The sequence below is a fragment of the Hevea brasiliensis genome, chromosome 9 (assembly GCF_030052815.1).
Source record: "Hevea brasiliensis isolate MT/VB/25A 57/8 chromosome 9, ASM3005281v1, whole genome shotgun sequence".
NCBI classification, from domain to species: Eukaryota; Viridiplantae; Streptophyta; class Magnoliopsida; order Malpighiales; family Euphorbiaceae; genus Hevea; species Hevea brasiliensis.
Window position 1 is genome coordinate 18,337,441 of NC_079501.1, and position 142,894 is coordinate 18,480,334.

Below are 142,894 nucleotides of genomic sequence, written 5' to 3' on the forward strand. Positions count from 1 at the left end.
TAAAAACAATTTAATTCTTAAATTTTTACTTTAATAATAATTTGTCCATATCCATATATTTTTCTTTCGTTATATATAATAATATAATATAACATATGACAATATTATGAATTAATATATATATATATATAAAATATTAAATTAATAATAACATACATAAAATTTTATAAAATTACAAGGACTTATTTATTAATGATTATAATATTTAAGAATTAATTTATAAAATTTATAGAAAATTTTATAATTAATTAAAATTTTTAAAGACTTTAAAATAATTAATATATATTATAATAATTTAAATTTAAAATTTTTTAATTTAATGAAATTTACATTTTAAAAATATAAAAATTAAATTATTAATAAAATAAAAATTAAAGAATTAGATTATTTTTAAATTAAAAATAAAAATAAATATATTTTGATATTTTTATCAATTTAACGAAAATCTAATTGCATTAATTAAATGGTAAGTTTTGTTAAATTTTATAAATTAAATAATTTTATTTTGAAAATATAAAATTAAATTATAAATTTTATTAAATTTGCGGGGTAAATTATAATTTATTTCAAAAAATCAATTAAAAAAAAGTTCCTAAAAAGTTTATTTTTTTAATTTTTTTTTATTTTTATTATGGAGCGAATAGTAGCGTCCTGTCAAAAAGGAGATTGTAATTTAGGAAAAAAAAAAACGCCCTCCTTAAGCCTGACCTCAGCCATGGCTATTCGACGGTAGGAGAAGAACTCGTAGAGTTTCCGCATTGAAGCTCAAAAATCACGGGACGAGTCCCTCCAGTTCCAGATTATTTATACTGTACTCGATCACTCTGATAGAATAGACTATGGTTTGGGGTCTGTTTCCCGCCGATCCTCTCTCAGGTCACTTGCTCTTTCCAATTCCTACGCCTCTTTTTCTTTGTAATGGCCACAAATTCCCAATTGATTGTGAATTTATAGATTTTCCATGTACACCTTTAGGAGTTTTCATCTCGAAAGCAACTTCATGGGGAATTGGTTAAACTACATCTCCAATGGATTTTTTTTTTTTAATTTTTAATTTTGGAGTTCATATGATCATTTTCTTAACCGTACAAGATCATCAGAAAGTAGTCATAACAACAAATTGCATGCACTGGATTGGATTGATTATGTTATCTCTCAGTACAGTCTTCTTCTTGTGCTGTTGCTTTTGGTAATGAGTTTGTTGGTGCTTGTGTTGTGATTGTTGTGACAGGGGAAGATAAGTACTATATTTTTACTAAAGGAACATACAAAGTTGGTCGCAAAGGTACTCCACTGTGTGGTGTGTAACTTTGGTTACTTCAAATTGTTGATGTTGTTGTATTTTTCCCTTTTAAAATGTGGGAGCCCTTGCCTGACTGCTTAAATTACTGTTTCAACAGTGTATTGATTTAATAGCCTTGTTCTACAACTGGTAATAAATACCCTTTGTGCAACTGAAGAATTCATATGTTGGATGGTCAAGGATATGATGCTTGAGTGTGCGAATAATATCCAAGAATTCATGTTGATTGCCTAATACTTCCTAAAATGATAAAGGTTCTATGCATTTATGTAAAAAATATTATTATTTTATACTTTTATTTTTTAAAATGTGCTACATGCAAACAAATAAAAGGATGGCTTTGGTGTAATAGTAAAGTTACTCCATTTGTGACTTGGAAGTCAAGGGTTTGAGTCATAGAAACAACCTCTTTGCAAAGTAGGGGTAAGGTTGCTTATATCTATCCTCCCTAGAGCCCACAAGTGCGGGATGCTTGTGCATTGGGCCACACACAAACAAATACTTCTGTAGTTAATTGTAAATCATTAAAATTTTATACCTACAGAAGTGCATACTTATTGCCTGTCCTTGCCTAGGTTTCGACGTGATAATCCTATTGCATTCCAGGGTTCCTTGGACTTGGAGTGTTTATGAAACTAATTAACATTCATTTGAATTTATTTTTCTGTAATTCTTTGATGATCAATTAACATCTATGTTTAACTTGCGTGCCAAACTACCCCCAGAGTAGTTATTTAAGCAGATCTTTTCTGTGCTCATTCAATTGGGAAAAGTATCTTTGAAGACTTCACATGTTGCTGCATTTGTTTGTATCACATTGAACTGATTATTCTTTTTTCTTCAGGTTGCGATGTAATTATTAACAAAGACAAAGGAGTTTCTCGTATCCATGCAGAGATAGTTGTTGATGAAATGACTTTGTCTAACGCCATGGAAAGCAAGTCTGAATGGTCCTCCAGAATTCGAATTAGAGATTTTTCAAAGTATGGCACATTCATTAACAAGAATCTTGGGTCAATGGAAAAGGTTCAAGAGTTCCCAAATAAAGAAACAACTTTAAAAGAAGGGGACCTGATTTCTTTTGGGACGGGTAATGCAACATACAGGTGAATTAAGTCTTTTTCTATGTTTAGCCTTTAGTGTTCTGCATTTTTCTTTTCATTTTGTTGCTGAATAGGTGTACTCTTACTGTAACAATACTTGACGAAATGAGAAGTTGATGTATGCTTGGTAGATTGAGATGATTGAACAATTTCAAATCCATGTTCCATGCCAATGTAATTGTATTTTTTTGGTACTAAAATCTGCAGGTTTTGTTTTGTTCCACTCAATTTTTTTGTCTACTGCTCTGAGTCGTTCCAAGGCAATCAAACCCTTGAAGACAAAGTTTCATCAATTGGTTAGTTTGAAAGACATTATTTAGCTGAAAATTCTTCATATACATGTGTGCTACAATATTGTAAATATTGTTTGTCTACATCATTGGGATTTCACTTTTGTTTAAATTTTCCCTTTATTAAGTCTTCTCTGTGTTTTTTTATATGTAGGCCTTGGGACAAAATCTATTTGATATTTGGTATCAGTTAAAAAAAAAATTGCTCAAAGAAACAAAATTGGTAGTTCAGTCATACTTTCTACAATTTGTGATCAGCATTTAAGAACAATTGGTAGTGTAGGGCTGAATAGTTTTAGATCCTACTTCCTAGACCTAGGAAAAAAGGGAGATTGTTTGAGGTAATAGTAATGAGCTGCTGCTATTAATTGGCATTTGATGTGCAATAAATTTTCCAGATTTTAAGCATCGATTTCTGATCAGCATCAGCAGTGGTTTATAGTGCAAAAATTCTGAACCATAACCAAGTCAAAAGAAAAGGCTGTTGGAATGTGTAGTCTCTAGCTGGCAGAATTATTATTTCAGCTCACTTTCTTTCTCCCCACCTGATAAGTGAGACTTCTTGTTGTTTTTATTTTTATTTTTATAATTTTATTTCATTTGAATTATTTGTGCAGAAGAAGGGTGGTAGTAGATTCAAGGGATGTTTAGTAGGAATGATTTTGTTTGATTGGAATCTGTATTCCCTTGATTGTTGCTCTAGGATGTGGTTGGCTTTTGAATGAAGATCATAGAAACAGTATGTTTATGACCTACAGGCTACAGAAGATGAAAAAAAACAAAATAGCAATGATTGATGGTAGCTCATTCAAAAGTGATTGATATGTGATTGCATGTTTCTCTTCTTTTATTCTGAATGCTGTTGTTTTGCTGAGACTCGGGCATTGTTGTTACTTCTTAAAACAATGATCTGATACCCTGGACAGTGGTTGATTAGCATGGAAAAGCTCCTTTTCACATAACCTGCAAAATTTTTATCAGAAGTGACGTGTGTTCTTTTTATGTTATTTTATTTCAGGCAGTGCCTAATTTTGCCAAGAATCTTAATTCTGCTTATTATGACATGTTTCCTTGTGAAAGTTTTGATTATTTTATTTATTTTTATCACAGGCGCTCGTATTACTTTCCAATTGAGTGAAGAGTGTACACATGTACTTGTTGATCACCAAATGCCAGTAAATAAAGATGTTGTTGATGCTATTGTAGCTAAGAAACCTGTTGTTCTCCATAGCTGGGCCGAGGTATGCTTATATAGCATTTTTATTCTTGTAGGCGTAAATCTTGCTGCTAAGTTACTAGATTAAGCTCAAACCTGTTGAACCCTGATTTCTTAATGTTATCTAACAAATAGCCAACTAAACAAAATCATTGAAGCCTTTGTGTGCATTTTCAAATTCAGCCATTTCTTTTAATTTTATCAATTTGTACCTCCGTCCTCAGGTTAGTAGCAATTTTTAGCAAATAGACTCAAATTGACAAAAAAAAAAGGAAAAAAATAAAATATTATTTTATATTTTCCTCTCTCTCTCTCTCTCTCTCTCTCGTCCTTCTAGAAATCTAAAAAAAAAAAATCAAATACCTTATGGGTAAACATACAGCCAAGATGAGGCATACTGCAAAGTGTTCTCTATATGTCAGATAAATTATTTTATTTTTATTTTAAAAATTTATTAGAAAAATAATTCTTTGCAGGTCAATAGTGAAATTAATTCACTGATATTTCATAGGATTTATAGATAATGTTATCAAACAAATAGCCAACTGAACAAAATCATTGAAGCCTTTGTGTGCATTTTCAAATATAGCCATTTCTTTTAATTTTATCAATTTGTACCTCCATCCTCAGGTTAGTAGCAATTTTTAGCAAATAGACTCAAATTGACCAAAAAAAAAAGGAATAAAATAAAATATTATTTTATATTTTCCTCTCTCTCTCCATCTCCCTCTCTCTCTCTCGTCCTTCTAGAAATCTAAAAAAAAAAAAGTCAAATACCTTATGGGTAAACATACAGCCAAGATGAGGCATACTGCAAAGTGTTCTCTATATGTCAGATAAATTATTTTATTTTTATTTTAAAAATTTATTAGAAAAATAATTCTTTGCAGGTCAATAGTGAAATTAATTCACTGATATTTCATAGGATTTATAGATATTCATATGTGAGTAGGATTCCATATAGAATTAAGAGTTAAGAGTTAAAGTTGTCTGAAGTTTTCGTACTATTAGTTAGTACTTTTTTGTAAAAATATTTTTATCTTATACTTTTTTGTCAAATCAAAATTTTGCTTGGCTGTTGGTATTTTTATATGGTATAAATAGATTTTTTTTTTTTTTTTTTGGGGGGGGGGGGTGTGTTGTTACTTTGATCAAATGATTTTCTTGCACACTTACCTGTGAATCAATGGTTTTCCTATCTTTTAGATGCTGCAAAATTGAAATAAGTGTTAATTATATATTCCGCAAGTGCTGTATGATTAATTATCCTTTTTCAAATCTCTTCCTTGCTTTATCTTTAGCTATAGTTTTGCAGTGTATTTTGGATTTCTTCTATTATATTAGTTTTCTTTCTTCCAGCATTAGCGGTTAAGGCTTTAGAATGAGCTTACCTGTTTTATTCATGTAACTATCAGTTTCATATCTAATATGGTTTGGATCGGAATCAACGCTAGGCGCTAGCATTCATAGAAGCATCATAATCAGTGTAGTAGTTCAATGAAATTGACATATCATTGCAGCAAATGAAGCAGTCATCAATGATAGCTTTACTGAAATGATTGCTGAAGAGTGGCAATGTAAGGTTTAGACTTCTAGGGGTGAGAGGAGAAAAGAAAAATACGTAAAATAATGAATATAATACTATTTTATTTGATTTAATACTGAAATAATTTTTTTGGTCAATTTGAGTCTGACTGCTAAAATTGTTACCGATGTTTGGTTGAGGTACATACTGTTAAAACTAGAAGGATTGGGTAGAATTGATAATACACGCTAAGCTTTAGATTATTTTGGTCAAATGACCTTAGTTGCTTCAATAAATCGATTTAGGAAGGCAACTGTTAAATGTTTTTTCCAAACATCATCTTTTACAATTCTTGATTAGCTTAGAAATGTTTAGGTTATTGATAAATTCTTGTTTGGATTATCTCTTTATGATTTTATATGCCTCAATCATATAGTAAATTGGATAAGGAAATATGAGAAATTAAGATGAAATTATTGGGTTTTAATCCTACAGAAGCTCATCGCTAGAAGGGACCAACCTATTTGATATAGAAGTACAATAATGTAGATGTCTTTTTTTTTTTTTTTTTTTTTGTCAATCTTAATTTATTTGTGTTGAAAGTAAAGATAATTGCTTGTTGTAGTTATGTGCGTAAATGATTGTTACAAGGCACATTTATCTAAAAGTTAACCTATAACTTCATTATCTATGCTCTGAATTATTATCAATTGCTGCATTGTGTTTAGTTGGTTGCTGAAAAAAGCATTGGGTCGGAAATTCCTAGCTGGAATTCGTACGTGTCCTCTACTCTTTGTTATGATTTTTAGTTAATGATTATGTGTAGTTTGTTTTCTCTATTCGATGAAACTGATAAAGTATGTTTTATTTCTACATTTTCCTCTCAGCTATATCCCGACATTAACAGTGGAAGGAGTACCAACCAAAGTTGTGGACTCAGTAACTCGGGCAAAATGTTTGGATGGATACACTTGTCTTCTAGAATCAACAAATATGGTGATATATAGAGTCCAAGTCACTTTGCATTATTTTCCTGCATTTTTAGGAATAAATTTATCATTGCTAGTGACTCTACCCGGTAAGGAAAGTTTTGAAATGAATGAAGGCATCCAAATGTGCCACAGACACATAAAAACACAAGGCTTGAATTTATTTAATTCCTTCTGTGTTTTATTTCCGATTTTATTGTAGTCAATGCCTTAAAAAGTTTCTGTATTATACTTGGGCTTTAAAACTTTCAGGTGGCCCTTCTATTATCTTATCAATGTGGCCATTATGCCACTGAATAGACATTGGACAATGCATGTGGCATAGCTTCATGCTTAACCAGCAGGCATCCATACAATTTTTAGCTCTCCTCTCTAGTGACAGAAAAATATTAGCAAGTGTTCTCTCTAAACCAAAATCTTCATCACCTTAAACTCCAGTATAGCTGCCAGAGAGCCCCTTTCTCAACATGCCACTATCTACTCTTCTAAACTCATTTTTCCCTTTTTTCTTTCCAATGCTTATATATATATATATATATATATATATATATATATATATATTTTGGTGTTATTGCCTTAATCTTCTCTCCTTGCTCAAATACTCTCTCCTATGCCAATCACGACTGAGGACTAGAATGAGCACTCCTCTTTTAATCAAAGATTTGCAGCACCTCAATTAAAAAGGTTCCTTCTCTGATTTATATACATACCCTATCTAGGAAGCACCTCCATCCATGGAACAAAATTATCTTTGGATTTTAGGAATGATAATTCTTTGTGTTTTCCTGCTATAGTATGATTTACAACTCGACTCAACTCAACTAAGCCTTTATCCTAAAAAATTTGGGGTCGGCTATATGGATTCACTTTCTCCACTCTAAACGATTTTAGGTTAAATCCTCAGAAATGTGTAATGCTTCTAAGTCATGTTGTACTACTCTACTCCAAGTCAATTTAGGTCTACCCCTTTTTTCTTTCTATCCTATAACCTAATGTGCTTTACTTGTCTAACTGGAGCCTCCGTATGTCTACGCTTCACATGACTAAACCACGTCAATCTCCCTTCGCTCAACTTATCTTCAATTGGCACCACTCCTACCTTTTCTCTAATACTCTCATTACGGACTTTATTTAATCTAGTATGGCCACTCATCCACCTTAACATTCTCATCTCTGCAACTATTATCTTAGACGCATACGACTCTTTCAGTGCCCAACACTCACTACCATATAATATAGCCGGTCGTATGACTGTACACTAAAATTTTCCTTTCAACTTATTGAGAATCTTACGATTACATAAAACTCCCGTGGCATGTCTCCACTTCAACCATCCGGCTTTAATCTTATGACTAACATCCTACTCACATCTCCCATCTACTTAAAGGACTGAGCCTAGATCAAGTATTGCCTTGTTGCTTTGGCATGGGGTTATTGTTTGGCTATGAATTTCGAGGTAGAGAATACAATTGCAGAGATATTTTCTGAATTGGGTGCTTTTGAATATCTATGGATAATAGTTGAGAGTTTCTGAATGAAATTAGTTCTAAGGGAGGTGTATTTGAACATCTTAAAGTATTTTAGATTTTTGTTTGTTTCAATTGGTAATTTATGGGTTTTGAGCGATATTACAACTTACAAGTGGTGAAATAGAGGGGTGGTGTATTTTAGGTTTATGGACAATGGTAATTGGTAAGTAGGGCTGATTGGTTGAAAGTATGTAGAGGTGGCAATCAGGTCATCAGGTGGGTTTGGGTTGGTTGTTATCGTGTGTCAACTTTTTTTAAGGCAGGCTTCGGTTGCTTGGTTTAGAATGGTTTGAGTTACTCAAATGGTCAACTTTTAGGAATTCACATTTGGTCATTTGGGTGCTGGGTTCAATTTTTTTTTAAAATTTTAACTCTTTTTTTTTTTGTAATTTTTAAAATTTTGTTTTCTTTTTTTGTTTTTAATTTTTTGGAAATTGGAATCAAGTGATTTGACACTCCATTTTTATGGGCCCCTCAAAGTCTCTAAATGCGAGATACAAGGCTGTCGTTGTATCTATCAGGCATGGTGGTTATGTGGCTGATGGGTGTGCTAGAATGATGATCAGGCCGAGAGATTTATGCCATGCATGCTGGTGAATACATTGAGTATTTCAGTTCCTTTAGCAAAGGCTAACAGGCACAGCTCTAGCATTACTATAAACTCTGTCTTTATCTGTTAAAGTGACTATATAAGATGTTATGTTTTCACATTCTTGTTAGGGAGCTTGGTTGATTTCTGCAGATTTTAGAAATGACTGGTGTGGAGTCCAAACAATTATCTGTGAATCTTTGTGGTTATTTATTCTAATTTTTCCCTCATGCAGTATAAGTTCGGGGACAGGTTGCAGTCTCTGTTGGAAGTAAGCGGTGCAAATGTTATTTTCATTGAAGAATTTTGTTCAAGTAGCCAAGTATGCTCATTCTCTTTGTTTAAATATTTATCTTTAGATTTTTGTTCAAAAGTTGGGAAGTTTTACATGTATGCTTTTGTTGCAGCAAAATAACAAGGTGCTACTGCCACAATAATAAACCAGGCAGTGACATCTTATTTTTATTGAGTTAAGAATCCATTCCAGGGATGGTTTCTGTAGTTATTGAAATTGAAGGAGTGGATTCTGTAATGTAATGATACCACATACTTGCCACTTTAATTTACCCTTAATATAAAAAAAAATACTATCATCATAATAAAGATTGACTATTTATTGATATTTGATTAACTTGAAATATAGCAAATTATGTGCATCATTTACATGAATAGTATATAAATCCAAGAGTTGATGTAGACATATCTATTGATAAATGGTTATAATAAGTCTTGTAACAATTGTGAAAGCTCCATGTATAAGCGGATACTTTTCCTTATTAATTATTGTTATGACGATGATAATGTATAAGTGTTGTCTCTTCAGTTCACTAATCAAGGCATGGATGCATGAATATATCTTTATATTTCTTTACCAATTTATTTATAACTGTACATAAAAGTGGATTAAGATATTAAACATTTTTGAACAAGTGTCCTCAATTTCTTATTGAAACCTGAAGCACTTCTAGAAGATCAATGGTCGAAGCCCAATGATTCTTTCTTTAGAGAGGATGACTGTACCCTCAAACTTGTTCTCATCATTAGGATTGATGTCCATATATCCTGAGTTCGGGATTTTGGACAAATCAGATATTTATGCATGTGGATGTATCCTTTTGCGGAGTCAATAGGTTCAACTAGGTGGCTGTATTATGCAAATCCAGTTCCTTCTTTTCCAAAATCTGTACTTGATCCCTTTTTCTAGCCCAGAAAAATTAATGCATCAGAACAGTTGACTTTTCATTGATTTTAACTCAAAATAAATATTTTATTGTTTAGAAAGGGAATTCAATATTCTAGACTTGAATGCTTTTTATGACGAGGCTTTGTCATCGAGCTGTTGTAAGTCTTGCATGCATGATCCATATTCTGGTTGCCTTTTCTTCTAACTTGTGTGAATGAATAATTTGTTGTAGGGCTTGGATTGTCGAGAAAATGTTCAAATGGTGTATGTTATCCCTCAAGGGTCAACTGACAAGTCTGGTCGTTATAGCAAACTGAGTTCATTATCTAAAGTGAATGAAGTGGATCTGTCATGTGCTGTTATATCTGGGCATTTAGATTCATCTATATTTATATTACCAACTGGTCAGTATTTTCCTAATAATTGTTGTGTTTCACTTTCTAATAATAGGCAGAGCTTATAACAGCATTTTGACTTGCAAGTTCTAGGTTGTTCCCCCACCTCACACTGGACGCACATTGCTGCAACTATTCTTTGGGGAAATTGTGGTTCATTATTTTAGTTAATTGCCAAATTTTCTTTCTTTATTAATTACTTTTTCAAAAGTTCTTAGTACAACAAATATTTCATAAGATTATTGCATTAGAAGGCCTTTAATGTCTGATTTTGCTGAATATGATTTTAAAGTCACTTTGTGCTAAAAGGGAAAAGAGCAAAGGACATTTTGCCCTAATCAGAAATCTTATTTTATCTTCTTATTATTAAGAACCTATTGTTAGAGTGGTTTAACTGTCTTTTCTATTTATTAATATTCTTATTCTCTGGTTAGTTTGCATTGAAATTATACATTATTTATGTAAGTTGTGATCATACTTTGCATTTCTTGGTTATACCAAAGTAATATAACTTGATTTTATATCTTCATGCAGTGCTTGTTTCATCATCATGCTCCACGGATGAGACAGTAGTAGCAGATTCTGATGAGGAAGTGGGAATGACATCAATTCATTCCACAGCCAATATCTGCAGTGAAGAAGCCCCTAAATGTGTGAACAAAGTAGAAATATCCACTGTTCATTGCCTTACTAAATCAGAGGATAACCATGTCATGAGCTCTATGGACAATTACGGTGGAATGACAGCAAAAAAGGAGAAGGGGGAAGACCCTGAAAGTGCAAATTCTGATATCATTTATAGCCAAGAATTAATTATTAGGGATTGGCATTTACCTGTGACAATCAGTTCTACTACAAGTGATAGAATTTTAAACTTCAAGCGCTTCAAAAAGGTAATTGCATTTTTTCATCTTCTCCTTTTGCGTTAATGACAGTTTTATTCAATCCTTATCCATGCTTGGGGGGCACTGCTTGGTGCGGTGGTTCAATCTTGGTGCGGTGGTTCAAGTTCTTGGCCTGCAACAGGGTATTGAGTGAACTGTTTAATGAAAAATGCAAAAATATGGAAGGGTAGGACTCAAGAGGTCTTCAAATAGACAAAGGAAAACTTATGATGGTTAAAATACAAGGAAGATGAGTAGAATACCTTTTTATTCTCCAAAAGAAAATATTCTATAAATGTCCAAGTCCAAATTCTCCTAGCCCCTAGGAGGTTAATTTATAAGGAAAGATCAGTTTTCTTGCCACCAGGGCTTTTGGAAAACCTGAACCTTCTGAAAAAAACAGAATGTAAGAAGTTGGAAACCATGAAATTAGTAAAACCACTGCTTTGTAGAGAGTAGAGATTCTATAGATATAAGGATTAACATTAGGATAGGAAGTATCTCCTTGTTATATATCTTTCCACAAATGAATATAAGAACCATTTTTAACTTTATATTTAGAAAAGCACGAAAAAAAAGAGTAAGGTACCCAACAAATGAACTTCCAAAGGTTTGTGTGAGTGAAATTAGCTCCTCTTTTGGCATCCCATCCATTTTCTCATGAGCAATGCGTAGTTGCTTACTCTAATTTGCCAAGTGAAAGCATCATAACCACTTTTCAACCACATCAATCATCAGTGTAACGATTTTCACAGAAACCAATCCCCTTTGAGTTTTAGGTTTGGACACTATTTTCTAGAATCAAATATGTGGTTTCAACTTGAACCTTCTGATTTCACTGACTATTTCTTGTACTCAAAATTTTCACTCAAATGTAAAATCTATACCTTTCTGTTATGACTAATGAGAATAAGGGTGTTGAAAATAAATAGAGGGTCTTTGGGGTTGAAATTGTAATAATGGAATATTATAGAAAGTAAGTAGAGTTAGCTAGGAATAGAATGGCAGGAACAGTTACTATAGAGATCTAAAGCTGTATAAATAACAGCTATTATAACTAGAGAAACTATTCCAAAATATTATCAATGAAATGCTCATTCTTTTCTTTCGAAATTCTAGTCTTTCTCCCCTCTTCTTTCTTCTTCTATTCTTTCTCCCCCTTTCTCTCTCTATTTCCTCACTAATTTCTATTCTTTCTGTGATGGAAAATCTGGTTGGTGAACATTTTCTTTCATTAAGGTTCCATTAATAATTTGACAGTCTAGAATTGGAGCAGGGGGCCCACACTTAGAGGTTAGAGCAGCAGGAAAAAAAACAACAAAGGACTGTTTCCCTTTTGACAATGAGGCTGTACTTAAAGTAGCTTTGTCCGGCAAACACTATCAGTTAAGCAGAAAATCTAAGGTCAGGAAAAGCTAAATCTACAAAAAATGACTTTTTGGGAAGGACTCCATTCTGTTATTATATTATTTGGGAAGTGGTTAAGTGGAGTGAAAGATAACTAATAAAGAAACTAAATTTAAAATAAAATGGAAATGGAATAGAATATAATAGAATACCATTGAAATTTGCATTTCTGCCCATATAGGGCACCCTATATATTCACCCATGTGCAGGTTGCGATCTTGAGGTGAATCAGCTTCTGAGCTATGTAGCTAGTAACTAAGTGTCCCCAACTCAACTTACTTCAAAAAAGGGTACATCTATAATCTGAACCCTTTTTACACTTATATAATGCTCTTTGAAATCAATGTTTTGAGAACAATTGAAATCCCATTTGGTGGTTACTAGTTAGGTTGGACACTATTTTGTGGGATCTAGTGTACATTTTGCATGTTGAACCCTTTGATTTTGACAATGTAGCCATTATACTTCAAATTTGCACTATCAAGCCCCCAAAAATGAAAAACCAGGTCTATCCTTACCATTCGGTTAGGGTTCCATTAAATTTGTTTAGGTAGATAAACAGAATCCTAGAAGAATCCTGTGCAAATTTAATGGAATCCATGAAGAGGTACAAGGAGATATGTTTTTCAAGTTTTAGGGATTGATTCTGAGAAAAATGTTTAGGCTGTAAATGTATACTTAAATTTATACTTACTCCCCATTTCATAGCTAACAAGATATCTTCCCTTCCTGTGGGTTGACACTGCTCAAAGAGTAACTAGTGTAAAATTAGGAATTTTGTATATTTATGTTCTGAAAATCTTTTTCCTTGCAATTGTATTTGTGTCAAGTTCACATTCTACTTTATTCTCTTACAGAAAAACACGCAATCAGGAAATAGCTTCAACAACCTGATTCCATTCTCAAAATTGCCATACAAGTGAGATCCCTCTTCCTCAGTCAAAGAATGTTGTCATATAATCTGTGGAACATCATGTTTATAAGTTTGTGGTTCTTCATAGAGATACTGACTATGGCAATCCGGAGATGCTCGACTATGTGAAAGAAGAAAAAAGCCGGAAGCAAATGGAAGCTATTGCAGAGGATTTATTCAACAATGAAAAGGTGATTAACTTGATATATTTATTTTGATTGCTATGGAATAAAAATTTAAGGGATCATAAGAGTGAGCCCAAAAAGTGGACTTCTTTTTACGATTAATTCCTAAAAGGTTTTTTTTTTTCTTACAATCGAATCCTAGTATTTTATAAATGAGAAAAGCTTGCGATTTAAAATTTCAGGGAAGACGGCGTGGTGTAGCTGGTTCTCTTCATTCACTTCTTTCTCATGGATGAAGGGAAAAAAAAAGAAGGCAATGGAGAGATGGTTGATCATCTGATTCTTCATTGGCCATAGACCTGTAAATTACGGTCTCTGTTTTGCCTTTCCACTTGTTGATTCAACTGATTGAAAGAGATGTTGAACTGTTGAATTCCTGGTGGAGAGTGAAGGCATATTTTTAATTTTATGGAAGATGGCTCCTCTGATGTAAATATGGCTTGATAGGAATATTGGGTGTCTGAGAATGTTGAAATATCTCTGTTGGTGTGTTCAAGTTTCGTATTTTGAGACGTTTGTATTTGTTGTTGAGTACTATTTTGGAAGGTAGGTGGATTCATTTTCAGAATTGATAACTTTTGTGCTATTCACATTCCAAAAACTAATTTTCTCAACCTCTCCCAACACAAATTATTTTCCCAATTTGGAGCAAGTTATTCTAAATCGAAATTGCAAAATATATTTTTTTGCTTTATTTTATGTAGTTATTAGATACAGCTTGGAAAGCAGGGAATTTTGGAGTTGTGAATTGGACACTGGAATGGTTATTGCGAGTGTCCAACTTGTTGCTGAACATCTTACCTATTGGAAGTCCCAAATTATTGCTGAACATTTAACATTTAACATCTAATTGCCATGTCACAAACAAAAATAACCTTGGAAGTTGAAGCACTTTTATATTTTTTGGATGGGTGTCGGTACAAACTTGGAAAAACCAACATAGCTTCAAGAGATTGCTGCTTCATGGTTTCTAAATTTGGCCAGCACTAATTATTACAACAATCGTTTAGGTATCCTTATATGCATCACTAATTTACCATGATGCCATTGCACTAAAAAACATGTATAATTTTGCAAACATGGAGAGCTTAATCTTAATCACTCTAGTGTCCAAAGCTTCAATAATCAGCCAGACATACGCGTGGCTATGTACCCTTTGAAAGTCTACCCCCCTCCCCTCATATTCTTTTTATGAATTCCTGCAAGCTGAAACTTCTAGAATTCATTTACTTATAGCGCAAGCAAAACCAGTTGGATAAAGAGAAAATTTATCATTGAATATCTGCATGCATATCCTACCCCAAGAAAATGCATATCAAAGTTTGTAGCAATTCCAATTTCTCTGAAACTTGCAGCTACATGAGATCGATAATGGTCTCTAAGCTTCTCTATATGGCTAATTTCCACGGCCGTCAGCGCTGTGGCTTAGCCAGCAGTGCTAGACACCAATGGAGAGCCTCTCAAAAGCGGAGAAGAATACCACATACTGGCCGGAGTAACTCAGTACGTCACCGGAGGATTAACCCTGATCAATCGCAACAGTTATTCCTGCCCATTGTACTTTGGTCAGGAACCCGTCATGCCAATTATATCAGAGGGCCTTCTTACCGTCATCTTCCAGCCATATGCTTATGGAGAGACAATCATCAGGGAGTCTAGGGACTTCAGAGTTAGGTTTCAAGCATTTACCAGCTGTACAGCTTGGAGGGTAGGTGAATATGACCCAGTGACGAGAAGGCGATTCATTGTAACTGGAGGAGAGGCAGAGGCAGATTTCTTTGCCATTGAAAGAAGTAGAGGTGGGTACAATTTCATATGGTGCCCTACTGAATCCTGCCAAGCTTGTGGTAGGCCAAGGTGTGGGTCTGCTGGTATTTTCATTGAGAATGAAAACAGGTTCTTGGTCCTGCTTTCCCCTTCCGATTTCTAAAGGTTTAATTTATATTCTCCATGTAGATTTCAAAAAAGGGTGGCATTTAGTTGTAATAGTAAATAAAAAACAGTACATTCATGTATATCTTCCATCATCAGTATGTTGTTTAATAATCTAATTAAGCTCTTATGTAATTTATAATAAAACTTATTAGCTTGTTTTTATATGGAACAATATATATGTGTGTGTTTAATTAATAACACAGCACAATAAAAGATATTAATTTTTATTAATTATTTCGTTAATATTTTTATTTTGTTATATTATAGTAGCTAGATTTTATCATGCTTTAGCTTTAGAAAAAAATAAAAACTGTCATGGGATGGTTTGCTAGCTTTAGAAATACTGAACTCTTACTAGCTCGAGGCCATGCATGAAAGCCTTTTTGCATCAGATTTTAGAAGTTTTTTATCTGCATTATCAGAAAGTTCAGGCAAGACTACAACACTTAGATCTAATTTTGATGCTGGTGATCCTAATTAATCTAATAAAAATTGCATCATTAATCATTATGGCACTTCTTTTCTTTTTTTTTTTTCTTTTTCTAATAATTAATTTGAATGAAAAGAATTGGCAATCAGCCCTGCATGATTTGAAGATGGAAGTAATTAGTTTGTCTAAGAAATTAAAACGCTACAGATTTAGAGAGGGAAAATCAAATAAATTTTAGAAAAAAAAGCCCAAAAGAAGAAATGAAATTAAAGAAATTATATCACTGTAACTAATAGTGGTGGATTTGTCTGTAGAGAAATATCTGATAAAAGAAATGAAGGAGTGAAATCATGAAAATATGGAAACAGATAATATATATATATATATATATATATATATATATATGGAAATGGAAATGGAAGTCACAAATGGAAGATATAAAAATGTGACCAAATGATAGAGGCGGAGCCAAAAAAAAATTTTTAAGGGTCAGTGTTATATATAAAAATTAATTCAAAAGTAATTTACACTCATTATCTATCATATTATATTAAAAATTACTATAATAAAATATAATTAAGTTATAATTTTTTTTAAAAAGCAATACTATAAAAAATTTATTATATATGATGAGAAATATGTATTTTAATATTTTACATTATTTTTAACATAATAAAAAATATAAATTATTTTTAAAGGGATCAATAATTAAAATAAAATGAAAATTATTTCTTTCTAAGTGATACCTATATATATATTTACAATGATTTTAAAAGGTTTGGGCCCTTGTCCCTCCTGCCTTCGCCCCTGCAAATGATGGTTTGTTAAGTTTTTCCTGCTGACTATATTAATTAATAAAATTTTCTTTGATTATATATAAAAAAAAAATCAAAATCATTTTTGCGAAACCATGAGATTGATTGCAGCCAGCAGCAAAAGCTGTGAGATTCTTCACTCTATGGCTAATAATATTAATCATAATAATAATCTCCATGGCCATAAGCACTGTGGTTAAACCTAAACAGTGCTAGGCGCCGATGGAAAGCCCCTGAAAAGTGGAGTAAAATACTACATGGTGCCTACTGGTCCCGCTGCAGGAGCTCTAGCGCTGACGAGTCGCGAAATGCTACGCCCATTATATGTCGTTCAGCTACCCACCGATAAATACGAGAATCCATCAGTGAGCACTCCAGTCACCTTCAAGCCATATGCTAAAGGAGAGAAGATCATCAGGGAATCCAGGGATTTGATTGTTGAGTTTGATACTTACACTTGCTGTATGCATGCTAGAATTTTACATGGGCTGGAGTGTGTGGATTAATACTTAAATTTTAAGCCATAGTGTCTTACTGAATCCTGCATGCCCAACTTGTCGACTTCTTAATAATAATCCTCTTATGGTTCACTCGGGTTTGCAATGAAACTGATTCGCTGCTTTGTTCCAGGTTCTCCCAAAAGAACTGGACCAGATGTGTCTTACTTTGGTTCTTCTATTGTCGTTGATTGGATTGTTTTGCTTAGAGAGAGCTCAGTTGTGTTTATCAGGACATCAGCTAATCATGTCGCTAATTTACAAGCAACGACAATCAATTTTATACTGTGCTTGATCTCTCTTAACGATATTTTAGCTTTTACCTTAAATAAAAAATAATAATCCTCTTACTTAGAGATAAAAGAAAATATAGTCAGTAATGGTGCTGGCTACATCACAGTTTTATAGGTAGATTTATTATATATCCTGCAATAGATTATAAGATACATTTTTTTTTCTATAAATAATTAAATTTTGTCTATATTTTTAAATTTTGGTATATATTCTCATTTGAATTTGTAATTAAAAGATTAACCATAACAGAATCCAATTTTCTCAACACTTGTAGCTTTTTAGATAAAATTATATGAAATTTTTTCTGGGTAATTCTCAATGATCTTGATTATTGTTAAATTTGTAATTAAGTGGTGGATTGTTGAACATTTTAATTACACATAAAAATAAAATAAAATAAACTATATTATAGTTATTTCGGCAATCCAATCTTTATGGATATAAATAAGATTTTAATTTGACAAAATAACGTAAAGATAAAAAAATAAAACATAAATTTCTTCTAAGATTTTTTTTTTTCTTTCAAATGATTCTTTTATTAATATATTCCTTCTTTAATTTTGGCTTGCAAATTTGTGTATTCTAATAAATGTAAGAGTGCTCAATTGACTATATTATGTCTCAATCAAAGATGATTGATCATCACATGACATGTTTATCAATTAACACAAACAAATGCTTTTAAAAAACAAATATTAGTAACTTTCTTTGGCACAATAAAAGAATTGAATTTCTAAATAATTATATAATTTTTTACTTGATTTTTTTAAAAAGAATTTTTATTTAAATTAAAAAAAAATAAATTAATTTGTTTATTATATTTTTAAATATTAAAATTAATAAAAAAAATAAATTAATTTTTATAAAATTTCTAATTTCCAAATAGATTGAATAATTAAGTTAGAATTGATGATGAGTGATAGGTGGTTTGCACAGGGATATTTATGGGAGGTGGAAGGCAAAGTCCGGTTGTCTTACCCAACTGTGATGGAGTCCCCATGTAGAAATAGATAACCCTCTTGCAAATGGTCGTATGTGTAAAGCGGCTGTGAATTATTAATATAGAAAATGAGGTGTATATTATAGAAATTAAAATGGTGGCGGCTCAGATTGTGCCTAGCTCACTCTTAAATTATTTTTCTATTAATGAGTTGTTTATTTAAAATTTGTTTACTTAGATTTATAATAAAACATTTTCCATTTATTAGTGGTGATCAATATTCAATACATACCAATCTTTGATATATATATATATATTATTCACTCAAAACATGAAACTTAATTTCACTAGTTTTCATTATCATTTAATTACCATATGTACATTGACAAATACCTTCCAAATGTGAATCAGAAACTTTCGATATAACTTGTTGAGATGAAGAGCTTATCTTTGAAAATCTTTCCCTGGTGTAAAGCTTCACCTCTGATTTTATCAAATTGATACTGCTGTACATTCATGACCTTCGAGATTCAAAGGGACTATTAATTACTTATGGTAAAAGCAATAATCAATTAGATAAAGACGAATATAAATTTTTGACACATCCATGCATGTTCTATAAATATCAAGCACGTCCCACCACTGCATAGCAATTCAAAGCTCCTAAATACTGTTCAAGATCCCCGCAGAGATTTAATCTTCTAAATATAAATCTTCCTCTGAAACATAAATAAGCACCATGAGATCAATTGCAGCAGCTGTGAGCTTCTTCACTTTATGGCTAATTTCCCTGGCCATCTGCACTGTGGCTCAAACAGCAGTGCTAGATACCGAAGGACAGCCTCTGGAAAGTGGAGTAGAATACTACGTACTGCCAGCAATAACTGATGTAGCCGGGGGGTTAACCCTAATCAATCGCAACAATTCCTGCCCATTGTATGTTGGTCAGGAGCCCATGACACGGCCGGTTGTGTCACCGGGCTTTCCAGTCGTCTTCAAGCCATACGCTAATAATGGAGAGACAATCATCAGGGAGTCCAGGGACTTGACTGTTACGTTTCAAGCAATCACAACCTGCATCCAATCTAATGCTTGGAGGGTAGGGGAAGAAGACCCTGAGACAGGAAGGCGATTCATTGTGACTGGAGGAGAACCAGATTACTTTGCCATTCAAAGCAATAGAGGTGATTACAATTTCGTATGGTGCCCTACTGAGTCCTGCCCAACTTGTGATAGACCAAGGTGTGGGTCTGCTGGAATTTTGATTCAGAATGATCAGGCGTTCTTAGCCTTGGATGGTCCGGCATTTCCATTCCAATTTAGGAGGGTTTAAGTGATTCTCTGTGCGCATGTTTCATAAAATACTATGTCGTTTTGGCATCGAATTTTATTGTAATAATGATGAATTGATAACATGGAGAGATGTTTCCATGGTCAATACGTAGAATAAAATATAATGGGAATATAATAAAGATATGATTGTATTTCTTATTATATTATTATTATTATATATAAATATATATATTTTAGTTATGATTTTAATTACAAAAAGAATATGAAACTCCATGGGAAATGTTTGCTTGCTCATTCATTTGATCCATAATGGCCAGTAAGTCAAAGACAACTAATTAAGAAACCATTTTTATTTTTATTTTTTATTCTGAGTCCTGAAGGTCAACCATTTCATTAATATTATTGAATTGACCAACTTAATAATTAATATATATTTATTATAATTCGATTGCCATGTCCCTTCTTAACATAATTTGAATTTTTTTTAATGTATTTTGATAATTGTGCCTCAATTTTCGAAATTTAATCGATGTGTTACTGTACTAACAATCATAAGATTTTTTTTTTATTCTAATATATTTTAAGACATATTTTTTTTTTTATAATTGGGATATATATAATATTAAAAGATTGACTAAAATTTCGGTTTTTAAAAAAAATCCACCTTTTTTTTATGTGCTTCTACTTTTGAAATAAAAACATAATATTGTGCAATAAAAAGAAGATACAGTATGAAATTTCTGGTGAAGAGTCGTATATAATTAATGAGAGTTGACAATTGGCTGGATTGTGCATGCAATTATTGATAAGAATGGATGTAACAAATTATTGCTAAATTTGAACTTATGAAATTCCAAATTTATTAATCATTAATATCTCTTCATGTTTGAATACTTATTTTCAACTATTGATTCATTTTAATTATCTCAATATCAACCCTGTAAGGTTTTAAATTTAAATATAAATTAAAGTTAATTGTATAAAAAAAAAATTAACTATCTCAAAGTTTTATTTTTTGTTTCAAACATACTCTTAAAAGAAAATTATTGATTTTTTTTAAAAAAATCCAATTACTAATATACATCTCTTCTAAGTCACACTTTTCACGTGGCTTGAAGCTTGAATAAACACATACTCATTTTACCATATGCTTAAATATTCACAACTAGGAATGCTCAAGATTCGAATTTTAAACCTTTTGGTATGAGAGATTAAGATACCATATCAAAAAACTATTCAACTTAAAAACTTAAATTTGTAGATGAATGTTTTAAAAATTATTCTATATCGCTCAAGTTTTAATTTCTTAATTGTCAACTCTTATAGTGGTCCATATTAATTATGGTTCTCTCTAATATTATAGTTTTACTTTCTCGAATATTATGAGTAAAAAAAATAAAGAACAATATATCAGCATCCAAAATTATAGTAATTAAATGATGCATATTTTCCTTTGGATCTTCTGCGTATATAAATGTCTATGAGCTATAGAAACCAGTTACAGAGATGATGACCGATGCCACAAACCAAACCTAGCAAGTAGCTGCTTTAATACAAAGAGAATGATCTGTGAACTAAAATTTGTCGCCATTTATATACTGAATTTCAACTTTGGGAAGGTAAAAGTTTGGAATCAAATGTTAATTAAAAAGTACTTAAATATTAACATGGATACGTTTTATTCAGAAATCAGAAGCAGACTTCTGCGTTTATTTACTAATACAATGCCAAGAAGTTATGGATTTCAAGAAAATAAACTAAGCCCTCCTAAATCGGAAAGGAAAAGCAGAGCCATCCAAGGCCAACAATCTCTTCCCGTTCTCAATCAAAATACCAGCAGAACCACATCTTGGCCTGCCGCAATTAGGGGCAGTGCAGGACTCACCAGGGCACCATACCAACTCATAGAGACCTCCATTGTTGTCAATCCTGAAGTAACTCTGCTCTCCTCCTGTCACTATAAATCTCCTTGAAGTCTCTGCATCCTCCTCACCAACCCTCCATGCTGTGGATTGGCCACAGATGGAGACAGCTGAAAATGCAACGCTAAACTCCCTGCTCTCCCTGATGATACCGTCGTTTTGGGCAGCAAATGGCGTGAAGGTGACTCGAAGGCCTTGTGAGACAACGGTTGAGAGAGGTTCCTGACCAACGTATAATGGGCAGGAGTCAGTGCGATTCACCAGAGTTAAACCGCCAGCGGTATCAGTTGCAGCTGGAAGCACGTAGTATTCTACGCCGCTTCTAAGAGGCTGGCCGTTGGTGTCTAGCACTGCTGGGGTTTGAGCCACAGTGGACATGGCCATCAGAAGCCATACGAAGCTTAAGCTTCCAATCAATTTCAACATGGTCGCTAAAGAAGGTTAAAGTAACTGGAATCGAATTGATGATTAATGGGTGAATATGGGTTTCTGAAGCAAAGGGTACGTGAGGTAAGGTATTTATAGGGTACGGTACGGATACGGGATGGAGATCCTGTGAGAGATGGGCGGTGGAGGCACGGCATCGTAAAAGTCCAATTATCTTACCCAATTGTAATGGCGTCCCCGAAGAGATAACTCTATTGCATATAATAGTCTTATGTGTACAACGTTTGGGAATAATGGATAAGCCCAAGATGGAAACAGACAAACAGTTTCAAGCCCCACGCAGCTATAGCTGACCCTGATAAATTCACTTGGGCTTGAAAGATGGATTAGGTTTTGAAACTTTATTCACAAACATATGCGCATAACTAGTTTGTTTCTCGGATAGCTCAATGTTCAAGTAATACAAAAATTAAAATATAAAAACAAATAATTGAGAAATTCACATGGATAAAAGTCCGATATCTAAGTATACAAACAAGGATTCTCTTGGCAACGCTTAAAGGCCAAGAAGTTCAACATTCATAATAATGCATTTAGAATTGAAAAAGACTAAATTTTATCTGGTTTCTTTAATTAGATGAAGATCATTAGATCACCCTCAATGACGCTAATTAAAGAGAATAAAGATAAGAAACAATATTAACTAAAGAAATTGAATTATTTATAGAGAATTATCTTGGAAAAATTGTTATGCTTGTGAAAAAAAAAAAAAAAGAGAATGTGACTTACAAAATTTTGGAAAAAAAAAAATATTATGTTTATCAGAAGCAAAAATGAAAGCAGAAATTGATGAGGGAGTATATAATTTGCATAAGCAGTTATAAACTTATTTTTGGTTATGTGGTATTGGATTGTAAATTTATGCTTATTAATGAGCTTCATGATATATGGCTATGTAGTTTTTGTTAAGAGTATATCAGCTTGGGATGATTCTGAATTCTACATATGATATTAAAGAGTAGGGTTTAGTCGCTTCTGATTTTGTTATTTTTTATGTGACTTTTAATTTATCTTAATGTTATTTTAGAGTTTGCCATTAAAAAAAAAATTATTTATTTAATCAATTAAGTAGATGACTAATTTTTAATCAAAAAGTAATTTTAAAAGTTTGCTCATATCCTTTCATGATAAAAATAAATAAATAATTAAAAAAAAAAAACAATGAAGTTTGGAGCTTACCGGCTTACGCTTCAATTTGCTAATTCTACACATAAAAAATGCCAACAAACCGGCTTACCTTCTTTTTTTCTTTTTGAGGTGTACACTTCACAATTTCTCGCTTTATTTTTTGCTAGATTTTGAGTAATGGAATATGCAAGAGTGTTCTGCACCGAGTAGCAGTGAACAAGCAATGGACAAGGATATCCGTAGCCCTAGTGAATGGTCCATCACAAGATTGTGTTGTTAGCCCAGCACCAGAGTTAGCAAACAATGCGCCTGCCTCTGTTGGAATGAGATACATCGATTATCGAAACCTTCGCCAAAGCAACAAGCTCCATGGCAAATCACGCTTGGGTTACGTTCGAATTTGACCACTACAATTACTCTCCTATGGCCATAACACTAGTAAATAAAAGGCTAATATATTTGAATGCTTTTGTATTAAATATATATGCTCAATGTGTAATTGTATTAAATCTAGTTTTGTTTGGCTTTAATTAATGCAGTGAAATGGGTGTCAAGTCCTACATTAGTTGGGTACGGAGAAAATATATCTCATATGATTTGGACAATTTTTTAAAAAGAAAATCTATGGCTGAATTAATAAATACCAAGTACAAGCATATGTATATGTATAGTATGGAGGAAAAAATAACATAAATAAATAAATAATCCTCCACTTTTAGCTACGGTACTAAGAAAATAAATAGAGAAAAAATTAAAAAAAAAAAAACATAATCTGCCCATGGCATGTGTACATGCAATAATAATAATAATAATAATAATAATAATAATAATAAAGAACTCAATTATAGTCTAAGCCTAAACTTGCAACTACTATTTCTAATACTAATGGCGTTATTGGCAGATAAGCTGTCCACATCTAGCCTGCACTTGACCGAGAACTTCACCTTCATCAGCTTCAACTTGCCAAGCTTTATTCTCACAGGCTGCTTAACCCTAAGGTTCAAAGGAATGATTCCATTCTCCTGCTGCTGCTGTTGCAGAGATGTTAACAACCCATTAGCATCCTGTGTTTGCCCTGTCAATGGCACGATTAGCACTGTTGTGTTCTTGTGTCCCTGGTAGAATTTCGGCAGTGACCCTTCACATAGTTTCGTCCCTGTATACCAAACACTTATATGGCTCCCTCCCTCGTAGTAGATGCCGATTTTCTTGTTTGGATTTGTCGCAGTAATGGTCACGTCAAACGCAGCTGATAAGCTTGAATCGCCACTGAGATTGAACTGGGTTATTTGCAGTTTATCCACTGAATAATCTGGCAGTTTTGGACGGAAAACAAGATAGAGGATTCCGGCAACGATTCCGATAATGACTATGAGGAGCAAGACAAGACTGAGGGTCCAACACAAGCACCTGCAGCAACAGCTTCTTCTTTTGGGCGGTTTAGAGTGCATCACTGGAATAGTACGCTTTAATGGAGGAAAATGCTCGGCAGGGTCGCCTTTGTCGGACTTAGAAGAGTTCCTAGGCATTAATGGAACTGTGGGTGGCTGTGCTGCCTCCACATCTTGGGTGACTGGATGGATTTTCTGCTGATCTGCCATCGATAATTGATGTTGAAAGAAAATCAAGAATAACCAAGAACTGCACTAAATTCTTCTTGTTGTTGTTTGTTCCTGATCTGGGGTGGAAAACTGGAAATAGGATCTCTTGTAATGAAATTTGATGCAGGTTTTATAAGGAAAAGTCTTGCTTTGTTAGGAGGATTGATTAAGTCACAAACTGCAGATTATTGAAGCTTCCTTTCTTTGACTTTTATTATATATACTTATATGAATATGACATGTGAGTTTTCCTGACAAGTTTCTCAATCGAGTAGTTTCACATATCGCCTACCTTAAGCTTCCTTTATTTCAACAACGCGTTTGTCTTCTCCAATTAAAATTGCAGGAAAATTTCTTGCTCTTGATGCTTAATTACAATTCACAAATGTTTCAATAATCCAATAATATATATATATATATATATTTGGGTGCGTGATTGATTTCTTTAAATGTGGAATTAATTTAAATTATTAAAGGATGCGATGGATAGGGTGCTTCACCACATGCTCACTATCATGATAGGAAAAAGATGACCTGACCTAGCTACTGGAATAAAAGGATATTATTATTATTACATGTGAACGTGATCCGATTGCCAAGTCAATAATGGATGCAAAATATAATAGCATTGCTACAATAAAGCAGTCGCAACTGTCCAAATAAAAATGTCTCAGAAAAACACTAGTTTCATCTTTTTTTCTTAGGATACTTAAATTTGAAATTTTGAAATTATATTAATCATCAGACTAAATATATACCTGCACAAAATGTAAGTATATTGATTAGAGTTGTTTAATTTAATGATAACTTTTTTTAAAAAAAATAAAATAAAATTGATGTCATAATATAATGGCAATATAATCTTTTTATGAAAGAAAAAAATATAAATGTAAACAATTAAAAATTTATTTTTAGATATATATGATCTAAATAAGGAGAATAATCTTCTGGTTAATCTTCTCGTAATTAATTTAAAGTAAACTTTCTATATAATTACTCTTTCAGAAACTTATTACTTCTGTAATTTACAGAAAAATTTAAAATGTCAAATTTTAATGGAGAAATTAATCACACTACTAAATTTCATTGATAAAAAATAATACTCATACTTATCATTTTATTTTTTATCATTTTATTGAATTTTATTTATAATTTTAAAAATTAGAAAGAGATGAATTCAAATAAATTACTCTCAGTTTGTTCTGAGAATGTAATTTACAAACAGATTACAAAATATAAGTTAGGGAGAAATTAAAGCTAAACAATAGAAACTAATTATAATAAGAAAATTGTTGGGGTCAATGCTCTAAGCTTGGAAGCTTCCATTCCATGGCAAAGGAATAGATATAGAGGAAGCTTGAAAAAGTCCTTCAGTGCTGCTGCTTCAATTAAAATAATCACTGTACATTTTCACTTGTTGATTTGGTCATAGAGCCAGCGGCCCATATGGGGCGTCTCCGTTACCTAACCCTTCTTGACTTCAAAAGCCTATTTTATAATTTCTTACTAGTTACAACTCTTGTTAATTTTTTTTATTAAATATTAGAAAAAAAATGAATGTATTTTCATATACTCAAATAGATATCTATTTTTTTATTATTATTATCATAAATAACTTGCATATTAAAAAATGTCATTATGTGACGTGCAATGTACACAACAAATGGGGCTAATTAATTTTCTAAGCAAGAGTATGGAAGAAGTAAGCTTATAGGTTAACTAATTTTCAAAGAAGCCGTATGATGATTTATTAATTTTTATGTCTATTATAGTGCTAAAATATAAGATTAGTTAAAATTAGGTGGATTACACGGATGAATGACCTCCAATATTGACTTATAAATTTTCCATTTTAATATGAATATATTACCCTGAATTTTGGAGGGAAATTTTATTAAAATTTAAAGCACGTAAAATGTAAGGCCCATTACCAAGAAGCAGATTTACCGGGCTTGCTCAAACAATGCCCTCCCTTTTTTTAAAAAAAAAAAAAATTAGGGTTTGAAATATCATTAAATTAAAAGGTCCCTTCTAATCACATTAATTTATTTCTCTTTCATAGATAGACTGGTTTTTTTTTTTTTTCTGTCTATGAGACATTTAAAAAAAAAAAAAAAACAACAAACACAATTCATTAAGAAATTTATAATTTAATATCTGAATTTTATTCTGTATTATATTTTAGTATTTAAATAATAAAAATAATTATTTAATTTATAAATTTTACAATATATTTTACTTTAATTTATGTATTTTGAAAAATAAATTATTATTTTCTTTAATTTTAATATATATAGAATAATTTAGTTATGTAATTTTAATATTTATAATAATTTTATTCATTAACATAAAAATTAAATTATTTTATATATTAAAATTACATAGATTAAAGTATGATATAATGTAAAATTTAAGAATGAAATAATTTATTTCTTAAAATTTAAAATTTATAGTGTAATATAATGTAAAATTTAGAAACTAAATAATAATTTTTTAAAATTTAGATAATTAAATATAATATAAGTCAAAATTCAGACTCAAATTATAAATTTCTCTTATTCAATATGTTATGTTTATAGTATTTTTTTAATGATAATTTCTAACAATAAAGTAAAATTTATAAGCAATGTGTTTTATAATTTTTGAGTAGTTAAAAATTAAACTGGAAAATTCAAATAATATAATTGTATGTTGTCTATACATACCATCAAATTCTAAATTTTTTTCGGACATATATAATTTTAAATAATTTAAAATATATTTAAATATTTTTATATGTTATTTTATTCAAATTAATAAAATCGAGATTTTATTCAAATTTATAAAAACTTTGTAAAACTAATATATATATATATATATATATATAAAGCAGAGCGGTATTTTCAATGAAGTGGCACGTGACATTTTCCTTGAAAAGCATGCCACATGGTACTTTCTATTAATAATTTTTTTTAATAATAATAATTATTTATTTATTTTATTTCTCTTTTGATTATCAATATTATTTATAATTCTATCTAAATATTTATTATTTAAATTATTATTTTATTTAAAATTTGATATTTAAAAAATTAAAATCTTTTATGATTGATAAGTGCATAATTAATATTTTTACTCCCATCATATTTTAGTGCTTCTAGTGTATTTTTATGCCTAATTCAGTTAATTAAAGTATAATTATCAATTAGGCATATTTTTAAAGAGTTGTTGGAATAATTGTGTTAAATTGATAAATTTTTAGCTTTTGCATTAATTTGACTTTTGCTGTATTTTTCAAGTGTTTCTAAAGTTATGGGTCTCCAAATCCAATGCTGTTTAATTCATTGAAAAGTTAAGTCAGGACACTACAAATGACAAAAAGGGACCAAAGCTCAAATTAGTCTCTAAGGTTATCAAAATTAGCTATGAATCTATTACAAAAGCCCACACTTGATGTGTCACGACTAGTTTTGATAATTATTTTATATCTGGAGATCTAGATGTCCAAATGAAGCAAATCCAGGCCCAATTGAACATTAAGAATCACTTATACAATTTCTATTATTTTATAAATTCTAATTATTATTTATTTTTTTATTTATCTTTTAATTATCATTATTTTTTACAATAGTACTTAGCATTTATAATTTAAATTATTATTTTCTTTAAAATTTTATTTTTTAAAAAATTAAGATCTTTTATGATTAAATGTAATATATAAAAATTATTTAAATTATTTTTTTTTATATTGTAAAATTCATTTATGTAAAAATATTATTCATTGATAATAATAATAATAATAATAATAATAATAATAATAATAATAAGTTATTGATAACCATTAGTTTAGAGAAATTTGACTATTAATTTGTAATCTCATAATCAATAATAAATATTTTCCTTTATATTAATTATTATTTAATTTTTTATTTCTCTTTTAATTATCATTATTATTTATAATACTATCTTAACATTTAAGATTTAAATTATTGTTTTCTTTAAAATTCAATTTTTAAAAAATTATTTATATTATTTTTAAATAAATTTATCTATGTAAAAATATTATTTATCACATGCTATCTTCTATAATAATAATAATAATAATAATAATAATAATAATAATAATAAGTAATTGATGACCATTAATTTTGTGGAAACTCAATATTTTATTTATTTATTTTAATTAGCTAATAATAATTTAATATATTTATTTAAAAAAAAGAGAAATATTTTATTGGATGACCTACTTATATATATATATATTACTTTTGAAATTAAATATATATCTGTAATCTGAACAACTCAATTCAATAATAACTATTATCTCATTCTATACCTAATAGAACTCTTAAAATATATATACCCTAATCAACTCTTTCTGCTAAATTTTGCTCTCAAAGCCTGTTTATCATTTTCTTATTCTACCAAATGCTCTCAACATGTATTTTCATCATCTTTCATTATTGTTATATGTGTGTGTATATATATATAAATTTACGATTTATAATATGATGTGCGCAGAGAATCCATAAATTTTTACTTCTCTATTCATCACCTTGGATTCTATTTTCAAAGAGATTTGAATATTCAATCTGTCAGCTGAAATTGTCTATCTTTAATTGAATATAACTATTGTCTTGGAAGTTTCAGGTGAGTAGTAATTATAGTACATGACACCGTTTTAGTCTCTTTTAAAATTTCTTAGCATTAAATTTGTTATTAATGAAATTTTAAATCAATATTTTAATAATTATTTTACATGTGATTTTCTAGAGTTTTATTTTATTATTGAATTTTATTTTGATTTTGATTAAATAATTGATTTTGTCAATTATTTCTGCATTAGAACCATTAAGATTCCGGTAACAGGCCTTTAATGTCTTTATATTTATTGATATATGGCTATATAATTTACCGATGTGTTACACTGAATTTATTCGAGATTGATTTGATCTTATTGACTCTATAAAATTATTGAAATAAACTGTTGAAATTGCACTATAAGTTATTATTTGCTATCTGAAATTTTTTTATTGATTTTGATCGATTTATACAAATTGATTTTCTGATTTATTCTCATGGTATGCCCAAATCCATTTTTCATTGGGCTAATAATTAGTTTAGTTTAGTGAACAGTTTAAGTTTTCATTTGAAATATGTAGAGACTCCGCAGTTTACTTATAAGATATTTATGATGTTTATTCAGCATTTTGTTTATTTGGATTTTATTTATTTATTTATTTAGTTAGTAAGTGATAATATATTTATTTAAGATATTCTGATAAGGTTTGCGTGATTTAAGAATACTTAAATTATGTGCCGGTCACGATGCAAAATTTTGAGTCATGACAAGTTTAAAAAAAAATTGACAATTAATTTATGATATCATAATCAACAATCATATAATTTAATCAACCTTATATTATTTTATCTTTAATAAATATTTTTATTACATTGTTATATTTTCTATTATTTTTATTATGAAATATTTATTAAAAAATTTGAGAGATAAAAAGTGTAATTTACGTAAAAAGTTATAAAAATAAAAATATAGAAATTTAACTTATTTATAATTAGTATGTATTATTTTTTATGTTAATAATTTAATATTTCTTTTATTTCACTTTTTTAATAATAATTAATGCTTATTATTATTGTTATTATGGCTAACTTATAACGATTTAATTGAAATAGTTAAGTAAATAGGAAACATTTTACTGTTATAAAAATTAAATTTGAATATTTGTTATTATTTTTCAATTAAATAATATTTAATTATAAATTAATTTTCTATTTAAATAGTTTTATTTGTTTGTCTATATATAGTATATCATATGAGACATTTAATGCACATCAATTACTCTCTTCTCATCACGTATTTTCATTTCATTTAAATGCTTTTAAATATTTTTTTGATTTGTACTTTTTTTTAAGTTATTAATTTTCATTTTCAAAATTTATTTATTTAAATATATTTAATTATTATTTATTTAATTATTATTTTTTCATAAATATCTTATTTAATATTTTTTAAACTTTTAAATATTTTATTTCATTATAATTTTATATCCAATGTAATGATAACTAATATTTTGATTATCCACATTTTATTATCATTAATTTTCAATAAAATTATTTTTAAATTTTAATTAAATATTTATATTTTTATATATAAATTATCTCTCAACTATATTTTTACATATAAGTAAAATTTTAAAGATAAATTATAAATATGATTGCATCAAAAATTTAAATACAAATAAAGATGATTAAAAACAATTAAAGTTATAATATTAAAATTATGAAATCTATATTTTGAAAAATAATATATATTTTTAATATTTATTAAATTAATAAAAAATAAAACATCTTAAAATTTTAATTATTATAAACATGTATTTATTTTATATTATAAATTTATGTAAAGCGATAATTTTCTTTATTAAAAAATTATTTTATAAAAAATATGTTAGATTAATAAAAAATAATTTATACTCAGATATAATATTTTTAAAAAATGATATAATAAAATATTATTTTTATTTAATAATAATGTTATATATTTTTATTATTATTAAAATTAAATAATTTAATTTTTTATTAGTAATTTAATTTTTTTTATTATATTAATAATAAAGAATATTATATTTATATATTTTAAAATAATGTTATTTTATTATTAATTTAATATATTTTTTATAATTTATAAAAAATAAATATTTATTTATATAAATTATGAGATAAAATATAAAAATTTCATAAAATTTAAATTATTTTTTAATAAAATATTTAGCTATTTTTTAAATAAAATATTTATAAAAAATGAGTGTTAATATTTGTATAGGAAGAATTAAATAAATATTTTTATTAATTATATTATAAATTAATAAAAAATTATTATTTTAATAAATAAAAATAAAAAAATAAAAATTATAAATTTTATTATATTTTTACGTACTTTTATATTAGATTGTGTACTTGTCGTGTGCCACTCGTTCGTCACTGGCCTTCTTATCGCTGATACAGCACGGCGCAGCATCACCGCGCTCCCTGCACTCTACTGTACTGACACAGAAGATAGTAAAAGGGCAGAAGAAGAAGTGAGGTAGCCATGAAGCTATTCTCTCCTTCAAGCCTCTTCAACTCCTTTCCTTCTCTTCTATCTCCTACTCTTCCCGTCAAATTCAGCTCCATCTCTTTCTCCTCTTTTTACTTCTCTCCTCCGCCATGTAATTCTCATTCCAAATTGTCTCATACTCGTAGTCTTAGATATAGTACAAGAATCAGAAGAAGAAGAAGAGCCAATTTCATTGGCTGCTGCACCACTAGTAGTAAAAACGTGGAATTGGAATCAAAATCATCAGATTCTAATGCTGATTCTTCGTCATCGATGTACTTTGATTGCGTAGGGACAGGCCTAGATGTGGAGTGCCTTGTCTCTTCTTCTCCCTCCTCTGAAACTAATGGTACAAAGTTGGCGGTGGAAGAGGGAGGAGGAGATGAATCGAAAAGTGATTTATTGGAAATGATGGTGGAGACGGGAGTTTTGGTGTCGCCTTTTTTCTTTTGGGGCACGGCTATGGTGGCTATGAAGGAGATATTGCCATTGGTTGGTCCTTTTTTTGTGGCTGCTTTTCGGCTTATTCCTGCGGGCTCACTTTTGATTGCATTTGCTGCGTCCCAAAGTAGGCCTCTGCCCTCTGGATTCATTGCTTGGCTCTCCATCGCTCTCTTCGGCCTTGTTGATGCTGCTTGTTTCCAGGTTCTCTAATTGGTCACTTACCCTGTTAGATTAGTTCATGAAATTTTGCAATTCTTTAATGCAATTATGCATGAAATTGTTACATAAGATAGACGGAATTGATTTAAATTTTGGTGTGGACAATCTTCTAAACCAGTGGATGATTTACTAAGCATCAGATTATGAAAAAGTGTAAGAATTGCTGTGTTACAAATTTAATGGTGGAACAGGGATATCTTGGGTCTGATATTGCATTTTAGTTATTTCTTGAGTCTAATAACAATTATAATGGTGGAACAGGGTTTTCTTGCTGAGGGATTACAGAGGACATCTGCAGGTTTAGGCAGTGTATGTTCTCTTTGTCCTTCAAATTTATTCTTTTGTCTCATGTTGTTGCAACTTAGATCAATTTTATATTCTGGTGAATCTGGCCTTTTGCCTTCTTGATACCTGTAATTCAAAGTTAAAATTAACTTCTGAGTATCTTTTGGCCTGTGAGAATCATCGACTTGAAAGGTTAAAGAGGATCAATTGCAAAATATTCGTTTTGTGAGAAAAAATCTTGACTATAAACGAAATTAAAATTCACAAATACGAAATAGTTCTTTGTTGTTGCCTTGTAGGAGACAAGGGGGATGGGGGCAGGAATCTAGATTGCTAACACATTCTATAGCATGTCATTTATAGTTTTCCCTTGCGCAACAACAAATGATGATATAATTCATGGCTTCTTTTTACTGCAGGTTATAATCGACTCACAACCTCTGACAGTGGCTGTACTTGCAGCCTTGTTATTTGGTGAATCCATTGGGTTGGTTGGAGCTGCAGGCCTTGTACTTGGTGTCATAGGACTTTCACTTCTTGAGGTGATCTCTTTAATTTTGATTATTCTACATATAACGGTGAGGTTTAGTGGCATTAACATTAGATAACTGTTCTGATCCATCATTGAACTTTATCATTGCTTTATGGTGTAATTTTACATGATCTGTCAAGCATTTACATGGACATTAACATTTTTTTTTTTTTACATTTAGTTTATACATGAACGTAAGGGTTCAACCCTAACTTCAACTTAGCACTAGAATGTAATGCATGTTATAGGAAGGTATAAATTGTATTTCAGTTTTATTGTTCAAGTACTTGATTATATCAAATTATTGTTTAGAGATCACATTTCAGGAGTGCATATGGTTCAAGGAAAAACTTTGAATTTATAGTGTCTTCTTTTCTTTCCCCCTATATCTAGTTTCATTTAGCTCAGTGTGTGTCTGTTGTAATATTCAATTTAACAGAAGAAAATTATGCCAAATGTCTGCTATTAGTTTCTATAGCCTCTCTCTTTATAATAGGAAGATGGTGGTCCGTGGTTGGTTTCTGTTGATGCCATAGTGTCCTGGTTGCTACAATGTCTTGTGGAAAGTGTCCATAATTGAAGAAGATGAAAATGGGTTACACAGCAGCAGGCTTCTCTATGTACTTTCTGTTGTCGTGCAGTTTTGGTTTAGTGACTTTAGTTTTATTGATCATATTCCTTGAGTGTTTCCTTTCTTCCCACCCATGAGCAGAAATCCTTTTTTTTCCCTCAAGGAACCGCTGGTCTCTTTTGTTTAGTTATGTTATTAAGCATGTGATGCATTACGAACATTTTGCTTTTTCTTTTTTTCCAGTTTCTGGAATGGAAAAAGTAGTTCACAACTTGATAGGATTTTATTGTTTGCCCATTATTGTTATTGAATGATGTTGTGGTTTATTCTGCAGTTACCTGCTCTTGCTATTGATGAGAGTAATTTTTCTTTGTGGGGAAGTGGAGAATGGTGGATGCTTCTTGCAGCTCAAAGCATGGCAGTAGGCACAGTCATGGTCCGCTGGGTTACTAAGTACTCTGATCCTGTTATGGCAACTGGATGGGTAGGATGTCCTGAATTGCTTGGAAATCATCTTTCTTTATTGTTTGTTTTAATGATGTGCTTGATAATTATTCAAGATTGCTGTGAGTTTGCCTTAGAATGTTGCTTGATGTCCCGCCTCATTTTGTTTTTATATTTATGATGACAACAAGCAAATAGAATTCACTCGGACCTTAACTGCAGCACATGGTTATTGGTGGTATCCCTCTTGCGGTGATCTCAATTCTCAATCATGATCCTGCCTTCAGTGGAAGCCTCAAGGAACTGACAGGAAGTGATATATTGGCACTCCTTTATACCTCTATTTTTGGAAGTGCTATTAGTTATGGCGTATACTTCTACAGTGCAACAAAAGGTTACATTCTATGCTAAAATTCTATTTACTATTTCTTTTCTGTTTTTTATCTGGTTGTCTGTTTTAATTTCTTGTGGTTCATTTTTTTTATTAAATTTAAGTTGGCCATATGATATACGGTTGAAATGATCCTTTTGCTTTTTGTGAGTGGTGGGTTGCATAGTTTATGCATATTTAAACTGCACTAACATAAAAGAGGCTTAAATTTAATTTTTAGGTTTCTTTTTGAAACTGATTTTTCATTGCTGACAAATTTTCAGGTAGCCTGACAAAGCTCAGTTCCCTCACTTTTTTAACCCCGATGTTTGCTTCAATTTTTGGGTAAGATTCTTCAATTTTTGGGATTGAGAAAATTAATACAACAATTTAATCAAGTCAGGTCTTTAATTTCACTTGAAGATGAATTGAGCTGTGACTAGGTCTATTATATGAATAATGCATTAAGGCCCTATCTGTTTCTCAAAAAATAACTTGCTTTAGAATTTAGAAAATATTTAAAGAAAAAAAGTTTCTAAGAAAATAACTTTTTTTCTATTATTTGGTTTCAAGATAATAAATCAATAGTAAGTATTTTATGTTGTTTGGAGTACATTGGAAAATATTAATTTTCTTTCAAACTACAAGAAAACGTTTTTCTGTTTAACCAAATTTCCCAAGAGCCCTAAATGAATACTATATAAAAATAAACAAAGGAAAATGTTTTTTAGGAAACTATTTTTTATGAAACAATGAAGCCTAAATTTCAATATAACTTTCGGTCCTTACTTTTTTAATTTATTTCTGGTGTTTGGGTTTCTGACTACAGGTTTCTATATCTTGGTGAGACCTTCTCACCCTTGCAATTGGTTGGCGCTATTGTCACTTTGATTGCAATATACATGGTCAATTATGGGGAAAGTACTGAATGAAGCATTTTGCCTGTACAAAAGGGTAGAAAATGCTGGTCTGGTTTGCCTGATGATTTGATTTTCAAGACTCAGACATATTTGTAGCATGTATTTACAGTGAAGTTGATTAAAAGAGATCAAGCTGTATGCTACCTATGGCCTTCCTAGAATTGCAGTGAATAGGGCTTGATTCCAAGTGACGGAGCTGTTACCTCAAGTATAAAGTACGCAACCTGTATTGCTTGAACTTTCTCAGTTCAAGACTGCTCATGACAATGAATGTTCCCAGGTTGGAGTTCAGTTTCACCATACGTTTACTAGTCTACCTATAAGCAGTGGAGCACAGAACCAATCTAATTTCTATATCGCATGTCTATAGGGCGAATTCTACAACAACATTGTTTTTGTCGAAGTAAATTATACTTGTTAAATACACACCTCTGGATGATTAGGACGAGCCCCATATTGTCTAAGTCATCCTTGCCGCCTTGTGCTTGGCCCGAGCCCCATATTGTCTAAGTCATCCTTGCCGCCTTGTGCTTGGCCCTATCTGTACAGATTAATATTTCTTCTTTTGTTAGAAATTTGTAACGTAGCAAAAGCTTTGGAATACTATTTGTTTTGAAGTAATGTCTATACCTTTGGTCTTGATATTTTTCATCTTATTTCTGTAACTTCTTGGGTTTTCACAAAAAAAGGATGGTACCTTTCCATTTGTGCACAGGTATTTTTTTAAGCGTATTAGTTTTCATTTTATGAATTAAAATTTGTACACTATATAGAAAATCTCCAAATTGTCAGCATTCCTCGTGTCATTGCAACATGTAACTTCCTGGGTTTTCACAAAAAAAGGATGGTAACTTTCCATTAGTGCACAGGTATTTTTTTAGGCATGTTAGTTTTCATTTTATGAATTAAAATTTGTCCACTTGATAGAAAATCACCAAATTGTCAGCATTCCTCGTGTCATTGACCCGCATGGCTTCAAAATAAATATGACGAGAATGGTTGCAAGTTTGCAACCACCAAACAAACTGCTAAATGTTTACAAGTGGAAAACCAAAGATCTAGTGGATTAAAAACTACAACCGGATGGGTGCCATTTAGCCTTATGTTGAAGCAGCGGCTGCAACAACCAAATTTGAGTGAAGATTTTTACCGGAAGCAGCTCTCCCACGCCCAATTCCTGTCCTTTGCCCTTTAAATCCCCTCATAGCCTCTTCCATATCACGGCCTGATTCCGGTACTACATGCTTTTGAAATCCTGATAGGTTCTTCTCATCCTCCGCTCTGGTGTTGTATCGTGAAGTCCAGCTATCAGTTGAATCGGTTGAGTTGGGTTCCCATGTAGAGGTAGAATATTCCCCCCAATGCTGTAGGCTGCCACCCACAAAACTGTTGCTGCCTGAGGATTCTTGCTCATCCATATCTTCTCTACTCGACTTGCCGCCCCTCCTTACTGTCACATACTTGTGGAAGCTTGGCTCCATTATATCATCACTTACTAGGACCTCTGATTCCACAAAAGGGTCTTTGGCCTCTGTTAATTTCTTCCCAACAAGATTAGCACCCGTTGTGGTAGGGCTTCTTCTATCCTCAACAAATGCACATGAAAGGTTGGAGCTTGTAGTGGAGTTGAGATCAGCAACTGCTTCAAGAATGGAGCAGGCCTTGGTGACACATAGTGGAACTGAGAATGAAGGGGGGGTCGTGGTGTTCTTTTGGTGAAAATTCTGTATGTCTTCAAGCAATAGCGCAGTATATGATGGGTTGGGATTCAACAAAGTTTCAGGATTGAAGGCTAGGTCTTGAGATCTCCTGGCTGACCTACTTCTTGTTAGTGTTTGAGGCTTTAAGTCTGGCACTTCGGTCTCTTCCACAATTACTGGTGCTTCTTTCACAGTGTTGCTGCTTCCTCTACAATTAGTCCCTTGAGCAACTGGTCTGTTGTTTATGTCAGCATTTGGCTTCTGCATTTGAGCCTGGAAAAACAGAAATATGTTTCTGGAATCAAACTTCACTGTGCTTTTGCCAGCAAATGCAGAAATAAGATGACAAAAAATGCATGGAGAATGGGACAAAGCAACTAAAAGTAGAAAGATGAGTATACCTGATTTAGAACACTGATAGATTCCTTCATCACTGCTTGTCCTTCGGTTTCTTTGTTTCTGGTTTGTACTTTGCCGCTGATATTATTGTTGATACAGACAGTTTTCTTGTTTTCAGTTGCTTGCGAATAAACAAGGGAATTTGGATCGATTTCACTCAATGGATTCCTTCTATAAGGCGATTTCTCTGCTTTATTTGAAGAGTTGCGACTAAGCGATGGCTGCTGCTGATTATTCTCATTAGAACCCTTGGCATTTGTTCTCACCGGGGACTGGGAACGGGGAGATGCAGCACCCCTTGAATTTGACATGGCTGAGTCTCCAACATTTCTCTTCACAGAGATCCGTTTAATGGCAGTCCCTGTCTGAGATTCGACGCCATTTTTGCTTTTATCCATTGTCAAGGAAGAAACAGTAGCGGGAACCGAGACCATCTTTCCAGGCCTATTAGTAGTAGTAGTTGTATTATTAGCATTACTACTACCATTAGAATTCGCAGTTGGGGTCGTTTCTGATCTTCTACCCGGTGATCGACTCACTCTTCTCCCACTACTACTGCTGCCGCTGCCTCTCTCTCTGCTGCCAGAGCGCTGCTCTCTTTCCCTGCTGGGTGTCCTCCTCCTTCCTTGTGAAGAAGAAGAAGGAGAAGACCTACCCGAATGGCGGTGGCGTTGGCGATGCTGCCTTCTGTCTGCAGCCATTTCATTATCTTCATCAGCATTGCTCTTTCTGGGATTATAAGTAGAAGCAGGAGCAATCTCAACATCTTGGTCCTGGTCATTGTGATCCAAGTCATAACTCCTCTTGTGCCCGGAGTACTTCCTGCCTGAAGAAGGAGCCTTTCCGGCTCCAAACGAATTGCTCCGGCTAAGCCTTCCACATTGTATGAGAATAGCATCCACCTCCTCTTTTGCGCAGCTTGAGGTCCTCATCACCATAGTGCTGTCATTATTGCCTATTTTAACATCACCTGCGCTTGGGTTAGTATTAGTACTACTGGGAAGAGCAGAAGCAACCCTGTTTTCTTCCACTAGCCCAATATCCTTCTGAGGAGGAGCGAGTTTCTCTCTATCGTGGCTTGTCCTGTGTTTTATCACAAAAATCTCCTTCTTCACCAATCCTTCTTCTTCAACCACTAGTTGTTTCTTCACCTTCTCTTCCCCGACTAGCTTCTCCTTGATATTCACATCAGCATCCCCTTTGAGAGCACATAATTTATCTGGAACTACTGCTTCCATAGATGAAAGAGACACAACAGGGGTAGTTGCATTCAAAGAAGAAGACCCCTTTTTCCTGCTTAAACAGCCGCCCATGATTGGTGACCCAATACAACAAAGAAAGAGAGAAGTTGCAGAATTGGATAAAACAGAAGGAGAAGCAATGGAGTTTGAATTATAGGGACTGTGTCAGCCCAAGAGAAAAAGATGTGTAAAATAGAAATCGATACTCCTCTGCTCTTGTAGTAGTAGATAAGAAAAGAGAGTGAAAAGGAGAGAGAGGGTGGGGTACGCTGTCCAAGAAGACATTTTTAAAAGAGAGAAACTTTTGGTTATCAATAGAGAGAGAGAGAGAGATTTCAAATTTTTGAGAGAGGGGGCGGGAGGAGAAAAGAAAAAGAACCGTTAAGATGAAGGAGGGAGCCGTTGGATGGGTTTACTGTCCCCACAAACTACAAATTGTTCCTAAAACTTAAAAATAAAAAACGTTTTCTTAAAATAATCATAGTTCTGGAATCTGTTCCAATTCAAATTTCTCGAATGGCTATCTCATTCTACAAATTGCATTTCGTAATTGTTAAATCAATGGTTAAAAAAACAAGTATATTAATTATAATTTTTATTCTATTATAATTAAGTTTTTCTAACTATTCATGTGCACTTTAATTATGAATAAATTTTATTTATTTAATTTTAAAATTAATTAGTAAATTGGTGTTTGTTGATTTTTTTTTTTTACATGAAGGAATCAAATTAACCACTACATGTATATATGTTGTTTATATCCATCAATGATTTACATGCATTCATTGCTGATATATGAATATATATATAAACCTAACAGGGCATTATTATTGTTAGATCTCTGTTCCATTTTGTTGGTGTCTTTATCCCCCTCTCTCTCTCTCTCTCTCTCTCTCTCTCTCTCTCTTATAACATTCTTCTTTTTTAAAAAAAAAAAAATTTTATTCTATTGCTTGTTTGCGATTGTAGGAAAAGCCAATATCTTGAAAATTCACTTATTAGAGATAACAAATCAAATTATGTTGTTGTATTTGTTTATGTTAAAATTGTGTCCTTGCGTGCTATTTATGCTTAAGTCCCAATCTGTTGACATTTCTCTCTATCTTTTACAACCAGAAACCTATCAATTTGCGATTATGTCCAATTTTGGTTTTTTTTTTTTTTTTTTTATTTCAATTATGTTCAATTTGATAAATTTATAACTATTAGGTTGAAATTAGCTAAAACGACCTAAACTGTAATCAATGAATTAAAATTTAAATTCAAAAAAAAAAATTTTAACCTTTAAGAAAGACAACAAACCATAATATTTCAATTTAATTTGATTTATTTTACTTGCATAATCCAATTTCACTTGAATTGAAATTTTTTATTTAATTTTGATTTAAAAATTCTTCAAACCACGTTAAATTTATTAGACTGAATAACAATGGATGAATCATATAATAAAATATAGCCTCTCCGTAGGTTATACAACAAAATATAATCTTACTTATTTTTCATTTTAAAAATATGAATCTCAAAATAAATAGATAGTGAAATTCAAACCCTAGACGTTCCTATTTCATATACCTTTGAAGATGGATAAAGACCAGTTAGGATACATTGTATGCTTCTATGATCATTTCTAAATTTTTACAAAGAAAGCAATGAGACCATTGCATAATACCCCTCTATCTCACATGTAACTCACTACACACATCTCGAGTTGCATAAAGTAATTCATATTTTCAAATGTTACAACAAGGAAAGAAAAAAAAAAAAGAGTTTTCCATTGTTTTTTTTCCCTATCATATGAACACCCTCAAATTATCAAGGCTTTATGAGTGCCTCCCTGAAACCCTCCAACACCGATGAATTCATCCACCGAGCTCCATAGGCACTTCTGAACCTTCAAACAACTGTTCATCGTTCCCTTTGCAGATTGATTAGTGTGGAGGTCTTCCATATCCAACATCTCATGCAACCCAACAGTCGTATAAAAACACCACCAAGGTAGATTTATGATCTATAAAAAGGGGAATGAGCTAAATAATACCATATTGACAAGAGATCAAAACAAAAAGAAACTAAAGAAAAAGGAAAGGAAATCACGTAAGAACAGGGGCTACAGCACCTTTACCTTGCTTATCTTTTGTCTCCAGATACCACCCAAGATCTTGTTTGTCTCACTTTCATAGAATTCCACGTCATTTTCTTTTTCTTCCATCTTAAACTTATCATTTTTTTATATTTCCATTGTCTAAATCTCTGTCGATCCCTTAACCAGCTAGAGTAATCCTTTTCCGGCTTGCATTCAATGAAGTCAGCTAAATCATCAAAATCAGATACTCGGGAGTTTTGTCCAAGTACACATTTCAGGAACATCTCACCATTACTGGTTTCCTTAGTATTGTCTGCTACAGCAGAATCCAGGTCATTTGGGACAGAGGAATATTTTAAAGTTTCCGCTTGCTCGTCTTGTTTTATTTTGTTAGAACATATGAACGAACCTGTTCTGAAAATATAGCGGTAAAATGGGAAAACAGGTTATCATATTGAGAAAAAAAATTATGAAATGCTGAAACAGAACATGTACCAGGAGTTTATAAATGCAACAGACTAACACCACCTGGAAAGTAAGTGAAGTGTGTTTCTACAGTACTGGACCAAAAACGCCCTTAAAAAATATAAGATTTCAGGAATATGCAGATTTTAGCAGTATAACTAAAAACAGAATAGAAACTAACATCAATTCAATGTTTCCTAGCTATGTTTCCACTAAAAATGTATCCACTAAAGCAGCAACACAAATGTTTTTAGCATAGAACCAAACAAGCTCCCTACATCCAGAAAACAACCTCCACAACAATAGTGGTGTCAATTTTTTTGTGAACCACATAAAGCATTTCTAAACTAAAAAAGGTTTCTCTAATTTCAAAAACTAGAAAAATCATGGATTAAAATATCCCCGGGGAGCTTGATATATCCCAGTTAGAGACTAACAAGAATATTATGTGAACAATAAAGTTACATACACATTACACGACATCATTGTTTTTTCCTTTTATGGTTTCTGCCCTGTTATTCCATCTCTTTGATTTCAAGATGAAAACAAGACACAAACCACAAAAGCTCCTTATTCATGTTTGAAGCATCTAAATTCCGAAGATAGGAAAGCAACAGAGCATAATTCTACAGTAACTGCGACAGATTGTTGCCCTGAAAATCTAATTCTATAAGACAGACGGTACCCAGTAAAGGTAATTCAGTTTCATAATTCTTTTGTCATGCTTACAGAAACAGTATAGAAAAAAAAAATAGATCATCATTTACCTCAAGTACATATCATGAATCTTCTGAAATTTTGATGAAATTATTCGGCTAGTTTTTCTGATCACCAGGACCTACAACATTACTAAAAAATTTTAATAGGCTGGAAGCACAGAAACAAAATTGAGAAAGCCACAAAGGCAATAAAGAAAGTTTACCCCTTCAACATTGTCAGACAATTTAGGTGAACAGGAATTTGATCCAAAACCAAATAATGACCCTAGTGCACTGAGATCACACTCTTCAACAAGAAACCAATTCAACAGTGTCATCATCATAAATAAACAGCTCTTCACTAAGAAATCAATCCCACTAACATAAGTTAATGAAAGCAAGCCTGAAAGATGCAAAAGCATCCACTTGGACTCCTTATGCCTTGCAGGGTGAGATTGCATGGATTCATATAAGAAGTTCTGAATTGGCAGACGGATACTAAACTGTTGAAAACAGCCAAGAACACCCACTATATAATCATATTCCTTACATGAAGAAACATCCCTGTGGGATTTCAGACATTCTGAATTCCTAGCACGCCTCAGACACCATATAGCTTGCAACATTGAACTACTCATTAACTTCAGTATAGAAGCAAGAAGATATAAATCTTGAGGGCTTATTTCCCCTATTTTCTGAAATAAAGGGCCATTTATATCATTAGATGAACATCCCAGTATAATGCAATTTAAAATTGATAAAATCTCATCTTTATAAGATTCATCAAAAATGCACAGGTTCTCCTTCACATATGCCATAGAGACAGCCACCAGGTCAGAATTTGTTCCAGAGGACATATCACTTAAATAGGAAGATGCAAAATTTTTTGATTTGGCAATCAGATGATGTATCTTGTCCATTGTGGCTTGCAGAAGAAAAGATTCAAAAGTTGGCTGACTGCCACCAAGCGAACATAATTTATCAAAAGACCCATTACCATCCAAATTATTGCTATCAACATACAAATTAGACATATGTCTGGTGTACAATACAACAGACCTTTCAAATGCTGTTGAGTACCAATCCATCAATCTAACATCCAGCATAATATTCTCAGAAGCTGCGCAAATACCAATGACTTCAGAAACCAATAAAATCAAATGTGCCTGAAACATTTTTGGAGCTGAAAGCATAACAGGGTTGAGAAGCAAAGACAAGGATGCTGGCAAGCTTATTTCAGGAATTCTGAAGTCATCATTATGGCACCAAAATAATCTGTTGATGAAACGTACAAATACTAGCTCATTGGAAACTGATAGAATAAAATGAGCACAAATCACCTCCAGCACACATCCAAGATTACCATGGCCAAAGTGGAAGTTGAATAGCATTTCACTTCTGGAAGACGCAAAATCAATCAACGTAAAGTACTCTCTCAAAGATTTATGCACCAAAAGCTCATCTGCAAACACCTAAAGATAACAATAATTCAACATCAAGTGCGTTTGCTTCAAGGTAACTCCCATAAAAATTGCACCTATCTAGCAAAAAGGCTTGAAAAGGGGCATAGGATTAGGATGAAGACAAAAGCCTTCACAGAAACAAAGCAACCCTTCAAAATTCTAACGAGAATCATGTGCCATTAGAATGAGCCTAGCATTAAGAGAAATGAATGATTCACATTTCACCAGAATATAAAGATGATCACCATACCAACTGATAACATTAAAAAATTAAAAAAATAAAAAATAAAAAAGGTGGGTAATGCCACAGCTCAAAGCAAATTGAAACACAAGGTTTTCTCATTTATGCTAAAACACTAGAATCAAATTTAGAATAAAAAAAATTAATCACTCATGCATATTGTTTGTCGCAAGGTATTTTGCGGTCGCCTGGACAAGCACTCACCGAAGTGGGAAAGAGTGAGGAGTCGCCACTTTGATTTTGAGAGAAATCAAAGAAAACCATTTGTGAAATGCTAATTAAAATGAAACCACTTCAAATGCAAAGATTCTAGGTTCGGGGTCCGTAAACGGGTGTGGAAGATGTTAGGCACCCCACCTTGTCCCTCAATGAGGGTGAGTAGATTTAACCTTACGCTCTTTTATAAATTAAAATTGATAGTTATGAGGGTTCGAATGGAAATGTTAATCCTTTAGATAAAAGGAAATATTTGATTTTTCACTAACTCGGATTACCCAGATACACAAGTAAATGAGACAACCTTAGTGAATTGATGTCATGTGGTGGTTTTTCATTTTATGGGATTATTTTGCGTATTTGTTAAAATTTGATTTGAGAATTGGATAAGAACTCTCCTCCGATCTCTTTTAGATTAAAATTTCGATTGAAAATCGGATAAGAACTTTCCTCCGATCTCTTTTAAATATTTATTAAAATTTTGGATTGAGAATCGGATAAGAACTCTCCTCCGATCTCTTTTAGATATTTATTATAATTTTTGATTGAGAATCGGATAAGAACTCTCCTCCGATCTCTTTTAGACATTTATGACAATTTTGGTTGAGAATCGGATAAGAACTCTCCTCCGATCTCTTTTACTTGAATAGGAGTCGGATAAGGACTTTTCCGACCTCTTGAAATCTTACATATCGTGAGAGCCTAAGATTAAGGATTCTAGCATTCAAAGATGCCGGGAACCTGAATAAGGCTTCTTTTGACTCATTGATACCCCATGACTTGACAAGGGGTACAGACCGAATTTTACCGACCTCCTATGTAGTCGCCTTAACAGCACTTTTGGCAAGCGATACCCGATCTGTCTCATTTGCTTATCTAAGGTTTGGTTTTACTCCGCCTTGTGACGTCTTACCCAATCGTCTTCTGTGTTATTCTAGTTGTTCGACTTTACTATTTTCCTGACTTATTATTCGAACCTTTTATTATTTTAAAGAGACTCTTAAGATATAGTTACCTACATTTTATCCGACCACTTATACGCTACTCGAGATTAGAACACTTGTATTTAGAAGTAACAAAGGTTAACAAAAAGAATGGACTGATTAACGAGAAGTGAACTCGAGAATAACCTTCTTCGCGTTTTTAACACAATATAAATTTGGTGAAAATTACAAACATAAAAACAGCGGAAATACGTAAAAAACAAACGCTTGATAAAGCAGCGATATAAGCACTCACCTGTTGGGCGCTGAATCTATTGAACTAACTATGGAATCACAAAACGTAGCAGGACTGCGGACTGATAGCTTGAGGGCTAAGGTTCGCCTTGAAATGAAGGATACTTCGCTAAAATGCAGTCAGGTCAAAATAATAACCGAGTTTGAATGGAGTTGAGCTCGAACAACGAGCGGAAATAAAGATAACAAAGACAGAACTGAAAGTGAGAGAGTGTCACAGAGTAATGAACGAATTGAAAATGGAGAGTTTCAGTATTCAAAACCCCTTCCAAGAGAATACTTCAGAAAACTGGTTTCTAAAGTTTTTCTATGAAAGCTTAAAAAAATAGCAGAGTAACAAACTGAATTAAGTTTCAGAGTTCTTCCGCTATAGTCACCACCTTTTCTTCGTCCTCCTCCTTGAACAGTTTTCATGCAGGTATTTATAGGAACCGGGTGCTCCCCATGAAGGGTCATAATTTATTTTGAGGGAGATGGAGGGTTTAGATTTTGAAGGACATAATCTGACGCTTGGGAATTAAAGAGAGTCAGAATGAACGGCTGGGATCCTTTTCAAAAATTTTTGTCCTTTTTCTCTTCTAATCTGACGGCCCAAATTTTCTTGTCCAGGGCGATCCGAGAGCTGGGAATAAAAGGCGCCGGTCTTGTCGTTTTCCTCTTTGATCCAAGGGCTCCGGGCTTGTCCTTACAAGTAAGATCAACGGTGGAGATTGAGATGTACAGGACTGTCATGACATACTCTGGCACCTGTCAGTAATGTGGGCGATTCTCCGGCATGCGGTGGAGATCTCGTCTGCAACGCTTTAACTACCTTAGCTCTGATTATGACGACAGTTATTGGAAATTGTCTTATTCTCCTTGCTTTCCGATCTCTCCTCTTTTCCGATCTTTCCAACACGATCCCTTTTCCGATCTCATGCCAGGCCCTCCTCCCGATCTCTCCTACTCCAGTCTTCTCCTGTATCTGGTTCGACTAAGTCCAAGCATTTATTTCCTTCGATTTTCGAGGCGTCCGCTTCGTTTTCTGCTTAGCAATAAATGCTCGGACCTCCTCTATATATACCTTCAACAGGAAACCCTTCAGCATTTGATTTTCTCCCCTTTCCTTCTCACTTCTCCTGTTCTAGCTGCTCCGGCAACAATCTCGGCCATGATAGCCGCTTTTAATCTTTTCCCGATTGTCCTCTTTGTCCCTTGCCTGAAAATTTGCGATTCTGGTGATCTGAGAATTATGATAGCCTCATTTGATGACAGTGAGAGAACTAGACTAATTTACCAATCTAGATCAAGGACCTCAATCGTGTTGATCTCGAGTCGTTCGGCCGATGTAATCGGCGAACTGATTTCCAGCGAGAAGACTGCTAATATTCCCCTTAACATCAGTGACTGCCCCTTGAAGTTCATTTGGCTCCTCACCCTATTGGGCGTCCCGACTACGGCTTGGTTCTGGTCGATGACAGTGGAGATGACTCTCCATTCTCATGAGAGTCATAATCACCCCATCTGAGCTGTACATCTATCCGTTGTCCGTGGCTGGACAAGTCTTTTGATTCAGCCACGAGACTAGGATTTGACATAGGCCTTTATTAGATAGGATGTTCCACCGATCTTTAGAGATCGCCCATATGATGTAATCAGATCTTTTAATGTAATCCGATCTCTTGAGATCGCCGAAGTGATGTAATCTGACCTTTTGGAAATCTCTTGAGATCGCCCAAATGATGTAATCCGACCTCTTGAGATCGCCCAAATGATGTAATCCGACCTTTTGGAAATGAAATTTTATTTTGACAATTATCATTTCATTATTATTGCTTTGGTTATTTTCCGATCTCTGGTGTGGTTTATCCGATCCAACTCTCAATTGAATGGTCCTTAACCGATCTGTAATTCAAAACGTCTTAATCTGCCGATCTCTAACTAGCCGATCTCTTTATGGAATTTCCAGAATATTCGTGAGACGTGTCAGAAAAGGCTGGCAGATCTCGTTAACCGATGCGCCGCTTAGGACACCGTGAACATTAAATGCTCGGATGGGTATAAATAAGGGAAGGGTTAGCCAGTTGCTTTCTTATGTCATTTTCAGCCTCTCGCGAACGATTTCAAAAATTCTCCCGTTTTCTCAAGTTCTTCCAACACCGATCAGACTCCGGTAAGGGTTTTAATCTTTCTCTTAATTTAAATTTCCTCCTTTCTCTGAAAATGAGAGGCCTAGGGTCAGAGAGCGGCAAGCCCCCCTTCTGTTCAGATCTCGTGGTCGTCTAATGAAGTGGAGGTAGTGGGACCAAGCGTGCGACCTGAACCTCCTAGGACCTCTGTTCCAGCTCGGGGTCAAGAAGCACCATCAAGACATGTACATTTTTCAGGGAGAGAAAATCTGCCCATGGACGAGCTGCCATCAATCCTTCAAGAAACCGACCTGCAGTCGTTCAGTCAGGAGTATAATATCCGGCCTGATTCATACGAACTCATTAAGTGTCACGGCGATCTTCGAGCCGATCACTTCTTCGAAGAGAACGATATGATCATGGTATACAAGGAGCAATTAAAAGCCGGGCTGCAGTTCCCTCTCGATGACTTCTTCAAGGAAGTCTTAAAATTTCATCAAGTGTGCATAGCCCAAGTTCACCCGAACTCATAAGGGATCCTAGTAGCCTTCAGAGGCATTTGCCGAGCCAAAGGAATCAGTCCTACAGCTAAGGTGTTTGCCGAACTACATAGGCTAACTCGTCGAAAGGACGACGAGTATTGGTTCTTCCAGGCGAAACCCCATTATAGGCTTTTTACCGATCTGCCTTCCTCCCTGAAGAATTGGAAGAATCGCTTCTTTATCCTGAGGAGCAAAATTCCGAACAGCTTTGAGAGTTTCCCTCGCAGCTGGCTGCACCAGGGCCCCTTACTTCCGAAGCGCATTACCCTGAATAGGGAAGAAGGCCTAATAGTGATGGAACTGAAGGATCAGGCGGCCAGAGAGAAGTTCTTTTGTTTGGATGCAGTGACTGCCGAACTGCATCACTGGATTATACAACTGATCACCGGCCAAGATCGCGGGCTTCAGCTCTCTGACCTCGGCCTCGGTATTTTCTAAATCCCTGATCTTTGGGCCTTAGCGATCTCACGGACCTCTTCTTTGTGCAGGTATGGCAAGCGACGAGGCTTCCAAGGAAAGCCAAAAGCGGAAAAGGGAGGTCTCCCGGAAAGTGCGGGAGATGAAGCGTTCCGAGCTGCTTCAGACGCCCAGTCGTGATCCTGGGGAGATGCAAGGAAGCTCGTCTCAACCCTCGGGGCCGCCGATCTCTGACGTGGAAGTAGTTCGGTCTCCCCCTCGTCAAGAAGAGCCACCTCCACTTCCTCCAGTTGCTTCAAGTGCGGAAGGGGGTCCTTCGCAACCTCCTGTGAGGACCCTTTCCCGCGGCGCTCAAGTTCTGATCTACTCGCTGGAGAAGAACATGACTGTTCGGGAGAATCCGGGCTTGGCCAAGGTCTTGGGGGCCTCGATCTGCCTTCAAGAGGAACGGGATAGGCTGTCCCCGAACAATCTTGATGACATCCTAACCCGGTCTATGAGCCTGAACGTGGAGTGTTTGGTGAACCAGCACATTGTCCGGGAGAAGGCTCACCGCCTGGGTAAGGAAGTCGAGAAGATGGGTCATGAAGTGGCTTCCCTCCGATCCCAACTCTCATCCGCTCAAAACTACATATCTGAAATTGAGGGGCGGATGAAATTCTACGAAGATAAGCTGGCCAAGCAAGCTCATGTTCTGGCCGAGCGAGCTCATGTTCTTGAAGAAGTTCAAGCGCTCCGAGCCGGTGAAGTTGCTCACCTCACTGAGGAGCTCAAAGCAAAAGAAGAAGAGGCGGTGACAAGAGAGGCCGGCGCTTATGTGAACGCTCATAGGAATCTCTTGGCCGAGCTCAGGAAGCGTTATCCCGAGGAGGACTTCTCCTGGATGGTCGACCTGGCTCCCCAAGACGAAGAGGAAAGCGAGGAGGCCGAGAGTAATAGAGGGGGCGAACAAAATGTAGAACAGGCTGGGGGTGATCCTCCAGCCGAATGACTTGTATATATTTTATCTGAAATGAAATGAAATTCCTTTTTGTTCGATGGTTAGATGAGATCTGAAAGTATCTAAGTCGCATAAACACTTGATTGTCTGACCGTATTAGAACTACAACTAAAAGTGATTACTAATCTAAGTGTAAGAGATCGGGAAAACATTGTAAGCATGAAATCGGCTGAGAACAAACGCTAAACGGAACTTGATTAAAAATTGGAAACTTGATTTGAACACTTAAGATCGGAATCATCAAACCAGATTGGAACCTTAACTTTATCAAGTGATTATCCCCAAACTCTTGAAAGGGAGATCGGTAATGACAGGTTTGGTTTTGTCAGAAAAGAGATCGGAAATGTGATTGACTGGCTGGGAGACTCGACAATTGGTATGAGATCTGTGGGGGTTTGAGCGATAGGGAGACTTGGCGTCGGTTTGATCCCTGTGAAGAGAGATCGGAAATGAATTGAACTCGGTATTGGTTTGGTTCCTTTTGAGGAGGGATCGGAAATATGATTAACTGGCAAAGGGAGATCGGAAATTACTGGAGACCGGAAATTACTGGAGACTTGGTGTTGGGGGTCGACTTCAAAGCCTATTGGGTCGGCCAAAATATAGTGTCGACATTGTTTAACAATAACAACAACTAAGTCTTAATCTCAAACTAGTTGGGGGTGGCTATACAAATCCTTTTTTGCCATTCAAATATGTTACACCAAATCCACATCAATATTCAAAATTTGTAATTCCTTTGATATCACTTCCCTTCACGTCATCTTAAGTCTCTCCCTTATCTTTCTTACTTCTTCCCCCACTAGCTTATCATAATTCCGTACGGGGGCATTTGAAGCTTTACATTGGACATGAACAAACTATTTTAATTGAAGCTTTCTCATTTTATCTCCAATATGTGCTATATGCATCCTTTGACGGGTGTAATCATTCCTATCCTTATCCATTAATGTGTTACCAGACACCCATCATAATATCCGCATCTCTACCACACTCACCTTATGGATATGTTGTATTTTAGATGCCCAACATTCACTCTCATACAGCATAACTGGTCTAACACTAGTCCTATCCTTTAACTTAGTTAGGGATCTAATCACAGTCCTATAGAACTAACCTTTCACTCCTATGCATATTGTTTAAAAAATTAAAATATACATTGCAGACTCATAACACTTGAAAGTAATATGCCTAATTGGCAAAAGAACATAACCAAATAAACGATAAATCAAGATGTAGCAATACCCTAAATTTGGGGAATTTCTTCCAAAAATAATCTGTGAAATAAAAATATATATCCCAAGGAAACAGGTGCAACTCGTAACACTTTAAGCACAACATAGTATCATGGTCCCAACATGGCTGGTGGATGTTCCTGCTATTTGTATGTGTTCCTGCTATTTGTATGTGATCTAAATAAGATTGTAACACCAGAATAAATAAGACTGCAAACAGAGACTTCAATAAACAAAAGTACAAGCAAGAACTGATCATGTAAGTTGATCCAACTCACATAAGGTAATTGCAAATATATAAATAATGGTGGAAAGAAAAATGTTGGAACTCAACAAAGTTTACTTCTTTATAAGCTATAGGCATATTTAGAAAGGTACTACATAATTGCTATCAGAATCTCATACAACATAATCATTTTGAATGTGAAGGTGTACCTATCAAATCTATTTTTGGTCAAGTACAGAGTAGTTAATAGACTTGACTAATGTAGTTAACCCAAATAGCTATAATTGTATGTCTTTTCCATTTTTATGTTGCATTATTCAGATAAGTTTCAGCACCAAGCACAAGCGATGGTTTCCAGTAACTTATACATATAAAACTTCCAAAACAGCATTTTCTTTCATTTAAATGATACTCAAGTAAATTCAAAACAAGAGTCACTTAGGTGCAAGTTAATACAATTCAAAATCACAACTTCATTTCAGGTTGATAAAATGCAAAAGGGGGGAATTGCCGCATTCTGGGAGACAAGGCATTCCATTTAATGGACAAAGTAAAATATATATTTTTAAGCATAACTCTGGGACCAATGAGAATATATATATATATATATATATATATATATATATTTCACAAGCATTAGTAAAAATTTTAGAAGAGGAATTAGCTAACAATAAAGGTGGGGAAAAAACAAATTTTGAAAAATTAAATATTACCTCAAGCACTCCACATAGAAGTGTATAGCACGAATCAGAAGGTTCCAACAAAGATATTGAAGCAAAAAACTCCTCAGTAACATTGGCAGTACAATCGCCATTAACATAAGCACATTCAAGAGAAATTAACCTCTTAAAAGTTATGGAACTTTTCTCATTTTCACCACCAGTTAACTCAATAGAAATCAATCTGCTAAGTAGTACAAGAAGAAGTCTGCACTTTTCTATGAGAAGACTTTGGTTGACGGCCAACAAAATTAATAGTACCATACAACATCTCAGCAGCAGCATTAGTTCTTCCCTCTTTGCCCAAATATCTGTAAGCAAGGCAGCTTGACCACTATCCCGAGTAGCAGAAACATCACGTAAAGCAGAGAACAACTCCTTAAATCTCCTGTCGAGTTCCTCAAACAAAATATCAGATAGATAATGATATTCTTTAAATTTCAACTGGAGCCCACATTCATCCAAGTTCTCATCTGTGCGACTCGCAGCAGATTCACAATTAGACCAACTCATAGCTGGTTTGTTCTGCGACAAATGTACTAGCATGGCATACAATATTCTCATGTTTGCTGGGATTAGACCCTGAAATTTTAGGGAAAATTTATCAGAACAAAATCTAGCAAACTGAAGCCCACAACTTGAGTAGAAGAGATAAAATCTAAACAAAAATCAGTACAGAACTTGATCGGAAACCCTTTTATCTAAACAAACTTCCACTTTAATACCCATAAAATATTTCCCAAAATCTAACGAGAGTGTGTGGGATATTCAGGGAAGTACCTCTGGAGATTGAATTGCGGAGATAATAGTGTGGAGAGTAAGAGGAGGAAACTGGATCTCTTTGGGGCGGCACTGGCCTTTCTTCTTTAGCTTTCTGGCACCCATTTCTTTGATTTCTACAACACATAACCATACAAAAGGAAAAGATCTTGAAAAGACTTGGAACCAGACCTTCAAATTTGGAAGGACCACAAATAAATACAGGGGAAGATTTCTGGGTTTCACTTTTTGGCGGGATGATACAAGACTGGGCTATTCTATGGGCTTGCCTTTGGCCCATTGTCACCACTCTCCATAATAAATTCAGGACAATTTTTTTTATAAAAATGAAAAAATATATTTTTTTTTATTTACAACAAGTGCATTTACAAGTTGGTTGCGATCCATTCTTCTACTCTTTTGCCTTTTTTATAAGCTCTATTCGAAGACATCTTCAATGGAAGGTATGCACTTTGTAAGGTGCTCTTATAAAAAAATAAAATAAAATATATTAACAATAAGAAATATATAAAAATTTTATTGAAAAAAAATTAAAGATTTATTAACAATGATAAATTTAAAATTTTATTCACTCAAAATTTATTAATAATAATATATATAAAAAAAATTTGTTCAAAATCTATTTTAAACTTATATAAATATGAGAATAGATAAAGAATTGATATCAGTAAAAATATTCACTAGTAGCCACTTAAAGAGTAGATAAAAAGAAGGATAAGATAAAAAATAAGAAAAATAAAAAAAAGAAAATAACTTTTAAAGACAATTTATAAATGAATAATTTTTTTGTGATAAATTATCATTTTGTTGTTAAATTTTATTTTTTCTTAAAACAAAAATTACATTATTAGTATTTTTTAAGGTATATTAAAACCATAAAATAATTACTGTTTTTTTTTAGTTCATTTAATCGTTTTGAAAGATTTTCACTATAATTTCAAGATAAATTAATATTTTATTATTAAATATTATTATTATTATTATTATTACTTTTATTTAAAAAAAAAACAAAGTAAAATGACTCAAAATCTACATTCATCAATAAAATGATCCGTTTATTTCATGAAAATCTAAAATACCCTTGATGAAATTGGAGAAAGTAAGAGATATCAACCAACTCATTCACATCAACACCCTACGATGTTGGGGTAGGGTTGAGTATTCGGTTTGAATCGAACTGAATTAAATTATAAAAACTAAATTATGTATTTTAGAAATCGAATCGAATCGAAATATGTGAAAAATCAAATCGAATCACTTTATTTCGATTTGGTTCAGTTTAAACTGATCGGTTTTGATTTTTAATTAATTTTTAATTTATACTTGATTTTCAAATTATTTGATCTAATTTTGTCTTTAGTTTGAACCTAATAACCATTAATCAATGAAATTAAACAATTAATATATATATATATATAATTAAATATAATTCATAAATTTCTCATAAAAATAAATCAATTCAAAAATCAATTATGTTTGATTTGGTTCGATTTGAATATATAAATTACTATTCAGTTCAGTTTAATCAATTTTTTTTCTCTTCAAAATCGAACCGAACCGAATTGAAATAACTGAGATTTATATAATATAAAACCGAATCAAACTGATTAAATTTTAAAATTGAATTAATTAAACTAAATTAATTCAATTCAGTTTAATTTTTTGATTTGAACTGAAATCTACTCACCCATAGGTTGGGGGTTTCTATGATGGTGAAGTTGAGATGTAGCCAACTCAGCTTGGAATTAATATTTTAAAGTTTTGTAATAGCATTCTCTTTTTTTATTTAATAAATTTTAATTAATTAATTTTATATTAATATGTGTTTGATAGACTCCATACTTTCAATTATATATTTATATATATAATTTATTTGTGTAATTATGATGAACGAAAAATTTATATTAATATTTAATTTTTTATTATTATCTTGATATTTTTATAGTATAATTAATAAATTATTAATATTATTATTTTAGCTAATATAAATCATGTTATATTATTTTTATTATTTCGTAGAGAATTCTATATATACATGTATAGCATCATTTTATTTATAAAATATGATTTATTTAATAATTATTCTCTTAATGTTTAATAAATAGACATTATTATTAATTAAGTTATAATACATTAATATATATTTATTCTATGGCAACTTCTATTTTCACAGTTATACTTGCTTTGAGCACAACCCATTTAATTAATTAAATTCACGTAGATTAATTTATCCCATCCATAAATCATTATTTATATTTTAATTTAGTTAACATCCACTGTTTGTAGTCTATAACTTTTCTTATACATTACTTAATAATAATTAAAATTAAATAAGGAAAAAAAACTTAATAATTAAAACTATAAAAAAAAAAAAAAAACTCTTTGAAGAGCGGACAAATAATAAAGATTTTGAGATACTATCTATAACCTAAAATAAAACTAATAAAAAATTAAAAAAAATAGTAAATAAATATAAAATCATAGTGAATAAATAAAAGAAAAAGAAAACAAACTACTCGTGATAATAGAAAACAAAACATTGTGAAGATTAAATACAATAATTAATAACAATATAAAATATTATTTTATTTTTATATATTAAATTAAAATTATTCATTTATTAAAATTATTATTTGCCACATGCAAATAACACGGGCAATTAATTAATTTTATTATAAAAGTAATTAGAGACATCGCATTCTTTATATTTAATTTGTAATTATACCAAAATGTTACGTTAATTTTTAAATTCCTGAATCTTATATTTACTGTTCATTAAAAAAAAACCTCAATAGAGTCAATCCAATAAATAAGGATGGAAGCTTTTTTTTTTTTTTCTATTAATCAGGTTTGGACTTTATTAGAGAGAGACTCTTTATTTTAAATGCATATTTAACATTAAATATATATGGATTTAAAATTACCCTTCATGATTAAAATACAATTTTAAATGATGTTAAAAAAATAATTTAAAAAAATTATTTTATCATTTCAATATTTTTATGATTAAAATTTAAAAAATTTAATTTAAATTATTTTTAAAATATTTTTAACTAACATATTTAAAAAAAATGCTTCCCAACCACATCTCTAACAAAATATACCCTAAATGGAAAAGTTTTTTTATTTTACTAATGCTTTAATTACAAAAATGGAGAAGTTATTGTTTTACTTGTGTGAAAAATAATATATAAAATAGAATAATAATGATAAAATATATTTTACAACAAAAACATTTTTGTTTTTATATGTTGACCAATTGAACTGCGCCACGTCAACTTATATAGTAAGTTAAAAGCAATAGATTTAATTTATTAGTAATAATATAAATAAATCGTTTTTCTGATTATATATATATATATATATTTTTTTTTTGTTTGCCCTTTTTGGGGGTCTCCTTTAGTTGGTTTTTGGTCTTTGAAGACTCGATCTTTGTCTTCATTCTCTTCTTCGGCCTCTCTTTTTGAGCACTTTAACCTTCTCCGACTCAGCAGTTGATTTTTCTCCTCTTCTCCTCCATTTCTTTCTCTATCTCATGGGATCTCTCAATCTTTCTCACCGGTAGACGACCGGATAGCGAGGAAAGGGAAAAATCGCGGAAACTAGAGAAAATGATCGAGGGTTTTTGTGGGAATTCTTCTTTCTGATTTGTCTCTTGCCTCCTATTGGGAAAAGGTTACGGACCCATTAGTTTCCTCTCAGCCTTTAACTCTCTGAGAAGCTTTCGATCTCCCACGCTAGCTCTTTTTTGTTTGTTGATTTGTTTATAGTTACTGCATAACCACAACAATAGAAAGTCAATCTACTGACAATAAGGTAAACCCTGATCTTTCTATTTATTCTGTTGAGCATAAATTATTTCATCCATGAACTTGTGGGTCGAATAGCTTTGAATGGATACTTGGGTATCGAATTCATTCATATGGGAGACGTTAGAAGCTTATGTGGGTATTTAGAGACTGGTTTCTAAAATGGGGAGTGTTTTCTGCTGTTGTGATTGGGATATGTGGTCTTGGTGTCTATGGAGTGATTTGTGATGATTTGACTTCTGATAAATGAGTTTTGGTGTGTTATGTGATGGTTTAATCCTTGATATTTAGTTCCTGTGTGGCATTAGTATTATGTATATTAAGAACTTATTTGAATCTGTGTTCAAAATGTTGGTTTTGAATTGAAATCTTGTCTTTGTTGGATAAAATTCCTAAATGCAATTCATTATAAATTCTGAAAATTTGATTATTTTAACAAGTATATTGTTGTAATAAGCCCATGGTTGTGTTGTTTTCCTTCTTATCATTTCATTTATTGCTTTCATTGATTTTTCTATTCTTATCAATCCATTTTTTTACTTTTATTGATTGTTCTTTTTCTTTAAAGAACGATATTGGGTCACCTTAAAACTATTGTGTATATGTGAACTGAAATATGAGGTTTAAAAATGTGCGCAAGCTATCTCTTTGGTCCGGAAATAGCAATGCTAATTGGGTTTTGTTTTCTTGTTGATTTTTGCTTTTAACATATCAAATAATTTACTTGAGTGATGCTTGCTCCTTTTCTCTATCCCAAAAGTTGTTGTGTTAGTTCCTGAACTTATGAAAATGGCAGTTAGTTCCTCTTACTCATGAAAATGGCACGATTTTGCTTCATCTAGTTCTGGCGTTACGTTTCTGGGTCTTTCTATTGAGTATTGGCTTCTTCTTAAAGAGCTTTCTGGGGGTAATATTGTATGTATTTGTATGATTGACTTTTTATGCTTTTGGGTCTATAGGACTTTGGACTAGATTTTGCTGATTTTGTGTTTTTAGGGCACAACATCATTGGCCAACTTTTAAGAGTTTTCCAGAATATTTTATACACAGAAATGATTGGTTTTGTAGGGCTCATTTCCATTTTTTTTTTATGAAGATGACGCTGTTATCTTCTCTTTGCCTTTTTCTTCTTTTAGGGTCTTTACCTGTGAATTTATGTGTTTTTGGGTTATGCAAGAGTCAATTTCTTAAGATTTGTGGTTAATAAGATCTCTCTTTGTTGTTTTCCCATGTAAGGCTTATGCTAGGAAGAGACAATATTGAATAGTTGGGCATTCAGTTTCAGATTTTCTGTCTTTTCTTAAGCAAGGGCTTGTCTGTGTATTTTTATTTAAAAGGTTAAAGGGTAATTATTTATATTGCTTGTTGAGAATGATATGCTGAAAGAACTTTGATTGGTTTTGGTTTCTGGTTTTCTGAAAAGAACAATTTGGTCTTGATTTCTGATGCTGAAGAAATAAGTGGGCTTTGAGGTTTTGCTTCTCAAAGAGGAACATGTTGGAAGGAGGTCCGAAATTTCCTGGAATTATTGGCCTAAACAATCATGATAACACTTATCATGATTTATCACAAGGATTCTATCATAAACTTGGTGAGCATTCCAATATGTCAATTGACAGTTATGATAGCTTGCAAACAAGCAATGGTGGAGGGTCTGTTGCAATGTCCATAGAAAGTATTGGGTCAAATGATTCCCACACTCGCATTTTGAATCACCAAGGACTGCGGCGGCATGCTAATGACAATTACTCTGTTCAACAAAGTGTTAACCGTAGAGGAAGAGTCCCACATGCATTGAATGATGATGCATTGGCCCATGCACTAATGGATAGCAGTTCCCCAACAGAGGGCCTTGAGAATTTTGATGAGTGGACCATTGATTTGCGGAAGCTTAATATGGGTGAAGCTTTTGCACAAGGGGCTTTTGGGAAACTCTACAGAGGAACTTACAATGGTGAGGATGTTGCCATCAAAATCTTGGAGAGGCCAGAAAATGACCAAGAAAGGGCAAAGTTGATGGAGCAACAATTTCAGCAGGAAGTTATAATGCTGGCCACATTAAAGCATCCCAACATTGTTAGATTTATTGGTGCTTGTAGGAAACCAATGGTGTGGTGCATAGTTACAGAATATGCAAAAGGAGGTTCAGTGCGTCAGTTTTTAATGAGGCGTCAGAACAGGGCAGTGCCACTGAAATTGGCGGTGAAGCAGGCCTTGGATGTTGCAAGAGGAATGGCATATGTTCATGGGCTTGGTTTGATTCATAGGGATTTAAAATCTGACAATCTTTTGATTTTTGGTGATAAATCCATAAAGATTGCGGATTTTGGGGTTGCTCGCATTGAGGTGCAGACCGAAGGAATGACACCAGAGACAGGAACATACCGCTGGATGGCACCGTAAGATTCTTTTCCCTTTTATGCATCTAGAACTTTCTCCAGTATTTTTTCCGTTTTATTGTGCACATTTTCTCTCTTAAACTAATCATATTTTATGAGGGAAAAGTCTTCAACCATATGTAAAGAGATTCATACAAGCATCTTGCCTGATATGCTATTGTTGTGCCCTTCTGACCATTTTATGTTTCTGAACACTGCTGATGCTGATCTACTTTATAGAACCGTCTATCTAAATCTCATGTTTATACGAGTTAAAGTTGAAGAATTGTTCAGCATCATTGATCTCTAAATTTTATAGTCTAGATGTGCTGGTGCTCATGCATGTGCGGGACTCGCACTAACTCCATGTTGGCACAGTGTGTAAAGGTGGTTCAACAAAAATTTAAAAGATACAACATTTTCTATTTGCTGCTATTGCTAGCACAATAACCATTATTTTTTCACCAATAAACTCCTACTTCTAGCATTTTGTCTAAGATTTACTTCCTTGGTATTCTTCTTTGGATTAGCCTATTTACTTATTTCCTTGGCATTCTTCAGTGGATTAGCCTTGTTTGTTTACTATTCCCGTTTCAGTCTCTTTGGTTCAAATTCTCTTCTATATTTCTGACTTTTGACATGATTTACATTAACATTATTTTAAATTGGTATGTAAACCTATTGAAATTCCTTTTATTGGCCTTCTACTATTTCATTTATCTAAGATCTATGTTAGGCAGCTCAAACCTCTCTTTTTCTGTCAAAAAGGTTCTTCTATGACTTCTCAAGTATGTTTACATCTTCTCAATTCCTTTATATAAACAAACTTTTACTATGTCCAATTCCTTATATGTCATAATGTATTATGCTCCAACAAATTTTTGCAAGGAAAAAAAAATTAATTTTTATGTTTTATAAACATCTGTGTTATTTAGGATAATTTTTTTCAATTGTCCCTCAACTTTGAGAGTGTTTCACTTTCATTCCTCATCTTCATTTTGTTATGATAAAATCCCTAAACTTTGAAAACATTACACTAAAAGCCCTCGTGCCAGAATCCCATTAGTTTTTCAGCAAGACGCTTATGTGGCAGTGCCACGCTGTAAAAAAAAATTTCTTTTCACAGACCAAACTTTCTTTCCCTTATTCGTACTCATCTACGTCCACTTACAACACCTCTCATTGGCCACTACATGGCATTTCTTTATTTTATTTTATTTTCTTTTTTGACACATGACACTGCCATGTAAGCTTTTTACTGGAAATCTGATCAGATTATGACGAGGAATTTTGGTGCGACATTTTTAAAGTTTAGGGATTTTAGTATAATATTTTTGAAGTTAATGGATTTTATGGTAACAAAATGAAGATGAGGGATGGAAGTGAAATACCTCAAAAAGTTGAGGGATGACTGGTAAAAGTTACCTTGTTGGTTAGGGCCTATTTGTTATCACTTCATGTTTCATGTTTTTTGGTTAAAAAATAATCTGTTTATGGTTTTTTTTTTTTCTCAAATACTATCTTTTCTATAATATTTTTGTAATTGGGAAAGTACAATTTTTTGATGTTTAAAAAATATATTGTGAGATCCACTGAAATAAAAAATTGAAAAATAAAAATAGTTTAATAAAAACTGTGCTCAAGTGGCATTGACATAAATAAAAGGCAGTGGCATGGGGTGTAATTTTTGTCAAAACATAGGGCAGCAAGCTTTGGGTCTGTGTCCTGTTGGACTGCTTTTGCAGAAACACATCACCTTGAAGTCCCTGATTTTTTTCTTTTTTTGATGTTACACTCTATTTGCCAAACTTGCAATTGCGAGAGTAAAAATCTGAAGCCCACTGTTATCAGGAAATTCTGTTGGACTAACTCTAATTGGAGCTACACATTTATAATCAGGATTTAGAACACCAACAATTTTCCGTATCTGAGGAGGATAAAGAGCTGTTCGATTCATATCCAGTGGCATTTTATACACTTGCAATTGAAAAGCTGATTTTGATCGGCTAGGATCCATGATTCTTGGCAAAATTATACCATTCTTGCAGCAGTGTGTACTTTTCCAATCTGTGTATCATTTGCTTTCTCTCTCTCTCTCTTGGCAAGTCACTGAGATTGGCTTTTTCTGACAATTCATGACTTTAGAGAAATCCAATTGCTGGTAGTGTTGTCCTGCTGCTTCATAAATGCAATATGAGTAGTCAGAATTATCTCGAGGCAAGTGGTTTTGTGACAAGTTCTATGGAAAAAAAAAATCAAGCAAACAAGTTTTATTCTGTTTAAAGGAAAATAAACTAAAAGCTAAAACCCTAAAAAATAGCAATTGCATGAGTTATGTTTTTCTACCTCTCTTAAACTTTTCAAATTGTATTTTTAGTGTCACGTAGTTGTGTTTCTTGCGCCCCTCAGTTATTTATTCTTTGTTTAATTATTTAATATTCTTATATTTAACTACAGTATGAAAACAAATTGTCAAGTTGTTCGGTTGTTTCACCTATATTTTGCTTATAAGTTGTCAAGTTTAGAAAGTGATGTGTGCAGTGATTTTCATTCAAGCCACACATTTTGATTTGAAGTTCAAATTTTCTTAAACTATTGTTATGACATGATAAAAATTTGCATGCTATTTCATCAGCCGGTTAGTTGGGATGTATGGCCTCTTAATGCTGTGTTTTAACTAGGTTCTGTAATAGAACATATGAAGCTCTGTTTCATAAGTTCCTTCTCAAGTTCATGATAATTTTTCCTGACTGTGCAGGTGGACATTAACCCTTTTTTTTTTCTTTTTCTTATACACTTTTAGAAATGAAATATGAATCATAAGTTTCGCTGACTAATTATGATTGTGTTTCTTTCAAGTTTTAGTTGGCGCACATGCACGAGAATATAATAGCGAAACCGAATGGACATCTTGAGGATTTCTAACTTGATAAAGTAGTATAGGTTAAATGGCCACTGGTGGTTATGTGGAAGTGGGCATTGATTTTTATGACTGTCGTTGAGATTATCTTTTTCCTCCAAGTGTACCTTCTTGAAGGGCTAATTAGTGAACCTTCTTTTTTTTTCTGGCTTTGAAGGGAGATGATCCAGCACAGGCCCTACACGCAAAAGGTGGATGTCTATAGCTTTGGGATTGTTTTGTGGGAACTCATCACAGGAATGCTTCCTTTCCAGAATATGACAGCAGTGCAGGCTGCATTTGCAGTCGTGAACAAGGGTGTCCGTCCTGTCATTCCCAATGATTGCTTGCCTGCTCTTGGTGAGATTATGACCCGTTGCTGGGATGCAAACCCTGATGTTAGGCCGCCTTTCATTGAAGTTGTGCAAATGCTCGAGAATGCAGAGACCGAGATCTTGACCAGTGTCCGCAAGGCTCGTTTCAGATGTTGCATGACCTTGCCAATGACACTGGACTGAATTCCAGAAGGTGAAAGAAATATAATAATAATAATAGGACATAAGATAGAGAGAAAAAGAAAATGGAAAAGTATTGTGTATTTATCGGGTTTAATCTTGGTCTAAAAATAGAGAAGGAAAAAAAAATGAAGATATGATAAGAAGAGTTAATTCATGGTTTAGTTGCTTCTCCGTTTTCCACGTCTTCTTCAAGTCTCTCCTGATATCTCTCATAGGTTCTCTTTCTCTTCCTCGTATGTATGATAGTTTATGCACGTTATTGATTGTACTTGATTCTTGGTTACTTCCTTGTCATCACTGTTGATTGAATGCTAAATTACTACAACTTGTTTGAGGTTTAACCAAATAATGTATATATGTTTGTCATTGTTGTTGTTTTAAAGGCATTTTGGCTGCCAAGATTTATCAACAGCTTTGTTTTATTGTTCCCTCAGGCCAGGTATCAACATTTCTAATTTTTTTTCACTGGATTCTAATTTATTTTTGTGTACTAAGGGAGGATATTATTATTATGTTTAGTGGATATGCTCATTTTTACCGCTAGACTATTAATATATTTTTTAATTTTGAATCTTGAAATGAAAATTAATTATCTAATCTATCTATATTTGTGATGATTATGTTTTTTATTTAAATAATTATTATTTTTGCTATTAAATGGCATTATTTCATTTATATAAAACTTAGAAGCTCCAATTAAGCATTAAAAGAAAAAAAAAAGTATATATATTTAAAAACGTTAATAATTTTTTAAAAGGGAACTTTTTATTTTATTCTATACATTAAATCAAATAAAAACGACGACAAATATTAAAAAAAAAACTGGTCTAAAAAATTAAAATAAAATTCAAAAAAACTTTAAAAAAAAAAACTAAAATGAGTAAAAAAAATGTGAGGAATGATTGAGAAAGAAAAAGATAGGAATAAGTGAAATTGCCCCAAGTTGTTGGGGTTTGATATTATTATTGTATTTTATAAAATTTAATTATTTAACAATAAAATTAAAATAATTAATAAATAAATTATTATTTTTTCATTTTGTATATATAAAAAAATTTCATTGATTTTTAATTACAATTCACTTTATATTTAAAAAGTAGATAATTTATTAATTTTTTAATATGTTCATATTTAATATGTATATTTTTATTAATAAATATATCATTAATAAATTGTAATTAGAATAATTAGCATGACTAATCTAATATTAATGGAATTTATATTAGAAAGAGAATAATAAAATTTATTACTTTCATACATTAAATTTTCTTTGTGAATGATTAAGGTTGAGAGGCTAAAAATTTATTTTTTCAAAATTATATTTTAAATAATGTTAAAAAAGTTATTTAATTATTTTTATAATTAAAACATATTAAATTTAACTTTAAATTAATTTTTAATACCTTCTAATAACAAATTTAAAAATATACTTTTTCGTAATAGCATATTCAACCGTAATATTAACACATATATATTTTTAGGTGATAAGTAATTATAAAGATGTGAAACATAAATTTAAATTTCTAATTCATATATTATTATAAATCATCTTAATTTAATTATTGTTAAATTAAAATTTTTTTAAAAATGATAAAAATATTTTAAAGGAAAGAATGTTTAGGAGGGATGGTGTGTGTGGAATTGTGGATGGAGTATTGATTGGATTGACACTCCTATAAAATAAATTTACAAAAATAAAATCAGTAAAATAAAAAATATATGGTTTTTATTTAAAATTTGACTTTACACATTATTAGTTGATGTGTTTCTAAAAGTGTATTTTAATTCTTAACCTTTTATTTTGCCAATTAAATAGTTTTTTTTTTAATTCATTCTTTATATTCGAGAATTTAAATGCAAAAAAAAAAGTAAGTTAGTAATAAAAAAATTTAAAATCTTAATGGACGGATTATATAGTGAATAAACTTAAAATATCGAGATATTATAATTTTAATTTAAAGTTATGAAATTTTTATTATTTTCAAAATTATTAAGAAATGAAATTGTCAAATTTTAAAATCTCTGACTCATAATCCAAATAATAAACTCTATTAATAATTATACTCAAATTTATTAGGTGGTATAAAATAATTGACTTAAAATCCTTTTTTTTTTTAACTACTTAATTAGCAAATATAATATAATAATAATATTATAATATAAATTATTAAATCGTTTTTCCCATTTATGCACAAATGAGTGATTTTTGATCTCTACAGTCGATTTTGCTCTTTGAGGACTCGATCTTTGTCTTCACCCTCTTGGACCTCTCTTTTTGAGCACTTGAAATCTTGAACCATCTCTGACTTGGATGCGACTTTCTCTCAACTCTTCCATCTTTCTCCTTCTCATTGGATCTCTGAATCTCTCTCTCTGATAGAAGATTAGATAACGAGAAAAGGAAGTTTGATTTGTGTCTGATTTGTGTCTTGCCTTCAATTGCGAAAATGGCACAGACTCATATGTTTCCTCCCAGCCTCGAACTTGTAAGGAAGTTCTCAATCTTCCAAGCTAGCCTTTTTCTGTTGATTTGTTTCTTGATGAGGCTAAAATACCAAACTTTAAATGTTGGTAGATTCTTATTAGTCTTTCAAGTTTAGCCTAAAAAAATTTTAATAAAATTTTTTATTGCAACTTAATTTATTGAGTCAAATTTTAACATTAAATTACTAAAATATTGATTTATTAAAAAAATTAATAAATCTATATTCTAATAGTTTAAAACTTATTTATTCTATATAAATGGGCTCCATATATTAGTCCACACGACGGATATAAATTGAACATGAATTTTTAAATGTTCAATTAATTTTGACATTATATTAAAAAAGTTAATGACAAAATATTAAATTTTATGGGATAAAAAAATCAATTAATGATAATTATAACATTAATTTAAAAGAAATTTTAATTCAATTAACAACTTAATTATTTTTAATTTTTTTATTACTTCAAAATAAATATAAAAAATATAGGGAATCAATTTTTTAATTAATTTAGGGTAATAAAAAAATAAGTTTTAAATTATTAGAATATAAACTCATTAAATTTTTTATATAATTAGGTTAGCCACTAATCCTAATACACAAAAAGATATATGTTGCTATTAGCTAATATTAAAAAGGGTAACTCTAAATTATTAGCCTATATTATTATTTAGATAATTATAATATTTAGATATATAAGGTCAAAAATAAATTTTATTAGTCAATTTAGATACACAAAAATATCGATGATATTACAATATTCAAAAATCAATCAATTATCTAAATCAATGTTATTGATTTTTTAAAAGATAATGTTTTACTTTTACTTTGTTCATTAAATCAAATAAAAATGATGACAAATATTAAAAAAAATTGTTCAAAAAATTAAAATAAATTCAAAAAACTTAAAAGCTAAAAAGTATAAAGAAAACGTGAGGAATGATAGAGAAAGAAAAAAATAGTAACAAGTGAAATTACCCACGCGATGTTGGGGATTGGTATTATTATTGTATTTTATAAAATTTAATTACTTAATAATAAAAATAAAATAATTAATAAATAAAATTATTATTTTTCTATTTTATAAAAAATGACTTTTCCATTCATTTCAAATAATAATTCACTTTATTTTTAAAAAATAATTAATTTATTAATGTTTTTAATATGTACATATTTAATATGTATATTTTTATTAATAAATATATCATTAATCAATTGTAATTAGAATAATTAATATGAGTAATCTAATATTAATGGAATTTATATTAAAAAAAATAATAAAATGTATTACTTTCATGCATTCAATTTTCTTTTTCATTGAGGTTTAGAGGCTAAAAAATTATTTTTTTTAGAATTATATTTTAAATAATGTTTAAAAAATTATTTAATTATTTTATAATTTTTATAATTATTAAAACATATCAAATTTAACTTTAAATTAATTTTTAATACCTTTTGATAACATATTTAAAAATATACTTTTTCGTATTCAACCACACTACTAATACACACATATATATTTTGTGATAAGTAATTATAAAGACGTGAAACATAAATTTAAATTTCTAATTCATATATTATTACAAATTATCTTAGTTTAATTACTGTTAAATTAAAAAAAATTTTAAAAAATGATAAAAATATTTAAATGGAAAGAATGTTTGGGAGGGATGGAGTTGTGGATGGAGTATTGATTGGATCGACACTTCTATAAAAGTTTTACAAAAATAAAATTAGTAAAATAAAAAAAAAATATGTGGTTTCTATTTAAAATTTGACAGCTGTGTTTCTAAAAGTGTATTTTAATTCTTAACCTTTTATTTTATCAATTAAATAGCTTTTTTTTATTAAAATTCATTCTTTATATTAGAAAATTTAAGTAAGAAAAAGCAAGTTGTAATAAAAAAAAATTAAAAATCTTAATGGACGAATTATATAGTAAATAAAATTAAAATACTGAGATATTATAATTTTAATTTAAAGTTATGAAATCTTTAATATTTTAAAAATATTAAGAGAGATGAAATTATCAAAATTTAAAATCTCTTACTCATGATCTAAATAATAAAATTTATTAATAATTATACTCAAATTTATTAGGTGGCATAAAATATTTGACCTAAAATCCCTTTTTATAAAAGGCTACTTAATTAGCAAATATAATATAATAATAATATTATAGTATAAATTATTTTATCGTTTTTCACATTTGTGCGTAAATGTGTGGTTTTTGATCTCCACAGTCGACTTTGCTCTTCGAGGACTCGATCTTTCTCTTCATTCTCTTGGACCTCTCTTTTTGAGCACTCAAAATCTTGAACCATCTCTTATTTGGAGGCTACTTTCTCTCAACTCCTCCATCTTTCTCCTTTTCATTGGATCTCTAAATCTTTCTTTTTGATAGAAGACTGGATAACAAGAAAAGGGAAATTCACTAAAGAAAGATCGAGGGTTTTTGTGGAATTATTCTGTCTAATTTGTTTCTTACCTTTAATTGCGAAAAGGGCACAGACCCATATGTTTCCTCTTAGCCTTGAACTTGTAGGGAATTCTCAATCTTCCAAGCTAGCCTTTTTTGTTGATTTGTTTCTTGGTAAGGCTAAAATATCAAACTTTAAATGTTGATAGATTCTTAATTGTCTTTCAAGTTTAGCCTAAAAAAAATTTAGTAAAATTTTTTATTACAACTTAATTTATTGAGTCAATTAAACAAAAATTTTGACTTTAAATATTAGTAAATTCTTTAAATTGAGCTAACAATTAATTAAAAGCTAGGTTAATTGACCCATATATTAGTTTAAATTTATTTTTAAATTACTAGAATATTGGTCCATTAAAAAAATTAATGAGTCCACATTCTAATAGTTTGAAACTTATTTATCCTATGGAAATGAGCTCCATATACTAGCCCGCACACCCAATTATAAATGAATTTAATGACAATATTAATGAAGGGATATATGGGGCCATTTAAATTGAACATTAATCTTTAAATGTTCAATTAATTTTAAGATTATGTTAAAAAAAAATTAAAGATGAAATATTTGTAATACTCACCATTTTTCGATATCGGAATTCCTATCATTGGTGGGAATTTCTTAGGAAACTCGAAGTATCACGGACAAAGGAATGGTGGTAATATGTATTTATGTGTATGTGTGTGCATATGTATGATGTGTTAAGAGTCTAGGTTATACGAAGAATGTTTGAGGTGTGTTCTTGTTAAGGGAAGAATTCGAGTTTTTCCTTGTGGGCAGTATGAACTTCGGCAGTTAGAAGATGAAGCTTCGGCAACTGAAGGTCTCTTTTTACGAGATGGATATAAATGGTGCCCTTGGCTGAGAGAGTGTAACACCCTCACTGTAGCAATTCCGCACATTCTACTGTTCCAGTGACCGGTGTCGGTCTGGATAGCTAGAACGTCTAGAAAAATATTTAGACTAGAGTGAGGAGTCATAAATAACTCAAATAATAATAAGAAAAATTTAGAAAAAATTTTAAAAATAAAATACAACCAAGTTAAATGAGCCGGTGCCCTAGCGATGGGTAACCCAGTGGAAATTTGCGGTCTTTGCAACTAAAAGCCCTAAACCCAGGAGAAAATTCAGAAAATAATTTTTGAGACTCCAGAGAAGAGTCATTGAGGTTTCTATGGCATTAGAATGCCAAGAAAAGGTTTAGAAAAATTTTTCGATTGGTACAGACGATTTTGGCTTAATAAGCCAAACGGAGGGCATTTTGGTCATTTCGTCTTCAGAGATGATTTTTGACCGATTTGTCCAGTTAAGTAAATAATTATTATGATCTAAAATATAAATAAATATTGCTAAAAAATTTAATTGAAAATGAGTAGAGAAGAAAAGAAAAGAAAATGAAGGAAAATACCTAATTATGACATTATATGATGTCATTTAAATTTTCTCCACCAATCACAATTTATTAAACTCATTAAAAGAGATAAAAGAGACCAAAAATTGACAAACAATCTGCATCTTCAACCTTTGGGCAGCCAAAAATGTAGAGAGGGAGAGAGAGAGAGAAAAGTTTCCACCATTTTCAAGCTTAAAAGCTTGAATTTCCTCTCTATTTGTTCACCAAAATTGCCAAGTCCCTTCACAAAAATTTGATCTTTCACCTAGAAAAAGCTATTGGCAGCCAAAAAAGAAGAGATTAGGGAGGTTTAATCAAGGTTAAGTGAAGCTAAAAAAGGTTAGTGCCTATACTTACTTCCCTATCTTTTTAATCTTTGTTAGGAAGACAAATTAAATGAGAATTTGTTGTAAAATTGAACAAAACAATTATATTGAAGTGTGTATGAAAATTTGCAGCTATGAGAGAAGGATGAGATTTGTTGATTTGTATGACTTGAATTGTTTAGAAGTGGTTTGTGATGAGATAACTTAAGTTAGATGTTGAATTATGTGTGTTGGATGACATGAAAGGTATGAAATAGACACTTTGGAAATTAGGGTTTGTGAAAAATTAGAGTTTTACTTATGTAATGGTATATTAACATTGTAATGGTCAATTAGTGACTATTTGAATGTGTGTGAGGAGGAATTGAAGTAAGTAAAGATAATGGAGTTGAGCTTAGGCATGCTGCCCTTGGTGACCTGCAGAACTGGGTGTGAGTCCAGTAGGTTTAGGCAGCTATAATTGGAGTTGTATAGGTTCAATTGGTGCAAGGCTAATTGTAAATGAAACTAGACACATAATGGTACAACTTTGTTGAAGAAACCCTGCTCAGAAAACTAAACCAAGTTGACCTAAAAATTACCCTAATCCGGGTGACCAACATGCTGTCCCTGGAAAATAATCAAATAAATAGTGTTTGTTCAAATGGTCATAACTCAGCATAGAAAAGTTCAATTGATCTGAAATTTTACCAGTAGAAAGCTGAGACATAGCCCTACAACTTTCATGAAGAACACAAATCCAAATTCTAACCATAACCTAGTCAAATTGGCAACTAAACTTAGGTCACCAAATTTGGCAGAACCAAATTGCCCAGAAATTCTGGGTACAGGTCAATCCGGCCAGTTATGGTAAAATGACCATAACTTGAGCTACAAAACTCCAATTGGAATGATTCAAAAAAGAAATTAAAGAAGACACATAAAGGAACAACTTTGAAGAAGAAAAGTTTGCCAAATTTCCACTGTAATAATGACAAATAGAACAGTAAACTTAGGGTATGAAATCTGAAAATTTTGAATAACATAAAACAAGCTTTGAAATGGTATTGGAAATAAATACCAACAAAAATAAAATGCAAAATGTGGTATCTTGGTGAACTTAGGTTCAATAAATTTATTATTTATTAAAAAGTTAACAATTTGAGTGAATAGTAATGTGAATAGTAGTACAAAGACATAAAGTGTAAGAACTAAATTGATAGAGGAAATTAAGGTATGAAATTTGGAATCCATGAAATGTTCATGGATTACTTGGAATAGAAATAGTAATTTACCTAAATGACTTAATGAACATTTAAGTTATGTGAATATATAATTAAGATTTGTATTCTTATTACTAGTAGGTCTAATAAAACATGAGTGATTCCACTTGAATATGAAATGAAATTAACCTAGATGGATTGTTGAGACTTCTACTTCCAACACCAATGGAGTTCATAATATATTAGCAATACAACTTGAAGTATGGAATGTACTTTACATGAATAGATTGTTGAATGAATAAATGTGATAAAAGTGTCATTTGGGATTTAAGTTCCTATCAAGAGAGAAAGGAAAAATGTTTTGAATACAATGGTACATGTGAACCATTGTTTAAAATTGTGATCAATATGAATAACATAATGAATGAATAAATGAACCATATTAATGTATGAATAAGACATTAGTTCTCATTATTGTAGAAAGGAAAAGTACTTTGACTATAATGATATAAAAGGATAATTGATGTGAATTGTGATCATATATATGATCAAATGAATGTATACATTATGATTGAAAATTATTATGAAATAATGAAGTCATAAAACACAATATATTAATATTTAATGATATTTTGTGCCCTTGTATTGCCTAGACATGTGTGTCAGATTGGATAGTTTGGCATGCTAATAGGGTATTGTTTAACAGTACTGCGAAAGGCTTTGTGCTTGTATTCATGGCTTTATGCTCGCACTCATGGCTTTTATGCCTGATTATGTGTTATTATGGCTTTATACGTGGTTGACTGTATACGTGGTTGACGTTCTGCGTCCCATGGTATGACGGCCCGAGGCACCGCGGTGTCTAGTACCAACGCCTCGTTATCCAGTTTAGTCAGCCTGTCATAGGTTACCTGGGCAGAGAAAAAAAAATTATTGAAATAAGTTAAAAATATTAGAAACTAAATAAATCAGTGAGAAAAATCCAAAAGGTATTAAACTAGTATTAAGAATTTAATTATTACGAAATGATCCACAACACATAGAAAATATTAAGAGAGTAAATGAAAGACTAGCAAAATAAGCATAATGTAAGTAATTATTAGAAATGCATCCTCCATAATAAAATAAACATAAACTAAATATTTAGATTTATTTGTACATTATATAAATGATTATTGTAAACTTATGACATAAGAAATTCTAGAGAGCAACATAAATGACGAAAAATATACTGTATGTCAAATTTCATATGAACCTAGTAAAATTCTTAAGTATAGAAAATATGCTCCAATTATTTTTACTTGTGTATTATTTTCTTGCTATATTATTGCACCACTAAGCAGCAATGCTTAGCGCGATTGATTTGTTTCCTCGCGCAGGTACTGAAGTTAAAGCCCAGCGAATACCAAAAAGAGTTTTGGAGTTCTGATCTACAGAGTGTTCAAGGTTGTCACCTCCTCAACAATGCATGTAGATAGGGCTCACATATAGATCATATTATGTATTTTGTACATTATAATTATTTATTATTTGTAATGTAAACTATGAATTGTATGTTGAAATATAGATTAAGGAACTTTAACTAATTTGTAGATCATGTAAATTATGAATTTATGTAATCAGTGTGTAAATCATGTAAATTAATAAAACTTGAGAATTTATATATATAAATTGTGCATGAATGGAAATGAATATGAAATTGAGATATATGAATGAGATGTGAATTACAAGAATTAAAAGTGAGATGAATATGATAAGCATGAATGATATTTTTTTATTGTAAATATTATTGAAAATTTCAAGCAGGTAAATAGTAAAATACGTTAACTGATAATAAAATAGGGGAAACTCTGCTGGTTTCTCCATCTAAAAATAATTGATATTAAAATATAACAAGATCAAAAGATTAAAGGAATAAAATAGGATAAGATAGGGTGCTCCGACACCGAATGTAGCACGCCTCGCTTGGCTACACTGTAGTCGGGTGAGGGGTGTTACAGAGAGGGAGAGTAATAGGTAAGTTTCTCTTCCTCTATCTCTATTTTAAGTCTTTCTTTTCTTTTCCCAAGTCTCTTAACTTGCTAATTGACAATTTGATTAAAAACTTGCATGCATCTTTAGCGTTTTGTTGGAAGTACAAGGAAGCAAGTGGAAAGGAAATTTTGATCCAAGATTGGGAAAAGAGATTAGCATTAACTTCCTTAGTTAGGCTTGGTTAACTAAGAGGTAGGCCTCTTTTTGCTTTAAGTTTTTACTTTTCCTTGGTTTCTTTAGATTTGCATGCTAGTGGGTTAGAGTCTTGTTTTGAGTTTGTAAATTTTGAAGTGTGTTTAAGCCTAAAATGACTGGTTTTCGTTGATGGATTTAAGGATTTTATGCTAATGCTATATTTAATGTTGGGTTGAACCTTGAAATCAAGTTCATGATGGATGCAAGTGGACTTTAACCTTGATTTAAAGTTGTTTTAGGCCTTAATTATGTGTTTTTATGGTTGGATCATGTTTGAGAGAGCCTTGAGATACGTTTTTAGGTAGCTTGGGTTGAGTTGCTATAGATTTTTGACTTGGAAATTCTAAAAATTCAGAGGTTCGACTGTTGAAAACCATTATTTTAACAGCAGAAGCATGTAGTTTCTTGAGAAAATCTGAAAAATTTCGAGGTTCGGCAACTGAAGTCCAAAACTTCAGCAGCTGTAGTGGCTACTGAACAAAAAGGGGTTTTTTAAGACCTAGAAGTTTGGCAGTCGAAGTATAGGACTTCAGTAGCCGCAGTAGCTATTGGATTAAATGGTCAACCGAAGCTCGAGACTTCGGCTGACGAAGTGGGTTCTGTCAGGCCTTTTCTCCCTTTGTTTCTAAGGCTTCAAAACCTATCTTAATGATCCAAAGGGACCTAGAATGGATAGGTTATAGATCCTTTACATGTTTTTTAGGAAGTCTAGAATATAGAATTTATATTTTGATGTTTGTTTCACCACTTGATCAGAGATGGTGATCTAAGTCTAAGGAAGTTAGGCCTTGAGTCGGTAATGTCAGAACATCCTAGGAATCATACGTGGAGTCTAGTCTACCTGCCATACTTAGGGGTAAGTATTAATGAATAAGTTCCACAAGAGATAAGTATAAATTGCTTAAATTAGTTATAATTGCTATTAATTACTTTATTTACTGTTTTTAGTATAATCATGCATTATGAATTGCATTGATATTAGGATGTTGTGCACTAGACTCATACTTGATGAAATTGTATAATTGTTTATGATGTGGGGTAGATTATGGATGGCCCACTGACTCCCTTATGGTTACTATTGTGTTATGTTATATATATTATAGATCCATAAATCCTGGTGAGGTCCCTACGAGACTCCTGGTGCATGATACATGCAATGTTTTAAGCGAAAACTTTCAGGAACCTCAGTATGAGCCAGGCACATTGGATTGTTGGGGAGTCACTGGCGACATGACTACAATGTTTGCATATGATTGATGATTATTGCATTCATGTGTTTGACAATTCTATATACGAAATGAAAAGAAAAAATGTAGTTGTTTAAGTAGCTTATGCTTACTAAGCCTCCCAGCTCACCCCCCAACCAAAACAATTTTTGCAGGTAGTAGGAGCATAAGAATCTAGGAGTGTTTATGACATGTTAGAAGAGCAGATGTGTAATAACATAGATTCCTTTTTATGTAATAATGTAATGTCACATGTATAAGTTTTAGTTCCAATTATGTACTTATATTATGTCTTAGTGTCATGTAAGTAAATTGTTTTGACATATTATGGTTGTATGTTTATGTTTGTGGTGTTGGCGTGTATGACTAATGTATGATTATATGAGAATGTGCTTACCAGTAGGTTGGCATAGATGCATGTGTTAGAGAATTGTTTCTTGTAAAATGAAATGGAAGAGCTTAACAATATTTTATAATTTTAGATGCAATGGAATGTGGAGTCTTAGGAAAGTAAATAAATGTTTTAGGGATATGAAATGTTATGACCAAGTAAAAAGGAGTTCCATAGAGGGACCATCCCAAAGTTTATACTTGAGTAAGTAAAGGTTTATGTGCATGCTCTTCCTAGGGAAACAAATCTAAGAAAGTTTTTGCTTGACAAAAGAAAGTTATGTGATTCATAGTAATGTTACAAAGGATACAGAAAAAGTTTAGTTCTACAAGTAAAAACCCAAATCAAAAAAAGAAATTTTTACATGATACACTAAATGTTTTAACCTCTTTCTGTTGAGTCGCAGTCTTAGGGAGGAAAGAACCACCCTTAAATTTCACGGCAAGTTTCAAAACAATTATGTGGGCCATTAGAAGTTCAAAGTTTTCAGTCTTAGACTTGCTATGGGTTTTGACAGCCTTAAGTTGACTCGTTCTCTAGCACCGATTATGACACGGGCCATGATAATATTAAATTTTATATGATGAAAAAATTAATTAATGACAATTATAACATTAATTTAAAAGAAATTTTAATCAAATTCACAATTTAATTATTTTTAATTTTTTTATTACTTCAAAATAAATTTAAAAAATATCAACAATAAAATTTTCAATTAAATTGGATTAATAAAAAAAATAAGTTTCAAATTATTAGAATATAAGCTCGTTAAATTTTTATTTAATTGAGCTAGCCACTAATTCTAATACACAAACGGATATATATAGTTATTGGCCAATATTAAAAATGATGACTCTAAATTATTAGCTCATATTATTATTTAGACAATTATAACATTTAGATATATGAAGCCACAAATAAATTTTATTAATCCATTTAGATACACAAAAATATCGACAATATTACAATATTCAAAAATCAATTAATTATCTAAATCAATATTATTGATTTTTTAAAAGAGAACGTTTTGCTTTATATATTAAATCAAATAAAAACGATGACAAATATTAAAAGAAAAAATAATTTCTCCAAAAAATTAAAATAAAATTTAAAAAACTTGAAAAAAAAAACTAAAAGTATAAAGAAAATGTGAGGAATTATAGAGAAAGAAAAAGATAGTAACAAGTGAAATTACCCACACGATGTTGGGATTGGTATTATTATTGTTATAAAATTTAATTATTCAATGATAAAAATAAAATAATTAATAAATAAAACTATTATTTTCCATTTTATAAAAAAACTTTTTTTCATTCATTTCAAATTATAATTCACTTTATTTTTAAAAAGTATTTAATTAATTTATTTTTTAACATGTTCTGTATATTTTTATTAATAAATATATCATTATCAATTGTAATTAGGATAATTAATATGAGTAATCTAATATTAATGGAATTTATATTGGAAAAAGAATAATAAAATCTATTACTTTCATACATTAAATTTTCTTTGTTATTGAGGTTGAGAGGCTAAAAATTTATTTTTTAAATAATGTTAAAAAAGTTATTTAATTATTTTATACTTTTATAATTAAAATATATCAAATTAAATTTTAAATTAATTTTTTATATCTTCTAATAACATATTTAAAAATATACTTTTTCATCATGGCGTACTCAACCACAATATTAGTATATATATATAGAAAAATGTTTAAATGTGAATCCAAATCTTAAATAGAACCTTTCCCCCCCAGGCTCTGATACGAAGGACGCACCAGGATCGAAAGAGGGATAAGCTAACAGAGAAGAAACAACTCTTTAAATCTTGAAAAATAAATAAATAATTAAAGAAATAAATAAAATATACAAGAAAGGGAAATTTTTAGAAATGAAATTTAAATAATGAAATATATATATATATATATATATATATATATATATATATATATATATATATATACTCAATAGGCGGCAGAGCCAGTCCGTTATGAATATATATACATATATTTATGCAAGATAGGCTGTTGAACCAGTCATATGCATGTAAGAAAGATTTGTAATTTTGTAAGAAATTTGTAAAGTACTTACTTCAAAATTTTATAAACGTTGAAAGTTTGTACAGAGGTTTTAGAGATATAATTCAAGATAGGACGTACAAAGGTTGCTCAGCACATGAGCTTCCTAGGATCTACTACAAGGAAGTTACAAGGTTTTATAAATGAGGTAGAGGTAGGGCAGGATAGGAAGTGAATCGATCTTCTTGCTCCTTGCTTGCCTCGGGATGAAACTCCTTTAGGACCTTCTTCGGATTCTCTCGATTTTTTGGAGAGAGAATTGGAAAGCCAAATTAGAAGTTTGGAAGATCACTTTGGAAGCTTGTTCCCGCCTTGAATGGGTGTCTCCTTATATAAAAGTGACCAGGGGCAGGTTTATAATTTTTTAAATTTTGAATAGTGTCTGCCACTTGACATCTTCACGTTTGAACAGTACTTGAACAGTGTCTTGAATAGTTCTTCCTATTAAGTGAACAGTGCTCGAACAGTTCTTCTTGTTGTTTTCACATGTGAACAGTAAAAGTGAACAGTGTCCTGTTGGGTTTTGAAAGAAAAAAAAATGAAAAAATAATTACAAGAGTAAAATATAAAAGAAAAAATGGATAATTTTGCCACCATAAATTTCTTTTGCTGGTTTTTTTTTTTTTACAATAGATTTGGTACCTGTGAGGAGGTACCACAACCTTTTTCATCATCATCTCCCAAATCGATTATGGGTTCTAAATCATAATCGGCTATAGAGAAATTTGTTATGTTTTGCCATAGCTGTTGCATTATTGCAAAATATTCTTCATCATTTTTAGCTCATGCCAATCTAGCCATAGCATGTGATCGTTAGGCCAAAAATAACTGGTTTTGTACTGGATTTTTGTGGCAAGAGGTTTTTTTCCCTTAAGCCAATCTTTTATTCCTTGATTTGTAATTGCTTTGGGGACATTGAGTGAGTCCCACCATTTGACCTTGAATCTTCTGGGAATGGAGTTCAATCCATCTTGGGGTCGAAATTCAAAAAACCAGATGAGAAGCCAAGGTAAAAAGAACTTTGAAGAAAATAAGAGAAGAGGCGAAAACCTTTTCTCTTTGGGTGAGGATTTGTAATGGATTTTGAAAAGGTTTAAACTCTCTGAGACTTCTGGTGTAAGAATTTCAAGTAGTGCATTAAAATACTTCCGCCATTGAGTAAACCATGAAGGGGTTCTGGAAAGATTAAATGTTTTTTGGAAAAAGAACAGCCATGAATGACCATTCTTGTGATTTTGTATGAGAAAGGTATTGTACCATGCCTGTTGTTAATCCCAGTAATTGAAATGTTGGCTATGGTCAATCCTGTTTTGGAATGATAATGGGAAAATTTTTGGTTTTGTAAGTTATTGCCCCCAATCAGAAGGATTAAGGATATTTTGGATGTGGCAAGTTGAATAAGTCGGATCAACATGATTTTCTTTTAAGTAAAAATGTAACACCCCCGTTTGCATAGCCTGGTATATTTCACTGTTCCGATGACTGGTGTCGATCCGGACAATTAAGGGGATTAGAACCACACTTAAGACAACTAGAGAAGCTATAAACACAAATAATTAGTAATGTCCAATTAGTTAAGTATAAACAAGAAAAATAGAATATAAGAAGTTAAACGAGCCGAGAGTCACAGCGATGGGTGACCTTCTCAGGAACGACTGTGAAGTCTATTTAAACCCAAATTTCGAACCGTAAAATGTGACGCTGCGGTCTTTAAGACCCTTATAAACACATTGGAAAAGAGAAAATCACGAAAAATATCTGTTAAGCCAGTCAAATAATTAGGTCAGGGAGCCGAAAGAAATATGAAATTAATTGCAAACTGGGATGAACCGGCGAGGGGCAATTTGGTCAATTGACCCCGAGAGCTGACTCCTGACCTAACTGTCAAATAAAATCGGAGAAAAGAAAATTTCGGAATCGAAAATTAAATTAAAGAACTAATAGAAAAAAAAAGAAGGAAAATGAAAAAGGTGTAGGGAAATGACATCATGCATGATATCATGCATGATGCCATAAATCTCATAATTAATAATTTGATTAAATGGATTTTTGGGTCTTCCATAAGACAAAAGACATAAAGAAAGAAAAGAAAAAAAAAATTAAACACAAAGTCTTCTTCTTCAAAACATCACTTTCCCTCTCCCTCATATCTCCATAGTTAAACCTCCATTAAAGCTTGTCTTCAAGCTTTGAAACCCTTACCAAATCCCAACTTCTTTCATAATCACTCCATAAAACCTTATTCCCTTCCCTTGAGAAAGAAATTTAATAAGAAAGAAAGAAGAAAAGAGGAGAAAAATTGAAGATTGGATATCAAAGTTGAGGTAAGCACATCAAATTGAAAGTTTGAAATTAATTGTTGTGTTTTTAGCTTGAATAACTTAGAAAAATGCTTAAAATGAAATAAAAATTTGTTGAGGGACCATGAATGATTTTCAGCCAACATGTATATGGGAGTATATTTTCATGGTTTGATGGATTTAATTGGGTATATAAACCTTAGTTAGTTGAATGACTATGGTTAGAGGCATGGAATCAAGTAAATGCAACAAAATTAGTGAGTTAGGGTTTTGAAACCTAGGGTTTTGAGGAAAAAATTTGGAGAAATTTTTAATGGTGTCTTTGACCTAATTTGAAGTGAGAAATGGTCATTTGTGACCAAATGAGGTGTGTTAGAAGTATTGGAATTAAAAGCCAATTCGGCTTGGATAAGGTCATGTGCTGGCAGCATGACCAAAATTTCCTTTGAGGGACCAAAAATGAAATTTTACAAGTCCAATAGATATGCGACCAATTGGGGATGAAAATAGGCACTAAATGACACAATTTTCGTTTAGGAAGCCTGCCCAAAAAGTGACTAAAACCTAGTGAACAAAGTGACCAAACTTAAGAAATCGCAGGCTGCCCTGCACAAACTGACCAAATGAACAGTGTTTGTTCATTTGGTCATAACTCGAGCTAGGCAGGTCAAAATGACCTAAAATTTTACCAGTGGTTAGATGAGATATAGACCTAAAACTTTCATGAAGAACACCAATCCAAATTATGCCATTAACCCAATCAAATTACTGAGCAAAGTTGGTGACCTGAATCTGCAGACTGCAGATTTACTATTTGAACAATAAAGTTTCAATGGCTATAACTCTCTCTAGAAAACTCCGATTTAGGTGATTCTTGAACCGATGGAAACCTAAGGCATAGTATAACATTTCATATGAAGAAAGTTAGACCAAATTATGGACTTAACTTGGTCAAATTGCTGAACGAAGTTGGATAAACAAATCTGTATAACCAAATTCTGTAGCATGAACAGTAAACGTAATTTGCTTATAACTTGAGCTACAAAACTCCAATTGGGGTGATTCAAAAAGGAGAATAAACTTAAGACAATAAGGAACATTTTATATGAAGAAAGTTTTGCCAAATTTGAACAGTAAACTGACCAATAAAACAGTACAATTAGGGACACCAAAACTGAAAATTTGGCAATTTTGCCTAAAAGACCTAAGTTTTGAAAAAAATGACCAAAACCAACAAGTTTGGTGACCAAAATGTGGTATGTGAGTGAAGTTGGAGTTCCCATACCTATTAAGCCTTAGAAAGTCAATAATTTGATTTGAATAGTGCTGTGAATAGTAACTCGAAATACAAAATTTCAAGAACGTCGAATTTAGCACGTTAGAGCTAAGTAAAAGTGAAGTTAAATTTATTTTTGGATTTATGTTAAGTTATGGTACTGAAACACTGTAAAAATTGTGTGTTTCAGTTGAAAAGAATACTAGGAAAGAATCCAAGGAACCGAGTCAAGGCCAAGAGGTGACTCGCTTGAGGTTTGTGCACAACATTACTATGCTTTAAAATTCATTGATAAAGTGAATGAAATATGTATTTTACATTTGCTTTGAATTGTTGAAAATTTATTTGTGACATTAGTTATAATGTTTTGACTTAAATTATTGAAAGTTATTGTGTATATTTGAAATGACAATGTTTAGCAAATTATTAAGATAAGTTTTGAAACCACAGTGTCATGACCATATATTTGAACACCTCACTAGCACGACTAGTGGGGGTAATTAGTTTCGAATTTTGATTCCTTCTCTGGAGAAGTGTTGAGGTGTGCCAGTAGAAGAGGATGTGAATGGATATCCATATATTTGAGCTAGCTAGCCTTATGATGTGATTTCTCTTTAGCCTCTGGCTATTGAGATTCTATTTGTTTCGAATGGCATGATCTAACTGTGGGTTTTATGAAATGTGTTTTGATACTTTGAAATAAACTTGGTTTGCATTAAAATCTCATAATTCATGTTTTGTGTTTAATGCTCATGTTTAGTCAAATTTTTGAATAAATGTGATTTATATTTTGCATAAAGATTATTTTAGTATGTTGTGCACCATTGAGTCCTAGTACTCAGCGATAGCTTTTATTCTTTGTCATGATTTAGAGACTAGAGGAGCGTGTGAAAGTGCTTGAAGATTGAGGATCATTCAGCTTGAAGTCTTCGGGTATAATTTATACCCTAACTGTAAATATTTCTTTTGATGTATATATATTGCACATAAATGTATGGACATGTAAAAATGGGTCTTGAGCAGCTTGTATAAAATTTGTATAAAGTTGTAATATATATCGTAGTTTGAAATTCTCTTAATGTAAATTTTATAATGATGTATCTAAATTGTTTTGTTTCTAATGAAATATGAATGGAACTATTTTATTTAATTTGAATAAAATGGATTACTAGTATTTTGATGATCATTGGATAGTGGATTTGAAATTTGAAAGTTGATAAATGCGTTGAGAAATTGATTGAGATTGAGTATGAAATTGAAGTAGTTGTTGAGAAAAATTTTTAGAAGTGCTTTTTTACAGGTATTTGAAGAACTGTTTTCTCAAAATACAGAGGGAACTCTATCAAAATTTTTATAAAATTTGCGGAAAAATAAAATGGGCCAAAATTTTCAACTAGCTTTCCACTTAATTACATGTTTTAAATACTTATTAGAAATGCTCACCACTTATCAAAAATAAAAGAATTATTTTAAAATCCCTTGTAGGGTACTTAATGAGTTATCGGTAGGTGAAATTTGGTAGTTCATTAGGTATTCTACGGGATCATGTTATGCCTTACAAAGGGGTAAGGTGTGACATGTTTAAGTGGTATAAGAGTAAATTTTTGAAGTATGTTTTAAATTGAGAATTTGTGTCTTTTCTTTGTTAAGTACAATTGCTCAATGTCCATTTTTATTACATACAGTGCATTACATCATGAATATGAACTAATGGAGGGAAATCTTTATGTGTTACTTGTTCAGGAGATACCCTAACTTCAGACTTAAATGGAAGAAGGAGATCGCTCAGTAGAGCAATCTGTTGAAGCTGAGGCATAAAGGGAAGCCCCAGCTTTACCGAATGTCAGTGGGTCAGTAGCACCACATAAATCTGCGATTTCTGCCACGATTCGCCTGCAGAGGGCAGCAATGTTTCAATAAATGGCTAGGGGTATGCCTGTTCAAACTCCACCACAGACACCTGTGGCACAACCACTACCTCCAGCCAGACAATATGATAAGTTATTGAAGTATGGGGCTGCAGAATTTAAGGGTACAGTGGACCCTTTAGAGGCAGAGCAATGGCTTGAAAGAATGGACAGAGTATTTAAGAAGCTACACTGCCAAGATGAATTGAAGTTTGAATATTCTGTGTCTCTACTGCAAGGGGATGTGTATGATTGGTGGAAGACCATCCCCCACAGCTTGGCTGAACCACGATCTTGACACAGGATGACTTCATCGAGAGTTCGAGTAAATACATCCCAGATACATATATTGATCAGAAGTTACAAGAGTTTCTGAGTTTGAAACAAGGGAACCGATCAGTGGCAGAGTATGAGAGGGAGTTCTCCATTATGCTGGGAGTCTCCTTACTACCAACAAGGCAAGGTGCAAGAGATTTGAAATGGGTTTGAAGCCCAGCATAAGGATGCAAGTTGTGGGATTTTGACACAGCAACTTCTCAGAGCTTATGTCTCAAGCACTTGAACTGGAGAGAATTGAATCAGAAGCAACCCCAGTGAAAGAAAAATCAGAGAAAGCTGAGAAATCAGAAAAAGACAAGGGGGAAAAATCAGTTGAACAGAGTTCTGGTGCTACTTCTAACAAGAAGAAGAAATTTAGTGGACCCAGCAGGGGTCGAGGTGGAAGATTTGGTAGGGGCAGATTTTCTGGACAGAGACCCCCTAGGTCCGTGGCGATCAGCGAGGGTTCACATTCGCACTGTCCTGTGAGCCTTGTGGCAAGATTCATGGGGGGGGGGGGAGTGTTATTGGGCCACGGGAGCCTGTTTTAACTGTGGAGGCAAGGGTCATTTAGCAAGAGACTGCACTAGTGCTCCGTCTTCGAGATATGGTCCAGCTCCTACTACTGCCAAGGGATCTATTCAGAGTCTTGCTCCCAGAGGCTCACAGTCTATTGGCAGAGGAAGAGGCAGAGGTAGAAGCACTGCTTCAGGCAGTCAGGGCACAGTTGGTCAGTCGGCACAAGGGAGTGCTTCAGTCAGGGTTTATTCAATGAGACAACGAGAAGAGGCTGAGACTTCTGATGTAGTAGCTGGTATATTTTCTATCTCTGATCAAGAAGTATTTGTATTGTTTGATCCGGGTTCAACCCATTCATATGTTAGTGCTAGCATAGTCAGTTCACTTGCTGTTCCATGTGTGCAAATGGGTTTTGAAGTGCTAGTAACTAGTCTATTAGGACAAGAGGTCCGGGTCAACAGAATCTATAGAGACTGTCCTTTGGTGATCTAAGGACATGTTTTCCTGTCAGACTTGATTGAAATGCCCTTCAGAGAGTATGATATCATCTTGGGCATGGATTGGTTAGCCAGCATCACGCTATGATTGACTGTAGACTGAAGACAGTCACTTTTGGTCTCCCTCTGTACGGTGATGTGGTAATACACGGGGAGAGGCATTTACTGCCATCAAACATCATTTCGGCTGCACTAGCCAGAAAAATGATCAGAAAGAGGTGTGAAGCATACTTAGCACATGTGATAGACACCCAAGTGGGGAGTCCAGCACTAAGGGACATCCCTACGGTATGTGATTTTCCATATGTATTTCCTGATGAATTGCCAGGATTACCTCCAGAAAGAGAGGTGCAGTTTGAGATTGACGTTATGCCTAGTGTGGACCCAATCTCCATAACGCCATATAGAATGGCACCTGTAAAATTAAAAGAGTTGAAAGTACAGTTGCAAGAGTTGCTTGACAAGGGCTTCATCCGCCCTAGTGTGTCACCTTGGGGAGCGCCAGTATTGTCTGTAAAGAAGAATGATGGCACTCTCCGCTTGTGTATTGATTATCGATAGTTGAATAAGGTGACAATAAAAAATAGATATCCATTGCCCCGCATTGATGACTTGTTTGATCAGTTGAGGGGTGCAGCTGTGTTCTCCAAAATTGACCTGAGATCAGGTTATTATCAGCTGAAGGTACAAGAGCAGAGTATTCCTAAAACTGCCTTCAGAACCCTTTATGGCCATTATGAGTTCTTAGGTCATGCCATTCGAGTTAACTAATGCTCCGGCTGCTTTTATGGATCTGATGAACACTATCTTCAGACCATACCTCGACTAGTTTGTTGTGGTATTTATCGATGATATATTGGTTTACTCGAGTAGTGTAGAAGAGCATGATAGACATCTGCGGATTGTACTGCAGACTTTGAAGGAGAAACAGCTATATGCCAAATTGTCGAAGTGTGAATTTTGGCTGAAAAAAATATCTTTCTTGGGGCATGTTGTAACGGCCCGGCCCACTAGTGATATTGTCCGCTCTGGGCTGAAGCCCTCACGATTTTAAAACGCGTCACTAGGAGTTACAAACTACCAACTTATAAACCCAGCATCTCTCCCGTGTTTTGCCGATGTGGGATTTGCCTAGGGTGTTACAATCCACCCCCCTTATGGGACTCAGCGTCCTCGCTGAGGTTTCCCTCACCATCGCTCAAGGTTGCACGCGGAGCGGCTCTGATACCACAAATGTAACGGCCTGGCCCACTAGTGATATTGTCCGCTCTGGGCTGAAGCCCTCACGGTTTTAAAACGCGTTACTAGGAGTTACAAACCACCAACTTATAAACCCAGCATCTCTCCCGTGTTTTGCCGATGTGGGATTTGCCTAGGGTTTTACACATATAGTATCAGAAGAGGGCATTAAAGTAGATCCAAGTAAGATTGAAGCTATCCTTAATTGGAGGCCACCCAGAAATGTCATAGAGATTCGCAGTTTTCTGGGTTTAGCTGGATACTATTATAGATTTGTAAAGGGATTCTCCATGTTGGCATCTCCATTGACTAAGCTGCTTAGAAAAGATGTGAAATTTCAGTGGACGGATAAATGCCAACAGAGTTTTGATGAATTGAAGAAATGTTTGACTGAAGCTCCAGTCCTGACTTTACCTACTCCGGGTAAAGAATATACAGTTTATAGTGATGCTTCTCACAATGGGTTAGGCTGTGTATTAATGTAAGATCGAAATGTCATTGCCTATGCATCACGCCAGCTAAAACGACATGAGAGGAATTATCCGACACATGACTTGGAGCTTGCAGCTATAGTGTTTGCTCTTAAGATCTGGAGACACTATTTGTATGGGGAAAAGTGTTACATCTACACAGATCATAAGAGTTTGAAGTATCTGGGTACTCAAAAGGAGTTGAATTTGAGACAGAGGAGATGGTTAGAGTTGATAAAAGACTATGACTGTCTGATAGACTATCAGCCAGGAAAAGCTAATATTGTGGCTGATGCCTTAAGTCGCAAGACTATGGCAAGTCTACGAGTTACTCCTTTATCTTTGGTACATGAGTTAAGATCATTGCATGCCAGCTTAGAGATTAATGATGATGGGCAGACAGCAGTTGCATGGCATGTATAGCCAGTGTTAATTGATCAGATTAGAATGGCTGCTTAGAATGATCAAAAGTATCAGAAGCTATTGGAAGAAGTCCGGCAGGGCAAGAAACCAGAATTCTCAATCAGAGATGATGATTTACTGCTACACCAGGGCAGAATATGTGTTCCTAATGATGTTGAATTGAGGAAGATCATTTTGAAGGAAGCACATGAGTCTCATTTTGCCATGCACCCTAGTGGCACAAAAATGTATAGAGGGCTAAAGGAGCATTACTGGTGGATGGGTATGAAAAGAGATGTGGCAGAGTTTGTATTCAAATGCCTAACTTGTCAGCAAGTGAAGGCAGAGCATCAAGTACCCACTGGGTTGTTACATCCACTACCAGTACCAGAATGGAAATGGGAGAGAATAATGATGGATTTTGTAATAGCACTTCCGAGGATACAGAAGAGTCATGATGCAGTATGGGTCATTATTGACAGACTGACCAAGTCTGCTCATTTTCTGCTAGTTCGGATGGACTACAGTTTAGAAAGATTGGCCAAGTTGTACATTGATGAGATTGTGAGACTGCATGGAGTGCCAGTGTCCATCGACGCATGCAGATCCTAGGTTCACTTCTAGATTCTCGGGGTAGTCTTGAGAGAGCCCTAGGAACTAGATTGAATTTCGATCGCATTCCACCCACGCATGCATGGCCAATCTGAGAGGGTAATTCAGATCTTGGAGGATATACTACGGGCTTGTGTGATTGAGTTTGAGGGCAATTGGGATACACACTTGCCTTTGATTGAGTTTGCTTATAACAACAGCTATCAATCAAGCATTGGAATGCCTCCATATGAAGCTTTGTATGGCAGAAAATGTAGAACCCCGTTGTGTTGGGATGACGTGGGTGAAAGAAAGATGATTGGACCCGAAATTATTCAACAAACTGAGGAGAAGATCAGGGTGATCAGAGATCGACTTAAGACTGCATCAGACTGTCAGAAGTCCTACATTAATTTGAAAAGAAGAGATATTGAGTATGCAGTGGGTGAGAAAGTTTTCCTCAAAGTTTTTCCTTGGAAGAGAATTATGATATTCAGTAGAAAGGGGAAACTGAGTCCCCATTTCATTGGGCCATATAAGGTTCTAGAAAGAATGGGTCCTTTGGCATATCGGTTGGCACTACCTCCAGAGTTGGAGAAGATACATAATGTTTTCCATGTGTCTATGTTGAGGAGGTACCGATCAGACCCATCTCATGTACTACCAGTAGAGGAAATTGAAGTAAATCCAGACCTCACATATGAAGAAGAACCCATAGAGATTCTGGCTTATGAGGTGAAGCAGCTACGGAATAAGCAAATACCGTTGGTAAAAGTGCTATGGAACCATCATTCGGGCCAGGAGGCTACTTAGGAACGAGAAGAGGACATGAGGAAACAGCACCCATAGCTATTCAGAGATTAGTACCAGGTAAAATTTCGAGACGAAATTTATTTAAGGGGGGGAGAATTATAACACCCCCGTTTACATAGCCTGGTATATTTCACTGTTCCGATGACCGGTGTCAGTCCAAAAAATTAAGGGGATTAGAACCACACTTAAGACAACTAGAGAAGCTATAAATACAAATAATTAGTAATGTCCAATTAGTTAAGTATAAACAAGAAAAATAGAACATAAGAAGTTAAACGAGCCGAGAGTCACAGCGATGGGTGACCTTCTCGGGAACGACTGTGAAGTCGATTTAAACCCAAATTTCGAACCGTAAAATGTGACGCTGCGGTCTTTAGGACCCTTATAAACACAGTGGAAAAGAGAAAATCACGAAAAAGATTTGTTAAGCCAGTCAAATAATTAGGTCAGGGAGCCGGAAGAAATATGAAATTAATTGCAAACTGGGATGAACCGGCGAGGGGCAATTTGGTCAATTGACCCCGAGAGCTGACTCCTAACCTAACTGTCAAATAAAATCGGAGAAAAAAAAATTTCAGAATCGAAAATTAAATTAAAGAACTAATAGAAAAAAAAAAGAAGGAAAATGAAAAAGGTGTAGGGAAATGACATCATGCATGACATCATGCATGATGCCATAAATCCCATAATTAATAATTTGATTAAATGGATATTTGGGTCTTCCATAAGACAAAAGACATAAAGAAAGAAAAGAAAAAAAAAAATAAAACACAAAGTCTTCTTCTTCAAAACGTCACTTTCCCTCTCCCTCATATCTCCATAGTTAAACCTCCATTAAAGCTTGTCTTCAAGCTTTGAAACCCTTACCAAATCCCAACTTCTTCCATAATCACTCAATAAAACCTTATTCCCTTCCCTTGAGAAAGAAATTTAACAAGAAAGAAAGAAGAAAAGAGGAGAAAAATTGAAGATTGGATATCAAAATTGAGGTAAGCACATCAAATTGAAAGTTTGAGATTAATTGTTGTGTTTTTAGCTTGAATAACCTAGAAAAATGCTTAAAATGAAATAAAAATTTGTTGAGGGACCATGAATGATTTTTAGCCAGCATGTATATGGGAGTATATTTGCATGGTTTGATGGATTTAATTGGGTATATAAACCTTAGTTAGTTGAATGACTATGGTTAGAGGCATGGAATCAAGTAAATGCAACAAAATTAGTGAGTTAGGGTTTTAAAACCTAGGGTTTTGAGGCAAAAATTTGGAGAAATTTGTAAATGGTGTCTTTGACCTAATGTAAAGTGAAAAATGGTCATTTGTGACCAAATGAGGTGTGTTAGAAGTGTTGGAATTAAAAGCCAATTCTGATTGGATAAGGTCATGTGCTGGCAGCATGACCAAAATTTCCTTTGAGGGACCAAAAATAAAATTTTACAAGTCCAATGGATATGCGACCAATTGGGGATGAAAATAGGCACTAAATGACACAATTTTCGTTTAGGAAGCCTGCCTAAAAAGTGACTAAAACCTAGTGAACAAAGTGACCAAACTTGAGAAATCGCAGGCTGCCCTGCACAAACTGACCAAATGAACAGTGTTTGTTCATTTGGTCATAACTCGAGCTAGGCAGGTCAAAATGACCTGAAATTTTACCAGTGGTTAGATGAGATATAGACCTAAAACTTCATTAAGAACACTAACCCAAATTATGCCATTAACCCAATCAAATTACTGAGCAAATTTAGTGACCTGAATCTGCAGACTGCAGATTTGCCATTTGAACAGTAAAGTTTCAATGGCTATAACTCTCACTAGAAAACTCTGATTTAGGTGATTCTTGAACTGATGGAAACCTAAGGCATAGTAGAACATTTCATATGAAGAAAGTTAGACTAAATTATGGACTTAACTTGATCAAATTGCTGAACGAAGTTGGATAAACAAATCTGCAGAACCAAATTCTGCAGCATGAACAGTAAACGTAATTTTCTTATAACTTGAGCTACAAAACTCCAATTGGGGTGATTCAAAAAGGTGAATAAACTTAAGACAATAAGGAACATTTTCTATGAAGAAAGTTTTGCCAAATTCCAACAGTAAACTAACCAATGAAACAGTACAATTAGGGACACTAAAACTGAAAATTTGACAATTTTGCCTAAAAGACCTAAATTTTGAAAAAAATGACCAAAACCAACAAGTTTGGTGACCAAAATGTGGTATGTGAGTGAAGTTGGAGTTTCCATACCTATTAAGCCTTAGAAAGTCAACAATTTGACTTGAATAGTGCAGTGAATAGTAACTCGAAATATAAAATTTCAAGAACGTCGAATTTAGCACGTTAGAGCTAAGTAAAAGTGAAGTTAAATTTATTTTTTGATTTATGTTAAGTTATGGTACTGAAACACTGTAAAAATTGTGTGTTTCAGTTGAAAAGAATACTGGGAAAGAATCCGAGGAACCGAGTTAAGGCCAAGAGGTGACTCGCTTGAGGTTTGTGCACAACATTACTATGCTTTAAAATTCATTAATAAAGTGAATGAAATATGTATTTTACATTTGCTTTGAATTGTTGAAAATTTATTTGTGACATTAGTTATGATGTTTTGACTTAAATTGTTGGAAGTTATTATGTATATTTGAAATGACAATGTTTAGCAAATTGTTAAGATAAGTTTTGAAACCACAGTGTCATGACCATATATTTGAACACCTCACTAGCACGACTAGTGGGGGTAATTAGTTTCGAATTTTAATTCCTTCTCTGGAGAAGTATTGAGGTGTGCCAGTAGAAGAGGATGTGAATGGATATCCATATATTTGAGCTAGCTAGCCTTATGATGTGATTTCTCTTTAGCCTCTGGCTATTGAGATTCTATTTGTTTCAAATGGCATGATCTAATTGTGGGTTTTATGAAATGTGTTTTGATACTTTGAAATAAACTTGGTTTGCATTAAAATCTCATAATTTATGTTTTGTGTTTAATGCTCATGTTTAGTCAAATTTTTGAATAAATGTGATTTATATTTTGCATAAAGATTATTTTAGTATGTTGTGCACCACTGAGTCCTAGTACTCAGCGATAGCTTTATTCTCATCCATGATTTAGAGACTAGAGGAGCAAAGAACTGAGTCAAGATTGAGGATCATTCAGCTTGAAGTCTTCAGGTATAATTTATACCCTAACTGTAAATATTTCTTTTGATGTATATATATTGCACATAAATGTATGGACATGTAAAAATGGGTCTTGAGCAGTTTGTATAAAATTTGTATAAAGTTGTAATATATATCGTAGTTTGAAATTCTCTTAATATAAATTTTATAATGATGTATCTAAATTGTTTTGTTTCTAATGAAATATGAATGGAACTATTTTATTTAATTTGAATAAAATGGATTACTAGTATTTTGATGATCATTGGATAGTGGATTTGAAATTTGAAAGTTGATAAATGCGTTGAGAAATTGATTGAGATTGAGTATGAAATTGAAGCAGTTGTTGAGAAAAATTTTTAGAAGTGCTTTTTTATAGGTATTTGAAGAACTGTTTTCTCAAAATACAGAGGAAACTCTGTCAAAATTTTTATAAAATTTGCTGAAAAATAAAATGGGCCAAAATTTTCAACTAGCTTTCCACTTAATTACATGTTTTAAATACTTATTAGAAATGCTCGCCACTTATAAAAAATAAGAGAATTATTTTAAAATCTCTTGTAGGGTACTTAATGAGTTATCGGTAGGTGAAGTTCGGTAGTTCATTAGGTATTCTACGTGATCATGTTATGCCTTATAGAGGGGTAAGGTGTGACAAAAAATATTTGAATTTTGCTGAGCTAGTGAATTTAAGAATTGCCAGCTAGTAGCATTGGGTCTTGGTAAGATCCCATGGTTTGTAATGCCATCCTTTTGAAAAAGTTCTTGAAATTGCTATAGAGGCGTCTTAGTATAAAAATTCATCATCTATAATCAAAACATTTTGAAAATGCATTTTTGCAATCCATTGTGAAGACTTCTTTCTTAATTTTGTTTGGAACAAAATTATTAGAGAAGAATTCAGTTAGGAAAGACTGTTTTGGAATTCGATTTGTAAAATCTCATTTGCTTGAGAAATATTTTGAGAAATGGTTTTTTGGGAGGAAGATTCTTCTTTCTCAAGGGTTTTGAAAATAGGTTTTGTAGATTTACCTTTCTGGGTAATGATTTGTAAGGCCTGAAGAACTTCAGAAATAAAATTTAAAAATGAAATTTAAATATACAAGAAAGGGAAATCTTCATAAATGAAATTTAAAAATGAAATTTATATATATATACTCAATAGGCGGTAGAGCCAGTCCGTTATGAATATATATACATATATTTTTGCAAAATAGGCGATTGAACCAGCCATATGCATGCAAGAAAGATTTGTAATTTTGTAAGAAATTTGTAAAGTACTTACTTCAAAATTTTATAAACTTTGAAAGTTTGTACAAAAGTTTTGGAGATGTAATTCCATGTAGGACGTACAAAGGTTGCTCAGCACATGAGCTTCCTAGGATCTACTATAAGGAAGTTACAAGGTTTTGTAAGTGAGGTAGAGGTAGAGCAGAATAAGAAGTAAATCAACCTTCTTGCTCCTTGCTTGCCTCAGGGTGAAACTCCTTCAGGACCTTCTTCGGATTCTCTCAGTTTTTTGGAGAGAGAATTGGAAAGCCGAATTAAAAGCTTGGAAGATCACTTTGGAAGCTTGTTCTTGCCTTGAATGGGTGCCTCCTTATATAGAAGTGACTAGGGGCAGGTTTGTAATTTTTGAAATTCTAAACAGTGTCTGCCACTTAACATTTGCACGTGTAAATAGTACTTGAACAGTATCTTAAATAGTTCTTGCTGTCGCTTAAACAGTGCTTAAATAGTTCTTCCTCTTGTTTCACATGTAAAAAGTAAAAGTGAACAGTGACAGGTGAACAGTGTCCTGTCGGGTTTTGAAAGAAATAAAAGTAAAAGTATAAAAATAATTACAAAAGCAGAATATAAAAGAAAAAATGGATAATTTTGCCGCTATAAATTTCTTTTGTAGGTATTATTATTATTTTTTTAAGTGGAGTGGAGCTGGGACCACCCCTTCATCATTCCATCATGTTTTGTAGGTTATGTCATATTTCCTCATCTTCACTCATTTCGTTTTCTGACAAGACAGATGGTAAGTCATAATAGCTTTCATATTGAATCATATATTTTCATACTGTGTTTCATTATGAAAGGGTTTTGGACTTGGTAAATATTCATAGTGAATAAATATCAAAGAATATGCACCCGTATGGACTAATATATACTCTGAATATCGGTATTTTTGCCAGTTATCGACAACTGTCTTTGCTCGCCATTTATTGATTTGGACAAAATGATCTTCGTGATTGCATGGCCAATCTAGAAGATGATAGAGAGGAGGAAGTTTTATATTCAGGTAGAAGTAATGGATTGTTTGTTGTAGCTCTCCATTTGCTAATACTTCTGGAGGTGTTGAAATGATTTGTATATTGACTGGTTTTTGAGAAAATAATAGTCTTTTGACTTCTTGGAGGACTCGATTTCCCAAAAACCTAGTTCCTTCACAATTAGATTTTGTAACTTGGACTCCAAATAACATTCTCCACTTGAATAACTATCTTGGGTCTAGATATCAGGTTCCAAATATCCAGGTTGCTTTGAAGAGAGGGATGCTAAAATCTAAGTTATGTTCACAATTTGGATAGCCGAAAGGAATTCGGTTAGGATGTTCCTGAGTGCAATGAAAATGAGGCTTTGAATAGAACTCCCATTCCCATGACCATCCGTTGTGATTCTGCTGATTATTTTTTGTGAAATTGAGACATTTTTGGAAAAAATCCAGCTGTTTTTTAGTTCTGGACTGGATGATGTTTTGTAAGATCTTCTCACAAATCTTTTGAGGAAGATCGTTGAGAACTTGTTGCCTAAATTTTTTTGATAGACAACGAGTTTGAAAATATTCTAAGAAACTATTGGCACCAAGTGAAGTAAAAAGGACCTCACTATGGTAATAATTTTTTACAATGACCAGTAGGGCCAATGGTAATTTTACACTAGAATCTAGTGGGGATCCTAGGCCTTCAGTCCTTTGCTTTTGTAATTTTACGCTAGAATCCAGTGGGGATCCTAAGCCTTCAAATTCCTGTTTTTGTAATTCAAGGTGATGATTTTGGTTAGAAGTGCATGATTCTGTTGAACTAATTCTGGATGTATGAGTTTTGTATAAAATTTGGTTTTGTAAAAACTCAATGGATGATTGAGCTACCATGATATGATCCTCATGATATTTAATTCTGCTAAGAAGGTCAGTCACATACTCATTAGCTTCCTCGAATTCAATACAAAGTGCATTGAGAGCTGTTACTCTCAACCTTTTATTTTGTATTAAAGTCCAAAGATTGTCTAATAAATATTGGTGCCTTTCTGTGAGAACATATGTAGTTCTGGCTACAGTAATTCTGAATTTCTGAGCAGGAGTTTTTAAAAGGACTATCGGTCCCAAGTGAACTAAATCACCATTGTTTGATGATTTTGTCATCTGCAAAAACTCAAAAGGGTTAGTTTGTAATAAGCAGTAATAAAAAAATTGGTTTTTAAAAATAAACTTGTTTTGCAAAGAAATATCTTTTTGTAAATGTTGTTTTATTTCCTATTCTAAAACATTTATTTGATTATCAAAAATAGAATAAGCCTTTATGATATTCAAATTATTTGTTTTGGGTTTTTCAACAAAAGGAAAAACAAGATTTTGATTTCTCGCTCTAAAAGAAATGCTATCATAGTTTACTCTGTAGGGAGTTATCAGATTGATGAATGGTGTCCCTAGAATAACACTATGACTTATATCTTTTATTAGAACAAATGAAGTTTTCAGAAGAAGATTTGAATTGGCTATTAATGCATCTATTTTGTAATTAATTTTGATTTTAGAATTGTTTATAGTTGAAAGTTTTTCAGTAGTTTTTTCTTGAAATTTCTTTAGAACAATATCTTCTTTGATACAATTCAAATCTACACCTGTATCAAATAAGATAATTATATTGATTCTGAAGTCTTTTGAAAAAACTATCGAAATCCTAATCAAATATTTTCTGGAAGAAATTTCATTGAGAATGAAGAGAAAATTTTTTGTAGGTTTTTCAATATTTTGAATTTCCAAATTATCTTCTTCATCTTCTTTGAGTTCTTCATTGGTTTGTTTTGAAAGTAAGTTTTGAATTGTTTCTGAGTCCTGTGCCTGTCTTTCTTTAAAGTGTTCAAGCTCAATTTTAATGGTTTTTACCTCTTCTTGGAGGCTTTAAACTGAAACAGTTGATTGTTTTGAAGTCTTCTTTTCATTTAAAATGACTGTGAGATCATATAAATTTTTTCCCACAAAAGGTAGAATAGAAGGGTTTTGTACTGGTTTTTCATCAAAAGATTTTAAAAGTTTTTCCATTTTTTTTTTTTTTTTTATAATTGAGGATCTTCAGCTTGGGTAAGAATTTATAAGAGCAACTTTTGATCTTTTGAAAGGACATTGATTTTTAATTTGAGTTTTGTAAATATTTTATTTTCTGTTTCAGATTCTGAACTGGATAATGAACTTGTAATTAATTTATCAATTTGTAATCATTCTTAATATATATATATATATATATATATATATATATATATATATATATATATATTAGTGATAAGTAATTTTAAAGACATGAAACATAAATTTAAATTTCTAATTCACATATTATTATAAATCATCTTAGTTTAATTATTGTTAAATTAAAAAATTAAAAAAAATGATAAAAATATTTAAAAGGAAAGAATGTTTGGGAGGGGATAGAGTGTGCGGAGTTGAGGATTGAGAATTGATTGAATTGGCAGACATATAAAAAAATTATAAAAATAAAATTAGTTGAAGAAAAAAAAATATAGTTTCTACTTAAAATTTAACCTTACACATAATTAGTTAACGTGTTTCTAAAAGTGTATTTTAATTCTTAACCTTTTATTTTATCAATTAAATAATTTTTTTTTTAATTAAAATTCTTTCTTTGCATTAGAAAATTTAAATGCAAGATAAAAGTAAGTTGAGTAATAAAAAATATAAAAATCTTAATGAACGAATTATATAGCAAATAAAATTAAAATATTGGGATATTATAGTTTTAATTTAAAGTTATGAAATTTTTAATATTTTAAAAATCATTAAGAGAGATAAATTATCAAAATTTAAAATTTTTGACTCATAGAGAAAAAAAAAAAAATCTCTGACTCATGATTCAAACAATAAAATCTATTAATAATTATACTCAAATTTATTAGATGGTATAAAATAATTGACGTAAAAATCCCTTTTTTAAAACAGCAATTTAATTAACGAATATAATATAATAATAATATCATAGTACAAATTATTAAATGTTTTTCTAGTTTGTGTCTAAATGTGTGGTTTTTGATCCATACGGTCCATTTTGCTCTTCCATGACTCGATCTTTGTCTTCACTTTCTCTGACCTCTCGTTTTTGAGCACTTGAAGTCTTGAACCATCTCTGACTTGAGCTTACTTTCTCTCAACTCCTCCATCTTTTCTCATTGGATCTCTGAATCTTTCTCTCTGTTAGAAGAGTGGATAACGAGAAAAGGGAAAGTCACCGAAGAAGGATAAGGGTTTTTGTGGAATTATTCTTTCTGATTTGTGTCTTGCTTTTTATTGGGAGAAGGTCAATCTTCAGATAATATGGTAAACTCCTTATGGTTTCTATTTATTCTGTTGAGCGTAAGTTATACCTTAAACTATAGTCACATCCATTAAATTATGGGTTGAATAGCTTTGAATGAACACTGGGGTATTCAATTCACTCATATTGAAATATTAGATGTTTAATGGGTTAAAAGTTTACATGGTTAGGTGGAGACTGGTTTCGAAAATGGGGAAGTGTTTTCAGCTTTTGGTCTTGTTGTTTGTGGAGTATTTTGTTATGGCTTGACATTGACTCCTGATAAATGAATTGTGAAGTGATTTATAATGGTTTGATGCTTGATATTTGAAATCCAGTGTGTCATTATTATTCTGTATATTAAGAACTTTTCCAAATCCGTGTGTTCAAAATGTTGGTTTTGAAGGGAAATATTGTCTCTGTTGGCTCGAAGTCCTAAATGCTATTCAGTATAAATTCTGAAAGTTCGATTACTTTATTTTAACTATTATACTGGTGGCATCAACATTTGATTGTGTTATTTTTTTTTCCTTTTTTATTCCTTCGTTCCTGTGATTGATTGTTTGAGGTTTTCTTTAAAGAATGATATCGGCTCACTCCAAAACTATTATGTATTTGTGAACTGAAATATGTGGTTTAAAAATGTTCACAGACTGTCTTTTTGATCCTCGAATAGCAATGCTAATTCGGGGTTTTTGTTTTCTGTTGTTATTTTTTACTTTTAACATATCAAATAATTTACTTGGGAGATACTGGCACCTTTTTCTCTTCTAAAAGTTGTTCTCGTATCAAGTTCTGGTTGTTTCTGAAATTGGCATGATGTTTGTTTAATTGAGTCAATTGCTTTATACCAATGAGTTGCTCACTTGAGGAAAAAATTAATTATAAGTCTGAATTTAGTGATGGGTCTATGTTCGGGCAGTTCTTTTGAAGATATAAAATTTATTTATGATTGTTGACTTAAATGTGAATTATCCATCTTGAATAATTTGTGCTTATCGTTTGAAATAAAAACCTTCAAATGTTTATATTTTATGCATGTGATCTGAAATCCATTGATATTTTGGCTCAAGTCATGATATAAAGTCCTGTTATTGTTTCACTTTCATCAACAGAGAATATATACTTTAGATATTATTGGGCTATTTTGAGATTAGTTCATGAGACTGAAGCATATAGGGCAATGTACCTTCAAGTGTGGTTTTGATGTGAGATTCCTCTTGGTTGTGTCAATGAGAAATGTTAGAATGAGTTTGGATTAAGATTAATAAGCAAAATTGAGAAGCTTACAAGTCTTTTTGTTGAGTGGATGTCCTTCATTTCCGTAGTCTATCCGCAACCATAAATATCACTCCATTATTTTTTTTTACATCTGTAATTATCAGTTCCTTGTAATAAGCAACCATATATACTTGATAGAAGTATTCATCTCTGACTGAGTGTGTAAATTGAGTGTGGAAATTGAAGTAAGATTTGAAAGTTTGATTGTGGGTTAAATTGGATTCAGAAAAGGAGTCTGTTTTGGCCTTGTGGGTACAAGGATATTCTTGACATGATTCTTTTTGCATTTTTATTTACTTTTATTGTTTATACTTGTTTGCTTTTACCTTTTCTTTTGGTTTATTTTATATTTGGATAATGATCTCGTGACTATTTATGATGGAGTTGTGCGGTGCCTAACAACTTCTTGACAAACAACCAACTCTCGAGCCATAATTTCTGGTTTGCTAGCTTGCCTTATCTTTATTCTTTTGTGTTTTCCTGCTGTTGCCTGAATCAAAATGAGCACTTCTTGTAAAACATTTTTAATTACTTTTTGAAAAAAGTTAGCTTTTGGTCTTTTCTATGCATGCACCATTTTTTTTTGAAGAGATTGTGTTTTAATAGCTCTAATGTTGTGTTTTTGGGTTTTGCTACTGAGTATTGGTTTCTTCATAAAGATGTTTCTTGGGTAATATTGTTTGTGTTTTTGGGGCCTAACATTAATGCCCAACATTTAAGAGTGTTTTCTTCAGAATATTTTGCACATAGTATAGAAGAGATTGTATTGTAGCGTTCATTTCTCTTTTTGAAGCCGATGCTGTTATGTTCTGTTTGCCTTCTTCTTTGGGATATTTACCTGTGAATTGATATATTTTTGGCTCAAGTCAGATCCAATTTCTTAAGATATGTGGCTAATGAAGATCTTTTTTTGTCGTTTTCTCATGTTCTTATGCTAGTTAGAAATAATATCATAGTTAGACTTTCAGTCTACTGTCTTTTCTTAGACAAGGTCTTTGTTGTATGTGTTTGTTTAGAAGCTCAGAGGGTAATTATGTATATTGCAAGACAACTTTGATAATGACATGCTGAAAGAACTTTATTTATTTATTTCAGGGTTTTCTGAAAAAAATGATTTAGTCTTGGTTTCTGATGCTGAAGTAATAAGTGGGCTTTGAGGATTTGGTTCTCAAAGAGGAAGATGTTGGAAGGAGGGCCAAAATTTCATGGAATTATTGGCCTAAACAATCATGATAACAATTATGATGATTTATCACAAGGTTTCTATCATAAACTTGGTGAAAATTCCAATATGTCAATTGACAGTTATGATAGCCTGCAAACAAGCAATGGAGGAAGGTCTGTTGCAATGTCCATAGAAAGTATTGGGTCAAATGATTCTCACACCCGCATATTGAATCACCAAGGACTGCGGCGGCATGCTAATGACAACTATTCTGTTCAACGGAGTGTTAACCGTAACGGAAGAGTCACACGTGCTTTCAATAATGATGCACTGGCCCATGCACTAATGGATAGCAATTCCCCTACTGAGGGGCTTGAGAATTTTGATAATTGGACCATTGATTTGAGGAAGCTTAATATGGGGGCGGCTTTTGCTCAAGGAGCTTTTGGGAAACTCTATAGAGGAACTTACAATGGTGAGGATGTTGCCATCAAAATCTTGGAGAGGCCAGAAAATGACCAAGAAATGGCGAAGTTGATGGAGCAACAATTTCAGCAAGAAGTTATGATGCTGGCCACATTGAAGCATCCCAACATTGTTCGATTTGTTGGTGCCTGTCGGAAACCATTGGTGTGGTGCATAGTTACAGAATATGCGAAAGGAGGTTCAGTGCGCCAGTTTTTAATGAAGCGTCAGAACAGGGCAGTGCCTCTGAAATTGGCAGTCAAGCAGGCCTTGGATGTTGCAAGAGGAATGGCATATGTTCATGGGCTTGGTCTGATTCATAGGGATTTAAAGTCTGACAATCTTTTGATTTTTGGTGATAAATCTATTAAGATAGCTGATTTTGGTGTTGCTCGCATTGAGGTGCAGACTGAAGGAATGACACCAGAGACAGGGACATACCGCTGGATGGCACCGTAAGATTTTTTTTATACTCAACTCAACTAAGTCTTTAGCCAAAAAATTTGGGGTCGTCTATATGGATTCACTTTCTCCACTCTAAACGATTTTGGGGTTAAATCCTCAGAAACGTGTAATGCTTCTAGATCATATTGTACTACTCTCCTCCAAGTCAATTTAGGTCTACCCATTTTTTTCTTTCTATCCTCTAACCTAATGTGCTCTACTTGTCTAACTGGAGCCTCCGTATGTCTACGCTTCATATGACCAAACCACCTCAATCTCCCTTCCCTCAACTTATCTTCAATTGGCACCACTTCTAACTTTTCTCTAATACTCTCGTTACGGATTTTATCTAGTCTAGTATGGCCACTCATCCACCTTAACATTCTCATCTCTGCAACTAAGATTTTCTTTATGTTATATTAATTTAGAACTTTCTCCATTATCTTTCCCATGTATATGTACATATTTTTCCCTTAAATTAATAATACTTCTTCAGGGCAATGTTACCAGCCCATTATAAATATATTCATTCAAGCATCGATGGTGTGATATTGTTATGCCCCACGGACCGTTTATTTTATTTTATTCTCATAATGCTGATATACTTTAGATTATCGTTTATCTAAATCTCATGTTTATTAGAGTTAAGGTTGTAGATTTATTCTGTGTCGATGACCTCTATATTTTATAGTCTAGATGTGGTCATGCCCATGTATGTGCAGGCTTACATTCACTTTATGCTAGCATAGTGTTTAAAGGTGATTCGACAAAAAAGCAGGAAGAATGATTTCTATTCACTGCTCTTGCTAGCACAACAATCATATTAGTTATGCCAATGAACACTTGCGCATTTTATCTATTATTTGCTTGCTTTGTCTTCTTCCTTTTTGGATTAGCCTTAGTGTTTGATTACTAACTCCATTTCAGTGTTGGTTATTTTGAATTGTTCATTGGTTGAAAGTAACATTAGGTTAAATTTGTATATAAGCCTGTCGAAATCTCTTTTTAGGCATTCTATTATTTCATCTCTCTAAAGTCGCTGTTAGGCAATCTGTTTTTCTGTCAGAAATTTTCTTATAGGTGTTCTCATCTATGTTTTCTTAATGTTACTTCTTAATTCCTTGGCAGTGAAAACTTTTAGATGAGTATGTCCAGTTCAGAAAATTTTGTGGTGTCTAATATTCAAACAAATTTTTGGAAGTAAAAATGAATGTTTTATTTCCTATTTTTTCCCATGTAACATCATATGTAGTGGCAATTTAAAGGGAAGGAAGGAGGGAGGTTTGGCATTCAATATGTGCAGTCCAATACTCCTGTGACTTGTTGACTTCTTTCGTTTCTGGCTTTTGCAGGGAAATGATCCAGCACAGGCCCTACACACAAAAAGTGGATGTCTATAGTTTTGGGATCGTTTTGTGGGAACTCATCACAGGAATGCTTCCTTTTCAGAATATGACAGCAGTACAGGCTGCATTTGCGGTCGTGAACAAGGGTGTCCGTCCTGTCATTCCCAATGATTGCTTAACTGCTCTTGGTGAGATTATGACCCGTTGCTGGGATGCAAACCCTGATATTAGGCCGCCTTTCATCGAAGTTGTGCAAATGCTCGAGAATGCAGAGACCGAGATCTTGACCAGTGTCCGCAAGGCTCGTTTCAGATGTTGCATGAGCATACCAATGACAGTGGACTGATTTCCTGAAGGGGAAAGAAACATAATAATAATAATAATAGGACATAAGAATGGAGAGAGAAGAAGAAAATGGAAAAGGAAAGGGAGGCTGGAGGAGGTGATTACTGATGTCTTTTCAGCATTGTGTATTTATCAGGTTTAATTTCCTTATTAAAATAGAGAAAGAAAAAATATGACGAGAAAGTGTTCATTCCTTGTCTAGTTGCTTCTCCCTTTTCCTCGTCTTCTTTATGTCTTCTGATATCTCTTATTGATCCTTTTTTTTTTTCGGCTTATATTTATCATGCAAGGTATTGATTGTACTTAATTCTTGGTTACTCCCTAGTCATCACCATTGATAGAATACTAAATTACTAAAACTCGTTCGAGGTTTAGCCACTTGATGTGATATATATTTCAGATGCTTATGAACAACCTTGTTTTTTTAATCCTTGAGGTTCAAAAAAGTCTCTTTTTTTTTTTTACTATATTTTAATTATAATAAAATTCTTATGTATAATTTTATAAATTAATATTTTATTTATATTTTTCTTTCCATAATAAATGATTGATCATTAAATATCTATAATTATTGAATATACTCCTTTCTAATTTCTATATTCATTTTCTTCAGAGATGAGTGACAAGGCTTTGAGGTCGAGTGGCTGCAGCCTGCACCTGCAGCTGTGCCGCAGGAAACAAGGGGAATTACAAAAAAATAATAATAAAAAAAGCAGCAATTTTAGAGGAGAAAATCAATTTTCTTTCTATATGAGGAAGCAGTTGTTTATTTCATTTTTCCTTTTCCATTTATTTTCTTTCCCACGGAGTATTTCCTAAGCTGAGAAAAAGGTTTCTCACTTCCCTGTGGATCACATTCACACGTGGGTTTGCCATAGGTCCACGGGCTTAATTAATTAATAAATTTGTCTTCATTTGATCAAAAAATTCAAATTATGCTTAATTAAAATAAATTTATGAATGAACTTAAATTTTATTCCATAAATCTTCTGTAAAATATGATAAAATTGAGTAGATGTTTAATTTGTCCGTTGGGAGTTAGTTGATAATTAAATTAAAGACGATTTTAATCAATTAAATTAAGCAAGACCTTAATCAATTGAATTGAATTAAATTAAACATACAGGAGCTTGATCATGGAGGATAAGTGAAAGTTCAAAATCTTACGAGATCTCTTCCAACCTTGAACAAAGTACTAACAAGTGATTAAAGGGAGTGAGTCTAAGTCAACGGCCATCCAATTAATGAGGACAAGAAGAGCCAGCTAGCATTCACACTCCTGGGGTGTCGATGTCGATGTCGATGTCGATGTCGATGTCGAAGACGAAGACGAAGACGCCGACGCCAATTATGATAAATATGCCTTCCTTCCCCCTTTCTACCCCACACGTTCTCTTTTACTTTTTCTTTTCTTTTTTTTTTTTTTTAAATTTCCTCTTCTACTATTTTTGTCAAAAGAAAAATGCTAAATATTTTATAAAAATAGAAAATTTTATTTTATGAAAATGGGTGCTTTAGTATAAATTTCGTTTTAGATGAGTTTTCAATTATATTTATGATTTTAAATACTAAGAAAATAGTAAATTTTCATTGGAATTTTCTTTTACTGGTGTATTGGTAAAACCATTTCATGAACAAGAATATTGTATATTCTATTACTCATCAACTTGATAGTTATCAATAGCAATAGACAGAAGTTGATGTGGGAGAGGAAGGAATGAAAAAGAATGAGAATAATGCTGCTGCTGCTGCATGCCATGCATGTAGATGTAGTGCTTGAAAACGCGTGAAGCTTCAAAGAAAGTGGGAGAGGGTGATTTTGTCTGGTATATATATATATATATATTATTAATATGAGATATGTGCAAAGTGAAAACACTTGATTGCGAAAGGTCTGTCAGGCTGCTGCTGTTCACTATCAACTAGCATTGTGAGGATAAAAATAAATAAATCTTACTTTAAATATTATCAAAAAATAATTTAAAATTTTTATTTAATTAATACTAAAGCATTGTGAGTACTCATGGGATGTCATCTAATTAAAGTAGGGAGATAAAATAAAGTTGAAAATCTTCTCTAACCCCGAACTGCCGAGTGAACCTTCTGTTTATTATTATTAATAATTAAAAAAAGAAATGAATTATTATATTTAATAAAAAAAATTTCAAAATTTCTCATATATATATATATATATATATAATTATCCTAATTATTATGAAAAATTAGCAAAGTGGAACACGTGTTTAACCAAAGTGAAATTTTTCTTTAATAATACTTTGTAATATATAAGTACTGTTAATTATGTAAAGTTTATTAAACTATGTAATTGAGATTCAACGCAGGGGCAATTGACCACAATTTTGTTTTATATTTTTTTATCGAATGACCACATTTTATAATTTTGGTCATCACGGGGCAGCGGGGCCCGTGCCCCAAATAGCATGTTATGATTTTCTTTTGCACAATTTAATATGAGCCAACTCATTTATGCAATGGATTTTCTTTTTTTGATTTGACTTGAATGCAATTTACCGAAATTGTCTTTTCTTATAATAAAATACAGCAAGAAGTTACTTCAAAATTCAAATAAAAGGAATTACCCTGTATTGCAAAATATAATATTATTATATTTATAATTTTGTCAATAAATTATAAATTTTAAAATGAAAATTAATAAAATTATAGAATATTTTTTTATAATTTTTTTAAAATTATAAAAGTCATAGTACTTAGGGAGTAGGACTGGCGATAAGTATGCTTCCCATTGAGACTGTTATTAAATAAATAGATTATGACAAAATCTTTGAAATTGAAAATAGAAAAATTTATTTTTAAGCCCTTAAACTTTTGCGTTTTTATTTAATGTTGTTAAGTTTTATTTTTATCTATTAAAAATAGATTAATAGAGTAAAAACTAAAAAAAGTGGAGAATTTAAAAAATATTTTCCTTGAAAATACAGACGAGTATATATTATAATATAGTACACCGGATGCAGTGGCATATGACCATAATCATTCATACACTCTCACAGTTGGTCCATTACACTTTTTTCTATAATAAATCTTCTCTCTCTCTCTCTCTCTTCAGGTGAGACCAAACCAATTAACATCTTTAAAGCCTAAAATAAGTGGCTAAGAGGAAGAAGAGAGATAAAGAAGAAAAGAGCAACCAAAGATAAGGATGAAAATGGCAGCTGATTTTGCAAGTCCAAAGCTGAAGCTTCTGCTCCCCATCTTCTGTTTCTTCACCTTCTTTTCTTTTGCTGTCTCTGGACTTGCAGCTAACACCACCGCTAAGCTTCACCCAGCAGAAGGTATAATAGCTACCATAAATAATACATTTTTTTTTTCATCTTTCTTTCTCCCCCAGTTTCCATAATTAGTCTACCAATTTTCATAGTTTCATACAACTCCATTTTGATTTAAACCAAAGTTTTAAAGGATTGTTTTGTTGTTATATATGTGGGTTTTGTGCAGTGAAGGCATTGAAAGAGATAGGGAGAAAACTGGGGAAGAAAGATTGGGATTTTGGAATGGATCCATGCAGTGGAAAAGGGAATTGGAGTGTTTTGGATGAAAAGAAAGGGTTTGAAAGCACTGTCACTTGTAATTGCAGCTTCAATCACAACTCCACTTGCCATGTAGTAAGCATGTATGTAATCTCTTCTCTCTGCTTTCCTCTATTCTTTGTGTTCCCTGTCCTTTTTTTTCTACTTCTTCTGTTTATTTATCTACTTTATTTTTCAATTAATTACTCTGATTAGAATTTAAACTCTTAATTTGAAAATAACTATCAGTAAACACCACCCCGATATTTATTCGTTATATATATATTTTTTAACTGGAATTTATTCATGAAATTCTACTATGTAATATATAGAGAATATATAATTATGGCATTTGGCAGATGCTAGCAGAAAGTTTGGTGTGGATTGGAATGATTAGGAAAGCTGCACCAATGGCCATGTTGCCTTGTGTGAAGGGCCATACCTCATTGAGTGGTTTGCAAGTTGCAATAGTTCACATCACTCATTTATAATAATTTCTATTTACGTAAAATTATTTTAAAAACTTATTTTTAAAATTAATAAGAAATTAGTATTGTTAATTAAAAATATAAAATCTTGAATTTATAAGATAACTTGATGAATAAATCTATCATATTATAAGAAAAAAAAACATTATTTTTAAAGTACACATTCAAGCTTTATTTATTTTACAAAAAATAATTATATATAAAAATATTTTTTATTATTTAATTATAATATTAAATTAATAATATGTATTTATATTTTGTATGTATAAATGGTTTCACTTTTTAATAAAATTATTAAAATATAAAAAAATAACTTTTTTTAAAAAAAATCATTTTCTTGAAAATTTTATAAATATTTCAAACACTAAAAGATATAAAAAATATTTTTCGAAAAAAAAAAACCTTAATATCCATTGTATAAGATGTCATAATATATTGTAAAATTTAATAATTAAGTTTCTAAATTATAAAACTTTTTAGGCTTGATTAACAAAATGTTTTTTTTATTAATTAATTTTTTTTAAGTTCCTCAAGTATATAATATAAAACAAATGTTTAAGAAAATTATTTTTTTTGCAAAATAAAGAGGGGATTATATGCCGCTCCAGTGTCAAATCAGACATGTTGAAGTCAACCGAGACAGTCGATGACTTCAATAGTTAACGTGTGGTGCCCGATTCAAATATAATTTTAATTGGATTAGAGAAATAAGTAATAGCTGCATAACAATTAATTCGTGATACCATCCTACTCTAATATAAATAGTCAGAATTAGAATTTTTTTTATTAAAAATAAATATGCACACACACTGTAATCCTTGAAAGTCCAGATCAATCACAATCAATATAAGATTTTGATGCGCTAGCCTATTGAATTCACTGAGTTTTTCACCACGAACACGTCCACGTAACTAGAATCCCCCTGAGTAGATTCTGTAACATTTTAATGAAATTAAGGTAGGATATAGACCAGTAAGGTGATGGATTCAATTTCAAATATTATTTTGCTCTTTTGAGTTCTTGAAGAATTCATGGCTAGTTGTTTCTAATTTGCTGTGTGAATACATGCAGTGCCTTAAAGGCTCAGAATCTATCTGGAATCGTTCCACCAGAATTTTCAAAGCTTGGCTACCTTGAACTACTGTGAGCAAATCTGAAATTTCTCTTTGATGGATAAATATATAAAAATTTTTGAGTTCAGTCCAGAATGGTTACAAATCTTCACTTAATTGTCAAGCAGGGACCTCAGTCGCAACTGCCTCACTGGTTCTATACCTATCCAATGGGCTACCATGCGCTTAGTCGATCTGTAAGAATACTCACCAATTCCTCTGTTTGAAAATGCTTTAAACTAACCTCAGATTATAATCTTTTGCTAATAATCATGCAGCTCTTTTATGGGGAATCGATTGTCTGGTTCATTTCCAAAAGTTCTCACCAATATCACCACCCTCAAGAACCTGTATGTTTAATTCTGTTCTTGTTGATAATTTTTTTGGGGTTATTCTATTACTTAATCGATTTTAAAGCTTGCTGGAGATTTGAACTGGTTCTGCTTGGATTCATTTGACCCTTATTACCATTTGAAGTAGCTACTTGTTAAAGGTTCAATGTGAAAGTAAATCGTACCAATCAAATGGGAAATATTTCAAAGAAAGAGCATATTTTGTCCAGTATATAGTTTTAGCTAAAAGCAATTGATTTTTGGTTTAAGGTTGGGCGGCAGTGACATCTATAATCAGTGATAGTGTGATACTGATACCTATCCAGGCTGGACTTTGCCTGCCTGGAATTTGATTTCAAAATCATTTAGATTGTTTTGCACGGTGGGATATTAACACGTTTGATTTGCAGGAGCATTGAGGGAAATAAATTTTCAGGATCCATTCCACCAGAAATTGGAAAATTGATAAAGTTACAGAAAATGTAATTCCATGTCTTCTCCGTGCCCATTGATTCTTTGATCTTGTGCTAACAGAATTCCTTTTTCTGCTGTTAACATTTTGCTTATTATTCTTCTCTTCAGTATCATTTCATCAAATGCATTCACAGGAAAATTACCCTCAGAGCTTACCAAGTTGGTCAACTTGACTGATTTGTGAGTAGATAGCTTCTCCTTGTATCCTTTCAGTTAAGCCAGTATAGTAACTAACTGATTCTGAAGCCTAAGGAATCCGACATTTAATGTGCTATGATTGTTTATATCTTTCTTTTGATGCTTTAACAGTATACAACAACAACATTTACTAAAAACAATGTTGTTGGGATTTTTAAATCAGATTCTTCATATTTTTAATCTCTTTTTTTTTTTTTTAAATAATAATACTTCCTGCAACACCTCTTGAGTTTTCATTTCTTGATGCCTTTTAGGAGAATAAGTGATAATAATTTCTCAGGAAAGATACCTGGTTTCATCAGCAAATTGACACAGATTCAGAAACTGTAAGTTTCCATACAAAGCTTTTTGCCATCTCCATTTTGAGATAATTCATCTGAGCTTTTTTTTTTAATTGTTTTATTTTTCTTACAGGCACATACAGGGTTGCTCACTTGAGGGGCCTATACCTTCTACCATTTCTGTGTTGACAAGCCTAATCGATCTGTATGCTATCATAATATCTTAGTTTTGTTTTATTTCGTAAAAAAGGAGGCCTTTTGTTAAGAGTTTGCTTTTGCTATTTTATGACTTTCAGGCGGATTAGTGATCTGAAAGGAAAAGGTTCAACATTCCCACCTTTGAGTGATATGGAATCGATCAAGACACTGTGAGTTACAGTTTTGGTGATCATATGTTATTCTTTGCTTGTACTGACATGGATAATTAAAATTTAACATCAGTTGTTAAATGCAGGATACTAAGGAATTGCATGCTATCTGGAGAGATCCCAGAATTTATTGGGAACATGAAAAAACTAAAAAATCTGTGAGTAGATTCATCTCAAGTCTCTAATGAGTCCCTAACAATGGATGTTTTCTCATTCAAACCTAATATTGTTAATATGACTAAATTTTATTCTCTCAAACAATGGTAAAATTAAAGCCTTTTCATATATCATTTTGAAGAAATCCCAGAATTAATGAAAAAAATTGGCTTTAAGCTTGGGATACCACTTTCTGTGTATGTGGCTTGATATACCAAACTCATATTTTATGTTATGTGGAATTTCTCTACTGGATCTTAGCCAGCATTTAAAAACAAAAAATCCCATGTGAAGGGGGTCTAAATCCATACACATGGAACGGAAAATTGCTTTTAAATTTTCCCTCTCTTTTCCCCCTTCCTTTTTTCTTCTCGGATTATTTGTTTTTCCTTGTCAACGTAGAGATCTCAGCTTCAATAACCTGACTGGAGGAATTCCTACATCATTTTCCCAATTGGCGAAAGTAGATTTTATGTAAGTGGATGTCCCAAGTGAATATTATAAATTTGTTGGCTGTACTTGAGTTAGCGTAACGTTGGCTATTTATTATTTTATTAGGTACTTGACAGGAAACAAGCTCACTAGATCTATACCTGAATGGGTCCTTGAAAGGAACAAGAATGTGTATGTTTATTTCCTTCACATACATTTTCAAGCTTGAAGTTCCACATCTTCCCAAAAGTTGTCCTGGTCCAACAGCTTTTAGGGAATGCTTATTTAAACCATTTGCTTCTGGAGCAACTTAAATATGCAAGTGCAAGGATGTGCAAATGGTGTCATATAATCCAATGTAACTCACCATCTTCAATTTGGAAGTAAAATTAATCTCACAAGGGGAAAAAATCATATTAGGATAGCGTTTTACTGCTGCCATACTTGAACTATGTAGATGATAACTGTTGAAGCTTTTACTGGGTTTCATCTGTAGGGATTTTTCTGATAACAACTTCACGTGGGGAAGCTCAAGTCCAATTGAATGTCCTGGAGGGAGTGTGTGAGTATAATAAAAATGTTTCTTCTTCTTCTTCTTCTTTATAATAACTGTGGTTCTTATTTATGCAAATTATGTTGAACCATGTCATTTGCTTTTTCTAGGAACTTAGTGGAGAGTTACTCTTCATCAGCAAACAAATTGTAAGAATTGTATGTTTATTATCAAATATTTGTATATAAGGATATTGTTATTGCTCATTTTCAGTTATTTTTCCCTTTAAATTCTAGATTTTGATGTCCCATGTGGTCTATTGCTGATTGATAGTACTTGGTGTTTCTTCTTCTCATGTCACAGAAGTAAAGTCCATTCATGCCTGAAACAGGACTTTCCTTGTTCTTCTTCAAGTAAACGTGAGTTCCAGAAATGCATGCACCCTTTTTACAATTGGCATGTTCAGTTTGTTTGACTTGGCCATTTCTTGAAAATTTCACAGATTTTCTTTCTAATTTAAAGCTTTATTCATATCCAAGTATCTCTGTTCAACATGGAATAGTCAGGCTTGCAGAAGCATAAAGAACTTCGAAGGGAAAAAAGTCGAACACATTAATATAAGAATTCTTATGCTTTAATTAACCTTTTTCAGGGTCTCGAAGTCAATAATCAGCAGTTCACCATAATTTTGGATATTACGCATAATATATTTTCCAAAAGTAAAATAAATGTATTAGTCGGATATATCCTGAAATATCACTAACAGATGACTTATATTATATGCCACAGTTGGCTGTACAAAAGATCATGATGATTTTTGTTCTCTTTCACAACTTCCTGCTTCTCGTTAACTTTAGGAGTAATTGTTCTCTCATGGAACTTCCTACCTTTTACTTCACTATCTCATCAATTGCTTTTTGCCAAAACCATCAAGACGCCTAAATCATACTTTCATTAATAAAGTTCCCAAATCTATTTCTAATGAAATAAGAAACCTTTCACATGGTTGTTACATAAAATCATTAATAGAAAATCCTCATAAAACGAGACCTCCCAGTAGTTAGTGTAATTACAGTTTAATGAATACCATTAGGTTGGAGAGAAGGAAATGGTTTGTTTGCACATTGTGTATGTAGGACCAAGAAAACGAAAAAATGGTAATTTTAAGGAAGGAATGTATTAAGTATTTCAACTTCATTTGATGAATTAGTGATTCAGGAATTATTTTTGAAATATAGTTGATTGTGCATAACATAGTTTCTTGTCATTGATAAAAATATGGCAAGTTTCTGAAATTCAGAATGATATAGAATTTCTTTAATTTAATAAAAATGTTTTGCCAATTTTCTGAGTTTCTTATCAGATAAAAATCAGTAAGAGATGCATTATGTTTATTAAAGTTAAGAAACGAGATATGGCCGGAAGAGAGGAAAACCGGGAGACAAATTCTAGTTAGTCGGCAGTGAAAATGGAAAAAATCCTGTCAGTTGATTCAACTAGGTTCCATATTCCACTTCCATTTTAGCCTTTTCTGGAAATTATGTATTTAAATCGTTCTTTTGCATTGTGATTTCTTATCAGATTACTCCTTGCATATTAATTGTGGTGGTAAAGAGGTAATTGCCGGTGATAACACCACATTCCAAGCTGATTTAGAAGCAAGAGGTGCTTCTCTGTTTTACTCTCATCAGTCTTGGGCATTTAGCAGCACTGGAAACTTCATGGACAATGACAGAGATGCTGATTCCTATGTTCAGACCAATAATTCTGCTATATCCAATGCCTCTGCTCTAGATGCACAACTGTACACCACAGCGCGCGTTTCTCCTCTCTCTCTCACTTACTATGGACTTTGCCTTATGAATGGGAATTATACTGTAAAGCTCCACTTTGCAGAGATTGTTTTCACAAATGACACTTCATTTTATAGTCTTGGGAAGCGTTTATTTGATGTTTATATCCAGGTAACTAAGTTTTCCTGGTAAAAAGAAAAATAAAAAAAAAACTGCACCAATTTTATGTCCTTATATTTTATTATTTATGGATTGTGTGTATACAGGGAAAGTTGGTTCTGAAAGATTTTAACATCGCAGAAGAGGCTGGTGACGTTGGTAGGCCAATTGTAAAGAGATTTACTGTGGCTGTAACAAGCCACACGTTAAAGATTCACTTTTATTGGGCTGGAAGAGGGACAACAGGCATACCAGTTAGAGGAGTTTATGGCCCTCTTATATCAGCTATATCAGTTGATCCAAGTAAGATAAAATTTCTCCCAAAAACACTTCTTTAAATAACCTGAACTTCGAAAAAAAAAATTATAAAGCTAACACTTTTGGGTAACTAAACTAAAAAGTATGTGGCGTTACAAGTATTTTATTTTTCCCTTATGAAAATTGTGGTACTCTTTACCTTTTGTGTCTTGTGTCTTCTTCTAACGAGGTATATTATTTTCAGACACTCTATCGCTATTACATGTTATTCCTCAAGAATTGTAACTGAAACTCACTAATATTGGTCAATAAATAGCAGATTAGGGTATATAAGCACCCCCAAAATTGGCAGTTTGCCTGATGCCAATTTGTATCCAGCAAGGCATGTTGAATAAGATGACTGGAGTGGAGACTTCTTTTAAGAAGGCCACCACTGGCAAGTCTTATAATGACATAGAAATGTTGTAACCTAGGGAGTGGGGAATGATTTCTAAGTTGGAAGTTGAAAAAAAAAAAAATACTTTTCACTAACTCATTTTCAATTCAATTTCACTTCAATTAAGGTCCCCCAATCAACTGATGTACAGTCTACACTGGTATCTAACAAGTCAAAATTCGACAATTATCTCAAAATTTATTGATGTGAATTATTCCCATTGTTTTTTTTATTGCACAGACTTCAAACCACCTTCAGATAACAAAAAGGAAGTCATCATAGTGACTGGCACTGTGGCTGCAACATTGTTTCTTATCCTTCTGTTCCTGGGTATCATGTGGAGGAAAGGCTGTCTGGGAGGCAAAGTGTCTGCAGATAAAGGTGTTACACATCCCGCTAGTAATCTTTGTTATAGCCTTATAGGGGCAAAGAACGAAAGTTCATTGAAATCTTGCATTCAAATTTGTACACGTAAAATATGTTTGAAACCCCCTATATGTCACATTGTACATTCAATATATTGTCACGTGGAATTTATTTGTCTCTATTCCTAAATGTCGTTTCTCCATTATCCAATATGGCTAAATTTGCAAGTCTGCACACTAAAACCAAATACAGAAACACCACCGCTAGCTAGCCTACTCCAGAAAAGCAAGCATTAAGCTTGAATTTCCTTTCATATATTTTTCTTCTTACTAAACATGACTTCTTTTCCACTCAGAACTCAGAGAAATAATTGTTGCATCCATAGAATTTACTTCTGAATCTGGTTAAGTTTCCATACTGCATATAAGCTGTTAAATTGGTCATAGTATTGCCATGCTATTCTCACAAATCATAACATTTATTATTATGCACACTAGAGAGATTTGGTTATGGTTATACACCTTCCATGTTTGCAAAAGAACAAAGGGGGAAATGATTTAGAATTCCCTATTGACATATAAAACTGCATTTTGCAGAGCTGAGAGGTCTAGATCTGCAAACAGGAATATTCACACTAAAACAAATAAAAGCTTCCACTAAGAACTTTGATGCGGAAAACAAAATTGGAGAGGGTGGTTTTGGCTCGGTTTACAAGGTAATTGCCTGTTTCATTTCATCATCCATCTTAAATGTTCTATTTAAACTGCTGATAAAACTAATCATTTTACAATGTGATTGACATCCATAAAATACTTTGATTTTTGGATCCAGAAATTGTTGTAAACACGATAAAGAAAATATTAGGAAAGTTAATTTGCAAATTGTATAGAATATCTAGTATATTAAATTTAACTTGAAAGCTCCAGTTTTGGATTTTAACGGGTTTCAGATGAGCTACCTTAAGTCTTAATCTCTAAGGAAATTGAATTAAGAGCCTTGCAGGTTCATTTCCAAATAATCATTTGATTCCGTAAACTATTTTCAGTACAAAAAGTTAGTTGTCTGTAGAAATCAAAGTTGAGGTCAGAAGTGAACCAAAAGGAAGCAGGAACGTCATATTCAATTGGCCATTTTTAATTTCTATAGCTTTGTGTGATTTTAATTTGCTACTGATCACTATTAACTTGAAGTCTAATATTGGAACTTATAACCATTGAATGCAGGGTCTACTAGCCGATGGAACTGTAATTGCAGTAAAGCAGCTCTCCTCAAAGTCTAAGCAAGGTAACCGTGAATTTGTGAATGAAATAGGCATGATATCTGCTCTGCAACATCCCAATCTTGTAAAACTATATGGATGCTGTGTTGAGGGAAACCAGTTGATGCTCATATATGAGTACATGGAAAATAACTGCCTATCTCGTGCTCTTTTTGGTGAGTTTTCCACTCATATCCAGCAAAACCATGCACACGACTTAAGCAAATGTATTTAAAATGGAAAGGGAAAATTGATTGGCTTTATTTAAATTATTTACAGGGAAGCATTCAACAAGCAGGCTAAAACTGGACTGGCCTACCAGGAAAAAAATTTGTCTAGGTGTAGCTAGAGGTTTGTCATACCTTCATGAAGAGTCAAGAATAAAAATTGTGCACAGGGATATCAAGGCAAGCAATGTGTTGCTTGATAAGGATCTGAATGCCAAAATTTCAGATTTTGGTTTGGCTAAGCTAAATGAAGATGACAATACCCATATCAGCACCCGGGTTGCTGGAACTATGTACGTTCTTTTCTAATAACATTATATACCTTCCATCTTCTGCTCGTTTTTAACTGGGGTTGTAAAAAGTTTATATTTCAAACAAATACAAGTTCTGCATCATAATCCATGAATCTCCCACAGGTCAAACCCTATTTTGGTCACATCTCCATTATCCACTTGATAGACCTAAAAACGCATTGTGCAACTTGGTGTTACATGTACTTTGATTATTGCATCCAGCATTTTGCATGAAGTATCTTCTCTCAAACCTTGAACTGCTACTTTTTTTTTCTGTCAAAATTCTAATCCTAAAATCTATACCATTGCACTAGACAATTGCTCTTATTTATACTTTTGTCGTGCGCATTATAGATTTAAATGTTCCTTTGTCATTATGTGTAAGTTCTTCATTTCATTAAGGCTGTTCATCACATTTATTTTCATACTTGGTTAAATCCACATAAATAGATCCTATACAGCATGTGCTGAGTTCATTATGAATTTTGATTTTGCAGTGGCTATATGGCTCCAGAGTATGCAATGCGTGGTTACTTAACTAACAAAGCAGATGTTTATAGCTTTGGAGTTGTTGCATTGGAAATTGTTAGTGGAAAGAGCAACACAAATTACAGGCCAAAGGAGGAATTTGTTTACCTTCTTGATTGGGTAATTGGATAGCTTCAAAATTTCTTTCCTTTGCTCCATTATGAGAACTAGTTCCTTTCCTAGCTTCTTCCTTGCTAACAATTAAGATGAAATTATGAGGATCTACTAGAATTTTAAAGCAGTTGGAAAATTTTTTCTCATTTTTCATCATTGCAAATCAAAAAGAAAACATCATTTATCATTTACAAAGTCAACTTGTTATTCCTATGTTTCATTTCTGGATTCAAATTTAATATTACTGACATTCCCAAATAACTCATCTACAAATGACTATCGTCTAAAATGATTGTCCTATAAGCTGAAATGATTCTTTTCATCCTTACTTGCTTGGACTTGTACCAGGCTTATGTTTTGCAAGAGAGAGGAAGTATGCTGGAACTGGTTGATCCAGAGTTGGGGTCAGCCTATTCATCAGAGGAAGCAATGTTGATGCTAAATGTAGCTCTGTTGTGTACCAATGCATCCCCAACGCTGAGGCCTACAATGTCTCAAGTTGTAAGCATGCTTGAAGGTCGAACGGCCATTCAAGACCTTCTTTCTGATCCTGGGTTTTCAGCCATCAACTCAAAATACAAGGCTATAAGAAATCACTTCTGGCAGCAGAACCCAAGCCAGACCCATAGCCTGTCTACAAATGATCCTTATACTGATTCCTCAAATTCATATATAGACATAGAAGAGGCTGATCGTATTTTAAGAGTTAGTTTAGTAGAATCCAATTCACATTCACATGTAGAAACGAAAGAGGATGCCAATCTTTTAACAGTTGCTTCCGTAAACTCCAATTAGTTGTTAATCCTGTATATCATATAACTTCATAAATGTATAATAGTAGTGGGAAAAGTTCCACTGTTATATGCTCTTTTCCTTTTATTTATTTATTCAATAAATAGGAGTAGATGACAGAAGTAATAGTTCAGACTCTTTTAGCTAGTCTTCATAATCAGGCGACTATGTTTACATGTTGAGTAATTACAAAGCTTTTTCTTGTAGGATTGATATACATTGAAAGATTTGAATTTATATTTTTAATAAAAATATAAATTTAAATATTTAATCATTTAAAATTTATATTTTTAAATTTCGTCTAAGTAGTTTGTGCTTAATCGGTTCAAAGCCTGAATAAAAAATGAAGATTGCGGTAGGTGACAATCAACGTAAAAAACTTGTCAAACCTGATGACATGTATTCTTATGATATAAACGTTAGGAGTTTTAAGTTAAAAATAAAAATAAAATTTTGAGTGTTGAGTAATGAAAGAGTTGTAAGTATCTAAGATGAGAGTTATGGAGATGAGAATATTAAGATGGATGAGTGACTATACTAGACTAGATAAAATCTATAGTAGGAGTATTAGAGAAAATGTAGGAGTGGTGCCAATTGAGAATAAGTTGAGAGAATGAAGATTGAGGTGATTTGGTCATGTAAAGCGTAAACATATTGGGTCAGAGTATAGAAAGAAAAGGAGTAGACATAAACTGACTTGGAGGAGAGTAGTACAACATGACCTAGAAACATTACACATTTCTGAAGATTTAACCCAAAATTATTTATAGTGGAGAAAGAGAATTCATATAGCCTACCCCAATAAAATTATGAGATAAAGGCTTAATTGAGTTGAGTTGAGTTAAAATTTATATTTTTCTAGATAGAAATATAGAATTTTTGAGTATCTAAAATGAAAAGAAGCCCTAGCTTTTGAGCAAATAATTAATTTGACTAATTATTTTAATTTTATCAAATTACGTTTTCTGATTCTAGGATATACCTATCCCACCTACCTCTCTCTCTCTCTCTCTCTATATATATAATTTAACCCTAAAAATTTAAACTCTAAAATTGCAAAACCTTAAACTCTAAAAATCTAAATTAATTTTAAAAATTTAAATCCTAAATCTTAATATTCTAAACTCAAATATTTTAAATTCAAGAATTCTAAATCATAGGCTTTAAAATTCTAAATCCTAAATCTTAAATTTTAAACTCTAAAATATAAACTTTAAATTCTAAACCCTAAATTTTAAACCTTAATTTTAAAATACTAAATCTTAACAACTAAATCTAAACTTAAATTAAAATGAAGAAATAAACAAAATTAGAGTATATATATAGTGGAGTTATTTAACATTTTCCTTGCCTTAATTACAGGTGGCCGTAAATAAATAATATTCTCTGACCCAAGAAGAAGTCCACGGTGTCACCTTTTATTCATCTAGTTTCAATTCCGGCTATCGGCTGGGTTTCTTTTCCATTTCAATGGCTTCACGAAATCGAAAGCTTCTTCTTCTCTTCTCAATTCTTGTTGCTTTTCTCTCGTTCTCTGCCTCTGCTAGACCCTGCAAAACCCTCTTCATCTCCTCCTACTCCTTCTCCATCAAGCCCATTTACCCTAACTCTCATCACCCTTCCTCCTCCGGATTCTTCACCATCGTCACCGAAATTACTCAACAACGTTCGTCCTCTGAGATCCTCCTCGATCGCCGGGTTTTCCCCACCGTTGATGATGATGGTGATGATCAAGATTCTCAACCCAAAGCTATCCAAAAGCCGCAAGAAGCTCCTGTCTTGCCTTTTGGGCTTTCTTCCTATGACATGAGTTCTCTCCGTGATCGCACCAAGGACATTCTCAGTGTCGTGGTCGCTTTGCTTTTTGGCGTTGGTTGTGGCGCTCTTACCGCCGCTACCATGTACTTGGTCTGGTCCCTCTTCTCTACCCGCTACGATTACCGCTATGAGGAATTTGATGGCGAGGATGGAGATGAAGAGGATGATCTTAGCGCTAAGAAGATGGGTTATGGTAAGATCCCTGAAGCTGGTTCCATGCCTAAGCAGGTTAAAGAGGCGGTATGAGGAGGCTTTCCCTCTCATATATATAACGAGGAAATTTAATTTGTTGTTAGGGTTTCAATCAACTGTTACCTCGTGTTGTTTAATGCCGGTGGATTATCATTGAACGGTTAATGTTGCTTTCTGGTGTGTTATTGTCGAGAAAAAGCCTATGGCTTGTCTCTATTGCTATATATTAATTGTCTTCTAAGTCTAATAGATTAACTTCTTTTGTGTCTTCATCGTTTTGCATTGATTTCTTGTGTGTTGCTTTTCAATTGCCCTGATCATTCTGTTCGTTCAAATCATACGTGGATGATACTTAATGTTTAGAATAATTATGGATGTGGCAACATCACTTAATTGGGTTTGCTCAATATGCTTATGGGTTTGCGGCTTACTTAGTTTAGATGTTTGTGGAACCATAGCGATTGTTATTTAGTCCTGCTGAAGTAATTCTCTCTTCTGTTTGGAACTCAACAATGGGTTAGAGGAAGTAAGCACAGGCGGTATTTTCTGATGGACTACAAAGGTAACTTTTGCCATTCATTGAATGATTTTTGTTCTGAATTTAAGGAAAATTTCCAGAATTCGGAACAGCTACAAGGCACATATCGAATACCTGGGGAGCATGTAAAAACATTTGGGAGAAATTAACTCTCGAAATATTAAGAATTAGTTCTATTCTGTTCTAACTCTCAAGTATAAAGTGCATTTTGTTACGAAATAACTCTTTGTCAAAACTATGAAGTGCAAGCTTGGATTCTCTGGTGGTTGTAAGGTAGACAATGCGGAATCTGATCTTTGACATGCTTATTGTACATTACACTAGTACAACTATTTGGACTGAACCATTACATGAGTAACTGACCATTTAGGTTTTAAGGTTTCGGGCACTTGAATTAGTGATGCTGTGATTAGTTTTCTTGGTTGATTCCTTTTAGGCCACAGACTACTGATTCCGTATTCAGTATGACTGGATAACTTGGTATCTTCTCCTAGTTCTCTTTCTCACTTTTTATATATCATTTGTCAGTCTTCTCTTTCAATGCAGATTGTGTATTTGTGTGGTATCAGATCAATTTCAGAGGAAATGGGAAATCAACTGTGGTGCTGCCATTTTGGTGATAAATGGATGGTAATATGGAAATAGATTGATGACTAGACCGTATTTGATGTCTTGAATTAAAAACTAAGACTCCTTTGCCTGACATTCTACATAGTCATATACATTTTCAGTTATGTATTTAAATCACGTAAGAAATTAACAAATCTTGTCCTAAATTAAAATTGTAATCCAAATTTTGAAATCCTTGAATCTAGCCTCTCAAGGGTGAATTGTCCCCCGTTGGGAAATGCCCCCCTCAAGCTTTTCAAGTGATTAGATAAGCAAGATCTTTATAATCATGAATATCATACACATTGTAGAGGAAACGCACCCCTATTATCTTTGTGTTTGAGGAAGGATAAATTTTGGTGGGAGTTTATGCTTCAAATAATGCTATTAAATTTTGTGGGAGTAACCATATCAATGGTACCATGGTACCACGGCTTGGCATTGGAAATTGCACAGGGTTGACGTTCGTGAGCAAGTAATTGATACAAATGTGATCATGACACTCGGTAAAATAGATTGTCAATTCTTCAATTAACTCCTGGTTATAATCAACAATGATTAATGTGAATTAGCTGAATGCTGTTTTTGGAAACTTTTCTAGCCCCACTGATATTAGTATATTTGCCAAGTGTATCCCTTACCCGAATTTGGAGTAGTTTGCTGCCAAGGCACTGATTAATTGATAAAATGAAGTCTTCATAGTGGTTAAATTCACTGAAACCTTTTTTTCCCCCCCTTCCCAATGTTGCTAGTGTTTTTCTCCGAGGATGTTGCTAGTTAAGCAGATAATGCTTACTGTATCGTGCAGTAAGCAGTTTTTGATAAACAAGAGAAAGTTGAATATTTGTTTCTAAAGAATATTATCTGTGCGCGTAATATGTTTGTGCGCGTTATACGTGCATAGTTTTATTATTGTAGGGCTTTTAAGAAATGGGAGGCACGCCTGCTAGGGGGATCTGAAATTCTGAGGTGGAGAATGATAGAATTGGTGCAGAGTCAAAGCACTAACATTTTCAGTGATTGATTAGTAATGCTCCATAACTTTCTTATTATATTTATTATTTTTTTTGTTTTTTACCGTGAGATGATTGGGTTTCCCAGTAGATTCTTCCTTGGGTATAATTTGGGAGACAAACGTTTTCAAGATTTTTCTTTTTTTTTTTTTTAGGTTACAAATCCAGAATTCTATTTTCGTTGAAGAAAAGTTGAAATACGGGAAGATAATTGATGGCGGTGACATATCGGGTGCATGTTCCGTGGTTTTTTCCCCAGGTAAACTGGGGATTTGCATTTAAGCCTCACCGGATGTAATGCTTGCAGAGATGCTAAATTGCTATTTTAAATTTCTGTTGTCCTTTTGAGGATAATTCACTTATAACTCAAGTCTGATCAAGCCTAAATGCTATGGTCTTCTTCGCCCTAGGCCTCATCCGCTCCTAATCAAATGTGAAATTTGGCAGAATCACATCAACACGTGCACATATAACCATATCAAACGCAGCAAAAGAAATTGATATTTCCATAACGGCAAATATGCTATGACTGATCACACAAATTGAGATATGCTAGAACTTTCTAACATTCTAAACTTTTCAAGTGCCCGAGGTGAACTTAATGTTTTTCATCCACCACGACAGTCAAATTCATCAGAACTAGTTATTAGTCTAGGCAAAACAGGTGGTATATAATAAAATTTTTAATAGAAACAGCAATGTAGCGCACACACTAGAGCGGGAAAACCTGGTAATTTTATCTCTGACCCTCGAGAGCAGGATGTCATACAGCTCTCATACGGACAGCATTCGCTAGAAGGCAAAGTCTCAAGCCCCACCATTACTCGATCCTTTGACCTACATTTGGGCTGAAGGATTCCAACCCCTGCTCCCCCATCTTTTGTACATCCTCTGGGGTAAGTATCTTGATATACCAAACATTGTTCACAAATGCCCTGCAGATAAAAAATTTTACCAAACAAGGCTACAAAAAAATAAATAAAATCAGCTTTACTAATTATTATATGTACTCACTCCCATGGGTCATCTCCAAGGAGAAGTATATCATTCTCCCTGTCGACAAATACAAGCTGCCAGCCTGATCTACGAGGGTTTTCTAACTTCCCCTCGATGCCAAACATCTGAGCCAGTTCCTCTCGCAGCTCATGGTAGCTGCTGAACCGGGAGATGTCCAGTGAGCGCCCAACCGACCCTGACTTATAGACCTGCAAAACACAGGCGTGTAATCAGTTACATATGACTGTTGAGCAACAATGGCAGAATCCACTTGGTTGCAGTTGGGTCATACCTTGACAAATGTTCGACTTGGGGTTGGCGGGTCAACTTGCCCTGCACTCGGCAATAATTCAGAAGAGTCTTGCACACCACCATATATAGAATTCTGAAACCCAGAATCCCCCAATGGCATTGAGGACACATCAGCATCAACTGTCGAAGAGGCATATCTGGGCAGTGTGGTAGGCAGTAAGAGTCCAGATGAATCAATGTTCACACCAAAATTGGTATGATTTTGAGCATCCAAGTTGCAACTTTCTGGCTCCATAGCAGGATCTTTCTCAGGATATGGACGAGGAAGTGACAGAGAATTGGTATAAGCATTGACCTGTGAATGTGCATATTTTGGGACCCAAGACTGTTGAGGCAACTGCTCAGTTAGTGTAGTTAGTGTTGATTGACCAGTTCTGGTGAAGTCCAAAAGGTTACCACTCCCTTCAGCACACATAGAACCCAGCATGTTCTGTATAGGGGTAGTAGATGCCGAGTACTTGGTGTTTGAGTCCATGAAATCAGTTTTTGAAAATGATGGAGAAGGTACATTTGGCTGCTGTCTCTGGAGTTGTTCACCTTGAATCTGAAGCGCATCATGGTAACTATGTTGCTGTTGTTGTTGCTTATGCTGTTGCTGTGTATGATCATCTGTTTGATTGTTGAGTTGTTGCTGCAATAAATGCCGGGGCAAGCTTTCAGTTGAAATCTGATTTTGTGCCTGCAGTATATTATGAGAGGTTGATTGTTGAATTGCTTGATGCTGCTGCTGTAGCTGCAACAGTGGACAATGGCTGCTCGACTGTTGAAGATATTGAAAAGGCTGCTGAAACTGCATAAATTGCTGTCTCAGGGGATCTCCACTTCCCAGATTTGGCAAACCAGTTGCCAACATAGCCTGGTACCACTGGTTCTGATCATTCCCTAGCAATGCTGGATCCAGTCTCTGCTGTGTCCAGGGAAACATATTGACAGCTTGAAAATTTAGAGAGTGAATACCCTGCTCACCAGTTCCACCCCTAAGCCACATTAAGCCATTACCAGCTTCATCTCTGTTATCTGTAAAAAGATTAGTTTTAGGAACAAAGAAACATTGCAAAAATTAAAGAGGAGAGGGCAATTCAGGAAGCAGGAAATCACAGGCAGATAAAATTGACAAACTTTTAGAACCACAGAGAAGCGAGGACTGATTAAATGTTTGCAGATTAACTGCACAAGCTCAGTAAAAAGAAGTGTCCATACAGGTTTCTTTTTCCTTCACTAAAAAACATATCTTTGAACTGCCCAAGAGTTTGCAATTCTTCTCTGTTTGGAGAGTAGTCAGTATTTATTTTGTCAATATAAAAGTATCAAATGTGTACAACTCCTTGAAACTCACTGACTGCTTCAGAGAGTATGGATATATAACACCAAAGAATCCCTTTCTTCTATAGATTGAGAGCTGACGTAAATTTCATACCCTCTTTTTGGACTTCCTCATGATCCACAGTTCTACACTATGCACATCTTCATTATTTGCAATCTGTGATATTCAATTATTTGATCCTTTTAGATCTACTGAGATGTGCATTTGACTGTTTGATTGCCAAAGTCACCCAAGATGTGACTTGGGGCTATAACATTCCCCTGTTTCATTTGCACAGTAATTCTACACTCCAGGAAAAGACACATTCTGAAACTAGTAGGCCCAGCTTCCACATTCCTGTGCACATTGAGGTGTGTTTCTCGTTCCCAAGGGCAAGAAGGTTAGAAAAAAGAAAACTGTATAGACCTTATTGCCCTCAATTATGATTTTATTTGGATCATAATAAAGTTATATATATATTTTATTTACTTTTGATTTGGAGAAATATTTACTAGACCATAGAAAAGAAAAAGAAATAAGCTAGAAGTTCACAACTGAAAGATAAAAATCCAATTTCATCCCCAGAGTCGATTCAATACTAAATGAGTTTATTTTTATTGTCATGTAAACAACCAAATATTGATTAAAAAAGATACAAATAAGCAAATAAAAAAATAATATGTATCTATATTACGATTCTTGTGCTAATTACTTGTAGGTTTCCTTGGGCTAGCTAAACACAATAATAATCCACTTAAGAAATGTTTATTTCCAATCAAACAAGAAAAATCTGATATTCTTTGAATAGCTTGCTCAGGAATCCACTTTCCTGGGTAGGTTAATTCTACATAGGATTAGGAATGTTGGATCCTGTTACAACAAAAACAATAAGCCTTAATCCCAAACTAGTCCATGTTGGATCATGATAACTAAACAAAATACTTATACGTATTTATCAACAAATAATTTTAAAATTCATTTATATATCACAAAAAAGTGTGTTGCACCAGCAGTATAGTAAACAACCAATAACTCAACAAGAATTTATTCAACCGTAAAAGACTCAAACTACAAACCCATATAAATCACAACTTCCAAAAGAGTAACAATCACCAATCAAGTTGAATAACAATTGAGGAACAACTCCCCCACCCCCAACCCACAGCCCCACAAGCTCTGGAAGAACAAGCCCACATAGAAATTGGAAAAGAAAACACCTCTGATTTTTTTAAAAACATCATGCATTCCCAAGTTTCACTAATAGTTTCAGAATCATGATTAACAACTACTTTAAAGAATCATATTTCATTGTAAATTTTCCAGTTGCTTGAGTAAATCAAATATGCTATTCCTCTATACCGGTTGCAACTCTCCTCTTTCCTTCTTTATATTTAAAATAATTTTCATTTAACCAACTCATTTCACATCCTAAGATTATACTTCTAATTAATTCTAAAATTTTGAGATAAACTACAAATCCAGCAAGTTTTCTGAAGGGAAGATACCAAAAAGTTCACAAAAATTTAAAGAAAAATTACCATGCAAAGATGAGGACCCAGGATGCCAAGGTCGTCTAAGTCTGAGGGGAAACAGTGACGGATACATGGGGAAAGTAGTTAAAGGCTCAATCTCCCATAAGGATACCCTTGGCTGCCGCTCACCTGCTGTTGACTCATCCCAGCCAACCTACAATTCAAAGAATAAATGAAAACAGGTGAAAAAAGAAGAAATACAAGAAAAGCAAGTACATAGACTTATATAAACATATAAGAGATAATACAGAATATAGAACTTGAACTATAAATTTTCTGGCTTAGCAGCACGAAAGCCCAATAACATGAATGAATAAGCAGTCTGCATTAGAACTTTCATGAGAACTGAGAAGCATTGAAGAAATATTTAAACCTTGGAAGTATTTGAAATTGTATGAATCAGAGTACGCAGAAAAAAATTCACAAAAAGGGGCAGCACATTTGATATTAACACCATACATGGCAATCACACAATGGAATTTTAAGAATCATTAGGTTACATCTTCTTGTTTTAAACTAATAGGCATAATATCCATTATCTAGAATTTTGCTTCTTTAAAATTCCATAATGCCCATTATCTAGAAGTTAATATAGTCATCACACAAACCATAATTATTTTGCTAGAGATGATCTAGAATTTATGACACAATGCAATACAAGTGCTGCACCACATAGGTAAAATTTCAGACCCTAATTTCACGGACTCTGCATATGAGAAGTATTTAATAAGAAAATATAAAAACAAGGAGAATCCTCAACTCCTTAGGCACAAAAAGAGATGTACCATACTGATAGTATGATAATTGCCTAAACAAGTATGCTCTTGTTCAGCCAGAGCACATACATTAAGTCTAATTTAATTACCTTGACAGAACGCCAATGAGAATTTGGCCACCGAACAGGATCCAGATCACTTATGCCTGTTATTGTACCCATGTACCTGGACAACAGAAGTTTCCAACATCAAGTTATCAACACAAAAAGCAAATGTGCATGGCATAACAGAATGCGTCATATAGAGGCAGCAGTTTCATGGCACATACACAGCATGCATTTCAAATGATTTTGGTGCCGTACTATCACAGAAAGCACATAAACAATGTTTCAAACAATTTCTATTTAATACATTGTTTCCTCACCAGCAAATGATTATATGTAAATATATTTTCAGATTTGTGGATGCCACAGCTTGAGATCCCAGCCATGTCCCCAAATAAAATATGCATGCATTCCATATAACCCTAAGGTGACGTTTGATACAAGGTTAACAAGGGGTAATTATTACCCTTGTAACTTTTAACCCCTTGTTAATGTTGTTTGGATACTTAAAAGACGAACTTAAACTTTCACCTCATTAATATTTATAATCTCTTGAGGGATTAAATATTAATCTTGGGAGGACTAGGTTAATAATTATCATCTTTAAAGGTCAAAACTTACAATGGCAACATTTAACCTTTGATCTTTCAACCTTCTACCAAACACATCCGAAGTACCATGACAAAAGACATCAAGAGAAGTACCTCTACATTGTACAGTTCACTTTACCAAGACTAGAGTTCAGATAAAGCTAATTGAAAGATTGAAGATATCCAGCTAAATCAACATGACATAAATAAGTTAGAATTCTTCATAGAAAGAATACATTAGTTGGATACCGAGATATCACTAAATGATTTATCAATAATGAAGATATTTTCGATGCAGTAAATTTTAAATGACAAAAACACAAGACATAAGAAATTAAATTAAGGATCCCACATGATAAATTATGAATACCATGCTAACTATCAACTACCATAATACCTACGGACACTTGATTCTTCAGTCTCAAAGAGCATTCGGAAGCGCATCCCAACTGAAACACGAGTGTGGAATACTGCTTTGACATATTTGGAAAGAGGTATAACAAACTCGGATGGACTAGCCCTGCAAAAGGTAACATGTTAGATGGAACAGTTCAACCATTAAAAGAAAATAAACTTAAGAACATTTTCAGCACCTTGGGTTATAGAAAACTGTAAAGCAGCTATTGGTTGCTGCAGCATGAGCTGCAGCAGCGAGAAGTCCAATATGCATACTATCACTAGATAATACAGAAGATGGCATTACAGTTTGTGGTCGAGTAGCCCGACGAATTCCCAAAAGAAGCTGATTTTTCTCATTCCTAATGGCATGAATTTTACAGGGTTAGTTGAATTGTGTTAATACTTCTGCAGGACAAAGTAAGAAGACTATATACCAGATAAAAAGAACAGAATCTCCAGCCACAAGTCTTTTGGCACTAACAAAAACACTCCACCCTGTAGTAAGCAGATGCCGTTTGGGCTGGCCTGCAGTATGAGCAAGGAATAGAAGATGTCAGCTAGCCATGAAAATCATTGCTAAAAAAAATTTAAGACAACCATCCTAGCACATGCATGAAGCGATATAACCAGTTATGAATACAAATGAATCATTAGATACTACTAGAACAAAGCTGAGAAGGTCATATTTTCCCCTAACCCTCAGACATTTACAACAGACAAAGTAGTAGACAAAAGCAAGTCAATCCTTGAAGGAACATCTCAAAACTCATACGGCAACATCTAAAACTGTCAATTCAAAAATTCATGAGAAGCACCTTCTACTAAACTCCCTTTTAGCAGTCCAAAAGTTATTTTGACCCATCTCCACCTCCCACGACTCAACCAGTGACAGCATTGCAAAACTGAGCTCATCTTACTGCACCTCATATCATTAGCTTAAATATTAAAATACCTGACTTAACATGCAATAATGATTTCACATGTGGCATGTGCCTCTCACAATAACACTTAGGCTCTCATGGTTACATACAGTTACTAACATGATCCAGAAACATTTTCGGCATACGGGTTGTGCGGCAAATAATCCTAGCTTATTCTAGCACCCTAGAAAAAAAACCAAAAGATATCAATTTTCACAAGTCAACTACTGCAGCTTGCAAGATGGAAACATATCATCATCACTACAGACTCTAGATTCTTTTGGGGGGTTAAACATTTTGGGGATACGACAAAAAGCTAATTTCCCTTCCTATTTTAGGGCTATCATCCACATAAACCATTTAAGGTTCCACAAAATAGAAGTACAACATATCATTTTGAAACACAGATATAAAGCAAATCAATAACAAATTACTTTCAGTAAATGATCATCCAGCTAGTTGCCCATCCATAACAGCTTTTTTGGCAGACTATCCTTGCCTTTTAGTAGCAATCCAGCAATGGCTTTAGATTTTTCAGTCTATTTTTTTATTACTGCTTACAAAGTTAGTGAATATTGAGAAGAACTGACCTGTGTTAGCTTCCAATGCCAGTTCTTTTCAGATCTTACCAACCAAATCCAACTCTTCAAAATTACCTTTGACTTTTGACAACTCTAAATTGGCATCAATTTCACAACATGCAACACTTTCAGTTCAGATGAAAAAAGATGGTATACTGCATATCTGACTCAACGAGCCTATGCAAAATCCTACCTAAAGTCCAATCTCAAGAAAAAAGTTATACTGATTTCCTAGAGTCAAGGAAAAATTCAATCACCTAGTAGTACTAGATATTTTGCCTAATGCAAGCCGCAGAAATGAGCAGCAACCACTAAACAAAATGTAAAGGCTCATGTAACCCCAACCCCACCCCCCACCTCACCCCAAAAAAAAAAAATGTAAAGCTTATGTGGAAACAATATAACTGGCTGCAAAGGATTCTGTAAAATATTTCCATGAAGAATATTTAGATTCTATATTAGGAGGGGAAAGGGGAGAGAGGGAGAGGAAATCAAAGGAATAATATAAGTAATCTTATATCACATGAACCAGTGAAACCAATATGCATGCAATGGATCTGTAATGGATGCGCCCCACCAAAACACATACACACAAATGTGATAACCTGACAAGAAAGATGTGCTCTTCCAATAGAAGAGATGAGCCAAACTGCCTTGCACAATTGACAAACGTAATTTCCCAGATGTCGAAGGCCATATGCAATTGATCACACCAAATAAGAGATAAAACAGACAAACATTCTTATTTTGCCCAAATACAGATGGTCTTTTCAGTGCCAATTGCAACACCACTTTAAGGCAATGGAATAATTATTGAAATTCTACTTGGAGCCACAAATTAAAAATGATGTGGTCATATTGATATTTTAATAACAGTTACATATTAAAACAATTTATAAAAACAGATAAAAATAAAAGAAGACTACGTCAGAATACTAGTGATTCACAAAAACGCCAATACCTACCTCGGAAAATATGCCTAAATTTCCATTCAACATCATGCAGATCTCTTGCAATAAGTTCCTGTGCTGGTGGCTGCAGTGAGAAATCCTGGAAAATCCAAACATTTATATACATATAAATATAATATCATAAGCATTTAACTAAACATGGTAAACTATGAGAAACTAGGAAGAGATTACCAGAGGAGGGAAAACTTTCTCTGCAGCACGACGAGGAACAGAGAAGCCTCCATGCGTACTAGTATCACTTGCAGTCAATGTCTTACAAAAATAATTTGTGGGCTGCTTGCTTGGCATTCCCAATTCCATGGGAAGAAATGTATCCTTCTGCTCTTGCTGTATGGGCAATGATAACAAAATAATTTTGAAATAATATTAAATAGAAAAATCAACAATGTCATCAAACTATAGTTCAATTTGATAAAACCTATTATACGTTGAGAATAGATGCACTATTACCGGGGTCAAAGGCTGTAAAGTCATCTGGGCATACACTTCATCCGTTTCAACATCTGCCTGAAATTCAAGCATATTCCACCATTCAGTTTTCCAGTTAGGCTTCATTAACTGAACTAAAAAAAGGTAATTAAGAAAAGCGAGTGCTAAATTGTACAAGATACATAGAACCCACATGCATAGTGACATTGTGGAGTTGGCATATCAACTGAGGCGGCAAACTTGGGTAATTGGGTATGTGCCCATCAACTTCTTTGTTAGTAGTGGCAGCCACCTATACGGTTCATTTCATTTGAATCAAAGCTAAATGAGTTGCATGCTGCTCGCTAAATTAGTAAATGTCCCAGGATCACTTTGAAACTATGATAAAAAAGAGAAATTAAGAAAGGAAGACCTGCTCACTATGTCCCTGAGGGAAGTAGACCACTCGGCTCCCCACTGTTGGTAGGGACACGAGTGGTCCAGCGCAGGCATGCCATAGCTCCGAATTCAAACATTTCTTCTCGCCTATCATCATGATATACACCACAACAAAACCCGGTGAAAAAGAAATTAAATTCATAGTACAATTGGGAACCACTTACAATGAAAAAGCTTAATCATCATCATAAATTAAATACTAAGTTTAATAAGAAAACAATAAAGCTCTAATGACATAGAAAAATAACAAATGAAGGACTTCAGAAAATAAAGAAAAACAACAAAAAGAAAAGGGAGTAAAAAAGAAAAAGAAAAAATACAAACGGAAAACGAATAAAATACCTTCATGACCCTGCTGACCCAACCCAGAAGTTGAAAGCTTCATCTTCCACTTTCTTTTTTCTCTTTGGTTTTCTATATATATTTACGTATAAATTGTCTTAATTGATAAAAATATTAGCTATATAAAACCCTCACTCACAACTACCATTGTAATAATAGTAATCATCTTCCAATCCAACGAAAAACCTTTGCATTCTCTCATCTCTTCACACTTCTCTACCCTAAATTCACACAATACTCATTACAGGCAGTAAGCCCAAAAATTAGAAGGAAAAATAAAAAAGAAAAAAGAAAAATCAAGCAAACATTTGGACAGTACACTTGCAGCGTCAAAACCCTAAACACATAAAACCCTAACAAGAGAAACGAATTTGAAATCAGATCAAACCCAAATCCATAGAGATCTTCTTCTTTACTACTTCAAAACCAGGTATTCCCATAATTTCACGCAGAATCAGGTCCCGAAATAAAGCAGCACGTTCTTCGAGATCGCCATTAAAGAGCAGCGAGAGAGAGAGTTGGAGGGACGCGAGGGAGGAACAGAGCTAGGGAAGGAAACCAAGAAAGGAAAAGAAGTAAACTATCACTATCTCGATCGAGAAAGAGAGAGCATGGACTGGCTTCGGCTTTGAACCTTGCTAGAGAAAAAGCGTGCGTGTGAGTTGAACCTTATAAGGGAACCGACCAAACTGGACCTGAAGGCAGTAGAGAGCAGAGAGAGAGAGAGAGAGGGGGATAGGGAAATGTAATCTGGAACGTTGAAGGATCCGTACAGGAAGATCGTAGCCGTTGGTCAGGTAATGAAATGACAGCAGGCATGTGCCACCATCCTTCAGTGGTCGTTGTCAGAGTACGGATTATATAAAAAGAAAAAATTTTATTTTTTTTTAAATAATAATAAATAATTGACTAAAGAATGATAGATAGACCATGAAAGACCAAGTGGTGACTCCCATCCCATGCGGCCATGCGTTTTATTTATTTTTTTTTAATAAGGATTTTTAAATAAAATAAAATAAAATAATCAAATTATAAAAATATTTGTAAATTATTCAAAAGATAAAAATATCATCTTTGTCATAAATCAACAATATCGATCAAAACTATTTTTTTTCCTTTTTATTTTTTCTTAATAGAACTTCTCAATAATATTCAAGCAATTAAAATTGATAAAAGACATAAAAATAAAATTTATGACTTATAATAGAATAAAGCATTCCTCCTATTGAATTATAAATTTAAATACTTTAGATAATATTTAAAAAAAGCATTCATCTTGTTGAATAAAATTTTGACTGCTTCACAATTTCTTTTTTTTCTTTTATATTGAAATTGAAGATATTTCATTCATGAAAGCAATGATACATGGCCAGGATCTATGAATAAAAAGGATTATAACAACAGCTTCTCCACCCAAACCCATGAAGAAAAGGGCTCAGAGGCCTCACAAAGAAAACCTAAGACTAGAAACGGGTAGTTAACTCGAAGCCAGCGAAACTAGCACGCTGATAAGCATCGTAAAAGATGGGGCAAATATCATGTTGGTTCAATTTGGATATGGACACCAGTTTCATGCTTTCATTTTGCATTTATATGGAAAAATGATTATTTTCAGTATTTGTAAAGTGGATCTATGAATTTATGTATATATTTAGAAAAATATTTACTTGTACCCAGATGTATGGATTTAATTTATAAATCATGGTAGGTCTGACATATAAATTAATATTTATTAAAAAAATTTATTAATTAAGAGTGTAAACATCAGAATGTAAATAAAATTTTCCAAAATTTCTAATGTTTCTCTACTCAATGCTTGGCAACATGGCACTCTATTTATAATGATTGCATTGCTCAATTGTAGAGAAATTCTTATTATAATTAGTCCTCAAAAGTAACCTGAATATGGAAGAGATTTCATGTGAAATCTAAGGGACTATCTATAAAATAGCATCTGGCTATGAATTTTTATAACTGCTTATTTTTTGCTTGCAACATTTTAGGTTTGACTATGAATGTAGGGTTAATAATAGGAAAAAAAATAAAATAATTGCCCGAAAGTATTGCAAACTATTATAAGCGTTTGATAAAATTAGCTCATTGCTCATCCTATAAATAACTCAATAGAGAAAAATCCATGCATATTCGAAGAGAGAAGCAACTTAGCAACAAGGATGAATTCGATAATGAATGGCTTGAGTATTTTCTTATTGCTATCATTTGCTTTTACTATTAAAGCAGATTTACCTGGAGTCTTTAATGTGAAAAAATATGGCGCCAAATCTGATGGGAGTTCAGATATTAGCCAGGTATGTATACACATTTTTTGCTTAGGATTTTTATGAACTGAAATTTTGAAGCTAAGTTTTGCTTGTTCTTAGGCCTTGTTGAGTGCTTGGAAAGAGGCTTGTGCAGCAACAGGTTCTACCATAGTTTTCATTCAAAAGGGTGATTATGCTTTGCGCCAGGTAGATTTAGTAGGTCCTTGTAAGGGTGATATTACATTTAAATTGGAAGGAACCCTTAAGGCCCCAACAAATCCTGGTGACCTCGGTGGGGACTGTTGGGTTAGATTTAGAGATGTTGATGGATTAAAAGTGTCTGGTGGTGGAACTTTTGATGGACAAGGAGAAGTTGCATGGAAGCAAAATAATTGTGCAAAGACCGCAAATTGCAAGGCCCTTCCAATGGTAAGATTTTTTTCTTTTCAATATTATGTTACAAATTTTCACTATTAGTACTAATAAAATATTTTTGTGTATTTCTTGAAAATGTTTCAGAATATCCGATTTGATTTTGTTACCAATGCCATGATTCAAGATATAACATCCCTGGATAGCAAGAATTTCCATATTAATGTCATGGGCTGCAAAAACATTACCTTCAAACATGTTACAATTACAGCACCTGAAGATAGTGCTAATACAGATGGAATTCACATGGGACGCTGTAATGGAGTAAATATTATTGATACGAATATTGGCACGGGCGATGATTGCATCTCCATTGGGGATGGCAGCCAACAAGTGACGATATCAGGAGTTACGTGTGGACCTGGTCATGGCATCAGCGTCGGAAGTTTAGGAAAATACAAAAATGAAGAACCCGTAGTTGGAATTTTTGTTAAAAGTTGCCAAATCACAGGTACTTCAAATGGTGTGAGAATCAAATCTTGGCCAGGAATGTACGCTGGTACTGCAAGTGATATTCATTTTGAGGATATCACTATGAAAAATGTTAGTAACCCTGTACTGATAGATCAAACTTATTGCCCATGGGGTCAATGCAATGAAAAGGTAATATCTACCTATCTCTTAAAAAAAAAATTCTTTTACTGTTAGATTGTTGTAAATTAAGTATTTCATAAATGATCACTATAGCATTTCTTTATGTTGGTTTACTTTCTTATTGTTAGGCTACATCAAATGTTAAGCTCAGCGAAATTAGCTTCAAGAGAATAAAGGGAACCTCTGCAACTGCTCTAGCTGTTAAGCTTGCTTGCAGCAGAACCCTTCCATGCGAGAAGGTGGAGCTTGGTGATATTGACCTCACTTACAGCGGCAATGAAGGTCCTGCAAAATCAGAATGCACTAATATTAAGCCCATAGTTTCCGGGAAGCTAAACCCACCTGGATGTTAAGGTCGAAGGGTTATAGCTATAGCATAGCCTTACTATTTTTAACAAATAAATGCTTAAGTGGATGCGAAGAAGGTGCATCTTTCATGTTGTAAGCAAAATTAATTTCAATTTAATATATATATATATTTTTTATTTCAATTAAAATCACTCTTTTCCTATTCTTCGCATAGCTAATAACTCCTATTCTTGAACTTTAATACTCTAACGGACGGTAATATAGTTTATATTAACCTAATCGCTGTGGATTTGCTCACCTTTTTCCTTATTTCCTTTGTAGTGTAAAGCTTCATTAGTGGAGAGTTCTTATACTATTTTAATATCTTTCAATCATAATTAAATTTAAAATGTTTAACACATTACTATAGGGTGATTTTTTTGATATGATACATGTTAGAAAAATTTAATATGACCCTAAATAAATTAGAATATGCATATAAACTCATAATCATCATTGTATCATTAGTCTATATTTAAGCTCTAAAAAAAATTTTAAAGTCATGCTCCTCTTTCTTCTGCCGAATTATAGTTCAACGTGTGAGAGTGAGAAGTTATATCCCATCTCCTGCCCATCTCACAATTTGAAGAGAATTCAAATTCTCTTATGTCGGCTGCTGTACAATAATACCTTAAAGGCAATTGAGTTTAAGAAGATTAATGTTAATGAACTTATTCATGAGCCAAATCATGGATGGACCAATTTTCCTACATACAAATCACACACTAAGGTGTTGACATGGTAAAGATATAATAGTAAACTGTCTTTTTTAATTCATAATTTTATATGCAGCCCAATTGAATAACTATTTTTTTTTAATCAATTAAACAAAAATCTTCAAATTACCCCTTTTTGTAGTTTTAGGTGAATAATCAACAATAACAAATTATTATTGACTAATGTTTGATAAGGGATTGACGAGCTCGATCGGATGGTAGTGTCGAATGCTTAGGTTCTTGCAAAACATAAATAGTCGAAAATAGGGGCAAAGCCAAGAATTTGAGTTGGTGGGATAAAAAAAATATATTTTACTTAGTTTAAATAAAAAATTATTATATAAAATAATAAACTAACAAGAAAAAATAGCTCTCTCATTTCTTATTTAGTGATTGTTTTGTTTGGTTCAAGTGTTTCTCTTCTACTAATTTTTTCCTAGTCTTATTTCATTAATAAAATTTAATCTTTTTTTATGATAAAAAGATAATGCATGTTAATTTTCTATATGTAACAAAAATAAAGTAAAAATTAAAGAAAAATAATTTTGTAAAATAACAAATGAAAACAAATCATTTTGATTTAAGCGTGCTACACAAAGAAACACTTTAGTATTTATCTTATTAAAATGACTGGCAAGTTCTTAAAATTATAAATTTATGAGTGCATTGGTAATTTGATAAATTTTTTTTATCATAACATCTCCTTTATTTGAAATATATCATAAATATTCAAAATAATTATATTGCGTTATTCACAAAAACACAAAAGAAAAAAGACAAAATCAATTGATAAAGAATGAAAAAATAAAAAATAAAACAGAGAGATGAAAGAGGGAAAAAGTTGCGATTCTTATAAATATAAGATTGAGAATAAGACGAAAAGTAGTATTATAATAATTAAGGCTTCCCTAAAATATAATATTATGTATCCGCTTTGACCCACTGATCTCACAGTTTTGTCCATTAAAAATATAATATTATGTATCATTTTTGCCTCCCATTTGGATAAGGTCGCTAAATCTCACAGTTTTGTCCATTGAAAATACAATATTATGTATCATTTTTGCCTCCCATTTGGATAAGGTCGCCTGGTTCGTTCCCGAACCACACCGTACTGAAAGAGGTCAGCTATGATACCATATTGTAACGTCTCTCTTGAAATTAGATAGTATTGTCCATTTTGACCCACTGGACCTCACAGTTTTATTCCTTGGACCCATTTTTTAAGGCTCAAAAGTGCGCTATCCAGGTTAGAGGTTTGTCACCTTACAAAACATTTCACTTTTCTCTCCATTTCCGATGTGGGACTTGGTTCATTCTTGCCCTCCATTTAGACTAGGTCACCAGCGAGCCATATCCTTCTAGAAAATCGCCCATAGCCGAAATCTTCCTTTTCGTATGGGATGTTACATATTAATTAAGAAAATTTTTCTTTTTTTTTTTAATTTCAGTTGACTTAAAATTCGACACAAATATATAAGAAAAATCTTTTTAATTTGTCTTTATTTAATGATACATCAACTTTCATATAATTATTTTTTAAAAAGTTAAATGAATTGTTATATTTTGTTATTAATTTCTATTAGGTCATTAATAATTTATAATGAAAATTTTATAATTTATATATATAATTTGTAAAAATTCTATAAATTTATTGAGGTAAATTAACCCTACTTCTTGCCATGTAAATCTGCCCTTGTTCGAAAAATATGTTTTGGAGTTAGTTATTATTCAAAAAATAAGTTTATTAAAAATTTACTAAAGTATCACCGTTAGATCATAACTGAGGTGGCAGTTTTATTAATTTCTAATGATGTAGTAAATGGTAAAATATAATTGTACCGTTATCAATAGTTTAAAGTTCAATTATTAAAAAAAAGCACAAGGTCCAATTGTAAAAATAATAAAATTTATATTTTTTTTTTGCCATTATCCCTATTATCAGTTATTTTTATTAATTTAGATCAGTTTGACAATATTAACTGTTGTAGTAGCTATTAGTTATTTTAATAGCTGTCACCTATTTTACTAGCCGTTAGCTGTCAGATATTAGCTGTTAGTAATTAGATGTTTATTTAGACCATATTCGGTAATATTAGTTATTTTAATAGTTGTTAATTATTTCAATAACTATTAGTTGTTTTACTAGTGATTAGCTATTAGATATTTGCTGTTAGTGGTTAGCTGTTTATAAAGTGATTTAAAGTAGAAGTGTTCAGTAAAAATAGCTGTTGGATTAGCTATTAAATATAAAAGTAGCAGTATCATCTTATTGACTCTGGTTAAAATGCTCTCTAAACCTCGAAAAGCTATGAGGGATAACTTTTTATGAACCACTCCCTTAATCTTTAAATACTATAATAAACACTAAGCCATCAAACAATATAAATAAGATAGGCAGTGTTTTGATTACGGTCAAAATACTAAATACTACCTTAAAAATTGTTACCGAATAGGGCCTTAGTGATTTATATTCGATAAAAATAGTTATTGCATTAACTGTTAAATGTAAAAATATTGATATTTTGACCTAGTTAAAACACTCTTAACTTTTAAAAGCTAGTATGGGTTAACGTTTTATGGATCACCCCTCAACCTTTAAACACTAGTATAAACATTAGGTCACTGAATAATATAAATATAAATAAGAGAGGTACTGTTTTAACTAGAGTCAAAACATTAAACACTACCTTAAAAATTATTGTCGGAAGAGAGTTATAGATTTCTTAACTGTCACGACCAAACCTATGGGCCCGACCGGCACTAGGACCTGGGCCAGCCTAAAGCCCTCGAGGCCCGTAGTAAGCCTGACTAATCCTTAACCCAATCCTAAGGCCCATTTAAGCCCAATTTCAAGAATTCAACCGAACAGAGTTCGGCCATAATATGGACTATACAACGGGGAGTTTTTAACTCGCCCGACCTGTAAATACAATATATATAACAATTTGGGGAGCTCAGCTCACCCTCCACATACTCATCAGGTCATAAATCAAATGGGAGCTTAGCTCCCTCATCCAATCCAATCACACTCACACATACATGCATTTAATGTTTTCACAATTTCAACATAATGTTATATTACAGTCCCAAATTGATTAAAATACTCATAACACATGCGGAGTCTAAAATTTGGCTAAATTGTACAAAATACATTAGATATTACTAATTGACCTGCGAAGAAGAGGAGCAGGTTAGTCACAACAAATAATTCTCCTATAGCCTGAAAAAATAAGTTGAACAGGAGAGAGCGTTCGACTCAAAGAGTAAAATACCAATTTTAACTACAATTTCTATAGCTACCTAAAACTAATGCATCCTAAAGAGTGGAATGTAACACCATTAAAATTTTCATACACATCACGTCATAACAACAAAAAGGCAATTTGGAGCACTCACACACCCAACAATGTTCAAATAGTACATATATGGGAGCTGATCCCCTATACAACTCTCTTGATCCAACCACTGCCAGCGAGTGTCTCTCAAGCCGGACTTTCGCTTAATAAATCAAATGCGAGGGCCAGCGAGTGTCTCTCAAGCCGTGCCTACCCCGACTTATCCATAAAAGATCGGGTCCCAGCGAGTGTCTCTCAAGCCGCGTCTACCCGTCCTATCCATATCCAATATCACACACCACACGCACGCCAACGCACGCACACTGCTCCAAATTACCATAAACAACAACCATGGCACTTCATCAATTAAGAATACAATATAAAACTTGCCTAGTATTTAACTACATAGATACATATTTATAAGTGATGCATGAGCATGCTTGAACATATAATAATATTGAAATTAAAATTAAAATTAATATTTTACTCACAGACTTGACCCGAGGTCACTGTGGCGGCTGGGCGGAAGAGGAAGGTTGTCCCGACTTACCTGACAATTTCATTGTAATTATTTAATATATTTGACTCAATAAAAGCTTAAAAGGGACCAAAGACACCCTAAGTCATGCCGAAAATCCGACAGAATCTCCCCTATGCCTAGAACTTACTCAACCTGCAAAATGGCTTAAAATGCACTTCCATATCCACAATTCACACATCCACAACTCAATCACATGACTCCTCCTAGGCCCACCCAAACAGTCAACAGCCACAATTTGAAAAATTATAACTTAGCCCCTACAATTACCCCTTTTGCAAAAACTACTCATTTGAGCTCTAAAATTTTTAAAACTTTGTCCGCTGTCCTTAGCAGTATTATAGAGCTAACGCAAAAGGAATTATATTTTTCTAACATACCACGAATATTTTATAGATTTTTAATCTAATCCTGAAACTAAATAATTAAGGAAACTTAGGGTTCAGGCTTACCTACACCAATTCGGATATTGGAAACGTATCTGGGACGTCTGAAAATGGTAGGGGAACCTATAATCTTGACCCGGTTCTGAAGTAATTTTGGTAGCTTATCTGTTCGATCCGAAATTATAGATCCGGGCTACGGCCAAATTGCCATGAAATGAAAATACCTACGCAAATCACACAATACCAGGGATTAGACTAAATTATTTATATTTATATATAAAATAATTATTTGAAAATTAGGGGTGTTACATTAACATTCTCTTGCTACAAATTTTATATTAAATTTTGCAATTGTTTGTATATTTTCTTAGGATGCAGTAGTCATTTGTGCAACACGCCAAGTTTCCTTTTTCAGAATTACAGATTTGAGCATAAAGGTTAATTATCATTCTCGGATATGTTCTTCCATATGTTAGTCTTAGAACTACGTGGATTATAGCCGTGTAGAATAGTGATAAAATAGGGAAATTTTTACCTAAAATTAGTTTATCATTAACTTAAAATATAATTATGTAGAATTTATGTATTTAATGGTGGATGTTACCGTACATTTTGTATTTTCAGTCCACAGTGGACTGAATTTAGGAAAAAAAAAATCCCATAAAATAATGCATATAGTAGTGTTTAGGCTCCGTCACATGCTGAGTAATTAGCATGATAACCAGCCTGATATTAACTTGCTGCATTGAAAGTTAATAGGTAGATGATCTTGGGAGCAAATTTAAAGTTTGAATCAAATTGATGAAACCAACAAAATTGAAAATTAGATCCACGAATGATTTGGTCTCATTTGATTGGGTTTTAAGTTAATAATAGTAAAAAAAAAAAAAATTGCCCGAAAGTATGGCAAACTGTTATAAGTGTTTGATAAAATTAGCTCATTGTTCATCCTATAAATAACTCATGGAGAAAGGCAATTATATCAAAAACAAATTCAACCAAAGAGAGAAGCAACTTACAGCAAAAAGGATGAATTTGATAATGAATAGCTTAAGTATTTTTTTATTGCTATCATTTGCCTTTACTATTAAAGCAGATTTACCTGGAGTCTTTAATGTGAAAAAATATGGCGCCAAATCTGATGGGAGTTCAGATATTAGCCAGGTATGTATGCACATTTGTTGCTTAGGATTTTTATGAAATAAAATTTTGAAGCTAAGTTTTGCTTGTTCTTAGGCCTTGTTGAGTGCTTGGAAAGAGGCTTGTGCAGCAACAGGTTCTACCATAGTTTTCATTCAAAAGGGTGATTATGCTTTGCGCCAGGTAGATTTAGTAGGTCCTTGTAAGGGTGATATTACATTTAAATTGGAAGGAACCCTTAAGGCCCCAACAAATCCTGGTGACCTCGGTGGGGACTGTTGGGTTAGATTTAGAGATGTTGATGGATTAAAAGTGTCTGGTGGTGGAACTTTTGATGGACAAGGAGAAGTTGCATGGAAGCAAAATAATTGTGCAAAGACCGCAAATTGCAAGGCCCTTCCAATGGTAAGATTTTTTTCTTTTCAATATTATGTTACCAATTTTCACTATTAGTACTAATAAAATATTTTTGTGTATTTCTTGAAAATTTTTCAGAATATCCGATTTGATTTTGTTACCAATGCCATGATTCAAGATATAACATCGCTGGATAGCAAGAATTTCCATATTAATGTCATGGGCTGCAAAAACATTACCTTCAAACATGTTACAATTACAGCACCTGAAGATAGTGCTAATACAGATGGAATTCACATGGGACGCTGTAATGGAGTAAATATTATTGATACGAATATTGGCACAGGCGATGATTGCATCTCCATTGGGGATGGCAGCCAACAAGTGACGATATCAGGAGTTACGTGTGGACCTGGTCATGGCATCAGCGTCGGAAGTTTAGGAAAATACAAAAATGAAGAACCCGTAGTTGGAATTTTTGTTAAAAGTTGCCAAATCACAAGTACTTCAAATGGTGTGAGAATCAAATCTTGGCCAGGAATGTACGCTGGTACTGCAAGTGATATTCATTTTGAGGATATCACTATGAAAAATGTTAGTAACCCTGTACTGATAGATCAAACTTATTGCCCATGGGGTCAATGCAATGAAAAGGTAATATCTATCTATCTCTTAAAAAAGATTCTTTTACTGTTAGATTGTTGTAAATTATGCATTTGATAAATGCTCACTATAGCATTTCTTTATGTTGGTTTACTTTCTTATTGTTAGGCTACATCAAATGTTAAGCTCAGCGAAATTAGCTTCAAGAGAATAAAGGGAACCTCTGCAACTGCTCTAGCTGTTAAACTTGCTTGTAGCAGAACCCTTCCATGCGAAAAGGTGGAGCTTGGTGATATTGACCTCACTTACAGCGGCAACGAAGGTCCTGCAAAATCAGAATGCACTAACGTTAAGCCCATAGTTTCCGGGAAGCTAAACCCACCTGGATGTTAAGGTCGAAGGGTTATAGCTATAGCATAGCCTTACTATTTTTTACAAATAAATGGTTAAGTGGATGTGGAGAAGGTGCATCTTTCATGTTGTAAGCAAAATTAATTTCAATTTAATATATTATTTTTTTTTTATTTCAATTAAAATCACTCTTTTCTTATTCTTCGCATAGCTAATAACTCCTATTCTTGGACTTTAATACTCTAACGGACGGTAATATAGTTTATATTAACCTAATCGCTGTGGATTTGCTCACCTTTTTCCTTATTTCCTTTGTGGTGTAAAGCTTCATTAGTGGAGAGTTCTTATATTATTTTAATATCTTTCAATCATAATTAAATTTAAAATGTTTAACACATTATATAGGGTGATTTTTTTAATATGATACATGTTAGAAAATTTTAATATGACCCTAAATAAATTAGAACATGCATATAAAATCATAATCATCATTGTATCATTAGTCTATATTTAAGCTCTAAAAAAAATTTTGAAGTCATGCTCTTTTTTCTTCTGCCGAATTATAGTTCAACGTGTGAGAGTGAGAAGTTATATCCCATCTCCTGCCCATCTCACTATTTGAAGAGAATTCAAATTCTCTTATGTCGGCTGCTGTACAATAATACCTTAAAGGCAATTGAGTTTAAGAAGCTTAATTTTAATGAACTTATTCATGAGCCAAGTCATGGATGGACCAATTTTCTACGTACAAATCACACACTAAGGTGTTGCCATGGTAAAGATATAATAGTAATCATAATTTTACATGCAACCCAATTGAATTACTAATTTTTTTTAATCAATTAAATAAAAATCTTCAAATTACCCCCTTTTGTAGTTTTAGGTGAATAATCAACAATAACGAATTATTATTGACTAATGTTCGATAAGGGATTGACGAGCTCAATCGGATGGTAGTGTCGAATGCTTAGGTTCTTGCAAAACATATATTATTGAAAATAGGGGCAAAACCAAGAATTTGAGTTGGTGGAATAAAAAAAAAAATTTTTTACTTAGCTTAAATAAAAAAATTATTACATAAAATAATAAGCTAACAAGAAAAAATAATTCTCTCGTTTTTTATTTAGTGATTGCTTTGTTTGGTTTTAGTGTTTCTCTTCTACTAATTTTTTCCTAGTCTTATTTCATTAATAAAATTTAATCTTTTTTATGATAAAAAGATAATGCATGTTAATTTTCTGTATGTAACAAAAATAAAGTAAAAATAAAGGAAAAATAATTTTGTAAAATAACAAATGAAAACAAATCATTTAGATTTAAGCGTGCTACACAAAGAAACACTTTAGTATTCATCTTATTAAAATGACTGGTAAATTTTTAAAGTTGTAAATTTATGAGTGCATTGGTGATTCAATGAATTTTTTTATCATAACATCTCATTTATTTGAAATATATCATACATATTCAAAACAACCATATTGCATTTTTCACAAAAACATAGAAGGAAAAAGACAAAATCAATTGATAAATAATAAAAAAAAATAAAACAATGAGATGAGAGGGGGAACAAGTTGTGATTCTTGTGAATATGAGATTGAGAATAAGATGAAAAGTAACATTAGATTAATTAAGGCTTTCCTAAAATATAATATTAATTAAAAATTATTATTTTTTTAATTTCAATTGACTTAAAATTTCACACAAATATATAAGAAAAATCTTTTTAATTTGTCTTTATTTTTTCTTGATTGATGTGTTATCTTTAGAAGCTTTTCTCCTATTTTTGGAAGCCATGCTCTCGAACTCTTCCAGACGTATCGTGTTGAGCTTCTTGTCATGACCTAAATTATGAGCCAGATCGACACTAAAATTTAGGTCAGCATAAGGCCACCAAAGCTCATAGTAATCTTAATTGATTTTAGCCCAATCATAAAGCCCATATCTATAGCCCATTTTCAAGAAATTAACCTGACAGAATCCGGCCATAAACTAGACTACCTAATAGGGAGTTTTAGTTCACCTTACCTGTGATAACAAAATATATAAATTTGGGGAGTTCTGCTCACCTTTACAATCCTCAACATAATAATTATATCAAATGGGAGCTCAGTTTCCTCATCTAATATATATATTCATCCAATTCAATCACACATACATAAATATAAGTTTATAATTTCAAAATAAATAATCTTTTACAATCCCACGCCAAATATAATATTTCTAGCATATGCGTAGTTCTAAATTTTAAATCAAGAAAATGAAGTACAAGGAATGGCTGCTGATAAACCTGCGAGAAAGGAAGCAAGTTATTTTAAAAATGAAACCCTCCTATAGCCTGAAAAAATAAGGTGAACAGGAGTGAGTGTTAGACTCATGGAGTAAGATATTAATCTTAAATACAATTTCTATAACTATCTAAGGTTAATGTATCCCTAAGAATGAATGCAATATACACTATCAAAGTCAATCAAATTCAGACAATATTCTCACAAAGAATAATTTAGAGCACTCACACACCCGTGTATCATATCAATCAAATATATATATATATGAGAGCTGATCCCCTTCACAGCTCTCTTAATTCCAACCTCTGCCAGCGAAATCAACTCAAGACAGAGTTTATCTTAATAATCCAAATATGGGGGTCAGTGAGATCAACTCAAAGCCGTACTCACCCTAACTTATCACAAAAAGAGCTGGGCTCTAATCGAAACTAGCTCAAGCCGATCTGCCCGTCCTACCCATATCTAGTACCACACCTCATGCACACCGACACATGCACACAGCTCCAAATTACCCTAAGGCGACACTCACATCAATTTCATCAAATAATAATGCAACACAAAACGTGCCTATAATAGCTATATACATACAATTATAAGTGAATGCATAAGTATGCCTTGTATGTCTAATAATATTAAAACTATAAATAAAATCATATCTACTTATAGTGTACTGGGGACTACTGAGGTGGCTGAGCAGAGAAAGATGGTTGTCCTTGCTTATCTAAACAATTATATTAATGAATTTGTCAACTCTAATACAAAATAAGAACTTAGAGAGTCAAAAAATACCCTAATTTATATCGAAAATCCAGCAGAGTTTTTCCTATACTTAGGACCTACTCAACATGTAAAGTGGCTCAAATCACACTTCTAAAATCACAAGTCCCATATCCACATCTCATCAATATCATATGGCCCCTCTTGGGCCCTCCAAACCAGGCCAAACTCACAAAATCAAAAAGTTCAGTTATAGCCCCTAAAATCGGCATTCTGGAAAAATCATTCAAGCTAGCTATAAAAATTTTAAATTTTGCCCTATTGTCCTTAACAATGCTGTAAAGCTATTGCAAAATGAATTATAACTTTCTAACTACTCACGAATATTTTATGAATTTTATTCTAAACCGGATACTAAGTAAATAAGGAAACTTAGAGTTTGGGTTTACCTACGCCGATTCTGACTCTTGGAATGCGTCCGGAGCATCTGAAAATAGTGGCCGAGACTATAATTTCTACCTGTTTCAAAAGCGACTCCGGCAGCTCATTTGTTCAGCCCGAAAATGTGGATCCTATCACCAATGAAATTTCTGTGAAATGAAGGTACCTACGCGAAGCGCACAACACTAGGAGTTAGAATATAATTTTTATAAAATTAAATAAGTTCATTTAAGGTTCAGAAAAATACTACAAAGTCCATGGGACTCATCGGATTTTTGGTGTCGAAAAATTTTAAAATTTATATCACCGCGAAGCTCTCGCTGAGTGGAGCATACCGGTACTCTCAGAATCTCTGTGGGGTTCTCGGTTTGGGAGAAATTTAGCTCAAAAATCGAAATAGGCTAAAACTTCTTTGACTTAAATCGGATAAACCACTCTATGAAAATTTGTGTTCTTGGTGTCTTTGTAAAGCTTTCGAAATGTAGAAGG

At 32.8% G+C, this 142,894-nt stretch overlaps 14 protein-coding genes and 1 pseudogene across 18 annotated transcripts; 10 read left to right on the top strand and 5 right to left on the bottom strand.

Moving 5' to 3' along the window:
- Positions 1-646: 646 nt before the first annotated feature.
- Positions 647-14,125, top strand: LOC110673842 (nibrin homolog). 3 transcript variants are annotated; one of them, XM_058153266.1, is made up of 13 exons: positions 647-876; positions 1,232-1,300; positions 2,148-2,409; positions 2,614-2,702; positions 3,807-3,937; positions 6,166-6,212; positions 6,325-6,433; positions 8,780-8,866; positions 9,960-10,131; positions 10,657-11,015; positions 13,271-13,332; positions 13,415-13,517; positions 13,694-14,125. In XM_058153266.1, the coding sequence occupies exons 1-13, from the start codon at positions 840-842 to the stop codon at positions 13,745-13,747; spliced, it is 1,581 nt and encodes a 526-aa protein (XP_058009249.1). In that variant the 5' UTR covers positions 647-839; the 3' UTR covers positions 13,748-14,125. The 3 variants fall into 3 exon arrangements, with proteins under 3 accessions (XP_058009249.1, XP_058009250.1, XP_058009251.1); XM_058153267.1 differs by having other exon boundaries at positions 648-876; positions 1,232-1,285; XM_058153268.1 differs by lacking the exon at positions 1,232-1,300 and having other exon boundaries at positions 648-876.
- On the top strand, positions 13,978-15,603 carry LOC110673855 (kunitz type trypsin inhibitor 111-like; annotated as a pseudogene).
- A 3,448-nt stretch (positions 15,604-19,051) lies between these two features.
- Positions 19,052-19,955, top strand: LOC131183375 (kunitz type trypsin inhibitor 111-like). Its single transcript, XM_058154154.1, has one exon. It carries the CDS (start codon positions 19,162-19,164, stop codon positions 19,753-19,755), a length of 594 nt encoding a protein of 197 aa, XP_058010137.1. The 5' UTR covers positions 19,052-19,161; the 3' UTR covers positions 19,756-19,955.
- A 1,415-nt stretch (positions 19,956-21,370) lies between these two features.
- Positions 21,371-22,135, bottom strand: LOC110673853 (kunitz type trypsin inhibitor 104). The gene has a single exon (XM_058153269.1). The coding sequence runs from the start codon at positions 22,061-22,063 to the stop codon at positions 21,473-21,475; it is 591 nt and encodes a 196-aa protein (XP_058009252.1). The 5' UTR covers positions 22,064-22,135; the 3' UTR covers positions 21,371-21,472.
- Positions 22,136-23,883: 1,748 nt separating this feature from the next.
- On the bottom strand, positions 23,884-24,942 carry LOC110673858 (NDR1/HIN1-like protein 6). Its single transcript, XM_021837084.2, has one exon. The coding sequence runs from the start codon at positions 24,811-24,813 to the stop codon at positions 24,055-24,057; it is 759 nt and encodes a 252-aa protein (XP_021692776.2). The 5' UTR covers positions 24,814-24,942; the 3' UTR covers positions 23,884-24,054.
- Positions 24,943-31,778: 6,836 nt separating this feature from the next.
- On the top strand, positions 31,779-36,158 carry LOC110640295 (WAT1-related protein At3g02690, chloroplastic). The gene is made up of 7 exons (XM_058153270.1): positions 31,779-32,554; positions 32,834-32,881; positions 33,277-33,399; positions 34,295-34,444; positions 34,627-34,798; positions 35,059-35,119; positions 35,604-36,158. The coding sequence occupies exons 1-7, from the start codon at positions 31,904-31,906 to the stop codon at positions 35,704-35,706; spliced, it is 1,308 nt and encodes a 435-aa protein (XP_058009253.1). The 5' UTR covers positions 31,779-31,903; the 3' UTR covers positions 35,707-36,158.
- A 456-nt stretch (positions 36,159-36,614) lies between these two features.
- Positions 36,615-39,316, bottom strand: LOC110640266 (uncharacterized protein At1g65710). The gene is made up of 2 exons (XM_021791504.2): positions 37,796-39,316; positions 36,615-37,667 (listed from the first exon to the last, which is right to left on the bottom strand). The coding sequence occupies exons 1-2, from the start codon at positions 39,104-39,106 to the stop codon at positions 36,795-36,797; spliced, it is 2,184 nt and encodes a 727-aa protein (XP_021647196.2). The 5' UTR covers positions 39,107-39,316; the 3' UTR covers positions 36,615-36,794.
- Positions 39,317-40,570: 1,254 nt separating this feature from the next.
- On the bottom strand, positions 40,571-52,645 carry LOC110640300 (uncharacterized). Of its 2 annotated transcripts, XM_021791555.2 has the most exons (6): positions 52,466-52,643; positions 51,680-52,267; positions 42,505-43,752; positions 42,350-42,420; positions 41,157-41,531; positions 40,571-41,042 (listed from the first exon to the last, which is right to left on the bottom strand). In XM_021791555.2, exons 1-5 carry the CDS (start codon positions 52,568-52,570, stop codon positions 41,162-41,164), a joined length of 2,382 nt encoding a protein of 793 aa, XP_021647247.1. In that variant the 5' UTR covers positions 52,571-52,643; the 3' UTR covers positions 40,571-41,042; positions 41,157-41,161. The 2 variants fall into 2 exon arrangements, with proteins under 2 accessions (XP_021647247.1, XP_021647248.1); XM_021791556.2 differs by lacking the exon at positions 40,571-41,042 and having other exon boundaries at positions 41,362-41,526; positions 52,466-52,645.
- A 3,207-nt stretch (positions 52,646-55,852) lies between these two features.
- On the top strand, positions 55,853-62,451 carry LOC110640296 (serine/threonine-protein kinase STY13). Of its 2 annotated transcripts, none has more exons than XM_021791549.2 (3): positions 55,853-56,281; positions 57,698-58,673; positions 61,730-62,451. In XM_021791549.2, the coding sequence occupies exons 2-3, from the start codon at positions 57,769-57,771 to the stop codon at positions 62,067-62,069; spliced, it is 1,245 nt and encodes a 414-aa protein (XP_021647241.2). In that variant the 5' UTR covers positions 55,853-56,281; positions 57,698-57,768; the 3' UTR covers positions 62,070-62,451. The 2 variants fall into 2 exon arrangements, with proteins under 2 accessions (XP_021647241.2, XP_021647243.2); XM_021791551.2 differs by having other exon boundaries at positions 55,858-56,281; positions 57,729-58,673.
- A 32,228-nt stretch (positions 62,452-94,679) lies between these two features.
- LOC110640297 (serine/threonine-protein kinase STY13) lies at positions 94,680-100,190 on the top strand. Its single transcript, XM_021791552.2, has 3 exons — positions 94,680-94,966; positions 97,320-98,309; positions 99,651-100,190. The coding sequence occupies exons 2-3, from the start codon at positions 97,405-97,407 to the stop codon at positions 99,988-99,990; spliced, it is 1,245 nt and encodes a 414-aa protein (XP_021647244.1). The 5' UTR covers positions 94,680-94,966; positions 97,320-97,404; the 3' UTR covers positions 99,991-100,190.
- A 2,803-nt stretch (positions 100,191-102,993) lies between these two features.
- Positions 102,994-114,166, top strand: LOC110640293 (probable LRR receptor-like serine/threonine-protein kinase At1g07650). The gene is made up of 24 exons (XM_021791543.2): positions 102,994-103,303; positions 103,467-103,641; positions 105,097-105,168; positions 105,266-105,334; positions 105,416-105,487; positions 105,880-105,951; positions 106,052-106,123; positions 106,396-106,467; positions 106,556-106,627; positions 106,719-106,790; positions 106,877-106,948; positions 107,349-107,420; positions 107,505-107,570; positions 107,875-107,940; positions 108,042-108,080; positions 108,235-108,290; positions 109,453-109,835; positions 109,931-110,126; positions 110,758-110,898; positions 111,480-111,598; positions 112,107-112,317; positions 112,421-112,661; positions 113,159-113,309; positions 113,652-114,166. The coding sequence occupies exons 1-24, from the start codon at positions 103,171-103,173 to the stop codon at positions 114,096-114,098; spliced, it is 3,141 nt and encodes a 1,046-aa protein (XP_021647235.2). The 5' UTR covers positions 102,994-103,170; the 3' UTR covers positions 114,099-114,166.
- Positions 114,167-115,443: 1,277 nt separating this feature from the next.
- LOC110640292 (uncharacterized) lies at positions 115,444-116,377 on the top strand. Its single transcript, XM_021791542.2, has one exon. The coding sequence runs from the start codon at positions 115,566-115,568 to the stop codon at positions 116,157-116,159; it is 594 nt and encodes a 197-aa protein (XP_021647234.1). The 5' UTR covers positions 115,444-115,565; the 3' UTR covers positions 116,160-116,377.
- A 2,364-nt stretch (positions 116,378-118,741) lies between these two features.
- Positions 118,742-128,583, bottom strand: LOC110640290 (auxin response factor 8). Its single transcript, XM_021791539.2, has 14 exons — positions 127,899-128,583; positions 127,531-127,643; positions 127,312-127,410; positions 127,140-127,196; positions 126,861-127,016; positions 126,684-126,768; positions 124,652-124,742; positions 124,412-124,576; positions 124,216-124,338; positions 123,274-123,349; positions 122,415-122,562; positions 119,554-120,590; positions 119,280-119,470; positions 118,742-119,200 (listed from the first exon to the last, which is right to left on the bottom strand). Exons 1-14 carry the CDS (start codon positions 127,939-127,941, stop codon positions 119,086-119,088), a joined length of 2,499 nt encoding a protein of 832 aa, XP_021647231.2. The 5' UTR covers positions 127,942-128,583; the 3' UTR covers positions 118,742-119,085.
- A 1,471-nt stretch (positions 128,584-130,054) lies between these two features.
- Positions 130,055-131,665, top strand: LOC110640291 (exopolygalacturonase-like). The gene is made up of 4 exons (XM_021791541.2): positions 130,055-130,207; positions 130,280-130,588; positions 130,679-131,194; positions 131,314-131,665. Exons 1-4 carry the CDS (start codon positions 130,073-130,075, stop codon positions 131,536-131,538), a joined length of 1,185 nt encoding a protein of 394 aa, XP_021647233.1. The 5' UTR covers positions 130,055-130,072; the 3' UTR covers positions 131,539-131,665.
- Positions 131,666-137,509: 5,844 nt separating this feature from the next.
- LOC110640299 (exopolygalacturonase-like) lies at positions 137,510-139,124 on the top strand. Its single transcript, XM_021791554.2, has 4 exons — positions 137,510-137,675; positions 137,748-138,056; positions 138,147-138,662; positions 138,780-139,124. The coding sequence occupies exons 1-4, from the start codon at positions 137,541-137,543 to the stop codon at positions 139,002-139,004; spliced, it is 1,185 nt and encodes a 394-aa protein (XP_021647246.1). The 5' UTR covers positions 137,510-137,540; the 3' UTR covers positions 139,005-139,124.
- The last annotated feature ends 3,770 nt before the right edge of the window (positions 139,125-142,894 follow it).

Excerpts from the sequence above, each read along its gene's own strand:
- LOC110640292 (XM_021791542.2), top strand. The coding sequence starts at position 115,566 with ATGGCTTCACGAAATCGAAAGCTTCTTCTTCTCTTCTCAATTCTTGTT.
- LOC110640300 (XM_021791555.2), bottom strand. The coding sequence starts at position 52,570 with ATGGGTGCCAGAAAGCTAAAGAAGAAAGGCCAGTGCCGCCCCAAAGAG. Across the intron at positions 52,268-52,465 it reads CCGCAATTCAATCTCCAGAG|GGTCTAATCCCAGCAAACAT; the intron begins GTACTTCCCTGA and ends CTAAAATTTCAG. Across the intron at positions 41,532-42,349 it reads ATTCATGATATGTACTTGAG|AACAGGTTCGTTCATATGTT; the intron begins GTAAATGATGAT and ends CTATATTTTCAG.
- LOC110673858 (XM_021837084.2), bottom strand. The coding sequence starts at position 24,813 with ATGGCAGATCAGCAGAAAATCCATCCAGTCACCCAAGATGTGGAGGCA.
- LOC110640266 (XM_021791504.2), bottom strand. The coding sequence starts at position 39,106 with ATGGGCGGCTGTTTAAGCAGGAAAAAGGGGTCTTCTTCTTTGAATGCA. Across the intron at positions 37,668-37,795 it reads CTATCAGTGTTCTAAATCAG|GCTCAAATGCAGAAGCCAAA; the intron begins GTATACTCATCT and ends CTGTTTTTCCAG.
- LOC110640296 (XM_021791549.2), top strand. The coding sequence starts at position 57,769 with ATGTTGGAAGGAGGTCCGAAATTTCCTGGAATTATTGGCCTAAACAAT. Across the intron at positions 58,674-61,729 it reads ACATACCGCTGGATGGCACC|GGAGATGATCCAGCACAGGC; the intron begins GTAAGATTCTTT and ends CTGGCTTTGAAG.
- LOC110640299 (XM_021791554.2), top strand. The coding sequence starts at position 137,541 with ATGAATTTGATAATGAATAGCTTAAGTATTTTTTTATTGCTATCATTT. Across the intron at positions 138,057-138,146 it reads ATTGCAAGGCCCTTCCAATG|AATATCCGATTTGATTTTGT; the intron begins GTAAGATTTTTT and ends AAAATTTTTCAG. Across the intron at positions 138,663-138,779 it reads GGGGTCAATGCAATGAAAAG|GCTACATCAAATGTTAAGCT; the intron begins GTAATATCTATC and ends TCTTATTGTTAG.
- LOC110640293 (XM_021791543.2), top strand. The coding sequence starts at position 103,171 with ATGAAAATGGCAGCTGATTTTGCAAGTCCAAAGCTGAAGCTTCTGCTC. Across the intron at positions 106,791-106,876 it reads ATGGAATCGATCAAGACACT|GATACTAAGGAATTGCATGC; the intron begins GTGAGTTACAGT and ends TGTTAAATGCAG. Across the intron at positions 109,836-109,930 it reads TATTTGATGTTTATATCCAG|GGAAAGTTGGTTCTGAAAGA; the intron begins GTAACTAAGTTT and ends GTGTGTATACAG.
- LOC110640290 (XM_021791539.2), bottom strand. The coding sequence starts at position 127,941 with ATGAAGCTTTCAACTTCTGGGTTGGGTCAGCAGGGTCATGAAG. Across the intron at positions 127,197-127,311 it reads TCCACAATGTCACTATGCAT|GCAGATGTTGAAACGGATGA; the intron begins GTGGGTTCTATG and ends CTTGAATTTCAG. Across the intron at positions 119,471-119,553 it reads CAAGTCGAACATTTGTCAAG|GTCTATAAGTCAGGGTCGGT; the intron begins GTATGACCCAAC and ends TGTGTTTTGCAG.
- LOC110640291 (XM_021791541.2), top strand. The coding sequence starts at position 130,073 with ATGAATTCGATAATGAATGGCTTGAGTATTTTCTTATTGCTATCATTT. Across the intron at positions 130,208-130,279 it reads GGAGTTCAGATATTAGCCAG|GCCTTGTTGAGTGCTTGGAA; the intron begins GTATGTATACAC and ends GCTTGTTCTTAG. Across the intron at positions 130,589-130,678 it reads ATTGCAAGGCCCTTCCAATG|AATATCCGATTTGATTTTGT; the intron begins GTAAGATTTTTT and ends AAAATGTTTCAG.
- LOC131183375 (XM_058154154.1), top strand. The coding sequence starts at position 19,162 with ATGAGATCAATTGCAGCAGCTGTGAGCTTCTTCACTTTATGGCTAATT.
- LOC110673842 (XM_058153266.1), top strand. The coding sequence starts at position 840 with ATGGTTTGGGGTCTGTTTCCCGCCGATCCTCTCTCAG. Across the intron at positions 2,703-3,806 it reads AGACAAAGTTTCATCAATTG|GCGCTCGTATTACTTTCCAA; the intron begins GTTAGTTTGAAA and ends TTTTTATCACAG. Across the intron at positions 11,016-13,270 it reads ACTTCAAGCGCTTCAAAAAG|AAAAACACGCAATCAGGAAA; the intron begins GTAATTGCATTT and ends ATTCTCTTACAG.
- LOC110673853 (XM_058153269.1), bottom strand. The coding sequence starts at position 22,063 with ATGTTGAAATTGATTGGAAGCTTAAGCTTCGTATGGCTTCTGATGGCC.
- LOC110640295 (XM_058153270.1), top strand. The coding sequence starts at position 31,904 with ATGAAGCTATTCTCTCCTTCAAGCCTCTTCAACTCCTTTCCTTCTCTT. Across the intron at positions 32,882-33,276 it reads CATCTGCAGGTTTAGGCAGT|GTTATAATCGACTCACAACC; the intron begins GTATGTTCTCTT and ends TTTTTACTGCAG. Across the intron at positions 35,120-35,603 it reads ATGTTTGCTTCAATTTTTGG|GTTTCTATATCTTGGTGAGA; the intron begins GTAAGATTCTTC and ends TTCTGACTACAG.
- LOC110640297 (XM_021791552.2), top strand. The coding sequence starts at position 97,405 with ATGTTGGAAGGAGGGCCAAAATTTCATGGAATTATTGGCCTAAACAAT. Across the intron at positions 98,310-99,650 it reads ACATACCGCTGGATGGCACC|GGAAATGATCCAGCACAGGC; the intron begins GTAAGATTTTTT and ends TGGCTTTTGCAG.